The sequence below is a fragment of the Heterocephalus glaber genome, unplaced genomic scaffold, assembly GCF_053883595.1.
Source record: "Heterocephalus glaber isolate CG9 unplaced genomic scaffold, H.glaber_assembly_v1.0 deba00001523, whole genome shotgun sequence".
Taxonomy (NCBI): Eukaryota; Metazoa; Chordata; class Mammalia; order Rodentia; family Bathyergidae; genus Heterocephalus; species Heterocephalus glaber.
In genome coordinates, this window is record NW_028258327.1 from 1,947,526 (window position 1) to 2,091,704 (window position 144,179).

Sequence of the window (144,179 nt, forward strand, 5' to 3'; positions counted from 1 at the left end):
ATGGTGAGTTCATGGCCAGCCTGAACTACATAGTGAGCCCTGTCTCAAAAAACAAAAACAAACAAAAAATCAAGTGTGGGCTATTTAGGTAGCAACCAAATCATCAGTCTCTTAAGAGTACTAGCATGCTCTCATCTTGGTGTGAATTAGAAAAATGTGTTTTCCCTGGGCAGGAGCAACCCCTCGAGATTAAAAATACTCTTTCCTCTAGGCAAGCACAGCCAGTGCCCATCTTCAGTGTGGCAAGTGGAGATGAGAGGATTTCATTCCGCACTTAGCTCTTGGCTGCGCACCTCTCAAAAGTACCAGGAACCATCTCCTGGAGACTACTGCATGGGTGTGGAAGGAGTGCTTTGATAAGCAAGCTGAGGTGGGGTGGAACCGCCAAGCAGTGGTAATCATCTCGATTCTGCCTCTCGGGAGGGCAACTACTTGGGAACAAAATTCAAAGCTGTAGCAGAGAGAGGCTGAAGGCCACCTGGAGGCCCTTCTACACCTCCTTTAGCATCCAACATCCTCCAGGGCCTACAATTCTGGGAATGGATGGTTCTAGGTTAGAGCATGATTTCCTAGTGTTAATTCTATAATTCCCCTGAAGAAGTCTGCAGGGACAGAGGTGAAATAGTGCTCTGGCATTTATTCTGGAAACAGTGCTTGCATTTCTGACTTGCATCAAATACTGGCTTTCTCTTCATTTTCTAGGGACAAGACAGACTTTTTGGTCAAGTGATGAAGTCAATCTTGTTTGTTTGTTTTTATAGTACTGGGGATTGAACCCAGGACCTCTGCTGACCTATATCCCCTCCCCACCCCGTTTTTAAATTTTGAGACAGAGTCATGCTAGGTCACTAAGTTGCCCAGGCTAGGCTCCAACTTGAGATTCTCCTGCCTCCACCTCCCAGAGTGCTGGGATCACAGATGTGCACCACCATGGCTAACTTTGGACTTAAAAGCTTTAAAGATGCTGAGATTCCTTTTCCTCATCTGTAGAATGGGCTTTGTTATAAGGACTAAGCATAGATGGGTTGAGAAGCTGGCACACGTAGGAAGCATGCAATCAGTGTGGCCAGGAAGACAGAAATGGGTGTGCTCACCTTCCACTCCCCCTCAGCCCAGGGCAGACATGTTGCTGGTAGCCCTTGCATTTGTGTGCACACTGTAGCTTTCAGGGTCCATAGGAGCCAGGCTGGGAAGGAAGTCATATCTGAGATTCGATTTGTCCCTTGGCTGTCACAATTCTCTCTACCTTAGGTCCTCAACTAAACGGTGCTCTTGTAGACTAAAGTGCACCTACTTATTCCTGAGGAGGAAGGCCACAGGAGGGTTAAGAACTTGTGCTGGCACAGAAACCCTTAGGTTTGAACCTCTGGCTCTATTTTCGATTTTTTTTTTTCTATTCATGATGCCTGTCATAAAAGTCAGCCTCAGTTTACCTCAAGTGTAAAACTGGGATATTATTAATTTTTATCTTAAATAAGAGAATTTCTGGGTGCTTAACACTTAGTAAGTATTAACTATTATTACTAGGGTATCTGCTGGGTCAGTTGTCCCTGAGATGGTCTTTTAAAAAACCCTGCACCTGGCAGGGTCTAGGTAAGGGTGGCGACAGGAAGCCAGGGTGCAGCAGCCTGAGGCCCTGTGTGTATCTGCACTGTTTAGGATTAGCAGTGAGCTCTCCCAGAACTAAGGATTTTCGGGCGGCCCAAGAGAAAGTCTAGGAAGAGAGAGACAAAAATGAAGATCAAATACCCTGCCATGGGTGGCACAGTGGTTCACACCTGTGTCAGTGCTCCAGAGGCTGAGGCAGGGGCATCACCGAAAGTTCGAGGTCAGCGGGGGCCACAGAGCAGGACCCTGTTTCAAAAACAAAGCCTTCCCAACAAACAACAAAACAAAACACCCCGCCGTGAACAGAAACGTGAACTAAGGTTAGTCAGGGAATTGAGAGGCTACAACTGTACAATAGTTATGGGTTCACACTCCAGGTAGGAAGGACTTTCTGGCCACACCCATCCCTCTTGCAAGACTTGCTAAGAAGCTAGGGACAGGAAACACCAGACACACATGACAGCTCTGATGACTATAAAGCTTCTGCCGGGTGTTCCAGAAATCAAGACCACAACACATAACCATCACTGGCCCAAAGGTGAAGAGATGTAACTATTACATTTCCACGGGTTTGAGGTCAAGCAGCTTGTCTTTTTCCCCTGCAGAAACAAGAGTAGGTGCTGAACATATATAAGCAGTAGAGGCAGGAAGGTCAGAGGGGGATAAATAGAAGATTTGCAGTCCTCCCCCAGCCCCCTCTCGATCAGCAAATCTCAAATAAGGGGTTATCCATTGTCCAGGGAACACCTCAAGCCATCTCCACAATCTCCTGCCGAACCACCCGGTGTCCACCAGGGGTGCTGGGGTGGAGGGCAATGCGTTTCTCTGTCGGTGATTACCAGAGTCGCAGGCGTGGAAATTAGGCCACCAATAGGGCAGAGGGAAAAGCCCCCACCTCGGCCCCTGCGCTGTGGGAAAGCGAAGGCCGAAGGGGCTGCGGGGCTCGGCTGCAGGCCCAGCCTGAGGCTCGCTCTCCGGTCGCACTCCTCTTCCCTTCCCACTCCCTCTCGGTCCCCGCGGGCGGGCGCGTGCGGCCGGCGCTCCTGCAGAGGGAGCTGTGCGCCGGATCTAGCTCGGGCACGGCGAGTCCGCTCCCTCTTGCCGCTGTTAGGCCCGCCCGCCAGGGAGGGGCTCGCGGCCGTGCCGACAGCTGCTTCCTGCCGGGCTCACATCCTCGCGCGGAGGCCACCAGGCTGGTCGTGAGCCCGTGGCCCAGAGCCATCCGTCCGTCCGTCTGCCCGCGTCCCGGCTCGCCCCGCGGCCAGCCCGGGCCTCGCGTCTGCGCCCGCAGCCCCTGCGCGCCCCGGCCATGCTGTCCTTCCAGTATCCCGACGTGTACCGCGACGAGACCTCCGTGAGTCCCCTGCCGCTCCCCGAGTCCCGGCAGCCGCCGCCAGCCGCGCCTCGCCCCTCTCCCCGCAGCCCCGCTCCCCTCGCCCCTCTCCTCCCCTCCCCTCCCCTCCCCCGGCCTTTGTCTGCACGAACCGGGCCGGGAGCGCGGTCTCCTCCCCGCCGCGGGGTCCGGGGGCGGCCTCTGTCGGGCTGTGGGAGCCGCCTGGCCGCTCCCTAACATCACTGGGGATCAAGGGCAGACGCCCGGGTAGGCATGGGCGCCGTGAGCGAGCGAGGAGACAGCAAGTGTCACTGCTTTTTGACTAGAGAAGCCTTTTGGTTTAAATATGGTGGTAGGAGAAAGTGTACAGTACTGTGTTTCCATGTGTTGGTCCATGTGTTGGTGTGAGATGATGCAAGATTGAAAAGCGAAAGCAAACTTTCAGAACTTAGAATGTTGACGTCCTCAGAGTTGGAGCTCATTCATTCGTTTTAAACCTAACCTGCCCTGGGCTGAGCGCAGGGTTTGGTTGCTGGAGGGCTGCAGAGGTGGAGAAGGCACAGCATGGGCCAGACTGACCCTTTTCAAAATGAGTAGGTTTTGCCTAGTGGGAGATGAGCTCGAGGTAGATGTTGAAATCCAGTGAGTGAAATTCTGGATAAACATCATTTTTGTGTGTGTGTAAAAATTAGGCTGGCATTATAAGAGCTGGACTGAATCCAAACATCGTGGTCATGATTCTCTTAGTACATTTCTCAGATTACTTGAGATAGAATTAGGGTAGAAGCATTTTTGTATAATAGTTTTTCTCCTGTTTGTATTGACCTTATTTAAACGGGAAGTCTGTACCCACTGTATTTGCACATTGGGGTAAAGGCTGCTGAGGTGTTAAAGGACATATTGTTGAGACTTCCAAGTGGCTCTGAGACTGTCGTGGTTTTTTGACCAGTGGCCATCAGGTTAACATGTTCCGCAGTCTGTTAAGCCGCTTGCTTATTACTTTCCCCCTAACAGTGCGAGAAGCTCTTCCTGTGGTCCAAAGGGTTGTTTCCCATGTGTATGGGAGGAAAGGGGTCCTGCTGGAACAAGAGAGGATGGATTAAGAAAGAAGGCCTGAGTGCTAGTTCTGGTTTTGTCACTCCTTGCTGGGGTCACTTTGATCTCTTCCCTGTTTTTGCACCTTATATATGGACTCTAGGGCTGACCATAGGGCTAAGTTGCTTGCTGTAGTAAGTTGTCATGCATCCATTCACACAAGGGTCTACTTCTGCAGCTTGCCAGGCCGTAGAACCAGCAAGGCAGGTAACTATCTTGTTTCTAGTTTTGACACTCGATTTTTTGGAATAAAAAATTATAAAGCACTACACTGTGATTTGATAAGTACAGTTGGGTGTTTGTTTTTTTTTAAATTTTTAAGGGAGGTTGCTTTTTGTTTAGTTTAACCCCACTCTGGGTACCAAAAACCCTGTAGTTCCTTTTTGTTTAACAATATCTGAAAGGGTTAGGTAGGAATTTTTTTTTTGGTACAGGGTCTCGAACTCGGGTCCTTGCGCTTGCGCAGCAGGCGGCGAAACTACTGAGCTAAATCCCTGGCCCTAGGTAGGAATTTTATGAAGACATCTAAAAGGTTTCAAATCATTAACTCAGAAGGTTGTGTTGTGGATTTTTTTTTTTTTTTTTTTGGTACGGAACTCGGGACCTTGTGATGGCGAGGCAGGCAGTGGAACCACTGAGCTAAATCCCCAGCCCTGTGGTGTGGATTTTAGTGCTCTTTAGTTTCTTCTCATCCAAAAAGTTCAAGATAACCCTAAGCCTCATGAGTGAGGGGATGTAGCCCAGGTCCAGCTTCTCTTTTGTGGCTCCTGGTGCATTTACACTGCCTTCTTAGCCTAAACACATCTTTTCCTGCAGCAAGGTTCTGGTTACTAATTACTAGGTTTAACTTATGCATTTGCTTAAATTGTAGCCTTTGGTTTGGAGGGTGGGTTTGTTTCCCACCAGCATGTGCTGGAGATTGCTATAGCTGTCTATCTTTCACTTGAGCATCTTTCAGCCACAGGCTCAGCAGTCTCCTGGGGAATTATGGAGTTGGAGCATGAAAGGTTTTTGGTGGAATCTGCCTTCCTGGGCAGAATTTGGAAACCATGGGTCTTCTTGGGGAGTGCCATTGACCATTCTATGTTCACATCAGTAAACTCAAGCCTGCCTCAGGGGGCTCATAGCTGATGGAAGGGTGCTGGGTGAGAGAACAGAGAAGAGACTAGGACTGATTTCCGTTAGGAGAAGGAGATAATTGAGCCTGGAGATTGCAAGTTGGATAAGGGAGAAAGGACTTTCCTGACAAGAAGACTGAAATAAAGCAAGTGTGGTCCTTTGTGGAAGGTGGGTTAGTAAGCAGGCTACTGTGATCATAGATGGGTAAGCTTGGATGGGGCTGGGAGGAGGACATGACCAGCTCTGATGGGTCTGCCTGCTGTGTGTTTGAGTCTACCCTTTCTCCTGAAGGTAAAATCTGAAACAGGATTAAGTAGTACTATATATCAGAGTCTCTATTTTAAAGCCTTTTGAAGTGAGGAATGGTTTGCAAACTTAGAATAATTAGATACTGTGTGAGTTGCATTTAAGTTATATAGCTATGTGAGATCATGCCATGTGTAAGGTATGGTCTTGTAAAAGAAAAATTGGGGGAGGGTCTGGGCTGTGGCTCCTGGGATTGTCCTAGAGAATCTGTTCCTCGTCCTGCTTAAAGATATCTTTTCAATAACTGACCTCAGTCGCCTTCAGATAATAGAGCCAGGTCTGGAAAACAGGGCTGTTTCCTAGATGGTAAATGCCATTTAGGGAGTCTGATCCACTGGGTTCTGAGATGGAGTCCACCTGCTGTTTTACACCTGACTTGGCTCACAAGCTGAGTGATAGAGCAGGGTGTTAGGTCCACAAGCTTTGGCACTAGCTATAGGTGGGTGGCAGCCCACGTGTAATCTCAAATGAGTTAATGTGGATGAAAACTATGGCACAATATTTAACTCATAGTACTTTCTGCATAAATAGTAAATCTGTTGGTCTTTACCTTTATAAACCTCTGAATTACATTTTGCAATCTGTTAAATAGGAATATCAACAACCCTCCTATAGGGATATTCAATAAATATTTATCACTTTGGGTCAGGCACTTTGTAACACCTTCACTTAATCATACAGTTAATGTGATTTCCAGTTAATTTTTCTACCCATCCAGGTATGGATGAGGCCATTTTTAAGGTGTCTGGTTGTGTGCCCACTGTGGGCATGTGGCCCAATCTTGTGGCTGGCATTGCTCCCTAAAATGTTGGATTGGAAGATCCTTTACAACTTAAAATTATTCTGATTTTGTATTGTCAGGGGAAAGAAAGTTGTTATTGTAAGCTATTTTATAACCACATCAAGGTATGTGAAATGTAAAAGACTTACAGATGAGAAGAAAAAAGTTTTCATTAAGTGGTGATCAGCTAAAGATTGAAAATTGGTGATTTAATGAAGACCTATCAGGAGAGATTTTACTCAGGTTTATGTCCCTTGTTCTTGTCAGCCAAATGTGAAAACAGTTTTAGAACTTTCCATCATATCTGCCCATCGATTGAGTTGTGCATTTCCCAGTTCTTTGACCTGGCATCAGAGAGGACAGACACAGAAACCTGGTCTGGTAGGCTGGGGAGATTGTTCTCACCTGACAGCGGCCATTGCTGGAACTTTGATGATGTTGAAATGTTCCTTTTTTAGGAGCGTGTACTTTTTCTAAAGAGTAGCTCTAAGTATTCTGGTATTTAGAACGAAGCAAGGAAGAGACAGATTAAAAATTCATCTGAGATAGAAGTAATTTTCCAGACAGTCTGTGTACAAGGAAGCCATAACCAGAATGTTAGAATCTTTCACAGACTTGATTGGAAAGACGTTGTCAACATGGTTTCAATTAATAGGATTAATCTTGATCATGTGGGGCAGAGAGGTTTCTTAATGGTTTTCTTTTGGATAATTTCTTTAGGCAGAGTGGTGACAAGCTGACCCACTTGTCCTTCCAGTTCCCTCAACTATTTACTGAAGCCAAGCCCCAGAATTTGTGCAATCAGAAGTTCCAGGTGGCAGCTGCAGAAATCTTCCCCTCAAATAGGCTCTTTTCACGTAAAGATATTTATTTCTTCAAATATTAGGATAGTCTAAATGTGGGATGCTTTTGTGTCTTCCTGTTGTAAACAATAAAAAAAGGCATTTCGTAGTAGTATGTAAAAAGGAAAACATTTTAGTGTAAAAATGTTTTAATTACATGTAGGTTAGCTTTTTTAGCTGGTCACAGAATCATACTGCATATTCATTAACTTTTTGGGGGGGTGATTTAGACTTAAAAACAAAACAGATCTTATGCTGTGTTGAAGAGACACTTTCTAATCGTGGGCAGGCTGAGCAAGGACAGGAACATAAGTACACATACAGTGGCTCCCTCCCAGGCTCTCTTTCTGGCGTGCCCACTGCATTGTGTCCTTCTGAACTTGGCGCCTGACAAAACATTTTCAAGTTTCTTTAGCACAGTGGCAGCCCTCTGTTTTGTGTTGTACAGACAAAGCCCTTTCCCATTCTGACCTTTCATCTGTCTTCCCTCTCCAATGAAAACATTCTTTTCAGGAAGAATGTCTTGACACCTTTGAGAACCTGCCAGTTTTGGTTCTTGTAATTTGGGCAGACATGTTGCCAATGAGCCAATTAGTATTTTTGTCTGTCTCTTTCCTATTTCCCTATCGCTTTCAGAAAATATTCATTTTAATTTCGTTTATTTTGTCTTTCACAGGTACAAGATTATCACGGGCATAAAATTTGTGACCCTTATGCTTGGCTTGAAGACCCTGACAGTGAACAGACAAAGGTAATTTGGCCTTATAATTAAAGATGAGCAACCATTAATAGTCAGCACCAAATTCTAGACATCAGTGACCATGGCTTTTGCTTCCTGCTGTCTCCCTGTGTTTTCTGCTACTGGACAGAGTATATACTTGTTGGTAACGCCACTTTTTGTCAAATGATTCATAGGAAAAAAAGACAAATGAATGTTTTAGTCTCCAGAAAAAAAACTAGGTACAGAGTAATGTTTATGGTTTGTAGTGACACCAAAGAACCAAGTTTTTGAAAGCATTATAAGGAAAGGTAGAAAGAAAACTGATTTTACTAGAGCAAACTGATGTGAAGGAAAATATGCCCAATACAGTTTTTTTTTCCCAGAAGAAAGAAAATCTTATATATTGTCCAAATATCAGGTCTTGAAAACCAAATGCTATTCTTGGTTACTTATTGATTTTAACATGACAGGTAAATAAAAATGAAATTATAAATATAAGAGAATTTTATATTTTATAGAAGTAAGGGGTGGAGGAGAAAATTTTCTGTTCTGTCTAAAAACATATAAAACTTTCTATTCTTTTGAAGAAGCATGTAGTAGTTCAAGAGTTCAGCAAAGTCTCGTTTCATTAATGAAGCTGCCCCTAAGTGCTATGTTCCCATGGATATTTTTTCCCTCCTTCCAGTGTATCTTATCACTTTATATACTTTACATAGTTAATTAAATTTAATTGGGAAGGGGAGTAATGTTCCACAAATTCATCTCAAGTTCTTTGACTTTTATTTATAAGTATACTGCATGTTACTTTAGTACATAAGAACATGTACACTATTTCTAGTATCTTCATCATTCTCTATATGAGCTTTTTTAGAGTCTGAGTACATTTGCTATTTGAAAAAAGAAAAGGTCAAATGCTCTTCAGACCTGCAGCCTCCAAAAAGTTGTGCTTTCGCTGCTTGGTACCTCGGGGCCCTTGCCACCATCTACACCAGTCTTCCTTGGAGAATTCAGATTTCCAAGACTGTTCAGATCTGCCATGCACCTGGCTGGAGGAATTAAGATCCCCCTGTCTTGACAAGAAAAGGAGTAGGGCAACTAGCTTAGCCAGGACATGTTGATGTGTGGCAGAGGAGAAAGTGGAGGAAGACCTTCCTTCTACTGGAGAAAATTTCACAGCCATCTCTTCCTTCTGTGCTGTGGACTGGCTTACCTGCTTTCCTGTCTGTCATCCTCACCTGTTTGTCACAACTAGCATCTTCTCCTTCATCCATTGTGGAAGCTTTTATAGCTTCTTCCTTAGCTTTTGTCCCTGAAGTAAGCACTGCTGTTGAGATTTTCTAATGATCTGCACTTCTAGCTACAATCCTATATTTTCTCTACCCTAACTCCCTTCCAGAAAGACAGAGGTCTCATGGATGAGAATGCCTGATATTTGGGTTCAAACTATTTCTTCTAAGAAGCATTGAGTTATAAAAGTAAATGGGTAGAAACTCCAAGGTGAGGAGCAGATGTGTATCTTTGGGAATGGTGAAGGCTCTGGTTCTGCAGATAAGGTCAGCAACAGAGGGAACAGGTGAGATTGTTTTTTACCCTCATTGGCCACAAATGACCTTCATAGTTCAGCATTGGACTGACCTGAGACCCAAGGGATTGAACCTGAGAAAGGTGGGTCATAGGTAGCTGTGTATCCTGTAGTGGGCAGAAGCTACCAGAGAAGAAAATGAACTTCCTTTGCATCCCTTGGAAAATTACCTCAAAGACATGATGATTTCTTTGCCTGAGATGTTGGGTACAACTTTGATTTCTGCAGACTCTGCTCGTGATTGAGTGATTCAGCAGTATCACAGTGACCCAGATTTAGTTTATGTGTTGACTGTGACAGGTCCCATGGATGGAAAGCAACTTATTAGTGAATATTAAGCTTCTAATTAGTGCATGAAACTTTGTTAGTGATACTACATTAAGCCCTGATAGAAGCTAATGTTGGAGGGTACACTTTTTATAGTATACATTTATTATTGGATGTGCATGCTCTATCTCATTTAATTCTCAAACTTAGAAGTAAATCTTTTTATCTTGCCCACTTTACAGATGAAGAGATTGAGGTACTAAGTGATTAACTTGCCCAAGGTCATTCATCTAGTGAGTGAATACCCTGGAGTGGAAGTCAAGTAGCCCAGAAACTATTTCTAGGGTTACACTAAGAAATGAAAGTAGGGGTCTGTTACTATGGCAAATGCTTGTAAACCTGCTACTTGGGAGGCTGAGGTAGGCAGATCCCAAATTCAGGGCTAGTCTAGGCAAGTTGGTGAGACTCTGCCTCAAAAATAAAGAAATAAAATAAGAGCAAAAAGACTCAGTGCCAGGGGCTGATCAGACCCTCGGATACCTGTGGAGGAGGGGGTGACAGGGAATAAAGAGAGACAGACATATTCAAGGTATAAGGGGGACCAGGAGGAGGATGCCTCTAATGGACAATAAACTCTGTGGTTGACCCACTTTTATTAGCCAGCAAGAAGCTCAGGGGGAGGGGTTATGTACTTTTCCTGAAACAGTGACTGCAGTAAGAATGGGGCAGTAAAAAATGAGGAACAAGTTAATCCTCACAAAGGGAACAAGTTAATGGGGAATTAAGTCTTTCCCCATACCTAGATTCCTGCAGTCTTTTTGTATTATTCTCAGCAGATATTATCTTGCTTAGGAGCTATGATTATGAGCTTTCCCCATACAGCCAGGAAACATGCAGCCTCCCACGTATTTCCTTATTCCTAAAGCAAGTGACACTGGCCTCAAGACTGCGGCACCTAAGTTGAGTAGCCTGGTCCCCAGCAACTGGTTTGTAATAGCTTTGGGTATGTAGACTACAGGGTTTATTCATGTCTGTGTCTGGACCCTGGGCCAGTCCCCAGCCCCAGGCTAACCTGTTCAGACAGCCTGCTATAGGTGTTGGGGTGTATAGCTTGTAACTTCCCTCTGCATCCTATGACCTACCTTATACTTCTCTAAACAAGCTTGTCAATGGGGGCATTGAATCATCTGGGCTTGAATGGGTTAAACTTCATTCTTAGATCAAAAAGTTGGGTGTGTTTTTGTTTTCTTTCTTTTGGGGCGGAGGGGGGAGTGTGCAGGGGAATGCTGGGGATTGAACCCACAGCCTGGTGCGTGCTTAGCAGGTGCTCTACCACTGAGCTACACCCTCAGCCCTCCAAGGTATGTTTTTGTCTTGTCTTGTCTTGTCTTTTTTGAGTCAGGATCTTCCTGTGTAGCTAGCCTTGAAGTTAACTCTGCAGTCCAGGCTGGTATCAAACTCAAGGCCATCCTCCTGCCTGAGACTCCTCTGAGTGCTGAGATTATAGATGTGCCACCATGCCCAGCATAAGGTGTGTGGGGTTTTTTTGTTGTTGTTTTTTTTTTTTTGTACCAGGGATTGAACTCAGGACCTTGTTGCTTGGGAGGCAGGTGTGTTTTTTTAATAAGGAAAAATACAGCACAAATGATTTTCTACCCATGGTCCTAAAAGCGTATCTACAAAAGTATGTTAGCCAAACCTTGGTATGAAGAGAAAAATGTTTCTATATCTTCCAAAACAAAGAAAAAGCTGTTTGTTAAATTTTCAATAATAAGTCAGAAGTGTGAACCCTTTGTAGCTCTTTTATACTGAGTTTAGAAATGCTACCAGTTTTGACAGTGCGTAGTATTTAAAGCTTTATCTTTTACAAATGAATGTCAGAGCACACTTGTAACTTCAAAAATTCTCAAAAACATAGGCTGGAGGGGGGAGGGGTAGAATCTGGGTGAATTTTCAAACTGTCGGGAACTGTATATCCCTATTTATAGCAGATATTCCAAATTATAGATCACACATGACTCATTTGATTCACTGAAGCAGATCTAACCCTGATAGGAGAATTTAACAGGTGTTTTGTAAAGAAGAAGCAGTAGACCAGCACTGCCCAATAAATACATAATGTACTTTGCAGCATGTATATACCAAAACTGGAATGATACAAAGAAAATTAGCATAACCCCTCTGCAAGGATGCCATGCAAATCTGTGAAGAATTCCATGTTGTTTAAAAAAAGGTGCATAATGCATGTGTAATTTAAATTATTCTGAGCCACATTAAAAAATGTAGGAAGTGGAATAAATTCCAGTTATACATTTTATTTAATTGAGTATATGCAAATAATTTCTACATAGTCAATGTAAAATATTAACATATTTATTTTTTCCAACTGAATTTTCAAAATCTAAGATGTATTTTATACTTACTGCTCGTGTGAGTACAGATCAGCTATTTGTCAGTATGTGGGAGCCAACATGTGGCTAATGACTAATGTGTTGGATAATGAAGATATCAAATCTTTCTTTCATTTTTCTTTTTTTCTGGTACTGGGGATCGAACTCAGGACCTTGTGCTTGCGAGGCAGGCTGCAGAGCCACTGAGCTACAGGTGTAAAAAATATAAATAAAAATTGGTAGCTTAACACAATTTATCTCAGGAATTCAAGAACAGTTTAATGTTAATATAAATAAATTCTATAAAGTCACATAGCTATCCTAGTTGATTAAAATTAAATTAAAATTAAAAATTAAAAGAATAACTGCTTGAACAAGATGACAAATATCTTGCAAAGTGACAACTTAAACAAGAGGCTAGAATGTTCCCTGTCAGTGTTATTTTTATATGTCTTGCAAAGCTTTGACCAATACAGTAAAACAAGAACCAAAATTTGGTACAGGAGAAAATAAAATCATCATTAATGATGATGCACTCATGTGTCTAGAAAACCCAAGGGAAATAATTGAAAACTTACTAGAATGAGTGAGTTCAGTAAAGTGACTAGGTATAAAATAAATATAAAATCAGCAGTACTTGTATATACCATCAGTAATGAAAAAAACCCATTTGATAGCAACAACAAGTAGATATCTGAGAATGAAGATTTCAAGCCCACTGGAAGGGTAATAGTGTCACTGTCACACACAGGAAGATCTAGGGCTGGGGATATGCAGTGGCTCACTGGTAGAGTACTTACAGCTAGCATGCGTAGGGCCCTTAGTTAATCCCCAGCACTACATTTAAAAAAGAAAAAGAAAAATAGAAGACGATCTAGAAAAAAATCTGGTTTGTATCATTTGTAGTAGTGAAAAACTGAAGTAATCATTTCCAACAATAATTAAGTCATTGCACATAATGTAACTTATTGATGAAACACCATGAATATATTAACAGGTTGGGTTATAATACTTGCTTACTAACGTGAAATGGTGTGTATAGTTGAACATTAAGAAGGTACAAGATTACAGTGTTCCAGATGATTATTACTTTAAATGAATACCTTTGTGAAACGTATGCTGGAAGAATCAATATAGAAACAAACTAAACACCAAGAGTTAAATGAAGGAAAAGCTCTAGATTAAAAACATTTTAGATTCTAAGTGTGATATGCTCTACCCCAATGTCTTAGTAACTCAAGCCTCCAATCTACTAACAAGGCTCTGATAATGTCCCTCCCTTCTCGGACAGTAATGTGCATGTGGCGGACTTTATAATCTTAGCATCTTAAATTTCTCTGTGGTCTGGGTACTTTCTTCCCATAGCAAATGTCCAAGGGGAGCTGCAGGGACTTGAGTTACCAAGACACTGGGATAAAACAAAACCAGTGTCTTTCCTTGGCAGAGAAGATTTAAATGTTAAAGGACTTCTGATCCTCTCTAGGATTTTTAAATATCCTAGGATTTCTCTAGATATTTTGTAATTTCACAGAGGTAGTGGAGAACAAAGTTTAGGGAGATAAACTCTTTTCTCTGGTGGCCTTCCTTGCCTATGCTGCAGTCAGTTTTCTGTTGCTTGCTTGCTTTTGCTCCCCCTCGCCCTGCAAGGACTCTCGGGCCTTTGGAGTTCGTGTACATTACTCTCATCCAGCATCTCAGATCCTGGGGGGATATTAGGATTTATTCTTCCTTCCCTCTTCACCCATGTGCTGCCAGTCAGTCCACATTGCATCCTTTGCTCCCCTTCCTGATAAACTCTTCTCTTATCTGGCTGGCTTTTGCCACTGCAAGTTCCGGGTAGAAGCAACATCCTTGCAACCTTCATCTCGCTGTCTTACCCCGCTTTATTGTGCCTTCATGCTCATAGTTGAATATTCTAGGAGTTGTTACTGAGTTACTGAAGAAGACATATACAGAGAAAGGAGACATTTTGAGGGGGAGGGGGGACCTTAATTGTGATGAACTGATGAGTTGGGCTTTGTCTGGAATTCTGTTCTGGCAACTCTGCCTCTGTTGTTATACTAGTTAACTAAATGTAGACTATCAGCTCTATATATTTGATGACTAGTTGTTGTTTTTTTCTTTGAGAGCTGCCTTGGGCAGAATGAGAAAAAGAACAACTTCATTTTCTTCATGTTTCCTGAGAGAATTAGTAAAGAACTGAAAAACTGAAAAAACTTTCATATATAATCACTTGTTCTAAAACAAGAAGATAAAGTTGCTATTTGTTTCAGAGAGGACCAAAGGAATATACACTGTAGGTCTCCTTTTCTGGGACATTATGTGCTCTCCCTTCCCATTCTCCCATTGACTGAGTGGTTAAAGGTGGCCCCATTACATCAGCTGGCAGAGAAGTAGAACAGAAATAATTGGATTTTGCAGAGTAAGAAACCTGAAAATGTCTCCTCTTCCCTTGTCTCAACACTCTTTCTTTCTTGGCAGGGGAGAGTTAGATGTTAAAGGACCGATCATCTCTAGGGTATTTAATAACCTAGGATTTCTATGAAGATATTTTATCATTTCATAGAGGTCAGTGGAGTACAAAGCTCAGGGAGATAAACACCTGCTTTCACTGGCACCCTTCCTTTTCTGTCCCCAAATCAGTGTTCTGTTGCTTGCTTACTTTTGTTTTTGTTTTTTGTCCTTTAAACTTAACCCTAGGTGTGTGTAGCAAGTTTTTGCTTGGTTCTGGTGTAGCTAGGCCAGGGCCTCCCTGTACCTGTGTTTTCCCTAGCATGGATCCACGGTCATCTCTGGAGGAGCTCTGGTTGAGGTAGGTGAATTGAGGTTCCTCTGATTGCCTCTCCCAGTGAGGCAGCTGCACTGTCAGGCTAAAGGAGAAGCAGGAGATTGGAATCTTCCTTCCAGGACTTCCAGGACCACTAAGAGGTGGTATGTGTCTCGAGGCCAAGAGATGCCCATTAAAGCTTATTGGTGGAGCTGCAGAACCCCAGACATCAAAGGTATTAAAATCTTGTTTAGGTTTACTGTGTTCTTTGAAGGCTTTACGACAGACCAGGAATATCCTCTTTGTAGATCTTTATACTATGATGATACTCTCCTTTGATGCTGCTTCTATGTTGATGTTGGAGTATTTGCCAGATGGGGTCAGGGGTCAGAAGTCACAACTTGTAGTCCATGGTCTTCTATTTTATTCTATGGATATGAGCTGTCTAATCTGAGATTCATTTTCTTCATTTATAAGAAGAGTAAAATCCTGAGCTTTCATTTAGCTATAAGGCATAACAACGTTCATGTGAGAAAATGTGTGTTAAATCCTTTTTGCATGTAATGAAGATGCTGTTTGGTATTAAATGTATTGGGATACAGACCTTCCAACACTTTCCCCCTAGCTGCTCAGAATATTGAACTTCAAAGACTCATCTTTTTATTTCATTCACAAAAGTTAGCTGGATTTTCCTTTTGAGTTCTAGGTTTTACACACACACACACACACACACACACACACGCACACAGACACATGCTCACCATTGATTTTTGAACGGAACTGTGACTTGTAAGTATGGTTTCATTATGTGGGGATTAAACTAGTCCAAAGACCACCTTCAGGCTCTTGGTTAGCATCTTTTTAAATTGCTACCTTGTGAATCCAACCTTTGAGGCTGGCCTGTGAAAACACCCTTCCATCCATTCATTACTATATATTGCCCCATATTATCTCAGCCTCCAGGACTTTTTATGTCTCAAATATTGCGTTACCTCCTGTGGGACTATTGAACCTTATTACAGTGTGTAAGCATACATCTCATAAACCCAAACTTGAAATATGTATTTAGGGGACAAATTCCTTTTGATGTCTGGATGGGATCATTGTCAAAGGTATGAGGAAATTGCTGATGCCAAGTCACTCATCTCTTCTAAGCATTTCTTTCCCCCTTTTTAAAAAATCTCCTTTCTCTTGTTGTCTGTAGCAGAATTTTTGATGGAAGCAGCAGAAACTGATCCTTGCCAAGTTAGGCAAACAGGGAATTTATGGCAAGGATATAAGGGCAGCTCCTGGGATGGCCAGGCACGGGACAGGCAGGAACCAGATACCTTCTAAGGCTCTAAGGCTGGAAGTCCCACTTTGCACCCAACACTGCTAATGGCGTAGTGATTTCCTTGTTCAAGTGACCTGTGTCCCTTGTTCAAGGGACCTGTGTGCCCAGAGAGGGACTCTTGATTGAGCAAGCTCCAAACATTTGCTCACTCTGTGGGTGTACTGCTGCAGTCATATAAAAGATTTAGTAAAGTCCCCAGGGACTCTCTTTCAAGCCTGTAGTAGCAGGACAGCTGCCTGGATTTTACATCCCACTTAAAAGGGAAGGAGAGTTGATGCTGGCTGTCCCAAAGGCCACAGGAATACTAATCTCATTCTCTCTCCATATGTACTTCAATAACTTCCATTCCCTTGCTTCAATCTTCTGTCCTCAGTTTACCTTGTGTTCCCTCTGCCAGGTATTAAATTAAATGATGCAGGTGAGCTGTCATAAAACAGACAGATGTGGTGCATGCCAGCACGGAATTTACATGGTAGCCTGGGAAGACAAAAGATTCCAAATGGCCAAACCATTTCCGCTTGTGCCATCAGACATCAGTGCCAAGAGGAGGCTGAGCTGCATCTTGAGAAAAGGCTGGGACTCCTGTCTCATTGGTTTACTTCTGAGGAAAACTCCATTTTAGAAAGTCAGACCCTAAACCGCTGATGAAATGCTTTATACTTATGTACACTTAACACTGATATTTTCCTTGCAGGGACAATTTCTCAGCTTTGGTTTCAATTATCTACAATATTTCTTTGAGAAACGCTGGCATCAGATATAGACTCTTCAGGAAAACAGTTGTTAAGTAACTACTGACTACAGCTGGGGCTGCAGCTCAGTGGTAGAACAGGTGCTTAGCATGCTTGAGGCCCTGGGTTCAATCTTCAGCACTAAAAGAAAACTAACAACTCAAGAGCAAAGATATGTCTGACTTCTCCCAACCTCTTTTTGTTTGTGTTTTTTAAAAGGTTTTTTTCATATTTAGTTGATTAAAATCCCATTTACTATGCTGTTCTGCCATGTCCATGGAGAAAGATCTCAGTCACAGAAATCACCCGGGACTCCTTATTAAAACCTCAGATCTCCAGGCTCCACTACTGGAGCACCTGATTTCAGTACAAATATCTGTTCCCACCCCTAGATAGTTCTTTTGATCTGGAACGTCTGGGAAAACTGCCATCCTTAGACATGAGAGAAAGATAATGATACCTTTGATTTATATAGGGCCTGTTTTCAAGGAGCTAAGTTGGAACGGTTGCCTCACTGTTATTTATAGTATCTTTGTACATGAGACTGTGCTTATGGCTCTAGTTTTTCTCATTGGAGGAACTCAAATCATGTGTCATAACGAAGACTTCTGGATTTGAATCCGTGATTCTCAGAGGCTCCCTTTCTGCTTCCATAAAGTCTCAGGCCTTTCTCCTTGTTTTTGTCCATGCTGATACCACCCTGGGTCCGGCGTGCATTCCCACCTGCCTGTAGCTTCATTCAGTGGCTTCTTAACTTGTCTCCCTTCTTCCAGACTTTTCTTTCTTATCTTGTTCCCTCCAGCAACTCACAAGAACCCTTAGAGATCTTGGAACCTGCTTTTTCATAGGAAGGAGATGATATGTAGTTGTTAAGTGAGTAACTTTAGAGGTAAAAAGACATGTTTGAATTCTACCTGCAAAGTTTTGTTAGAACGTGGTCATGTTTTTAGCTCCTGTAAGCTTCAAGTTTTCTGACTTGTATTTTAGAGAAAACCACCTCATATAGTTTTGATGAAAACTAAAGGATAGTGCCAGGCCCACAGTAAGTGCTTAGTAAATATTTACTGTTGCATTTACCACTGAGTGGTTTAAATAACATGGAAACTGTTTGCTTCTTTTTTTTTTTTTTTGGTCCCAGGGATCGAACTGAGGACCTTGTACTTGTGAGGCAGGCATGGCACAACTGAGCTAAATCCCCGGCTCTACTGTTTGCTTCTTGATAATTCCAAAGATCTAATCTTTAGAGCTGTCTGGGATTGGTTTTTTTATTGCAATTAATTCTCGGGCTCTTTTGCTTGTTTTATTCATGATTATTACTCATGATGATTTCTTTTGGGGGGATCAATTTTGGTTGTTTGTGTTTCTTTAGAAAATTATCCATTTCATTAAGGTTTTAAAATTTACTGGCATAGGGTTATATATAAATAGCAGTCTCTTAGAGTGGTTTTACTCTGTTTGTGGTTATGTCTCTTTGTCATTTCTCATTTTTCAGTACCTATGATTTCTCTCCCCTTAGAGCTCAGTTCAAGTGTATCTCTGCTCTGCTCTTCTCTTCTAGCAGTTCTGAATGTGGCACATGCCTGTAATCCCAGCTATTTAAAAGGCTAAGGCAGGAAGCCAAGTTTGAGGCCACCCTGGGCAGCTTTGCAAGACCTTGTCTCAAAATAAAAATTTAAAAGGCTGGAATATAGCTTGATGGTAGAGCATGAGGCCCTATGTTCAACCTAAATCTCACCAAAAAATAAAACAACAGAGCCAGATGTGATGGTGCATGCCTGTGATCCCAGCACTCAAGAGGCGAGGCAGGAAGAGCATCATGAGTTCAAGGCCAGCCTGAACTACAAAATGAGACCCTGTCTCAAAAAAATAAATCAAACAACAGTTCTTTAACTTATAAGTTACAGTTTTAAAATTTTCTAGTTTATTTCCTTTTCTATTTTTAAAACTTTTTTACTATAATGCTTAAATGTCACTTTTCTCATTTAATGATAAACCTCTTTAGTGTAGAGATGTGTTCAGGCTTCCCTAGGCAGCCCTTGGGCAAACTTCTGATTGGCTCCTCCTCCCAGCATTCCTCTAGTCATCCAGCCTCGCCTTGCTCAACAAACCAAGCTCCCTAGGAGAATGGTGTTAGGACTGTTGATTAGCAGTGCCTGAAACCCAGCTCAAGCTAGGTCATATGAGAAGAGCTGTGTGGCTGGCACTATTGGAGTCTGGCGTATCTATGTATTTAGGCATGTCTTGATCCACAACTGCGCATGGTATTTGTTCTTCTCCTCTCTTAGGTCATCTGTTTTCCTTGACCATGTTGTTTTCCAGTCACCTCTCCTGTGTGGTAGAGAAAGATGGGTCTTGTCTCTGTAGGTTTCACACATTCTTAAAGCTCCACTTCCTTCTAACAGTGTCATCTCTGTCCCTGAAAAAGCCTTCAGATTGCTTTGCTTGGGTTCATGACTACTTCATTGACTGGTGCTTGTAGAAAAGAATTGATGGAAACAACCTGCTGATAAAAATGAGCAGGGTTTACTTATAGGAAGACTGCGAATGGACTTAGAATAGGTAGAATACAGGTAATGGTGTCCACAGCATCTGCTAGATGGAGGTGCCGGCTGCAGGGCTTCAGATCTTCACTGAGCATGCATAGCGGCAGATGCTAAGGTCTGATGGAGAAAATGTAGACTTCAGACTCTCCAAAGGCATTAATGGTCACTTTCCAGATCCAGTCTTTTTATTTGAGTACAACACACCTCACTTGCCCCAGATGTTCCTCATTGTGTACAGTGTGATCACTGTCCTGTAGTATGTATGTGTGGCATATCTAGGCACGTACGTTCTCAGGCCTATTTCTTGTGCACTCCTGAATTAAATACTGCAGCACTAGGACAGGCCATGCTAATAAGCCTTTAGACAGTGGAGGCCTCCTCCTGCATGGATGCCCTGTTGGCCCTGGGTCTGGGCCAGGGGCAGAGTGATTACCCAGAAGAGGTAACATAGCCCTCTCCTACTCTATCTTCAGGGCCAGATACCAAAGATTTCAAAAGGAAACACATTTCTTTTGGTCTCATTCTGTGAATTGTAATGTGTGATGCTCTTATTTTTCTTATTTTCCAAGTATTCTTATTGTACTTTGGAGTCCCTCATTGATACAAAAATTATACAAGAAAGCATATATTTAATTTCTTAATGATTGGTTAATTTTGGATTTGAGGTACAAATTATTGCTTTTCTCACCGGGTTTCTGTTCAGTAGAGTGTCTTCCAACACTCACGTGCCTTCCCACCAGCTTGAATCACCGATGGTACATGTATGACTGTCCCTTGGGGTGGCATGGGACAGTCATGCATGTACAGTCATGAATGTGGTAAAATTTTAGCTTTGAATGGGCTTCCTGGTAATGACTAGTATTGAGAACAAAGCTTGACTGTAAAGTTGAGAGTTTCTGATTCCTCACCCTGATTGACAGTAAGTAGCCCCAGTGAGGGAACAAGTTAATTTACCCATTGGAAATGGGCCCACTTCAGGTTTGTACTGTTAAAAGACAAACCCCAAGGACTTGGGGCTCTTATTGATTGAATTAGGCATTTCTCCTTCTTGGGAATAAGTACAGTAGGTTTTGAGGCCAGGAAAAGAAAGGCACCTCACTTCCTTCAGATTCATGGTACTGTGGTCACAGCTGTCCTCCTCAGTTTAAACTGGGGTTTAAGTTTTCTTTGCTGTCTGAGGTACTACTGATTTTTGTTAATGTTCCATGAATACTGGAACACAAAGGACACTTTCCTTTACCAGGGAGTCCTGGTGTACCTTGGGAAGTACATTGTTTCAGCAGTCTGTAGTCTGAGTTTCTAGATGTGTTTTCTGGAGAGCAGCTGCTCTCATTCTTTCTGGCATGAGCTGTTCCCAGCCTTCTCTGTGACTGACTGTCCAGGCCCATTTCCCTCGGCCTGTGCTGGAAGCCCTGTCATCTTTTGGCTTCTTTTTCATGGAGGTATGCCTGACCTTGGAGAGTTAAGTTGCTTGTGAATTTTGCTAAAGCAAGAAGGGATCCAAATGCACTCACTGCCCCCTCACCTCTCTTAGCCTTTCACATAGGCTAGGGTTGGAATCTCTTGCTGGGCATCAACCACTTTTTCCACAAGCCCCCAGTAGTGGCTTTAACCAGGTCCTGTGTATGTTATACTTGTTCCTGGATACCTCAGGGGATTGATTCCGGGACCCCCTCACAGATACCAAAACCTGGTGGTGCTCAAGTCCCTTATATAAAATGTTGCAGTATTTGTGTATAACTACTACATGCTTCCTCCTAAATCAGCTCTAGATTACTTCTAAAAACCTACTACAAAAAGAAAAAAAGAGAAAGAAAGAAGAAACCTACTACAGTGCTATGGTTATAGTTGTCACACTGTATTCTTTGGGGAATGATTACGGGAAACAAAAGTCTGTACTTGTTCAGTAAAGATGCAGTTTTTTTTTCAAATATTTTTGATCCATGGTTGGTTGAACTCTTAGTGTGGATATGGAGGGCTTGTTACCAACCGCTTAGGTTCACACACTCAGGTTCCTTTGTTTGCTACTGACCAAATCAAGGGAGGCGATATAGTTTAGGAAAAAAGAAAAAAAGATTTATTTAAAGCTAGCTCTGAGGAGGAGCAGAGAGTCCCATTTGCCTCAGATCACCATTTCCTCGAGTACAAGTGGGCAAAGGTCTTTTATAGTAAGGAGTAGCAGGGAGCACAGAGAGAATCCTGATCCTCACACTTGCTCTATCACTTCCTGCCAATTCCAGCTCTGTCTCTTTCTTGTGGAAAGGAAACTGGGCTCCAGCCTCCTGGGGTATCGATATATTCTGTCACTTCTTTTGGGCGAGGAGAGGAGGGGTTGTTGGTTACATGCTCAGCAAGAGGGAGTTTGGAGAAGTTGGTTATTTCTTAAAAAAAACAATCTTAACTTTTAAAGTTCCATTTTGCAGTGCCAGGTACAGGCTGTGTATATAGCAGAGACTCCTCAAAGTTTGTGAGATGTAGATAGCACCATCCATAGTTTTTGTTCATATGTAGAAAGAGGTATGTAGGAAGACTTGCTGGAGCAGGTCTTCTACCTACAGTTCACTCCCAGTGGTCTTCTTTTTTTAATGTCAAAAAAACCCTGACTTTATTAAAAATACTTTCTTTTGTTGTGGGGTCTCCAGTACTGATGCATGTTTCTTTATGGTCAAGGAAGAAAGTGGTGGTGTTGACAGCCTGCAGACTACCCGCCATGCTGCTCTACCTACTCCACCCTCTCCTGGAAGCAGTTTCCCCTTCCTTTGTTTCCTGGTGTCATTCATCTTTATCTTTACCCTGAATTCCTCATTCCTTGTGTTATATCATGGTGTTTTGTATAAATGTTTAGCTAATGATTTGGCCATCATATTTTGTCCTTTATGTAGGAATTCCAAAAGGACTTGAGAATTTTTTTAAGGAACTGTACTTTTATTTATAGTTCCATTTAGAAAGGTAGGTGCAATGTGTATATTCTGTATACTGTATAGAGCAGTCATACCATAAGCTATCCTACATGTGTTTTTCATAAGCATGCATATTTTTAATTGATAAGTAAAATTTTTTATGTTTATAGTGTACGACATGAGGTTTGATATATGTATACATTGTAGAATGGCTATGTCACTATGCAACATGTGCATTGCCTCATATACTTAACCATTTTTGTGGTGAGAACATTTAAAATCTACTCTAAGCCACTTTCAAGTGTCTGGTCTTCTGTTATTAACTGTAGTCACTATGAGGTACAGTAGATATCTTGAATTTAAGCCTGTGGTTGAAATTTTGTGTCCTTTGACCAGTATCTTCCAAATAACTCCACCCCCATAGACTCTGTTAACCACCCTTATATGCTTTGTTTCTGTGGTTTTAACTCTCAGATTCCACATATAAGGGAGATCATGAGGTATTTGACTCTCTGTGCCTGTTGATCTTAGACTTGAATATTTTGTGTATTGTAACACAGTGCACGTAAGGACAATTCGAAAGCATTCTTTCTGGAGGCAGGAAAGGTAGAGGGATCTCCAGGTCCCAAACTCAGCCACCCTTTGTCAGGTAGCTTTGCCTTTTGTGTGTGTGTGTTTGTGTGTGTGTGTGTGTGTGTGTGTGTGTGTGTGTATGTGTTAAGAACACAACATGAATTCTACCCATGTAACAAACTTTTTAAATTGTGCACAGTAAAGTATTAACTATAGGCACAATGTGGTAGAGTAGAACTCTAGAATTTGTCTTGTGTAACTGAAACTTTGCTTTGTTTTTAAGCTTTATAGAAGTCAAGGCAAATGAGATATAAATAAAATTGTTTAGTTTTGAGTGGCTACTCTGCTGGGGGAAATGTGTTTGGATTCATCTGTAGACATAAAATCTAAATTGGTCATGTCCCTTAGAAGCTCAATTGCATGTATCATTAATGAGTTTTCATGTGTGTATTATTTTAATAAATCCTGGGTTGTGACTGGAGGCTAAAACTCTTCGAGGCCAAGGCATTTAAATTTTCTTCACTGTTTTTTGTCACCTTGTAATTCTTCTGGGTCTCCCTGCCTTTATCCTTATCCTTTATCTTTCTTTCTTCCCCTAAAATTTGTTCTAATTTGTAGAACAAGTAGCCAGAGCTGTAATTCATGTATGTTTTTCTGGTTAAAATATCAGAAACATTAGACACTCTATAGAACCTAAAATTTAGGAAAGCCTCTTGACAGAAAATTGCTACTGCTTTCATGAAAAGGATTTACCCAGGTTATGAAGATATGTGTAATGAAAGAACTTCAGACTTGTAGGAATTTGAACAATGTTTGGTTTTACATTTAAATATTTGATTTGGAAGAGTGTAGTCTTTAAATATTCCTCTAACAGGTAGGGTGGCAAAATTAGATGTACTAATCTTAAAATTATTTAATAGCATTATTATGTCTGATGTAACAGTTTTATTTATTTTAATGAGAAAGGCCAATGTGTCAGCTTTAGGGCAAAATGGATTCTGTCCATGGTATAATACAACCATGAGACATGTAAAAAGCAATGCAAAATAGAGAAATTTCTGAAGAATAAAATTCACCCATCAAAGAAAATGAACTGAGCAATCTCTTGCACTTCCTGTGATCCTTGGAATCCACCAGGCCTACCACCAATACAAATGGGCATTAGGGTTCCTTCCTCAGCAGGTGCCCCAGTAGAAGGGGAAGGACCAACGAAGACCCTCAGCTTGCTGGGGTCTCAATGTGGAGTCTCTGCTTAGAGGTCAGACTAAACAGCCATTGAAACTCCAAACTGATATGCATTGTGCCTGTTTTTGTTTTTCACTCCTCTGATGGTGATTGTTTCTGTGCCTTTCAGAGACCAGCCATTGCTCTTGGCCTAGCCTGTCACCTGGGCCACCCGCTCTAGACTCATAACTAGCCTTCCTGTTTCTGCTTTTTCTCCCCCTCAATCTGTTCTCTACTCAAAGCAGGGCAGTCTTTTTAGAAAATAAGCCAGATTATAAAATTTTCTCCTTCCCTAGTCATGGCTTATTTGCACTTTAGTGAAAGACTAAAACTTCCTGTCTGCTCATCAGGTACCAGGTCCTCCAGTCTCAGCCAGTGCCACCTCTCTTGCTCATTCCCAGCTTCACTGACCTTCTTACTCTTCCTTGTACCTGCCAGCCTCCTTCCCTCCCAGGGCCCCTGCTCCTACTGTCCTTCTACCTGCAGCATTCTGCCCCCCTGCATGGTTCCCCCTCTCAGTAATCAGACATCAATTCAAGCCTCCCTGGAGGGATTCCCTGCCCAGTTTCTTAAGTGGTCTTCCAAAATCTGTGACCAATGACTGATTTGTAAGTTTCTAAACCATTGTAGATGGATTCTGTTGTAAAATATAACAATGATGCCACGGCAATGTCAAATTGCCGTAAAGGTTCTCAACATTCACTCTTGGCTCAGTACTTGTCTCCTTATGAGCTGGCTGATAGCCAAGAGTTCAGGAGCCAGCACCAGCCCCAGGTGATATTTTGAGTAGGAGCACTGCTCTTCGAATTACCCTGCATATAGTCCTCAGAACGTGCCCTCTGGAACCCTCTGGCTTGATTTCATCTCCCTTCAGTAGAATGTGAGCTCTGTTACAGTAGGGATTTTGCCTTGAACTCATCACCTGTCCCTCCACAATGCCAAGATCAGTACTAACATGTGCTCAAGTTCTTGTTAAAACATGTAGGTACTCCAGCTCCCTTACATTCTTATTCTGCCCAGCCTGGTCCAGTCCAAGTAGGAGCAAACCATGGGATGCCTAGGTTGCCCCTCCCTTCACCCTTGGGTGGATCTTCTTTCTCTCCATATCCAGTATTGGTCACTGCTTTTGTGACTAGTTTAAAGCAATTCCAGCCTCCGTGATGCTGCTACCGTACTACATAACCGTGACCAGGTGGCTTTAGCACCACATGCTTCCATCTTCCTATCTGTGAAGTAGGAATGGCAAAAAAGTGAAGCCATAAACATCTACCCTAAAGTGAGATCATGCTGTTGGACACACATTTTGTAAGCTTCAAACTGCTGCCACTCTGGCTTCTCAGATGTGTACCAATTTTCTGACTAAAAGTAAAAGCCAGTTTCTTCCTTCATGTTTTTTTAGTGCAGTAGAGTTGGCATACTTTTTCTGTACAGGGCCATATAGTGAATATTCTAGGCGTTACAATCCACATAGATCTGTTGCCTTCCCCCCTGTAAAACCCTTCCAACTCTTTAAAAATATAACAACCATTCTTAGCTTGAGGGTCTTAGGAAAGCAGGCCAACTTGAAGTTTTCTGATTCCAGGTGGTGGACAGTTGGGAAATGTATTTCTATGAGACTCAATAAACTTTATTTTCAGTTTGAACGAAATAAGTATGACCCATAGTTTTATTTGTCTTGAGTTAGTCCTCTTGCAGAAATGTTGCTAATCATTATATTCATACTTTACAATCTTTCTCCTGCCAAGTGCACTGTAAATGTGAATGAGTTTTGGAACAGCTTCTCTCTGTGCAAAATTATGGTTCACCAGAGCTGGTTTGGTGGTTTGCGAGGCGAAACCCAAAGCATGTTTGTCCACTTCAAAGACTCCTTTGAGATTGGGTGGACCTGGAGAGCTTTATGATGCATCCTGAAGTGGAGTCGGATAATAGTGGATCTTTGTCTGCCATACAAAATATTATATTCATAATTATTTCTTGAAGTTCCCCCCTTAATGATTTACCCATTTGTAGACATCTGATGAAACCTTCTATTGAACTTAGAGCTGATATAGCTAGTCTTGTTTTATCTCTTACCAAAAACCAAACCTAAATTATTATGAGGTCAAGTTTTCACAGTGTTATAAACTTGTTAACTGCTTAGTTCTGTATAAGGCATTCTTGGGTACAACTGATCTCATGTAAAAGCAGCCCCTTTCCTGCCAAGATCTCCTGACCTCTTGCAGCCCATCTCTTGCCCTTCATATAAACCATTGTTTTTTATATTCTTAATGCCACTCATCTTCTTTTTTCTTTAATATTCTTTAGTTACGAATTGTAGTTGGGAATTTTAATTTAAATTCTCTGGAGTTGATGTGATAGATCTTAGTAAGTAAAAAGACAAAATCAGTGGAATTGCACTGAGGTGTCTCTAATTTTGACTCAGTTACTCTGACCTCTTTTGAGATTGCCTCTTGTTGAATAAGAACCCTGGAACTTTGGCACTGTGTAAATGTAGATTTTAACAGCCCATGACCCAGGCTGCAGTGTAGTGTGCTTGTCAGGAGCCAGTTCTGCCACTTCACAGCTGTAGAATGTTGAGCAACTTTATATTCATTTGGATCCACAGTTACCTGTAAAGTTGGCCTAGTGAAAGAACCTTCTTTATAGGATTAATGTGGGTTTTAAATCTATTAATACATGTTCTGTGAACATTAATTAAGTTAGTGCCATCTAAGGATTAGTTGTTCCTTATAGAGGGAAAAAATATGCTCTTGTTGATACATATTTAAGGGTAGCATTCCACATGGGAAAATTTGTGTTTGACTTGCTTTGTCCATTTTGATTTTTTTCCTACAGGCTTTTGTAGAGGCCCAGAACAAGATTACTGTGCCATTTCTTGAGCAATGTCCCATCAGAGGCTTATACAAAGAGAGAATGACTGAACTGTATGACTATCCCAAGTATAGTTGTCACTTCAAGAAAGGAAACTGGTATGATATTGTTTTCATTTAATTTCCTTTTTACTTTCCAGCTGAATGCTTTCTTAAATTGCAAAATACAAATTCTAAGTAACTTTATCAGTTTATAAAATTATTTCATTATAAAAAGAATTCATTTCTGTATTTAAATATGAGAGTATTATTTGTTTTATTAGGTATTACCCAAGTTCTTAATGGTTAAGAAATTTAGTAGAGATATGTGCTATGAAGAAATTTAGATTGTAAGAAAAATTGTTGTCTTAAGGCAAGCAGTTGGTAAGATAGGATGATTGATAAAGAGCAATGGAGATTTGTTTGTCTCTAATATTATCTTTGGCTTCTATTACTTGAAAAGCTTGTATTATATGCATTTCTTACATCTAAAAATGATGAGATGGACCAGGAAGTGGAGTCTATAATTCAACCCTCTTGTTCCTCTCTAACACTCACTTAAACATATGCTCTTGTTCTTTTTATAAATCTCTTTAGAGCCACCATCACAGATTTACTTTAGAATTTTGCAGGCTCTCATCCCTACCACGCTCTGCCCTTACACAGAGCTCAGCAGTTGAGTCTGCATGCCAACCCTGCCTGCCACCTGTTTTGATGAATAAAGTCTCATTGGAACACAGCTATGCTCATTTGTTTATGTATTGGCTGCTTTTGTAATACAATGTAGAACTGAGTATTATAGCAACAGACTGTATGATGCACAAACTGAGATACATGCCATCTTGCCTTTTGTGGGAAAGTGCACTGACCTTGTACCCTAGTAGCCTGGATAGGGAAGCAAAGGGAATTGCATTTTAGGAAAATCTGCTTGTTTTTTCATTGAAAAAAATAGTTACTGCTTGAGTATCAGTTGTAATTTCACCAAATCAGCCTCTGTCTCTGTTTAGCTAATGTGCAGAATTATAGTAAGTTATTTACATACAGAAAGCAATTCAGGTAATAAGCTTTAGGTACAGGGAGTCAGTGGGATCTTTCACAGTAGTGCTACTGTCTCTGTCATGGCCTGATTTCTATTGTGCCTTTCTGCTTTTGGGATTTTGTTTTATGTTTGATTTTAGTCCACAAATAGAAAATGCTATAGCTAAATAAAGAGCATCTCTCTTCCGCAGGTATTTTTATTTTTACAATACAGGTTTGCAGAACCAACGAGTATTATATGTGCAAGATTCCTTAGAGGGTGAGGCCAGAGTGTTCCTCGACCCCAACATCCTGTCTGATGATGGCACAGTAGCACTGCGAGGTGAGTGCTACCCACCCAGGCTCTTGGGAGTCCTGAGGCCTCCCTTGTTGCTCTGAACTTAGTGTAATTGATTCACTTTGAAATGCCATGTGGAGTTCAGACCATGCTGTAGAACAGATGCACATACAATATTAGGGGAGGTAACTTTTGCACGATGTATTTAAAACATGAATTTCACATTTGTCTTTCTCACTCTGGTAGCATGAAGCTAAACTGGAGAATAATCTACCCTGGACCTGGTTTAGCTTTGGGGATCTTGAAGTATCATCATCTTTTCTTAAAACATCCCTGAGACCTATCTGTGATTGGAAAAGTTAAATCCTCTGTTGTAAAAAATGCAAGCTGTGGCCGGTGATTTAGCTCAATGGTTCCACCGCCTGCCTTGCATGCGGAAGGACCCGAGTTCGATCCCTGGTACCAAAAAAAAAAAAAAAGAAATGCAAGCTGTACAGTCAGGCGTGGTGGTGCACACCTGCAATTCCAGCACTTGGGAGGCTGAGGCAGGAGGATCACTGCAAGTTTGAGGTCAGCCTGGGCTACAGAGTGAGCTCAAGGCCACCCTGAACTACATAGCAAGACCCTGTCTCAGAAAACCAAAAAACAATAAACAAAAAAAGAAATGTAAGCTGTACAAAGAATGTTCAACATTCTAACTATAAGTATAAGCCAAGAAAGAATATTATCAGATCTGTTTCCCTGGGGGACAGTGATCAGAGTTTTAAAATCAAATTAATTTTCAGTATGTTAGAATTACAAGTAAAAAACCCACAATGTTAGAGAAATTCAACAACTTGTTATCTTGTCCCCTAAAGATACAGCTTAAAAATGGAATAATTTTACCTTTAGTTGTACTTCACTTGCATAACTGCCCCTAAGATAATCTCCTCCATAGTTCATAGAGAAGGTAGCCCCAGGTTTGTGCTATAAGCAGAGTTCTAGGTTATTTTCCAGTTCCATGGTTTAATAATAGCACACTTTAAACATTATCTTTTAGCTGGGCATGGTAGGAACACACCTGTGATCCTAGCACTCAAGAGGCTGAGGCAGGAAGACCACTGTGGCTTGAGGCCAGCCTAGGCTACATAGTGAGCTCATAGCAAGACTCTGTCTCAAAAAAACCCCAAAAACCAAACCACTACATGCATAGATTCATACATGCATACATACATCATACAATCTCTTGATTAACGTTATAGATATTCCTAGTGAAGTTGGCTCAGCATTTGCCCTGTAGTTCCTTCTGTTTCTTAAAGAATAGGCATAGCTTTGGCTCTCTAGAATTGAGAAATTGGAACAATTGTCGTCCTCTGTGATTGGTGGGATGGGAATGAGGAGAGTCCTGTTCTATCAGATCTGTACAGGCATTTCTAACCATGACTCGGTCATTCAGTCGTCTGCTTTCTCCTCTTTCCGAAGAGGCTGAGTATGTAAATGATGATCCTTTATCAAATAGGTATGGAAAGTAAGATGCCAGCCACCACCTTGATAAGGAGTCCATGAATATGAATGTGGAGTTTTACATGAATTTGATAAATGGGCTCTGATTTAGTTATGTTTCCTGGATAGGAATTCATTTCCATTTGACAAAGATCTACCTTGCAACCCATCCAGAAGGATTTCATTGTTAACAGGGTCTTACCTCTTACTGTGATGATACATTCCAGTGATTTCTTCATGTTTGCCACATGCAAGGGTGAGAAGGCACATTAGACATGAGAGCTGGCCTCAAAGAGTCGCTAAGTTTTCTGAGATTGGTATTATAGGGAAGTTTAAAAATTCAGTCTCTCGTTAGTATGTCATTTTCTAACATATTTTAATGTTTTATTTAAAATTTTCCTGAAGCTTTTCTAATTATATACAAATAATCCAAGCATTGCAGTGCTCTCTATGCACAATAAAAAGTGAATATCTTTTTATCCTCCATTACTCTTCAGACACTTATTCTGCATTTACATAACTATCAGCCTGGGTACTATATAGGACAAGGGATTAATAAGTAGGTTTTATGAAATTTTAAACTCGTTGCCTATTAATTGAAATTCCCAAAAAATAATATAAAGCTTCTGATATTTGAATTTCTTACAGTTTTTGTCCCCAGTAAAGTTTAGAAAACTTTGTAAGAGGACATCTCTGAGATTGGAGACTCTAATAGTAGATGTAGTTTCAAATGCTGTACATATTTCATAATTATAAAGCCAACATAAAACATGCAAATATTTGTCAGGAAACATTCCATAGTGATGAGAACATTCTGTGAGGGTCCTAAAGAATTGGACGTGGCATGACAGTGTATAGACTTTGTGGATTTCAGTCATTTTTGGAATGTGCATGCTGTGTACCCTCATTGCAAACCTTCAGGCTTTATTTACCTAGGTCTGTGATGTCAGGTGGTGTGGACATTAATCCTTAAGTGCCAGTAATGCTCCAAAAATGAGGTTGTAAAGAGGGATTTCAAATAGTTTGGAGTCTATCCCCAAAATTACTTAATAGCTACAATTTAATTCTATTATATGGTATGTGTCAGAATTCAGTTATTACTCTAGGAGTAGTTTTCTTTTTCCCTTATTCCCTTTAGAGTATAAATAAAATATGTAGAAAGTCTCAGATGTACTATGCTTTTAACTGAGTTATAAAAATTTCAAAATGGAAGCATAATCCAGTGCTTCACTTTACCAATAAAGAAACTAAGACCTAGAGAGGTTAGGAACTCTGTCCAAGGCCATAAGGGCAATGCTCTTGAGTCCCGGGCTAAGCCCCAGTGTTGCTCACTACCAGTTTCCTGTTTCTTCTGTTGCCACCTTTTGCATCCGTGCTATGCCAGAGAGATCAGTCAAACAGCATAGAAAACATGGGAAAGCCAGAGCTGTGCCACATGTCACCATGTTCTCCTGTCCCCACAGGTTACGCATTCAGTGAAGATGGTGAGTATTTTGCCTATGGTCTGAGTGCCAGTGGCTCAGACTGGGTGACGATCAAGTTCATGAAAGTTGATGGTGCCAAAGAGCTTCCTGATGTGCTTGAAAGAGTCAAGTTCAGCTGTATGGCCTGGACCCATGATGGGAAGGGAATGTTCTACAACTCATACCCCCAGCAGGATGGAAAGAGTGATGGTATGTGAAGACCTCAATGAAGCACTTTTTCACCAAAGGAGGTGTGACTTCCCACTTTAGAAAATGAAACTAAACTCTAAAAGTTGTTTGGTCCAGAGCCAGGTTTCCTCAAAGGGAAAGACCTCACCAAAACTTAGTGGCTTAGATAAGAGCCATTGATTTCTTCTGTACATGAGTCTGTGGGTTTGCCAGGCAGTTCTTTGGGGCTTACCTGAATTCTGCTGCGCCTGTGGCCTGCTGCCAGTCAGCTGGTGAGTCAGTTGCTGATCTTGACTTAGCTCTTTTGAAGTCCTGGTCCTCAGCTGGAAAAACTAGGCTGTCTGAACTCTGATCACTATTCTCTCTCATCCTCTAGTAGCTGTAGTAGCTGGCCCAGGCTTGTTCACACAATGACTCAGCAGGATCCCAGGACAGAGAGCTGGAAGGCACAAGCACATCACTGCATTTTGTTGGCCAAAGCAAGTCACAGGGCTAGCCCCTCTTCAGTGGGTAGGAAAACATTGAGAAATTGAGGCCAATGTTACAGTCAGTCCTTCATAGGTTTATATCTTCTTTATATTTCCCAAGGGGATTGTGGAGAAGATGGATTTTTTTGGTACCGGAGATCGAACTCGGGACCTTGCGCTTGCAAGACAGGTGCCGTAACCACTGAGCTAAATCCCCGGCCCAAGAAGATGGATTTTTAAAAAGAAAACTAATCTATTAGATGATGCTGAGTAATTATAAAACTTTCCTACTCCAGCAGTCATACCCCTTCCTCTGATCAGAAGTGCCATGTCACCCTTTGCTTGCATTTATCTTAACTTTTCTCCTTGTTACTTCCTGGACACACCTTTATTGATACCTCTTGAGTTACACAAAGATCCTATTGTATTTGCGTGGTCCCTTCTGTTTTTCCCCCTTCACCCTTAATCACCCTAGACAGGTAGGGCCGGGTACCTTGTATCATACTGGTACAAGCTGTCAGCATCATCATGCTACTTCTTCTACACCTAACATTTCCACTTGATTTGTAGCAGTTTCTTATAACTCAGCTGGTCTTACATGTAGTTTTTATGATCTCTGTTAGACCTGAGGAGCACAGATGCAGATGCTCAGGAACTGAATGAGCATGGCTGCTCTAGGGCTTTCTGCTGTGACTTGTGTCTTTGTCATCTTAGATATGCTTGCTTTCTTTTCTGTTTTTTCCCCTGGTAGAGTTGGGAATAAGACTGTAATGCCTTTTATTTCTTTTGGCTGTGTTTAGCTTTGCTGCCTTTTGATTAGGCTACAGAAAGACCTTTATCTTAACTCACCAATGAACTACAAGAGGAGCTAAGAGTAGGCTTTTTATTCAGGGATGTTGATTGGAGAATGACATCTGTACTCCACACTGAATTAGCTGCTTGTGTTCAGAGTGCCCCAGAAAATGTTGGAAGATGTTAGTTATTTCCAAGTTCTGGGAGACAGAAAAAAAGAATAAATTGCCCATTTTTGTTAGACAATGTTACTAAGTTAACTTCTGAAAAGCATGAAAGTTAACTATCCTTAGCTTTCAGTGGCTAGAATAATAATGATTAGTAATGGTGATTAATTTCAGAAAACCATCATCTTTTCCCAGTTGCAATTTTGTTGCCCTTTTTTAAAGAGGATCTCAACAGCTGTATGACTGAAGCTAAGCATTCATATTGTGTGCTTCTTACCAGTGTTCTGGGAAGCTATGAGTATCCCCGAAGTACCATAAAGTTGTTTTGTTTTGCTTTTGCTTTTGTTTTGTTTTGTTGCGGTACTAGAGGTTGAACCTAGGACCTTCTTTCTGAGAGTTACAGTTGCCCAGGCTAGGCTCAAATTTGGAATCCTTCTGCCTCGACCCCTCAGAATGAGATTCTGATCACGCATCTGTGCCTAGCTAAAATATTTTTACATTATAGTTTTATCTTTTTTTTTTTTGCCTTTCATTGCCCTGACAGCTTGGTACATTTTCATAATGAAAAAATAAAGTTCAGTGTTAGAACAGTCTCCCAAATCAGCAAAGACTTTAGGTTGATATCCAACTGATATTTTCTTTAATAAACATTAGTTCATAGGAAAATCGAGAGAAAAGTACAGAGTTTTCTCAAGTAACGTCTGTTCCAACATAGTCTTTCCCATTGTCAACATTTCCCATCAGAGTGGCACATTTATTTTAATTGATGAATCCGTATTGATACATATTACCACCCAAAGCCATTGTTCACATTCTGGTTTGCCCTTGGTGTTGTGCATTTTATGGACAACAGCAAAAGCATGGATTTGGACAAATTTCTTTTTTTTTTTTGGTACCAGGGATCAAACTCAGGACCTTGTGCTTGCGAGGCAGGTGTGGTGTCACTGAGCTAAATCCTGGGTCCTGGACAAATGTTTAATGACATGTATCCAAGCATTGTAGTATTGTGTATTTTCACTGTCCTAGAAAATACTCTGCTCTACCTATTCATCCCTTCTTTCCCCAACCCCTGGCAACCACTAATTTTTTTTTTTTTTTGGTCTCTTAGTTTTTCCTTTTCTCAGGTGTCCTATGGTTAGCATTATACAGAATGTAGTCTCTTTAGACTGACTTTCTTCACTTATTAATAATACATTTAAGTTCCCTCCATGTCTTATGGCTTGATAGCTTTTTTGGGGGGGGGGCTGAGTAATATTCTCCTGTCTGAATGTACTACATTTTATCTGTTCACTTACTGAAGGACATTTTGGTTGCTTTTAAGTTTTGGCAAATAAGCATAAAGTTGCTATTTAAAAATTTTTTTGCCTTGCAAGCACAAGGTCCCAAGTTCGATCCCCAGTACCAAAAAAATAAAAGTTTGTTGTTATGTTTTTATGTGGACATAAATTTTCAGTTCCTTTGGGTAAATAGTAAGGAACACAATTGCTGCATCCTATGTAGGAGTATATTTACTTTTGTAAGAAATGTCCAAAACCATATTCTAAAGTCGCTTTACCATTTTGTATTCTCACCAGTACAGAATGAGAGTTCCTTTTGTTCTACATCCTCAGCAGCATTTGACGTAGTGTTCTGAATTTTAGTCTTTCCAATAGATGTGTAGCAGTTACGTACATACCTAAAATGTTATTGCCAAATCTTAAATCATTGAGATTTTCTCCCATGTCATTCTCTGTGGGTTTTATAGTTCATGTAGTCATCTTTTGTTATAATTTGCATTTCCCTGAAAACATATGATGTGGAACATCTCTTGGTATGCTTAATTGCAATACACACACACATTTTCTTTTTTTTTTTTTTTTTTTTTTTTGGGACCAGGGATTGAACTTGGGTCCTTGCACTTGCAAGGCAGGCAGCAGAACCACTGAGCTAAATTCCCTGCCCAATACACAAATTTTCTTTGGTGTAAGGTGTGTCTGTTAAGATCCTTGACCTAGTATCTAATCAGGTTATTTTCTTGTCCTATTAGTTCTTTGTATATTTTGGATAACTTTTCTCTGTCAGATATGTGTTTTGCAAGTATGTTTCCCAGTCTGTAACTTGTCATTCTGATAGGATCTTTTGCCAGGCATACTTTTTAATTTTAATGAAGTCTGGTTTATCAGTTATTTATCTCATGGATTGTACCTTTGTTGTTACATCTAGATTTTCTCTTAAGTTATCTTTTAAGAGTTTTATTTATAGTTTTACATTTAGGTCCATGTTCCATTTTGAGTTAGTTTTTGTGAAGGGTGTGAAGCCTGAGTCTAGATCCATATTGTGTGTGTGTGTGCGTGTGCGTGCACAGTTGTTACAGCACTATTTATTAAAAAGATTTTGTTTGCTCTGTTATATTTTCTTTGTTCCTTTATCAAAGATCAGTTGACTGAATTTAGGCGGGGCTGTTTCTGGGCTCTCATTTCTGTTCCATTTACCTATTTGTTTATTCTTTGTCGATGTCACACTGTCTTGATTACTATAGCTTAATAGTAATTCTTGAAGTCAGGCAGTGTTTTCTTCTGGCTTTGTTCTTTACTTTCAGTATTTATTGGCTACCCTGGATCTTTTGCCTCTTCATATAAACTTAAAGTAACTTACTGAGATTTTGCATTAATTCTACAGATCAAGTTGAGAGCAACTGACTTCTTGACAATATTGAGTGTCCCTGTCTATAAGCATGAACTGTCTGTCTCTGGTTCTTTTATTTTTTTTGTGAGAATTTTATAGTTTTCCTTACATAGATCTTATGCCTATTTTGTTAGATTTATACTTTGAGGAGTCTTTTATTTTGTAGGGTGCTAATGGAAATGGTTCTGTATTTTTAATTTCAAATTCTACTTGTTCCTGGTATATAGCAAACCAATTGACTTCTGCCCGTTAACCTTGTATTCTGAAGCCAAATACTAACATTTTAAGTGTTTCTAGCCTTGCGCATTTTGAGTGGAATAGAATTTCTTAAAATTGCCAACTGCACATCAGTATACATTTTTAATTCCTTTAGGTACAGAAACATCAACCAATCTCCACCAAAAGCTCTGCTACCATGTCTTAGGGACTGATCAGTCAGAAGATATTTTGTGTGCTGAGTTTCCTGATGAACCTAAGTGGATGGGTGGAGCTGAGGTATTGTACAACTGAAATTTTGCTCTCAAAAATCATGTCATTTATATGTATATGTTCTTGTTATGTTGTCATCTTTATGGATGTCAGAAGGCTTGTGAATGAATATTTTTTTGAAAAAATAGTATTTAAGTGGATTCTAAATAATGAAGGTGAAAAATCTTTTAACTGAAATTTCAACATAAAAATACTAAAAGTAATACATGCTTATGATGAAAAAAATACAAAAGTAGACAACAGCCTAAGAGTAAACATGAACATTTCAAAACTCAGAATCCTTCTCAAGATAAGCAAAGTAGCCTTCCAAAATATTTCTTTGTGCACCACATGAGAATATGTGAGTGTGTGAGATAGTCTTTTTCCTTTTGTGTACAACTGTGCTATTTTCATGCATACTATTTGCTTGTTTTCATATTAAAATAATTGTCTTTAGAGATTTCCCCATCTTACATATTCATACATTCCTTGTGCAATAACCTGACAGTAACTGACCTCCACTTCAGTGATGTGTCTGAAGTTACTGGCCCAGATTTTATTCTTATCTTGAGAATCAGCTACGAAGGGTACTTGGAGTAAGAATTTGACTCCTGTTTGTTCATTTCTGAGTAATGAAAAATATTTATTGTTAAAGAGTTGTAATATGGGTGGGATATTATTCCATTTTTAGTGGGAGTAAAGAATCCACCATAAACTTTAGCTCAGTGAGGCACTCGGCTCTTCTCTGAAAGACAAGTAAGAACTTTGGTAGGAAAAGAGACATTTAAAATTCTTATTTTGGGGAGATAAAAAGAGTTTTGTTCATTGAGGGACAAAGTAGGAATGGATAACCACATACATTGATATCCTCTATTCCTAGTTGTCCTTTTCTGTCTTTATTTTGCTTCTCTGGACCAAAGGTCCACAAACTATTTACCTCATGCTAAATGTAGCCTACCACCTATCTTTGTAAAGAAAGTTTTATTGGAGCTCAGCCACACCCAATGGAATTAGATGGTTGCCACCAAATGCCTGACCCCAGAGCTGAAAATATTTACTGTCTGGACCATCACAGAAAAAGTTTTTCAGCCAGGCATGGTGGTGTATGCCTGTAATCCCAGCACTCAGGAGGCTGAGGCAGGAGGATCGTTGCAAATTTGAGGCTAACCTGGACTACATAGTGAGTTCAGGGCCAGCCTGAGCTATATGGTAAGACCCTGTCCCAAAATGAAAAGAAAAAAGAAAGAAAAGAAAAAGATAGTAATGAAATATGTTCAAAATGAATTTGTAGGACTTATATTTTAGTTCCTTAAAATGCACTTTTCTCATTCCTTCCTCCATCCAGCTCCTCACTTTACCAGCTTTTCCTGTGTAGTGATTAATGTCATTTTTCTCACATATTTGATTTTCCTGACATTTCTTCTATCTAGTATCTAGATTGTTTCTACTATCATCTTCCTATTCTAGCTACTCCTTGTGTCTAAGCTTTCTGCTTACTACAGCTTATAGGAATATGCATTTTTATGTTTATCTGAGTGAAAAAACAATTAGAGACGTATGCTACCAAAAAAATTAAAATGTTGAGTCCCTATGTATTTGTTTTTCTCTCTTTTGAGAAAAGTTTTAAAGATAGTTTTTGTTTGGTACCGGGGGTCAAACTCAGAGAAAAGTTTTAATAGAGAAAACTTAAAATAGCATATTTTAATAATCAGATTTTATTTCTTCATAAAATCAGAGACATGCTGTAAGCTTCAAAGCTACTTATTTCATTGCAGCAGAACTATTTTAATCAAGGTTAAGCTATTTGGTAGAATAATATGAATATTGTAAATCAGTGCTGGAATATACTTTTAGTATATAAGTCTAAAAGAAAACAACAGCTTTAACATACATCTCTACTCAGAATTCTTTACATAAAACAGGTAGTTTTACGTGGGCTTTTAAAAAACATTTTAAAAAATTTATTGTAAAGAATATATAACATAAAATTTACCATTGTAGCATCTGAAATGAACAGACATTTCTCAGACAAAGAAGTAAAAGCAGCAAATAAACATGAAAAAATGTTCAATATCACTGGTCATTCGAGATGCAGATGAAAACAACACTGAGATTCCACTTCACCCCAAAGAGAATGGCTGCTATCAAGAAATCAACCAATAACAAATGTTGGCAGGGTTGTGGGGAGAAAGGAACCCTTCTCCATTATTGGTGGGGTGCAGACTGGTGCAACCACTGTGGAAATCAGTATGGAGATACCTCAAAGAACTAGGGCTAGAGGTCCCATTTGACCCAGCTATTCCTCTGCTGGGTATCTTCCCAAAAGAATTAAAAGAATCATACCACATCGATATATATGCACCCATGTTTATAGCAGCACAGTTTGTAATAGCTAAAACTTGGAAACAGCCCAAGTGCCCATCAACTGGAAACTGGATAAAGAAGATGTGTTTTTTTTATAAGATGGAGTGATTTTCAGCCATAAAGAACGAGAAGCTAGAAACATTTATACCTAAATGGATGCATATTGAGGACATAACTCTTAAGTGAAATAAATAAGACACACATGTAAATACCGAATAGTTTCTCTAATGTGAGAAACTGAAAGTGTAAATAATGATTAAAATGAATAATTGATAGTGGGAAATAGGAAGAAAAGGTCCAAAGGGGTGGGGGAAGTGGGAGGGGTAGGGGAAAGGAAAAATTATGAGAAAAGGAAAAAATGGAAACAAAGTCTATGTAAATAGGGAGTGATGGAGGGGGTGAAGGGAGCACAGGGAATGGGGAAAAAATAAGAACCAAGATATATCATGTAAAGGTACAAGTACCCAATGATAAATGTAAATGTAAAATGTACCAATAAAAGAATCTAAGGGAAAAAAAATGTACCATTGTTAAATGGACAGGTGACATGAAGTGCAATCATGCTTTTGGGCGGTCATCACAGCCATCCATCCTCAGAACTTTCTCACCTTGCAGAACTGAAGCAGGGTACGCATCAAACAGCCCCTGCACCAGAGCCCCTGCCACTACTGCCTGGCGACCACTGTTCTCCTTTCTGTCTCTTTGTATATGACTACTTATATCCTTTTATGACTGGTATATTTCACTTAGGAAAATGGCCTCAAGGTTCATTCGTGTTGTGACATGTGTCAAAATTTCCTTCCTTTTTAGACTGAACAATATTCCATTGTATGTACCACATTTTTTACCCATTCATCCAGGGACACCTGGTTGGCTTTCTATAGTAGGATTGTTATGCTGCTATGAGCATCTTAGTGTTTACAAATAGGAGACTTGTCATATATGCACTTTACATATCTATGGTCAGTTCTACTAGTTAGGCAAATTAAAAGAAAAGCAGGTTTAAATAATTCAGATGATTTTTCTACCATTCACCAAGTAGATCCACATCTGCATAACTTTTGTAATATCTTAATTAGGACTTTGAAAGGTGATTGCTTCATGCATAGATGAGATAAAACACGTTCTAGGGTATTAATACTGCAAGTCCATGGCTGGAGCTGCTTGCTACCAAACATGTATCTTCTTTACTACTGTGCACTTTGCTTTCCTGGTCAAAAAGAAAACAGGTTACACAAAAACAGGAGTGATGACTATTTAATGACAGTAAGCAAAAGTATGCATTTGTGCTGCACAGAAGTAATAAATGAAGTTGAAATAAATAACTAAATTCATATACAAAAAGAGTCCAAGGAACTTTGTTGGATCAGGCTTTCATTAGTGTGTTAGGCAGAGGAAATTTGTAAGAAAACTGATGGGCTTTGTAAACTCAAAATAGGCATAGATAGACTTCTCTTAAGTCATATTCCAGCTACTTGGGTGGCCTTGTTACAACTATGTCAGCCTGCCAGTTGCCAGAGTTGGTTGAGCATGTCTGGCTGGCTAAGTGAGTGTACCTTCCTTGCCCTGCCATGGGAGATCATACTGAGAAAGGGGATCATCTTGCCATATAGAGGAGCTCTCAGTCATGGAAATATGAGTTCCTTATTCCTGCAGCAATAAACCTTTCAGAAACGTAGGCCCACCCCGAATTGATTAATCGTTTCTAAGTCCTTTACTCTGAAAAATCTAGACTACGGGAAAAAAGCATTGAAGCTAGAGTTTCTTACGCACTTCGAGGGCATATGCTAAAGCCAGGGGAGGCCAAAAAGCTAGTAGGCTGTAGAACTGGCTGGGCTAGAAGCAGCACAGCTGGAGCACCACTTAGCAGTCAAGGCATTCACTGGACAGGGTGGAAGCAGTCTCCTAACAGCTATTATTTGGTGACCTGAACCTTTGAGAAATGCGGCAGTCCTCTTTATAACCACGAACCAAAGGCATGTGCTGAAGGTGTTGCCTTGGTATTTAAAGTATTTGTTTTTAGGATCTTTATGGAACTTGGTATTTTTTTAATACTTTTAACTATATCTGTGAATGAAGAACTGCTGTTAGGAGGTCTTTATATTGGACTCCTCTGTTTGTGTGACCTTGGGCAAATTCCTTCTTCTGCCCTAGTCTCTTTCCTTCATTTCCTTTATGGCTTTTTTCTACTCTGAAAGTCTGTGGATGGAGGATTTAAGCATCTCTTGAATTGAAGCAGACTTCCTGGCTGGGAACTTAGTTGCTGAGTGAGAGAGAAGTAGAGTGTGAAGTGCAGGGCTTTGTGGGTGTGGTTGGAGAGATGCTATGGGGTGAACAGAGCTGGAAGTATGTGGATTTCTTTCTTCCACCCTTCTCCCCTGCAGTGTCACAATGCAAGTTCAACAAGTACTTCCCTTTCTATTCCATGTGAAACACGTGGCTCATGTTCTCTTCATCACAGATGCTTCCTGTGCCTTCCTGCTTGGACAGGTCTTTCTGCCTTGAGCAGGGGAGTGCAGTAAGTTTCAGTCAGGAAGCTGCGTTCATTCTTCCGCTGTTGGCTTCAGTCATGCCTGCCTGTGACATCACATCTTCCTGGAATGCCCGCCTTCCTCCTGGCAGAATCTCAAGCTTTCTGGACACTTGTAGGTAGTAGAATTATTAAAGAACCATTGCAGTCCAAAATAAAATCTTAGTCTCCAATTTATACGCTGTATCTCTCTCCCCAACTTAAATTTGGAGAACACATGGGGCGCCTGCAGGTGAGGGGGCACTGTTTGCTCCTTTCCTTGCTTAGGCATCCTGTTTTAGCTTCTCCCATAGCCATACCAGGAAGGAAGTTAGAAAAGGGGACAGGACTTTTGCTCATCCAAAGTGGGATGTTGATCTCTCTTGGCTACTCACAGTTATGATGTGTGTCCAGGAGGCAGTTCCTCTGGTAGCATCCTCTGTGGTGCAGTGCCTTCAGTTCTGGGAGCCTCTCTCCTGTTGTTCCCTGATGTAGTTTGTAAATCTGTAGCTGACCAGAAATCTCCGGCCCTTAAAAGCTGCTCCCCACAGTATTCCTTTGAGAGTCACATCTCCCTGCCGCCCTCTTCCATCCATTTTTAGCAGGGACCTTTGAAGGTGATTCTAGACCAGCAACCTTCCTGGTGCCTCTTGACCTAGGGAAGCCAAGTCTGTGGTTTGCCTCATCCTGCAAGTATTGGCTGTGTTCACCACTGCCCTGCTTACCTGCCAGACAAGGACCTGGCACCACTTCCTCCTATACATGCCAGACTGCTGTGCAAGAGCTCCCTTGGGCCCCTGGGGTGTAGCACAAAACAGATAACTGGCATTTGACTCTGATGGACAGAAAAATCAGTTCTTTATTATAGACTATGAGGCTTTAATTGCAGGGCAGAATTATGGGAGGATAGAAATTGTCATCTTTAAAAGATTTCTTTGGACCCTCTCCACCACCACCAATCTATATTAAAGTAAATTGTGAGCATTTGAGGGGGAAAAAAACCCCCAAAAAAGTCACACATATTGAGACATTTTTCCCAGCAGAGGGTGCTGTAGAATGAAAATTATAGAAGTGCATCCAGTCACTTCAGAATGAATGGAGAAAATGCCTAGCATCTATGTGATTATAAAACTGAATCCTACATTGAGGACCTAACTCTATCATACGTAACTCTTGGAAAAGGTTTATTTTTAACAGAAGTATTCCTAAAGCTTAATATTTGTCACATATTGCCATAAGCCATTTTTATGTGTTTACTTTTTTTTGGTACCAGAGATCGAACTCGGGTCCTTGTGCTTGCAAGGCAGGCGGCAGAACCACTGAACTAAATCCCCGGCCCTATGTGTTTTATTTTTGATTCCTAGTAATTAAACAATGCACAAGTATATAATCATTTGTAGTATACATATATTAACCTCCCCTGACACTTGACTGACAGAAGGCACTCTGTAAATTGTCTTTTCTTTCCCCGCTTCCCTTGCTTGAGGCCATGTGAAGACCTGCAAGGTCTGACCATGCAGCATCACACAGTCTAGAGAGGGCAGGGCTATTTCTGAGAACCTCTGCCTCTGACTTGGTGTTTTTGTTTTGTTTTGTTTTGGTTTTTGAGACAGGGTCTTCCTATGTAGTTCAGGCTGGCCTTAAACTCATTATGTAGCCCAGGCTGGTTGGAGCAGTAATCATTCATCAGTGTTCTTCTAATCATCACAATTCATGCGTTGATTCCCCTAATACCTGGTATGCCCTTGCCCTGTGTCCATGATGGTCTTCCCTTTTGTTAGCACTGCCTGATGTGATAATATCCATCATGCTGAGTAGACTGTGGGGACATCTCTAGGTGTGGCTGGGAAGGCAGAAAAGCCAGGAAGCCAAACTAGAGATCTGCATGAGCAAGAAGGTTCTGCTGCTGGATTTTTATAGTATAGATTGAGTATCCCTCATCACAGATTTTGGAGTTTGTTTTTCAGATTGTATAATGTTTGCATATACTTAATGAGCTTCCTTGGAAATGAGACCCATTCTGAACACAAAGTTCATTTGTGTTTCATATGTATTTTCATAGCCTGAATATTATGCAATATTTTTTGTGTGCCTACATTTTGACTGCAAATGAGGTCAGGTGTAGAATTTTACAACTATACGTCATATTGGTACTCAAAAATTTCAGATTTTAGAGATTCTCAACCTGTAGTAAAGTTAAATTTTCCAATTGATCATTTCTCTCACCTGAACTATGTTATTGCTCAGTAAGGGAGAAAAGAAAACAGATTGTTGAATAACCAAGCTTATCTTCCAGCAAGACAAGTAGATAGATGAGAATGTTAATGGCTATATCTTATTGAGACCTAGCTTATTTCTTTTATTTTGAAAGAGTTTTCTGTTTATGGCATATAAAGCAACACATCAAGTAATAATTGATTTCTTTTTTTCCTCATTACTATTCTACCACCTCGTAGTAGGAAAGCAGGCTAATTTTGTTTAATGACTGCCTGTTAGAAATGTTTAGGTTAATGCCTAAACACGTGTGTGTATAGCTGCTTGTGCACTTGTGTTACAGACACTGTCTCTTACTGCAAATCCATAAATGAGTCACATCTATGAAAAGTCATCATTGTAGGTGATTAGTTATGACATGTAAAATTTTTTCTAAATTGTTAGAAACATGTTGATATGATTCACAACTATTGTGAAAGGAATCAAAAGAGTTCATAAAATAAATTGGATGAAGTTTCCTGCTCTGAGAGAAACACGATTAACTCTCAAAGCTATTAAAATCCATTTTTATTCCTTTTGTTAATTTCCAGGACAATTTCAAGTGCCACTGCTTTTTAGTGTATTTTTAAAATATGCAATTAGTTCTTTTATTATAATATGTAAAAGAAAGTGCTTTCCCCAACTTGAAGAAGTGCAAGTAGATTCAAATTACAAAAAAACTTTATTCATCTTCTTTCCTATGTAGAAAAAAATTATGCATATTAAAGAAATTTTATAACCATGGAGATTTAGTTATTAACACAAGACTACATGATTCTGGAATTCAGCAACTTCACCATAAAACAGTTTATGTTAACATGTCTGAAGAACATGTTAACATGTTATATGTACATACTTCTATGTACATATAAACATTAGCTTATGTCCTGTTGTTTTGAAGGGTAAATAACTTTTAGATAAATGATTGGAACTTTAAGATGTTAAATGCTTTTCTGGTAGTTATCTCTTAACATGAGATGCTTATTTAAGTTGTTTGAAAAGCCCAGTTATCCTAATCATAATATTATATTGGGACTGAATTAAGGCCAGGTTAATTAGCTTTAAAAGTTTTATTTTGGTAGTAATCAAAATAGTAATATGGGTTTATTGTTTAAAATATACAAAGGTCCCATTCTCCAGAGAAACTGCTGTTATTGATAGATTAGTGACTTCCAACATTCATGCAGATTCATATGTATGTTACTGATATATATATATATATATATCAGTCACATGACCTGAGGGTCCTGCTGATGACCTCCTGTAAAATGTAGCATCTTGACCAAGACTCTAGTCTGATGAATCACCACCATCACACTCCCTGAAGCATTAACTGAAGACATTATATAAAGCCATATACTTGGGACTAGATTCCCTTGGTTACTGCTTAGATCTCTAAATTCTATGCTTTTTCACCTGAGGGGTTTGTAGTAATATTCCTGTATACACAAAGTCACCTGAATTATGTGTTGGACCAGCACCTGTGAACCTAACATAATAAAGTATAAAACACATAGTCTAGTTGTTTGAGTGATGTTTATCAAAGAATTTTTTTGGGGGGGGTAAATAGAATGGTGTCATTGTAGCTTGATACCACAGTTTACACAGTTTATTAATGCATTAATGTGGCTTTCATATTGAAAGTCTACAATACCCCCATTTTATGCTACAGTACCCAAATTTATGCTGTTTTCTTGATAAGTGTAAATGAGTACGGCAGTAGTTACTGACACTATCTAAAGTAAAAGCTAAAACTTCTGAAGGCTTCTGAGGTTAACATAAAATACACCAAGGTAAGAAATCACAAAAAGTAGAAGAAACACTTCTTTCCTCATTCCTCTGACCTCCCTACAGAGGAATTTTTCTTGGTTACAGTCCTTATAGATAGACATAAGAGATTGGAAGTTCACACCTTAGTTTGATTCACAGCCTTGAGCCACATTCTTAAGTGTGCACCTGGTAGGAAGAAAGTTGACATCGTGGTTCTCCATCTGTTGATTCTTGTTTCATTTCTAGTTGATTCAGAGCTCAAGTTGGGAGAAATGTACTGCTTGGGCCTGCCAGGAGACTGGGTGGAAGAACAGTAGCTATGGGCCTTGCTATTCTACACACTGCATATTTACAGGGTATTGTTGATGCACACATGCTGTCTCGGGTCAGGTGCCCTGGCAATCAGAGACTGTGGTAGAAATTTGAGTACCAGAAGCTTAATGAGAGTACTTTCAAAATGTCTGCCTTGCTGGAGAGTGGAGGCAAAAGAGGGACAAGTGGAGCTGGACCGAAGTCATTACAAAGTCCTCAGCCAGTCCTGCAGGGAGCCCAAGCAAGCTTAGCCCTTCAGCCTTGTCCTGCCTAGGGGAAGAAGAGGAGTCTGGGCATTCATAGCCTTACTACATCAGCCAGTCACTCTGAGAGGTGAAAGAATGTATGACCTCAAGGGACAGTTCCTCCAAGGGTTCTCAACTGGGAGCTGTCTGCTCCAGCACCAAACAGGGAGTGAAAGCTTCAGTCCTAGAGGGACCAAAGTATCCAGTACATAGACTGATGTCTGTCCATGAGATGTACATTTGAGAATGAGTGAATATAGCTTGAGTATTTGCTAGACAGCTGTCCAAACCAGGTGCCCAGAAAAGCCCAGCAGTTGTAAGAGTGGAAAATTTCAAGCAACTACTTTTTTTTTTTTTTTGGTATCGGGGATCGAACTCGGGTCCTTGCGCTTGCACAAGCTGCAGAACCACTGAGGTAAATCCCTGGGCCTCAAGCATCTACTTTTAGGAGCATTCTCTGTCTCCTTTAATAATCATTTAGGGGGTAGTCTTTCCCAGCAGCCTTCTCAATTCTCAGTTTTCTTCCCAACACCCTTCCCTGTTAGATATTCCTCTCTGGTTGGAGGAATCATGCTTTGTACTTTTTTGCTACTAATGTTCTATACTAAGGAGGATCCTTTGTGTCTGTCTGTTTCTGCCACCTTCTCGTGAACTCTTGTTTTTGTTTTGCTTTTTTGGTACCGGGGATCAAACTCGGGTCCTTGCGCTTGCGCAGCAGGTGGCAAAACCACTGAGCTAAATCCCCAGCCCTTCTCATGAACTCTTGAAGGCCTTGCCCTATTGATCTGTGTATTCAAGAACATAGTTCATTAGCCATCACCTTGATACATAAATGTTGATTGAGTAAATAGCCTCAGCCCTGACTCCTCCAAATAGTGGACAGCCATACTTGGTGGCATGTCTTAGTAGAGGAGATGGAAAGTTGGCTAGATTATCTTATTAAAACCAGCTGCTTTAGTGATAGTTACCACGTACACCTTGGGCAAAGAAATATACTTAAGTTATCAAAAGGCTTTTGTCATTGAACCTCTCTCTGCTATTTAACTCATTTGGTGAACAGGACTGGACCACCTGGAAGACAGTGTCTAGTGGTATAACCAAGTAGCCCTAACCAAAGCAAGCTGAGTGGCTTTGGCTTTCCCCTTTCACTCACGAGCCAAGTGCTGCTCCAGTGCAAAGAGAAGTTAAACTTGCGGAAAATGTGCCAAGGAAGAGGAGCCAAGGAAAGAGGAAAGTGTTGCTTGCTAAGCAGTTTGCTCCTCCCACTCCAGGAAGTCAGGACATTCTGACAGCCACTAGGGCCAGGAACAAGGCTGGTGGCTTTTGGTCTGTCTCTCCCCTCCTCTCCTCCCCTCCTATTTTTCTGGTTATAGATAAAGAAAAGCTAAGTACCAGTGAATTTTCAAGTGGTTTTTAGCCTATCTGTAGCTCTGTCCAAATACTTTTTATCAATAGAGATGTTAGTTCTTTCTTAATGTTTCCTAAATGTAATCAGTATTTTAAATGTAATCCAAATGACCTCACAGAATTAGATTACCAAAGTAACTTGTATATTAAAAATCGACAGTAATAAGAATGGTAAAGAGTTTTGCTTTCATTCCTATAAATAGTATTAAGGCTGCAAGTAATGGATTTAATATTGACAAATGTCAAGATTTTGTTCATAGTAATTCTTAGAATTTTGTTTTTGTTAATGTTGTATTTGCATAAATGGTAAATGTTCATGAAATAAAGTGATTCTGACTGAAGGAAAATTTGCTTAACATGATATTAGACATCAAGTGGAAGAAAGGTGTGAAAAGTATGAAGTTAGAAATTATGTATTTCATAAGTGCTCAGGCTGGTGTTCCTGCAACTCTGTTGCACAAAGTCAGTGTTGTGCATCAGATTAATTGCTTTCAGAGAGCACAGTTATTTTAGCTGCTGAAATACTGCTTTAAAAATAATAAATTTTTAAAGTGGAATTTATGTTGTTTTCCTGAAGGCCCTTGGCTCTCTTGCTTTTCTGTTTTCCCTTTCGGGAATCACTTTTAAGATTCTAAAGTCCTCCTCAATAGGATTTTTATCTTCCCTTCTCAATGACCTCTATAAATCATCTTTAAAATTGCCTTGAACTAGTCTAGCAGTGTGAGGCTCTCACCAAGTGTCAGCAATTAAATTCTAGTGAGAAAAGATGCTATTTCTAATCTTTACATCTTGGGGCTGATGACTTATAAATGATTTTGAAATTTGAGACCTTGTGCATTTGAAAATTCATCGATATCTCTAGCAAATTTTAGTGGCCATGGAACATCTCTAGGGTATGATGGTAAGAGTTGCAGAAAAGGAGACTGTGTTCATTGGCATTCCAGCAACAGAATACCTTGGGCCATCTGGCCTGAGATTAAATATAAACTGCTACAACTATTTAATCCAACCAGAAATGCCGAGGAGAGCTCATTAGATGCGCTCAGGGGCAGCTGCCGTTGAAGGTAGTTGTGGTTCTTTCTGTTGACTGAATCACTACAAATGAATTAGCTATCATTTATGATAGATGTAGCATGAATTTTAAGCACTAAACTCTACAGATTTTCTTTAATAGACAACAGAAAAAAGATGAGGACAAAAGTATGAAGTATTCTTCATGAGGCTGCTTTTGATTATATTAAAGAAATTGTAATAGTGAGGTTGCTGAAACTCAGGACAGTTTAAAGAGAAGGTAGAACTACAATTATGAACATTGATTTATTAGCTATGATAGTAAAAGCTTAAGGCAAATAAAATGTATACCTCCCAATCAAAGGAAGGAAAAATATTCATAAATTTATCTTGATACAGGGTTGGGGATAGAGCTCAGTGGTAGAGTGTATGCGTAGCATGTGCCCCCCACCAGCATTTGTTTTTGTTTTTTTTTTTTTGGTGCCGGAGATCGAACTCCGGTCCTTGCGCTTGCACGGCAGGCGGAGAAACCACTGAGCTAAATCCCCGGCCAACCACCAGCATTTGTTATTGGTTGATTTCTTGATAGCAGCCATTCTTTCTGGGGTGAGGTGGAATCTCAATGTTGTTTTCATTTGTGTCTTTCGAATGACCGGTGATGTAGAACTTTTTTTCTTATGTTTATGTACTGCTATTTCTTCGTCTGAGAAATGTCTATTTATTTCAGATGCCCATTTTTGGATCGGGTCTTTATATTTGGGGGGTCTGATTTTTTTAAGTTCTTTATATATTCTAGATAGTATTTCGTTGTCTGAGGAATAGCTGTTAAGAAATTTTTCCCACTCTGTGGGTTGTCTCTTCACTTTGTTGGTGGTTTCTCTTGCTGTCCAAAAGCTTTTTAGTAAGATGAGTTTCCAGTTGTTGATTCTTTGTGCTAGTTCCCGTGCTACTGAGGTTTTGTTCATAGAATCTTTTCCTACAACCATATCTTCCAGAGTTCTACCTAACCTCTGTTCCAGCCGGTTTAGTGTTTCTGTTTTAATATTTAGATCTTTTGGGCTGGGGATTTAGCTCAGTGGTTCCGCCACCTGCTTTGCAAGCGCAAGGACCCGAGTTCGATCCCCGGCACCAAAAAAAAAAAGAATATTTAGATCTTTGATCCATTTCTATTTTAGTTTAATGCATGGTGAAAGATATGGGTCTAGTTTTAATCTTTGGCAAGTTGAAATGCAGGTTTTCCAGCACCATTTATTAAAGAGGCTATCTTTCCTCCAGTGAAGGTGTTTGGCTCCTTTGTCAAAGATGAGGTGGCTGAGTATGTCTGGAGTTGTTTCTGCATCTTCTGATCTGTTCCATCTGTTCCAGTGATCCTCGGGTCTGTTCAGGAGGATGCTATTCAATTTCACCTGTTTATGGAGTTCTTGTGGGGTTTGTTTGTTTGTTTTTGTTTTTGCTATTGATCTCCAATTTCATGGCACTACAGTCTGACAGCATGCAGGGTATAACTTAATCATGTTCTGTGAGCCAGCATGTGGTCCATTTTGGAGAATGACCAGTGTGCAGCTGAGAAGAATGTGTATTCTGATGTGGAGTGGAACACTGTAGACTTTTACTAAGTCCATCTGATCAGAAGTTTGGTTCAATTATAATATTTCATTGTTGATTTTTTGTCTAGATGATCTGTCTGTTTGTGACAGTGGGGTATTGAGGTCCCCTACTACTATTGGATTAGTGCTTATTTGATTTTTCATGTCTGTTAATATTTGTTTTATATAGTTAGGTGCACTAGTATTTCGTGCATTATATTTAAGATTATCATCTCTTCCTCTTGGATTGTTCCCTTTACAAGAATGTAGTGGCCTTCTTTGACTCTCTTAATGAGTTTTGGTTTGAAATCCACTTTGTCTGCAAATAGGATACCTACCCGTACTTTTTGGGGGGGGGGGTTCCTGTCACATGGAGTATTGTTTCCAATCCTTTAACTTTAAGTCTGTGAATTTCTTTTTGAATTAAATGTGTTTCTTGTATGCAACATATTGTTGGATCTTGCTTCTTGATCCATTTTGCCAGTTTATTTCTTTTAATTGTTGAATTGAGACCATTAACATTAATGGTTATATCTAATATGTATTGACTTATTGTCATGATATTTTCCTGTTGTTGGCTCTTTTATTTTATTTTTTTTATTTTTCCCCCTTCCCATTTAATTTCTTCCCTTGCCTGATGGCTTCATCCTATTGGGGTTCATGGAGCTGTAATCCTAGTTGTCTTTTTCTAGGATATTGTTTAGAATTTTTTTGAGTGCTGGTTTGGTATTCATGAAGTTCCTCAGGTGTTCTTTGTCCTGAAAGTATCTTATTTCTCCATCAATTTTGAAGGACAGTTTTGCAGGATACGTTAATCTGGGTTGGAGGTTATTTTCTTTTAGGGCTTGAAATACTTCACTCCAGGCTCTTCTTGACTTGAAGATTTGTGTTGAGAAGTCTGCTGTGATTCTTTTGGGCTTCCCTTTACATGTAATTTGTTTCTTTAACTGCTTTTAATATTTTGTTCTATTGGATTTCTAGAATCTTATATGTCTAGGTGTAGATTTTTTTTGATCATGTCTAGTTGGAATCCTATATGCCTCACTTATCTGTAAGTCAGATTGTTTTCCCCTGCTTGGAAAGTTTTCTTCCATTACCTTTGTGAACAGTTTTTTTTTTTTTATGTTGTTTGTCCCATCTCCTGCTCTTTTATTCATTCTGATCAGTCTTCTGTTATTCTTCTTTGCATCTAGCAGCTGCTGGATTGATTTCGTTTTTTTAAAAATAATTTTATTGGTACATTTTAGGTATACAATATAATGACATTCATCATTGGAAATTTGCACCTTTACTTAATCTCTCTTGGTTCTTATTTTTTTCCCATTCCTCTGCCCTCCCTTCAACTGCTCCATCCCTCCCTATTTACAAAGACTTTGTTTCCATTTTTTCATTTTCTCATATTAATTCCATTCCCTTCTTTCCTTTCCCCTACCCCTCCCACTTTCCCTTTCCCTCCTTCCTGTTTCACATATGTATATTATACCTTTTGGTCCTTATTTACACTTTCAGTTTCTCACACCAGAGAAACTATTCAATATTTACACATGTGTGTCCTATTTATTTCACTTTAGAATATCGCCTCAATATGCATCCATTTAGCTGTACATGTCTCTAATTTCTCATTTTTATGGCTGAGTAGTACTCCATTTTATAAAAAAACAGATTTTCTTTATCCAGTCTCCAGTTGATGGGCAATTGGGCTGCTATGAAGTTTTAGCTATTACAAATGGAGCTGCTATGAACATGGGTGCACATATATCACTGTGGTATGATTCTTTTAATTCTTTGGGGAAGATACCCAGCAGGGAAATAGCTGGGTCAAATGGGACCTCCAGCCCTAGTTCTCTGAGGTATCTCCATATGGATTTCCACAGTGGTTGCACCAGTCTACACTCCCACCAGCAGTGGAGCAGGGTCCCTCTTTCCCCACAGCCCTGCCAGCATTTGTTATTAGTTGATTTCATGATAGCAGCCATTCTTTCTGGGGTGAGGTGGAACCTCAGCATTGTTTTCATTTGCAGCTCTTGAATGACCAGTGATGTTGAACATTTTTTTATTTGTTTTTTTGCTATGTCTACTTCTTTGAGAAATGTCTGTGCATTTCAGATTCCCATGTTTGGATTGGGTCCTTAAATTTGGGAGGTCTGATTTTTTTTAGAGTTCTTTATAGTTTCTACATAGTAGACCTTTGTCTGCGGAACTGCACGTGAAAAGTTTTTCCCACATTGTGGGTTGTCTCTTCACACTGCTGGTGGTTTCTCTTGCTGTGCAGAAACTTTAGGAAGAAGAGGTCCCACTTGTTGGTTGTTTGTGCTAGTTCACGGGCAGGTGAAGTTTTGGTCATAAAATCTTTTCCTACACCAGTGTCTTCAAGAGTTCTATCTAACCTCTGTTCCAGCCAGTTCAGCGTTTCTCATTTAATATTTAGATCTTTAATCCATTTTGATTTTAGTTTAGTGCATCGTGAGAGATATAGGTCTAGTTTTAATCTTTGACAAGTTGAAACCCAATTTTTTCAGCACTATTTATTAAAGAGGCTATCTTTCCTCCAGTGAGGGTGTTTGGTTCCTTTGTCGAAGCTGAGGTGGCTGAGTGTGTTTAGAGTTGTTTCTGCGTGTTCTAATCTGTTCCACTGATCCTCAGGTCTGTTTCTTTGCCAGTACCATGCTGTTTTTATCACGGTGGCTTTGTAATATAGTTTCAAGTTAGGGGTTGTGATACCCCCTGCCATGTCTCTGTTGCCTAGAATTGCTTTTGTTATTCTAGGTCTCTTTTTGTTCCAAATGAATTTTTGGATTGTTTCCTCAAGGTCCATGATGTATGCTGCTGGAATTTCAATTGGGATTGCATTGACTCTATATAGCAGTTTTGGAAGTATGGCCATTTTCACTATGTTGATTTTTCCTACCCAGGAGCAAGGGATGTCTTTCCATTTTATGATATCATCTTGCTGGACTGATTTCTCATGGTACCTTGCTATTTTTAAGAAATCTCTCTTTTCATGGTCACTAACTGCAATCCTGTCTTCTCTGATATTCTGTCTTCACATTGGCTCATTCTGCTGAATGAATGAACTAACAGCAACAGGAAAACTAGAAATTGTATACATGCTCCTATAAAAATAAGAACAATCAAGAAAAAACAAAACAGGACAAAAACAGGAACAGGAAAGGAGAGAAATGAGAAAGAAAAGAAAGAGGAAAAGGAAAAAAGAAGAAGGAGAAAAAAGTTCCCTTCAAGACATGTCTCTGCTGTCACTGGTAGACAACGTGGGCTGCAGGGTGCAGATCTGAGTCAGTCTCAGCGAGCCAGCCGTAATCCACTGTGGTTCAGGCTGATTTCTGGCTCCGAGGCTGGAATCAAGCTCCCTGACCTCTGTGGGTTTGAACTCTGCATGATTCTGCTGCAGGTTCAAGCCACCCCTCCCCCATGGCAAGCCTGTTCAGGTAGGAGGTATTGATCCCAACCACTCACTAACCGCTGGAGTCCATTGGGTCTTTATTACAGTGACTCTCATCGCTTTCCCTGTGGGCTTCAATTCTCAACAAGCCTCAGAGAGGTCCTCCCTCTGCTGCTCACCACACCTCCACCTTTCCAAGCTCAATGCGATGGTCCTTCTGCTCTCTGCTGTTTGGATCTGGCCAGTTGGCACGGGTGGTTGGCACCCGCCATGTTTTCATTTCGTGCTGTCATAGTAACTGGAACAGACAAGCCCTTTTGCCATCTACAGTTAGAAATCCATATGAAATAGACAAAGCACCTGTTTCATGTATTGGTCTACAGGCAGCACAGGACTGATCCATGTCCTACAATTGCCCACCTCTCTGCCTGAAGGTAGTTTTCAAGTAAAAGGAGGAGAGGGGTTCAGAGTATTGCATTCCTGCTGAAATAAAGATCCAAAGAGACTGAAGCCACTAGAGTTTATAGGGCAGAGTGCCAGAGAAAGGAACTACCTACTGAGAGTCCCAGAAATCTCCCTCAGGAATCACCTCGTGTGTTTTGACTATTAAGTACTGTGTGCATTGGATGAGATTCCATGATTCAGGCTAACTACCAGGGAGCTATGAACTGACAGTGACCAAGGGTTTGACAAGGCTAACAGACGCACTTTCTGACCAGAGTGAAAAGACCTTGTGAATTCTCTGGCATTTCAATGGAGACCCAAGAGAGGCCAGACCTTTGTTGTAGGGCTCTAGACCTTGAGCCAAGCTTAAGGATCTGGCTGATGTACTAATAATTCATTGCTTCAAAAGGTTTTACAGGCAGATTAGAAAGAAAAAATCCAGACAATATTCAGAATGCACAGGATTGAGGTATAATGAAACAGAAAGATGACTTATAACCAGGAGAAAAATTAGGCAATAGCAATAGATACAAAAATGACAGAGCTAACATACAAGGACTTTTTATAAAGTCATTATAAAAATTTTAAAGGTTTTTAGAAACTGTTAATATAATTAATAGAGAAGTAAAAGTACAAAATGAACCACTATAGATATAGCCTTCTATAGAGTAAAAATTTTGAAATGAAAAACTTTCTGTATGAGCTCAGCAGCAGTTTAGATACTACAAAAGAAAATATCAATGAATTTAAAGAGAGGGCTGTTGAAACTAAATCACAAAGAGCAAAAAGACTGAATCAAAAGTGAATACTATCTCTGTTGACCTGTGAGAGAGTAGCATTAAGTGTTTGAAGAACTAGAACTGGGGTAAGGGAAAGAAAATATACATATGAAAAAAAATCCCAGGGCTGGGGATTTAGCTCAGTGGTTCTGCGGCCTGCCTCCCAAGTGCAAGGTCCCGAGTTCGATCCCCGATACCAAAAAAAAAAAAAAAATCCCAGGAATGTTATAAATCTGATGCAGTATACAAACCCACAGATTCAAGAAGCCCAACAAATCTCAAGCAAGCTAATGTAACAAAGTCCATTATAATCAATTTAGAGGGGCAAAAAACCCAAGAAAATATTAAAAGCAGCCAGAGAAGAAAACACACATTACATACAGGGAAAGAAAAATAGATGACAGTGCCTTTTCTTCTGAAATAGTGCATGTCAGAAAATAGTGGAAAAGATTTTCTTAACAGGGCTACTTGACTGTTATAAATAAAACTATACACCCTGCCCATGCCTCCTGTCTCCTTTAACCTCAACCTCATAGTGATCCCTGTGGCATTTATCATCATATAATAGACTGCACACCATATTTATGTGTTTGTATCCTTTGTTAGATGTAACTTTTTCCCTGAGTTGTTTGCTGGTTTCTTAATTTAACATCTGGAAACATCTTTCACTTAATAGCTACGTACTTACCAAATAATCTATCAAATAAGCAAATGAGTGAACAACAGTTGTTAGTATGTTAGGATTCTCCAGAAAAAAAGAAACAACAGAGAGGAAGAGGGTGCATTTACATATAAAATAAAGATAGAGGATTTTAAGGAATTGACTCATGTGGTTATAGAGGCTTGGGAAGTCTTGGCAGGCTGGAGACCCAGGGTTGGTTGGTTGATTTCAAAAGGCAGTTCTGCTGGCTGAATTCCTTCTTGTTCAGGGAAGGTTTGTCTTTGTTCTATTAAGGCCTTCAACTGATTGAATGAGGCCCACCTACATTATGGAAGAAAATCTGCTTTATTCCAAGTGCACTCATTTAAGCATAATCTCCTCTTAAAAATACCAAAACCATCTTGAACAATGTTTAACCAAATACCTGGAGGCTGTGGCCTATTCAGGTTGACATAAAGCTAACCATCATAGTAAGGATGTGAAAAAACAAATTTTCATACACTGCCAGTAGGTAATAGGAAGTTGGTAAAACACTAACAATGTTGAATATGTGCATATCTTACCACTGAGCAAGCAGTTGTACTTCTCTTTCTATATTCTAGGAAGAACTTTAGGTTACAAATAAACATGTTCAATAATTTCATAAAGAAAATTGTCACAGGAAATAATGTAAATGTATAACAGTGGGAAAAAGGATCAGTTGTGGTATATTCCTGGATGGAACAAATATACAGTGATTACAGTGAAGTAGATTTGCATATATCAATATAAATATAAGTTACTGAATGCAAAAAGTTGCAAAAGAATATACATAGATTAATAGCACTTTCCAGTTTTAATAATGCAGAACAATATATTGTTTGTTGCATTGGATTTTTGTCATGATTCTTTTTGCTATCTAAGACTGCTGTTTCATACTGAAAAAGAAATGTCCAGAAGCACAGGCCTTTCATCTCTTAGATTTTATGGCCCCGGTGATTGTAATTAAAGATATTATAGATTTGTTCAGCAGAAACTTGCTAATGTGACCAGTCTGAAGCAGAGTGAACAATCACTGATAATTCCTACTCATTTAGAATGGTAACTTTAAAAATGCATAACCCATGAACAAACTTATACATCAAGGATGTTGATGTCCAGAATGACTGTTTGATATATTCCTATTGAGTAGATGAAGAATTAAAATAAAAGTCACATCAAAACCATCATGACATTCAGTTGTACTCATGAATTTTTTTAACTTAAATAACTTCTTGTATATTTCTTCAGCTGTGATGATTAATAGCAAAAAAGTTGAAATTTATGTTCTTTTTATTAATAAATTTGTCGTCATATCATAAGTTTGGAGTAAAGACACTGCATTTGAAGTTAACCTTAAATTTTTTTTTAGAGCCAGTGTCTCTATGTATTCCAGCCTGGCCTTAAACTGACTTTGTAGCCTAGACTGGCCACAAACTCATAGAGTCCTCCTGCCTCAGCCTCCCAAGGGCTAGGATTACAGGCATGCACCACCACATCCTTAATTTTTTACTTAATATTTAACAATCTTCTCACAAAACATCTAATGAGACCCTTGCACTGCTTTTCTTTTCTTCACAGTTATCTGATGATGGTCGCTATGTCTTATTATCAATAAGGGAAGGATGTGATCCAGTAAACCGACTCTGGTACTGCGACCTGCAGCAGGAATCCAATGGCATCACTGGTAAGTTATTTTTCAGAAATAGATAATTATTCCAGGAAGCTCCATTAAAAAGCAGTTATTTTGGTCTTCTAATTGATTTCCCAAGAAATTGTTCCATTCTACCACATCATCTCAATTATTGTGATCTTTTTCCTTTCACTACTGTTCCATGAAATGAGAAAAACATTGGATGAAGCCAACTCTTAGCTTTGCATTTTCTCTGTAAATTGAAGTTAACCATATTTTCTGTTCTTGAGTGTGAAAATACCCTGTGCATATTGCGGATGAGAAGTGTTAAGAAGCTAGCACATTGGTCTGTAAAATGGTACAACTATCTAGACATAATGGAACAAACCGTCACAGGCAAGGAATTATTAGACCAATGAGAATTTACAGATTAACAGATAATCATACAACTGTTCAGTACTGAGCCACATACCCTGTAACAGCCTGGTTTTCTTCCTAAAGCTTTTTGTGTCACCATGGTGAACATAGAACCAGCCAGTTACAAATTCTGAAGGTGCTCATTTAAAAAATGTAATCTTCAAGCAATGGTATCAACATTGGCGTTAAGCATGAAAGCTTTTCAAATGCACGGTTTATTATGCTAAAGATTCTTAGGCCCTAAAACTATCAGATAGGCTGGCACCCAGATAAGGACATGAAACTAATTATACCATGGCCTGATTAACATAAAATAAGTATATTTTAGAGATACTTGGCACAGATTTCTAAATATACAATACAGAGTGCATTTCATGATTGTGTACCTTCTGTCTAATCTATATTTTGTGAAAGTATTTACTTCTGATCAGCATTGTATTTTTAAACTTCTTGAAACAGATTCACATGCTAACATTCTGAGATGTTAACAGAGCACCATTCACAAATATAACAGGATGGAGTCAGCAATTATTATTCTGGTGTTAAAGGTATATCCATATAATAAAGCTATGTACAGTGGTACCTTGGTACACGAATGCTTTTGTTTGTGAACAGTTTGGTTCACAGAAGCATTTGGCCAAATTTTGGTTTAGTTTGCAAACTCTGCATCAGGTGTTGAACACAACCACGGCCATCTTTCCCGCACAAACACAAACATCACCTTTTCCAGGATCGTGGAATGAATTAAGTTCGTGAACTGAGGCACCACTGTATTTTCTTCTGTTAAGAAGATCTCAGGAAAACTCCACCAACCATGGCAGTTTCTCATGCTCCAGGAGGGAAATGGAATTTGAATGGAACTGTGCTGGTGTCTTGCACACTTGTTGCTATGTGATTCTGAGCTGGTAGAAAGGGCTTGACCTCTCTGCTTTATTAAAAATTCTAGTTATAGTGTCCTTCCTCAAGAGAGTACTATTTTCATTTTCTGTTTATAACTTCATCATGTCTTTAAATTATTAAACAGGCTTATATTATTAAAAGATCCAAGCTAACAAATTAAAAAAATACAAATTGCTTAGTTTCAAATAGGGAAGAAAATTCCACCCATGTATTTGCATACTGAACTGCTATTGCCATATCCATGTTACTAAGAGATTGGAGTCTTTAAAGAAACTGAAAATTGCTAGCAAAACTCAAGGAAGCCTTTGTTTTCTCCTCAAAGTCTTAATCCCTGCCCCGTTTTATTATGCAGTGTTAGGAATTAAGAGAAGAGAGTGTGGTATGCAGAGATTGAGGTTCCCAAAGGAATATGCGCAGAGGTGCACTAGGGCCTCAAAACAAAATTCTACTCGGTGCAGTTGTGAATGAGAAGCATCTCACAAACCCTAAATGGCTATCTGAAGACACAGAAGGAAAAACAGATTTATTTTGTGTACTGCCCATTCACAACACAACTCACGTCTGTTATCCCAAAATATGTGAGGATTTCTTCCCACCAGCAAGCATGCAGGTAGTTCTATAGTAGACATCACCTGGATGTCTCCAATTCAATTCAGTTGGGACACTATCTACCCTAAGACAGCATCCGATCCCACAAATAGGGACTCAGTCCCACTTTATACTCAGTTACAAGTCTGGGACTCTGAAACCTTTGACTGTTGGCTACCAATTGGGGTTCCACCACCCCTGCATTGTGATTGATTAATTTGCTAGAGTGGCTCACAGCACTTAGGGAAATGCTGGACTTTGATTTCCTAGTTTATTATGTGTTATTTTTAAAAGACATAAATAAACAAGCAGCCAGGTGAAGAGATACAGAGGTTTAGGCCTGAAAGGGTCCCAAGCACAGCAGCTTCTGTTCCTGTGAGTCGGGGTGCATAATCCTTCTGCTCACCCTCCTGGGAGCCTCTGCTTGTAGGGCTCTCTGAACCCTGTCTTTGGGGGGTGTTTATGGAGACTTCATTGCATAGGCCTGGTTGAAGCATGGACCATGGTGTGGAAATGTGGTAAGAGAAGGTAGGTCTGGTCTGATGCGTAAGCCTGAGTGGGGAAACTAGCAGGCCCTGTCTGTCCAGATTCTTCTCAGCCCCTCTGTGCAGCATTCCTTTCTCATGGTTAAGGGGCAGGACCTCTTCTGAAATGAGGGTCCTATAATCAATTGTCAGAGAACTCTTTTGGCTAGCTCCAGGACAGAAAGTTGGAGGAAGACGAGAGTATATGTTCAGTTTCTGTGACCTGCCTTGCGGAAGAGATTCTAATTCCTAAAGCCTGCCTCGGAGAGAAAAAGGAGCAAGGGAAAAGAGGGCAAGGGAAGGTCACAGAGATTTTGGATCTGAGACCTAAAGTACCCCAACATTATAAAAAAGACTGTGTTTTTCTTTCATCCCTCTGTAGCTGCTTCAGAAACAAGGACAAAAGGCTAAACACTTTAACCATAGTACTGTAGTTATTTAGGAAATAGCAGGAGCTATGTGAGTTATAAGCCAGGAACTGAAATATAAATATATCATAATAGCACAGATGGTAAGACCCTATTTATAAAATAAGGCAGGTGATGACCTGCCTTGTGACTTGGTCTTTCTTTGAGGTACTCGACAGTTGTCTTCTCTGCTTCTTGAAGTGGCTTTACTGCAGCTTAAGTGAAGAGGCCAGCACATAGCAAGCACTCAGCACTTAGTAAATGTTAACTATGGTTATTTTCCAAGTTATTCATAATCATTCTGTCTCCCTCACCCTCTCTCTCTCTGTCTCCCTCTCCCTGCCCTGTCCCTCTCCCTCTCCAGAGAAGCTTTAAGATAACTGTGTCATGTTTTGAGATAAGTTCAGATGCTAGGACTTGGTGTTAACTTAAATTTATTTGGGTCTCTCTCTCCCCCCCCCCCTCCACCCCCTCTCTTTGTGTCATATAGGACCTTACATTTGTTATAATTATTCCTAGATGTTTTATGTTTACAAAGTATTGATGGTTTATGAATGTATGTATTAGAATAGCAGAACCAGCATGAAATATGTATTAAGAGATTTATTGTAAGAAATTGGCTTATGTGATTATAGAGAACAGTTCAGCAAGCCTGAGATCTGTGGTCAGGCAGGGCAAAAGGCTGATGGTATTGTCCACAAGTGAAATTTCTTCTGTAGGGAAGCCTTGAATCTGCCCTTAGAGCTTTGCCACTGGTTGAGTCAGGCCTGCCCAGATTATCAAGAACAATCTCCTTTCTTAAATCAGCTGATTATGGACTTCAATCACATCTACAAAACATCTTCACAGCAGCGACATCTAGATTAGTGTTTGATTGATTAACTAGGCACATTAACCAGCCACCATGAAATCATGGAAAGTAAAGAACAAACAAGTCTAGGGATATTAACGTAATTTTCATTTTTTCATAAGGTTAATAAAGTGATCAGTGTTTGGAGTTTTTTAGGGCATTTGGGAAAGTAGGTTATGTCCTGTAGATGAGGAGACAGAGTTGGAAGTGAGGAATGGGATAGGTGGTTTTGCAGCTGTTGAGCTGTTGAGCTCAACTTGGGCCTTTGCCAGTGAGGGCTACCGAGTTCCTGATGCAGTTTGGAGCCTTTGATTTTTTTAAAATTACGGCTTTACTAGGATTAAGTTTGTGGATAATGTAAACCTCTGAATAGCAGTGCTGGGATTCTGAAAGCTCTTGATTTTGTAGTGATTGACCCAGTGGATATCACTTTCACCCTTATGTTCAAAAGTGAATTACACAGATCAAGATTAGCAAGATCTTGTTTGTTTCTGGATTGATCATTGGATCATTTTGAGTCATGGTTATGACTGTATAAAGAAAAAAGTTGTCCCTTAATATCTATGTGGGATTGGTTCCATGACAACTACCAGATACCAAAACCCACAGGGACACAAATCTTTATACAAAATGTTGTAGTGCAGTATTTGCATGTAACTTACATACATCCTTCTGTTTACCTTAAATCATCTCTAGGTTACTTGTAATAGTTAATGCAATGTAAATGCTATGTAAATAGTTGCTCTAGTGTAATGTTTAGGGTAAAATGTCAAGAAAAAGTCTGTACATGGGAAGTACAGTTTCCGTTTTTTCCTAGTATTTTCAGTCTGGCTGGTTGAATCAGAGATGTTGAACCAGCAGATCAGGAATGATGACTCTACTGTGTATATGTAACTAGTGAAGAGTTTCAGTAAATTTAGTCTCTCAAGAGGGAGGCAGCAGGTGGAAATAGTCATGATTAAAATTGCTTAGTCTCTTTATTTCATTTAGATGTCTTAGGACAGTAAGTACAAAGCTTTAAATCAGTTTTGAATTATAATCTCAGTTCTACAACCAAATAGTTGGTAACCTTGGTAAAGTAGTTTTTCCCTCTCAAGATTTCCATGTCTGCAAATGGGGAATTAAAAGTAATAATGAAAATGCATAGAAAGGACTAGCAGGATTCCTGGTATTCTCTAGTTTTCCATCTTTCATTATTTCCTTTTTCCTTTTTTTTTTCTTCCTTTGAGAGGGGAATATTTGGAATTACTGCACTTTGGTTTTAGGTAACACAGAAAAGTAGGTTGAGGGTATCTTTTTAAAACTTTTTATCTTAATTGTCAAAACTACTCTAAATACAGATTTTAGTGTCAACTTGCTTCTGCAAAGCCAAATTCATAATCAAAGGAGTCCTTTAAATATAAAAAACATAGATATCTTTGCCTTCAGTGGAGACCATGAGGGAAAAGACCTGATTGTGCAGGTTAATAATTGAAAATTCAAGGGTTTACATGGCCAGTTGGTAAAAGTGACTACCTTCTTCTTGCTGTTTCCTTACTTGTTCCCCCAGTTTTGTTATCCTTTTAAACTGAGAAGAAAGATAAGTAACATTTAACTTAAATGCACTAGTTAACTTTAATGTTGGATAAGTTAGTAAAGAATGACTGGTGACTGAAAATTAAAGCCAATATTAAGAAACCTCTACTTTTATATTACTGACATCTGTATTCCTTTTAATAATCTTAAAGCCTTTCTACTTTAATTTAAATCTTTTTTTTTCCTCAAAGGCAAGTAGAATTATCAGTATTTTTCATATAAGTTAATTCTTTATTAAGACATTTCAGAATTGCATTCCTTAAAATAATTCCACTTACGTGGCTCTTTTCTAGCATTTCTATCATCTTTATCTCCCAAGAATACCTCCTACCCATGTGCATTTTTAAATGAGAAGTACAAAAAAGTGGCCAGGAGCAATTCAATACAGTGGTACCTCTGTTCATGAACTCAATTCTTTCCATGATTTTCATCGCAAAGCAAATTGGATGAGAACCAAATCAGATTTCCCCAAAGGTCAACATTGAACCTAAACATTGGATTTGATTTGGTTCTTATCCAACTCAGTTTTCAACCAGAATGTAGCAGCTATATTGTAGAAAAAGCATATAGGGAGAACAAAACCATACAAATATAGGATGGAAAAGATCTTGGGCCGGGTATTTAGCTCAGTGGCACCATGCCTGCTTTACAAGTGCAAGGTCCTGAGTTCAATCCCTGGTACCAAAAAAAAAACCAAAAACAATTCTTGAGAGTTAAATGAGATCTCTGCAGAAGTGGATTCATTTTGTCTTATAAATTTGAATTGCTGGTCTTTCCCTTGTTGACCATCCTGCTTGCTGCCTTAGAGTGGTGTCTCTTCTGGGACCTCTGCTTCTCTTTGGAGAACCTCACTTCCACCATTCACATTTGCAGTCCTCCTATTAAGAATAAGAATAAGATATTTGTTACAGACTGGATCACATCCTTCCCTAGTAGCTGCGGTTGCTGCCCTTCCCCACTGTTTCTGAGCAGGCTGTTCCCATGACCCACCTTGTACACCCCTGTGTAGATGACATCGTGCCTGTCATCTGGGCCTTGGATGTTTCTGTAATTTTTCAACTCTTCAGAACAGTTAACAAGTCCTCTGCAAGGAATCTTTTGCCTTATTTCCACTGGCTGTCAAAGAAACATGGTGGGAGTTGCTGTCATCTTGCTTTGGAAGAAGCAGCACTTCTGCCTCTGGGGTTCCCAGGCTGCCCGGTGCTGTTTTGGTACTCTTCACGTTGTTGCTTTGTCTCCTTCCCTCATGTGATTTCCTGCTGTCTCCATACAAAAACACTTAGGATAAGGATCTGTGAGCTGTAGGATCCCAGGGACCTTGTCCATCTTTCTCTCTGGGGAGTCCCCAGCTCCTAGATAGTGATGGCAAACCTTTTAGAGCTTTCAGTGATAGCAAACAGCCTGCTGTGTCACATATGCCATAAATTCACCACCACTGTACTAGGACCATGCCTGGTGGTCTCATGGTTGATGTGCACCAGCTTGTTTCAGATGACTGCACTGATCCCTGAAGGGACCTTTGTGTCCAGTGTCCCTGCCTAATAAGTCATCCTCCCTCTGTCCCTGTTAATTTATGTGTGAACATTTTGAATCTTTACCCCTGTGGCCTCCTAGGTTTATTATTATTACTATTAGTAAATTTTTATCCTCTGTTAAACCCTGAGAACGTTGGCTTACAGATCCTATTCCTTTCAGTCATATATATATATATATTCATTCATTCTATGAGCAGAAGATTTTTCTGCTTTTCTTTTTCTGTAGCTTTTTAAAAATTAAAGGTGAAGAGGTATCAAATTATGATAAGGACACCAAGGAAGTGTGATATTTTATTCTGTAGTAAAAGAGACAGCTGAGTCTCAACTTCTCTGATTCTTCAAGTGATTGATATCTGAAGATTTATTGAAATTAATCATTTTGAACCTTGCAAAAAAATTCTCTTGATTTTCTTAGTTATATTTTTTTGTACTTTCCTAAATCAAAACTTTCTTTTGAACTATATTTATAATATATATTTTATACATATATAAACATACTTTAATAAGTTTGCTATAATCCTATTTTCAATATATGAAATTGCTTCATACATTTAGACTAAATTTAGAATAAATTTCCTCATATTTTCTACCTTATAGTTAAATATTAGGCCTCAGAGCTGATCTTTTCTCCCAAATATGAGAGCCTCTAAATATGTACTTTAACACTTAAGTCAACTTATATCTTAAAAATATAAATATGTTTACAATTATATAAATGTATTTAACTTAGGGGTATGTTACTAAACATTTATATTAGAAAAGTACAAGATGCTGTTAACGCCTTTAAAATTTAAATTTGGTTCCTTTTGTTACGTTTGGGATATAAACAATTGTTTAGAACAAGTGTCATAGTTGTGTCTCAGTCCGAAATTTAGGACTCTGCGGATTTAGATGGGAAGTGGACGTGTATCAATGCCCCCCTCTGAGCCTGGTGCTCTGTCTGATGACGAAGGTGGTGGCAGCATGATTCCTGCCCTCTGGGGGCCCTGCCTATGGAAGAGTGGACATGGAGATTGTCACGCAGCCTTCCAGGGCTTGTCCAAGGGACTGTGTGACCCAGTGCACAAATCCAGTTCAGAGGCAGGGCATTTCTGAAGTTTGAAAACTCTAAACTCTTCCTTTCCCTTCTCTGTTTCCTATCTTGTATATGTTTACTTTTCTTTCTGAGTCTTTCATTTTTCTATAGGTCAGATACTTTATTGGAAAAAATAAGGAGCTGACCTTATTCTGAAAAAAGGAGCTGACCTTATTCTGAATAGATTTTAAATGGTGCCAGAGGTTTTTAAATAGAATCCTTAAGAAACACTTGTTATATGAAGAGAATTGTAAGTCTGACATCCTTGTTGCTAGTAACTTAATAGCATTGTACCACATAGGCATCCTTCAGTGGCCCTTCCAAAGTCTCTGCTTGGTCACAGAGATTGTGCAGGGTTTGGAGAGCAAAGGTGGTAACATACTGGTTTTTGGAAGGAAATCTGAGCACACTCTGTACTTTGCTCAGACTTTCACTAAGCTGTATCTTTGCTTTTTCTGCTGTTGCTACAAGTTTGATCATTTCAGATTGATGATGTTTTTAGTATTTTGCATTTTAATCCTTTCATGTAATTAAAGAAAATCGGCCTTTCCTGCATAAATTAATCTACACTGCTTGCTAACAAATAACCGTAAAAGGAAACTCAGCATTTATCAGACAGATGACTGTTGCTCCATTGTTCATACCTAGTGGGGCTGGGCATCCTTGGGGATTATGCTGGAAATGGAATACACCGTTGAGGAACTGTAACTAAATGAGTTGTCCACAGCTTAGCAAAATTATCTGAAGGTTGAAAGCCAGACCAATAGGGGAGGAGAGCTTCCATAAGAAAAGAGGAAATTGGCAGAAAATAATTATGTGTTTCAGAATGGGAATGCAATTAAAAAAAAAAAAAAAGCAGAAGGAGAAGAAAAAGAATTGGAACACCAAAAGGCCATAGGAAAATAAGTAAAACATGAAATTTGATGTAAAAGACAAAATACCGGTGTTAAAATTAGTATTTATACTAATTTTTTTTCAGTAGTAGAAATGGAACACAGGGCCTTCACACTAAGCTACACCCCCAGACTTCTTCTTTTACTAATTTTAAAATGAGTGATATAAGGACTTTTTTGCAGGAAAATGGCCATAGAAGATGCCAATTAGCTTTTTAAATTTCACTATTAGCAAACTGTTCTGTTCAGAGGCATCACATTCAGTTAATTTTTGTCAAAGGACACCAGATTTATCTGGGGTTGTTTGTGTGTGTAAGCGTTTCCTGTGTGTCAGGCTCTGAGCTACAAATGTAGATTTTTTTCATTCACTTTTCTCAGCAGCCTCTCAGGAACACAAATCACTCTCTCCTCCCCAGGAAACTGAGGCTGTGAGCCCAACTAGCTTTCCCAATGCCATTTAAAGACACCAGTCCAGGCCAGCATGATCCAGCCTGTGTTCCAGCTGTTACCGTGTGGCAGGAAGAGATGGAAGGAAGTCCTTCAGGCCAGAGGACAGCAGCTTCTGACCCCCTCAGCCTCGCTACCAAGCCTTGAATTTGTTGTCTACAACACGTGAATCCCATGTAGCTTTTGTAAAGTATAAAAGCACCTTAGTTCCTATTGTTAGAGAGCATACTCAACATTTTCTATGAAATGTAGTTAATATCATTGATGATTTCCAAAGAAAAGAATGAAAGTATGTCTTTGTTCTAGGAAAAGCAGAAGAGGATTTATTGTAAGCTAATCTCAGTAAACAAATCAGTCCCTGCCAAGAAACAGGCTTATAAAAAGCAATTTCAACTTTAATGTGGAGAGGTTTGGGAATTGAATTCTGCTGGTTTTGGAGTGAATAACACGACTCCCAGACAAAACAGCCTCAGAACAAATGAACAGAAAGTGAATGGGTTAAAGAGTTAAGCCACAACTCCTTTTTAAAAAGTAATTTTCTCATTTCCCATTTAAATCAACAGGGTTCTCACTTGTGAGTAGCAAAAATGAATGATCGCTGTTGTTCAGCTGAAATACCTTTTTCTGTGAATTATTTCTCTGCCAAAGGCCAGAGTAAGGATTCAGGAGAGCAAAAGGATTCCATGAACCTCCATGTAAATCATTCTGCCCTGCAGAGCCCTATATTTTGAATTATTTTTCAAATTTTATGGCTAGATTTAATCCAGCCACATTCCTTATTCTGAATGAGCTTCTGACTCACAGTATGTATTTATGGCTAAGGTTAATGCTTTAGAATTTAGTGAAAGAAAATGACCACAAACCTCTTTAAAATTTTGGTGTCCATTGGAACTTGGTTACTTAACTGCTACCTCTTAAGGCTCACCTGTATATGCAGCAGAGCTGCAGAAATTGCTACTGCATTTTGCCCCTGGTGCAAGCTGTGGTGACTTTGGGTGGGGAAGGGTCATAATAAATACCACTGGTTACGAGACCTTTTTAGGCAGAAACCACAAGATGGTTACTTTGTGAAATAAAGGTTTCACATCAGGAAATGATTTACTATAAAGCAGATATTTACAGGACCTGACATATTACCGAGCTAAGATTTTGTGTCTACAAATGTCACAGTCCAGAAAATTGTTTCTTCCTTCTCATCAACAAATGGAACTCTCTGATTATCTTCAAATTTTGAATTGTGAGGTAATATTTTACTTAGGTGGTATTCTTTTCAAGAAATGGTTTTTGTAAAGCAGTATTTATGTGAAGTAAGATGCACTTACCTATGAGTGGATCGCCTGCTGAGTAGTCTTTTGAGGTTTGCTGTTTGTCACTGAAAGAAAATATGTAATTGTAACTCAGATGCAGAGTTTAACCTTTTATGAGACTTAATTGTAAGGAATCTGTTTCTGGGGCTTTGGCAGATTATACATACACTCTGAATAACCTCCCAGTTGAAACAACTAAAATGCTATAAAACATTTATAAAGCATCTTTCTGAATACATTGCTAATTTGACACACAAGAAAGGAAACCATAGAAACCAAAAATAGAATGAAAGCAGAAGTCCTGGAATGGAAGCTGAATGGTCCTAGATGTCTTTGCTGGGGCGAGGGGGATGGGAGATAAAGCCTGGGTTCTCCATGGTGAAGAATCTGACGAAAAGTACACTCAAGGCAGGGTCACTCTGCCTATGGTGAGGCTGGAGAGTGCAGTGTACAGTAAGGAAACTTGCCTGGAGGGGTGTGGGACACAGGCTGTTGAATTTTCCTCTTAAAGCTGGAGAGAGACTGACCTTCACAGGGGTGCACATTGGTTCACTTGTGCCTGTGAAGTCCAAAAATCCTCATACCAAGAGTTTAAGTGTTCTTGGTTGGTTGTATTCCAAGAGGCGAGCAGAGGTGAGTACCAATCTTCCCTAGAGAGAGCCACTTCAACCCAGGCATGCAAGAAGTCCCAGGGAGAGTATGTCATGGGAAATCAGTGGTTTTGCAAAAGGCAAAATCAGACAAGAAAATTGGCCAGCATAAGGAAGAAGCACCAGCAAGAGTGTTAAATATGCTTTTAAAAGATAAATAAGCCGGGGATTTAGCTCAGTGGTTTCGCCGCCTGCTGCCCAAGCGCAAGGACCCGAGTTTGATCCCCAGTACCAAAAAAAATAAAAGATAAATAAGTCGGGTGTGGTAGCATACACCTGCAGTCTTGATGTTCTGGGACTCTGAAGCAGAAGGATCACGCGTTTCAGCCCAGCCTAGGCAACTGGGGTTGTAGCGCAGTGAGAAGGCCCTGAGTTCATTTCCCAGTACCACACACACACAATCAGTGCAGTGCTACTGTGAAATATTGGAGAAGCTTAGAAACATAAGAAAGAAACAAGATGTTGTAAACAGTGAGACATTTGGAAAAGGACTAAGTAAAACGTGTAGAAGTAAAGAATATGATCATTAACAAAAATTTAGCTATTAGGTTAACGAGATTAGACACAGCTGCAGAGAGTTAATAAAATAAGATGTAAATTTTAAAAGACCTAAAATACAGCAAATGTGGAAAAATAGGAGTTATTGGACATGAAGAACAAACTCCTTCCAGAAATGATAAACTTTTAATCAAGACAAGTGAACTAGAAAAACCTAGGGAGAAATGTCTATTTGAAGACTTCACAGAAATAATGAGAAAATGATTAATAGCTGATTTAAGATACTACTATGGGAATGATATATCTCTGTCTACCTTAATATCAAAGTAGACTTCAAAGCATTATTAGGAACAAAACTTGATAATCATAAAAGGTTCAAGTCAGTCTTTGTGTCATAATTTTGAATATGTTCAATAGCACAATTTTAAAATATAGGAAGCAACAGTGAATAGACACGAGTAAAAACAGACAAACTCAAAATTGGAGGACATTTTTTAACAGAACTTTTCTGTGACTAATAGAACAAATGGCAAAAAATCAGCAAATACATAGAAGATTTGAACAGTGTGATTAACAAATGATCTAATAGGCATATTTAGCATTGCACACCTGATGATTGCAAGACACATACTCTTTATAGTTACATACAGAATGTGTTAGTTACTTTTCTCTCCTTGCTGAGACAAAATACCCAACACCCAAAGTTGGAAGGGAAGGGGTTTATTTGGCTCACAGTTCATAGAGATTTCAGTCCATAATCAGCTGGCTCCAAGACAGGGGTAACAAACAGATATCACAGAGGAGAAACTACATGGCCCACACAAGGTAGCAAAGGCAACAGAGGTGTTTAACAGCATCTTTCTGCTCCTTTTATCTTATTCTGACTACCAGGATTAGGGCGATGCCAAATTAAACACTCACATGTAGTGGTTTAGTAATCCCACATCCTTAACCCGAGCATCACACATTCCAGATTCAACAGCCTCTGAGAAAGAAAGTCCCACCTCACCTGCATGAGGCTTTGGGGGGCATCTAAACACAAACCATAGCACAGAACATTAAAAAAAATTTTTTTTTAATATAGGCCACAAAGCTTTTCTCAGCAAATGTAAAAGAACTGAAATCATACGTATATTTTTTGAGCATAATCCGGCAGCCACAATTCAGTGCCAATAACTAAAGAATGAATGAATAATCTTACATGCCCAGTGAAAAAAATACAAGTTGTATGCAAAAGAGTACATGTTATATGATTTCATTATATATAAAGTTCAAAAATGTTGTAGAATTAGATTGTAGGGTATATGGGTGCACATACAGGTAGAAAAAAATACAAAGAAAAGTGAGGAAATTGCTGTGGAAGTCAGGCTGGTGCTAACCTGTGGAGGGGAGGGTTTCATAAGAGCATGGCACCGCTTCCTCTGTGTCAGGAGAAATGCACCGACTGTCTATGTGTTTGTTCTTCCAGATGAATTTTAGAATTAAGTCACATTCCCTAAAACTTTCATTTGCATTTTGATTGGTATTGTGTTAAATTTATTCATTTCCTCTAGGATTATTTGGAATATTGTTTGAAATATTGGGTCTTCCGTGTAGGGACATGGTAGATGTTTCTACTTCCTAAGGTTCTTTTGTTTTTATTTTTAATTTTTCTTAGAATGTATTTAGATGTGTTTTCATATAGACTACACAGTTCACATTAGATGCAGTTCTAGGTACCTATTAAGTTTGCTTCTACTGTAAGCGAGGTCCTCCTCATTATTGCTAGAATGTAGGATAGCTAGGAATTTTTTTAAATACAGATCTTATTAGACTTAATTCTAACTACTTGAAATATTTTTGGTGCATTTTTATTAGCGAATAGGTACCAGTAGTCATTTCCATAATAATTTCTACATTTTCTTTGTATTCTTAGTTTCTAGTTGAGAAAAATGAGACAGCAGGGGATAAAGTGATTGCTCAAGGTCACACAACTTGGTGGGAAAGCTGAGTGTTTTGGATGTGTCAAGGGGAAGTCATTGAAAGATTGTGAGGGCACCACCGTGGACCAAGTCAAGCAACATACTGAGACACTGGTGGCTGCTGTACTGAGAAAAGCGAGAGTGGCAGTGCAAAGAGTAGGCACAAAACCAGTGCTGTAGCCCGGGTCTTCTCAGAATTGGCACAGTTAATAGTCTGAGCTGACTGCTGCTGTGTTGTGTGCCGTACTGTGCACTGTAGCGTGTTTAGCAGCATCCCTGACCTCTACCCACTAGATGCCAGTAGCAACCCTCACACCCAAGTCTGACAGCCAGAAATGTCCCTAGACATTTCCAAATGTCCCTTGTGGACAGAAGTTCAGTTGACTCCAAGTTGAGAGCCACTGCTGTAGGCCAGGCCTGTGACAGTGAAAATGTGGCACAGTGTGATGGACAGAGTAGGGAGAAGTGCTCAGATTTGAGACTCCAATGGGAGAGGATTTGGCAGATTACATGAAGCAGGGGCCTAGGGGAGAGGTCCTTCAGTTTTTCCACATTGCCAGTGTTTTTTGGGCCACTTCAGCATCTTTTAAAAACCATAATTCATCCACAACTGGTCCTTGCTCTTTCTCATCCCTTAGAGTTTCCAAATATCATCTCTGCTTTGTGTTCTATAGATAGAAGAGCTCTACCCTCCCCTCTCTACATATAAACCCACACCAATTTTAACATCTCGGAGGTGACAGTGGTAGAGGACCTCCAAATTATGTAGGGGAAATAATATAACTCCCAACCTGCTAGATGTCAGATACTCTGAGTTCATGTTCCCCAAAATTGAAGATTGAATTCTAAGGAACAGTGGAGATTTAGAGTAGGAAATATTTGAGAAGGAGAGATTTTTAACTCCTGAGAGACAAGAGGGGCCCTGAGTGGGTTGCCAAGGTCTCCACAAGGGAAGTTTTGTAGCGCAAAATCACAAGGTGGGTACAAAATCACTAGATGGATACAAAGTGGGTCAAATCTATGATCAACCAATAAGATTGCAGGTATAGCTGCTTAGGTAATATTGATTCAGTGGGGAGGCAGGTCACATAGCAAGTATATATGGAAAGAACAAAGAACTTTTTTAGAAAGGGATGGATCTGTAGGTCTTAGTCATCCACCAGAGTGACTGATATCTATCTAGACTTTACTGGGCCAAGTGTTACCACTTATCCCTTGGGGAAGTACACAGGCCTGGTCATTTTGTCTTTATCTTGAGTCCTGGTCTCCAACAGATGCATCTCCAGGTGCAGTTGTAATGTGTTTTCATTTTTTGTATTGACTCTCTCAAGGGCCTAGCCCTGTTTTACTGCCTGTAATATTTCTACCTCACTTAGCTGTCTATAATAACAGGAATACTTGGTCTCTTCCCAGGAATCTTGAAGTGGGTAAAGCTGATTGACAATTTTGAAGGAGAATATGACTATGTGACCAATGAGGGGTCAGTGTTCACATTCAAGACGAATCGCCGTTCTCCCAACTATCGTCTGATCAACATTGACTTCACAGATCCTGATGAGTCTAAGTGGAAAGTGCTTGTTCCTGAGCACGAGAAAGATGTCTTAGGTAAGATTACAGGTTACTTGAAAATGGTGTTTTTGTTTTTGGTGAGAAAGCCAACAAGTTGGTCCATTTCATTCTCTAGTGACGGCTTATAAGGTGAAGAACCTTTGGCTTTCTGTTATTAGCACTGAGATGTCTAAATGGTGCATCCAAATCCTCACTACATGACATCTTTGTAACATACAATATCATGTGGAAATGCAGAGTCTTCATACAATTGTGAAGGATTCAGACTTTAAAAGGTACTGCTTTTCAAAAACAAGTAGCAGTTGTCCTTGTATGCTTATTGTCTGATAATAGCCACTGATATTTTATTCTTAAAACCATTTAGATTCATAAGCCTTAGATTTAAGCTTTTGAATAACCTCTGGCTGCTTTCATCTCCTTGTTGTAGATCTGAGGATGAACTTACAGTCTTCTTATTAGAAGAGAGAATAGGCTAATGTCAGACTTAATTGAAAACCATTGCAGTCACTGCTTTTAGTACTCTTGAGAACCTGTATTTGATGTGTTTGATGATGCCTTAAGGTCCCTTTCATCTGTTTTCTCTGATTTTTTCCAAAATTGACATGCTGGTTTATAAATTATTATTCTAAAGTTGAATTTGATTAGAATAAGCCTCACTGGTTTTGCAACTTTTTTACACAAAAGGAGAAGTCAGTATCTTCCATGAGTTTACTTGTTGGTGGTAAACTTCTGGTGATGGGTTGAATGAGGATAAAATCTAGGACCATTCATAAATGCAAAGGTGCATGGTACATAATTGGAGAAAACACATACCCAGCCTGCAGAGTGGTCCTGGCTCAGCAGAAGCACTCCTGCAGCAAGTTCTTCAGTGAATTAAAGCGGCTGTTTTGGTTCATGACCTGGACCACTAAGGGACTCTTCCTCCCCGGCTCTGAGCAATGTGTTCTCTGTGCCTGGCAGGTATTTAACACTGGCATTGCTTGGAGTGGTCAGCAGATGATGACAGCTGTGTCTCCCAGGGTAACAGCTTCCTTTGGGTACTTCCTTCCAGGCCCTTGTCTCTGTAGTTCCTTTGTCTCTGAAGGGAGCACTAATTTGCTTGAAATTCTCCTCAGTCTCCAAGTACCTGACTGCTCCCCTCCCTCCTTTTGTACTGAGATCTGCAGCCCCTCCAGCCAGTCCTACTGGACAGGACCCAAGACATCCTCCACTGCCATCTCTTCCCTGCAAAATTCACCTCTGGGGCCCTGAAGCAGCTGGCTGTCCTAGTTTCTGCCTCAGTTCCTCAGCTGGCCTTCTGCCTTCTAGATTTCCAGTTATGGTCCCTGTCTTTTCTCAGGTTTCTATCAGGGGCCAGTCCTTTGTCTCTCTCAGGGGAGAATAACCCTCAACCCAGCAAGGAGGGAGACTTACAGCATGGCAGGAGCTCTTCCCAAGGAATGTCCTCAACTGTCTTCTCAAAACTTTTCTTACTCTCTGACCCGTTTTTGATTTGGAGGAAGGATCCATGAGCCATGGAACAGGTTTGGAATCATTTCCTCCAACATCTTCATAGTCACATTGAGAGCCTGATGGCTCTGTTCACACTGCAGCAGAAATGTCCTCCGTAAGGCCCGGGACACCCAGGACCGCTCCACCTGCATTGACCACACTGATGTATCCAAATGAGACTTTGGTGGCACACGTCTTCACGTAAAGGCCCTGATATTTTTCAGATGCATGTCAAGTTGGAACTGTGATCGTTATAGAGGGAGCCACATGGATGTTGTAAATATTTTCCAAGGCATTGGAATTTTCTTCCATTTAAAGCTGAAAGGGGTTTGGGTAACTATCCCTTAAGGTAACATCCTGTCTCATTTGTAGCTCTAACAAAATGCAAATTGATGCTTAGAGATTGGTGGGGGGGTTGATATATTTTTATAGCCTTCCTTCTTAAAGGTTATATATTCTTTGTCTAGAAAGAAGAAACCTTCAATATTCAGTAGAGCTCATCAGTTGTAAGAGAAGTACAGTTGAATTTGCTTTATGTCATTGACACAATGCCCTATTGAGAATAAAAACTAGAGATGAGTCATAAAGTACAGCTGTAAAGTCAGAGCTTTTATTAATGACAGTCCACAAATCTCCTTGTCCTTTTATTATTCACTGTGTCTGTTTTATAATTCTGATGTACTCGTAGTTAACACAGATTGATTATTCTTTGACAGCTGTAATTTACTACAATTTTCTCCCATACTTTTTCTTTTTAGAACATTAAGCCATGTGAAATATATTGCTTGATTGAGGGACTCTTAAAGCACACACACACACGCACAACTTTAGAGAACGAGAAAGTTACCATCAGATAGAAGACTTCTTTGTATCTTCACTTTAGGAAGAGTTCACTGTCCAAGTTCTCTGATCGAATCAAGACAGGTGCTGGTGATCCTGAGTCCCCCCGTTCATGTAGATAATTGACAGCGTTATAGTGCGAACTACTAGTTTCTTGGTTATGAAAATGAGCAATATCAAGACCCCACCATGACACCCAAGAGCAGCTTGTCTTTTTAACGTGTTTGGGCTGCCCTTACTTCCATCTGGTACAGCATCCCTCACTTTGTCCTTGCCTCACCCTGACCTCTGTACCTGCCCTTTGGTACCCCTCTTAACCCCACCCCCTCACTCGCCTCTGTCTGCCTGTTTACTCAGCACTGTTACCATAGGTTGCTGCCCTGGGCATTGAGGAGAACTCCCTTGTCTGTCTTCCTCTCCATATTCCCCCAGTCCTCAAGCCCTGGGCATTCTTACGAACTACCTTGCATTTCTCTCCTCTTCTGACCAGGCTTTATCGTGTGTTCTCCCTGGTTCATTGCAACAGTGTTTGTACTCATATCCCTCCATCTTTCTGTAGACCTTTGTTCTTCTGTGTCCAACTGACATGTATAAAAATCCTTTAATTGATGTCTTTATGGCACCATTCTGTCAAACTGGCTGGGCAGTTGAGACTAAACTCCCTTCCAACTGGCTCTCCAAATGTCCCATCAGTAACTACTAGCAGTGTCACCTCTCTCTGAATTTAAAAGCTTTTTCTTCTTGAACATGGATCTCTTGTTTTCTTTACCAGTCTTCCTCCTTCCTGCCCTCCTTGCTGTTCATTTATTGAAGATTCATTCATAGTCTTTCCTGTGTCTTCCCCTTCCCCTTCATTTCTTGACTCACCTGTCCTTCTATCACCTCATCCCCTGGAAAGCTATCTTTTCCCTGATAACCCATCTGACATCATCCCCCACTCCAGATTTGCACATCTCTGTACTTAAGACAAAATTTAGTCCTTGTTTAGGGAGACTAATTTGTTTTGGGTCCTCAAGCAACCAACCTTTACCCTCATCTATATTTTACTACTTGAATTTTTATGATTGTTATCTCAAGGACAGAAGTGACCTCATCGTTTACTTGTGTCTTCAACACCTTCCAGCATTTTTAGTATACACCAAGTCTTAAATATACTTTTTCTAAATAATCAATGCTGGCAGACATAGTTTGTGATTTGGTTTTTGTTCTTTTCCTCCCCTATCTCCTGTAGCATGGTATAGGAAGTATGTAGGCAGGTATGTCAGCCAACTTTCTGTCACTGTGACAAAAGACCAATTTAAAAGGAAGAAAGGTTTCTTTTGGCTCAGTTTTGTGGATTTATGTTCATGCTTGGTTGGCCCTGTTGCTTTGGGGCCTCTGTAGAGTGGCACATCATGGTAGGAACTCAGGAGAAAGCTGCTCACCTCACAGTGACTGAGAAGCAAAGAGCAGTAGGATGAGGAGTGACCGGGATCCCAGGGTCTCCTTCAAGTGCACAGCCCTGAAGACCTAACTTCATGCACCAGTCCCACCACTTAAAGGTTCTGCCACCTCCCATTAGCTCCACAGGCTGGGGACCACGCCTTCAACACATGGGCCAATGGGAGACATTCAGACTAACAGCAGGCTAATCATGTCCCACAAGTTATCTCAACCATCAAGAGCCCCTGGCTCAAGGTGGACAGTGTTTTGTTTGCTCTGAACATAATAGCTGCACTCATTTAGGAAAGGATTATGCTGAAACTAGATGATGAAAACCGATCACAAAATGACTTGGCAAGTCTTGTTGCTGCATAGCACAATGTAGAGTCTTCATTCATTTTCAGTTGACATTAGATTTTCTCTCTTCTTCTGTTTCCAGAATGGGTAGCTTGTGTCAGATCCAACTTTCTGGTGTTATGCTACCTCCATGATGTAAAGAACATCCTGCAGCTGCATGACCTGGCCACAGGTGCTCTCCTCAAGACCTTCCCACTCGATGTCGGCAGTGTCGTGGGGTACAGTGGGCAGAAGAAGGACACGGAGATCTTCTATCAGTTCACTTCCTTTCTATCTCCAGGTGAGTCGTTTCACTACTGCTGTTTACTTTAAAAATCAGACTGATGTTGGGTTTCTTTTGGGAAGTGGAAATGTAATGTTACATTTTGTAAATTAAATAGGCTGTATTATAGCCAAAATCACTTAATGGGAATATAAGAGTAAAACAGGTGGTCAGAAACAAAAGAAAAATATAAAAATGCCTAGAACTGCACTTGCACTAATTGTATATTCTAATTCTCTGTTGTTTTACGGCAGGAACAACTATTGTTCTAAGTTGATTAATAAATTAGCACCAGCACATATAACTTTAGATCAGCCTTTGGTCTGTCTCCACAAGGACACAGTGCAGATTAGAAGAAGTACAAAATATGTAGCTATACCTGACCATGACCACATGGTAAACTGAATTAAAATATAATTCTAAAAGCATAGTCGTAACTTCATGGAATAAAAGTGTTATCTTGGGTCTAGTAGGAAAAGGATATCTCGTAAGTTGTGATTTTACATTTCTTAGTATGGGTTAATTCTCGCCCAAACAAAATAATTCTTTTTAACTTTTTAAAAAGTTGATCACATTCATTTTTCCTTGTTATGGTTTTTTCTCTGCTTCACCTTTGTGCCGCTTGTGTAGAGTTGTAGCCATACAGCTCTACTGTGATTTGTCCCAAGAGTCTGGCTCACTTGGCAGTTTGCAGTTGACCAGGCAGACCCTATCTTAAAAGCAATCTGGCTGAAAACATTTCTGCACTTTCCTCCCTCGGTCATTCATTTGTCAAGGTCCTCTGGAGTTCTTTTTGTGCTACCCAGTTTTGTTGAAAATAAAGCAGCCCTGGGGGAGTTAGGCAGGTGCTGAAGTGGCTTTGTCCTCCTGGGATTTGGCCAAATCACAGTGATGCCTCATCCGCTTTTCTCTGAGTCACAGAGTCAGCAATCTATAAGCAATCTTAACTGTGGTGACAGGTTGCTGTCAGAGTTATGAAAACCCAAAGAATGGTGTTCTGTAAGAAGGTCTGCTGATGTACCTGGCAGCCCTAGCAGCCCTGATTTCCCCAAGCACCTTTCAGAGCATCAAGAGAGGCCAGGAAAAAAGCCCCGAGAATGTGGAAACCAGGCCCAGGCATCAGAAACTCTTCTTTATGGTGTCCTATGCCTCCCTGAACCATACTGCACCCCCATCCCCCAGAGCCTGGAATGTAGCAGCAACCAGTGAACAGACCATAAAAAATCCGTCTCCTCCAGATCCCCATTCTCAACACACTGCTGCAGGGTCCACCATTTATTTCCTCAACCTTACACTGATTCCTGCAATTTTACTTTGGAAAATCTCACCTCTTAACCAGTTTAAATGAATCAAGGACAAAGAGGAATACAGAATAGGGGTGACTCATCTGCTCTTAATGAAAGCCAGAGTCCCCAAAGACCCATAAACCTCCTTCAGTGACCTCATGTGACCATTTATTTCAGGAAAAGCTCATCGTTACCTGGGAAAGAAAGGGCTCATTGTCCTAGTGTAAAATGATGGATTCTATGCCAAACGATGAAATATTATCTGTGACTATGGCTGCAAAATTTGAGAAGTATGTTCCTAGTTCTTACCACCAGGCAGCTTCGGAACAAGCATTAACTTGCTACCGAAGTGCTTTATCTCCCCTTTCTCTTTTTGCCTCCATCTTTCTCTTTTCTCCTCTTAATACAATTTAATATCTAAAAACAGAATGTGGCTTCCAGACTTGAGCCTTCTAAGGCCAAATGTGAAAACAGCTGTCAGATAATTAAACTAGATCTTGGGAAAGCAAGAATTGTCAGTTATGTCTGCACACATCCACACCCAGAAACATGTGCTCCAAAGCTGCTCTGGGCTGGTCTCTGAAGATTAGCTGTTCACTACTGCAGTCAGTAGCAGAGACATGAAATTATAAGTAAAGCCTCAGGGTCACAAATAAGTACAGCTTCAGCTTCCTGCTGTGGACATGCAGTACATCTTGTTTCCCATGGAGGTACACAGTGCAGAAGCATATTGAGTTCAAGCCACTTATGACTTTTGCACCTTGAGTTTCACTGGGGAGAAAACAGGTACCAAGACAATTTGGAGCATGATGCACCGATTCCCTGTGGCTCAAAACACTTGGTGGTTGAACTGATTAATTCTGTACTTGTAGAAGCTCAGGGTTGCCTAAGGTTAGCTCCAGACAGACTTGCATCTTGCCATTATCCAGGACAGCAGAACTGTGGGCATGGCTCTGTGAGGCAGGGATGAGAAATCTAAGACTGACCGAGAAAGGTAGTTTTTCAGATACTTGGGTTTCTGGGGTTTTTTTTCTTTTCTTTTAATGACATTAATACTCAACACAGTAACTACATGGGTTAAAAAGTTCCTTTGCCTTCTCTTTCCATGGGCTACTTTTTGAGCTCTCTGGTTCTTCTTTGTAGCTTCTCCAAGAGTGCTAACACCCTCTTCCTCACTACATTTATTTCCGGTTACACTGGGAACATGCCAGCTGATCTCCCTGCATCCTTCCCATGCTACAGTAGCCTTGTTAGGACAATATTTTCACCAGGAAATATCTCAAGTTCAGATACATTTTGGCCTTCAGGGCTTTCCATCATCCAGTTCCCTCTTTCACCCTTAAACCTTACAATTCATTTCCTAGAGATCATCTAACTTGTCTATGATTCTGAAACTTTTTTTATTTTTGGTACTGGGGATTGAACTTGGGTCCTTGCGCTTGCGAGGCAGGTGGTGGAACCACTGAGCTAAATCCCCACCCTGAAACGTTTTCTTCAAACCCTACTTTCTTGTTCTTTCTCCACATGAGCTAAATCATTGGGTCAAATAATTCACATTATGGTGTTAATGTGCAGTGCGCTAACCTGGACTAGCCCAGATGGATCTAAACACAGCAAATGTTGATAAAATATTTTAAGCAGTGGTGCCTCCTCAAGAAACAATTCTGTGTATTTGGAGAGAGTGGAGGTCAGGTGTCTGGCAGCCTCTGGTATTGTTTATTTCATTCTGCTGTTAGAATTGATGGATAAATAGGCATGTAGAGTATGTCTCCTGTTCCTTGTCCTTCTTCAAGGAATTTGCATTCTAGTAGTACATTGGTGACTTGACTGAGGACACTGAGCTGAGAATTCTGACTCCTACATCTTTGGTCATTTGTTCTACTACAGTTTGTGGTGAAGCCAGGGTGAGTCAGGTGCTTAAATGGCATGGGCTTGGTCTGCACTGTGTTTTTGTTTGGGCTTTTTTTTCAGGATTCAGATGCTTTTTGTGTTTGTCATGGGTACCAGGTAGTGAACAAAACACCCTTGAGAATTAAAATATATCTTAAGGTATCCTTTTGCTCTCAAGATTACATTCATATAGGCACATATAGTACTTAGTGTGCATAGTAACTCAGAACACAGGCTCACCAAATGTAGTTTGCAGGTAAATTACAATGATGTATTCTGGGGCCAGGATGTAGCTCAGTGGTTCCGCTGCCTGCCTCTCAAGAGCAAGGTCCTGAGTTCAATCCCCAGTATGAAAAAAAATATTATAAAGATGTATTCTAATGCATATCTAAGTGTGACTTAAAGTAAGAAAGCCAATACTCCAGTCATGTTATATATCTTATTGTTAGTGTTAATCATGTGTCTATTATAGTAACCTTAAAATAATTTGTAAGCATAAAATTTGAGTAACACTCAAAGATTAGCTGTCATGCTCTTAAAAAGTCTAAATATATTATTCCTTGGCAGTGAGGGGGGCAGAGTATTGTTTCTTAACTATTCATGAAATACATACACAGAGGGGCTGAGAAGAGGGAGCCACCATTTTAATATAAAATCAGTCAATGTAAATGTGCCCCATGGGAATATCATTTGTTTTCTGCTTTTCCAGCAAGTACTGGGATCATAAAATCAATTTTTTATATACTGCACAGCATATGCTGAAAATATTATGAAAGGAAGTACTGTTTCCACACCAGCACTCTAATCGGCTTTATAAACCACAACATTGCCATTGTTTTCAGACAGTAATGGCTCTTCTCACGTGTTGCTTCAATTTAGTTCTTAAATGTTAGAAAGCAGCATTAAATTCAGGAAGTGGAATTTTTATTAGTGGTTAAATAAGCTAGAATTCTTGGCATATATTAATAATTTTGTGTTGTGCACAATTACTCATTCAATCAAAAATTGAAAAAGTATCTGAAATGACTACTGATTACTTTTGATTACATTTTGGTTCCATATGTGTCTGTGGATGAGTAGGTGTCAGGTAGTAGGAAACCTAGAGGACACATTGGGATACCCCTAGCAGCCTGCTGATCTTGGGCAGATCATTGGAGTTTTCTGTCATTTGCCTCTCAGGTAGAAGGCCCTACCCAGATGACTTGCCTCTTTACTCTTCTGTCACTTGCACTCCTAAGTGGCCTGGCTTGGAGAGGTTTCCATAGTTAGATATTTTACCTTTTCTCATATTCACAGAATGCATTAGAATTTCCTACAGTGTAAGCTCAGTGTAAAAAGGGAGGCAGCACATGATGCTGCTGATGAAGGTAAACTCACACGGGACCCCTCAAAACAGGCTGTTCTGCTCCTGCTGAGCTGGCGACCACCTGGGGCCCTGAGTGTTCCTCTCTTGCCATCCTGGCATCTGGTTGTGCTTTGTGGTCCTTGTTTCCCTTGGGTCTGTCTTCTGGGCTAACCTAAGATTTCATCTCCTTGTAGGGATCATTTATCACTGTGATCTTACCAAAGAGGAGCTGGAGCCCAGGGTTTTCCGAGAGGTGACCGTGAAGGGAATAGACGCTTCGGATTACCAGACAATCCAGGTACGGAGAATTTAGTTGCAAGACTGTGAGAATCAGGAAATCTGGCTTTGAGGGTGGGCTTTTCCCTCCACCTTGTCAGAAGCGGGGAGGTAATCCACAATAATACAGATGACAGGTATTTTTGGAGCCCCTGCAGTTTCTGGGCATTGAGCCAGGTGCTTAGGAATCAGCGGTGGGACCGGCACAGTCTCTGCCCTCACAAAGCTTATGGGATCTGCTCCCGTGGCTACTGTTCTTGATGGGAAGCCAGAGTTCTTTGTCTCGGGGCTCTTAATTGCAGTAGCTATCAAAGCAGCACCATTTATCTGTCCTTCTGCTTACTTGAAAACAAGTAGTGTTCTAGCTGAGGTCTTGCAGAGATTTGCTCTGTTTAAAGCATTTACTCAAGAGCTGTGAGTCAGTCTTTCTAGTCTGAATTTTGTAGGTATTTCTGCCTGGTACAGAGTAGGCACTCAGTAACATTTAAAGGAATGAATGAACTAAGTAAGTGTCATGTCCCCACAAGCTCAGTCTCTGATGATCATCTTTTGGGGCTAAGAATCCCCTTTTTTGTTTTTTCTGCTCCCTAAGGGTATTGAGTCTCCCAGAAATGGAATAACTAGTTGATTGATGGTGAAGAATGGCTCTGTTCCTTTGCAATGAGAGGTCACCCATAGGCGCCAGGTGTTTACCAGGGCTTTCCCACCTGGAAGTTGGAACATAGACCACATATTAGGAATCCAAATATTTTGAAGAAAGAACGAAAGAGATCTTGGATGCTCCCAAGGATGTTTTCATGGAACTAGAGCATTGTTATAGTTTGGCAAATTACCCTGCAACTGGCTAAAAGTAGTCTAACTGATGAACTAGATCTAGATACATACATAAAGCTTTGTTTAAAAAAGACAAATGGAGACCTGGATAGGGTGCTAGACCACCAGGTATCAAACCCTGTTCTGTATCAGGAATTGGCAAATTGGCCTCATTTTCTTGGCAAGCAGCTATGCCACTGAATTTCTATACTGTCCGTAGATGCTTACACCTGATAGAGTGGTTGCAGTGCAGACTGCGTGGCCCACACAGCCTGAAATACTTAGTATTTTTGAGCCTTTTTTTTTTGGTACTGTGGATCGAACTCAGGACCTTGCACTTGCAAAGCAGGCAGCGGAATCACTGAGCTAAATCCCTGGCCCTTTTGAGCCTTTTAAGAAAAAACTTTTAGGTCCTGATCTGTGTATATAGTATTTAAAATCAGAAGCACAGGGGATTTTGTCAAAAAGCCCTCTCAGGCCTTGAAGCCTGCTGTATACTTCTTGGATGACATTACCAAGTCACATAACCTTCCTGCCACAATCTTTTTTAAAATAAGGAAAGATATCTAGCTTTTAGGATTCCTTTAGGATTATTATGATGTATATTAAGGGTCTGGCTATCATCTATTTTGTTCAGTCGCAGTAAGTGTAACAGACATACAGTTTTCTATATACATTTGACTTCTTGTGAGTTTCATTTTCAAGGTAAGCCATTGCCTGGAGAATATCCTGTTGAGAGCTGCATGCCCTATTTGTACCATCATGGCTCATTAATTCACTCAGACTTTACTTTTAGGTTGTCATTCTTTGCTGTATGGCCTTTTCTCTACATATAGAAAATTTGTTCCTATCAGCAATTACATTTGACCTTCTTGAGGCCTTCCGTAGTCCTTGCTTCCCCCGTGAGGACAAATGTCCCTTTCCTGTGGGTACTGCCCGGAATGCCCAGGCAGCATCCAGCAGGTGTCTCCTCCTGCTCCTGAGGCACAGGCCTAGCTGTGTAGAATTGAGCAGAATTGCTCAAGAGAGGCCCTGATCACCTCACCTCTGATGCAGATTTTCCTCAGTTCTGTGTTAAAAAGACATTACTTTTCTCTCTTTTCTGCCTTCCCACAGTTTGTGCTTAAGTGTACTGTTGCCTTTGGTGTCTGGCAGAGGAGCCGTACGTGTAATAGTGACAAGTGCCAGGGAGGCAGCTTCCTACAGGAAGCTAACTCTTGTCAGTGAAGAGGACTGGGACCACTTCTCTTGCCAGGCAGCTGTTTTTCCCTCTTCTGGTAGTATCAGCATTCTTTAAAGATGACATACTAGCTGCAACCTAAATGTATTCTTTTTTATTTATAAATGAGAAGATAAAACTTTACAGCTGAGCAAGTGTTTCTGTAGAATAGGCATTGATCACTGTGTACACAGCAACCTAAAATCTCCAGGTTAAACTGAGGAGCAAATGTGTGTGGATGCTGCCATTTGCCAGTGTCATCAGAAAACTCACAGAATTCCTCTGTACCTGGCTCTCCATTTTCTAGAGGAAACTTCCCTAACATTGAACTACTCAGGTGCTTGCAATTTTTGTTTGCATTGTTGCAATAGGGGGCAAAATGATTCATGTTAAATATTTGAAGAGACTAAGTGCTTAGACACACTGGCTCGCAGATCTCACACTGCTCCCGTATCCATGTTGTAGATCTGGAGCCATACTATAAGCATGGTGTGACTCTGTGGTATCCTAGTAGCAGATCTTATATCTACTGATTAGACCATCATACTTTGTACACTGTTCCTGAATAGAATGTCTTCGACCAGGCATGGTGGTGTGCACCTGCAGTCTCTGCTCCACAGAGGTCTGGGGTAAGGAGGATCATTTCAGTCCAGGAGTTCAGATCTCATCTGGGGAGCATAAGCCAGACCTCATCTCAAAAAAGCAAGGAATTATAAAGTAGAATTTTTCGTTGTGTAAAGATACATTTTGTTTGTTTGTTTTTGGTACTGGGGATCAAACTCGAGACCTTGTACTTGCAGGGCAGGCGCCAGAACCACTGAGCTAAATCCCCGGCCCTAAAGATACATTTTAAGTGCACTACAACGTCTCAATCTCATCAACTTTTGTGTCACTTGAAATCTAAAATGCATTTTGCAGTGTTTAGATTCTAGAATACACAGCAGCACTCTGACACAGAATGAAGCATGGCAGATGTGCTCGCCTGGTAATTAGGCTTTCTGTTGTGTCCCAGCAGTGACGCACCATTGGAAAGAGCAGGCTTGAGAGAGGGATTTATGTGTAAACGAAAAGCATCCTCCTAGTGTTTAGCAAAAATGACAGCATTTTGGAAAAAAAATAACTGTTTTTGTTTTCCATTATTTTAAGGTATTGTCACTTTTGATTCTACTTGACTCTGGGGTTAATCTTTATTTCTTCTGTGATTTAAAAAGAATATATCTCCTGAGCTCTTTGTCATTTGTTCTTTCCTTCTATGAAGCATATTATCATTTTGAGGCAAATACTGTGATACAGATGAGCCTGCGTGGTTGGCCAGCAGTGACTAACGGTGGTGATGACCATGCACATCTTTAATAGCACTGTCTACTTAGAGCTGTAGCTGGTAAAATAGCCTAAGCCAAGGAGAGAGAAAGGGAAGAGGCCAAGAAACACAAGGCTCAGGAAGCCACAGAGGGTTGTTCTTTATGAGATCTACATTCCCTCAAGGGACACGGCTGTTATCTATATAACCTTTATCCGTTCCTAACTACAGCTATGGGTAGAAAATTGATCTATCTCAGAAATAAATTCCGAAAATCAGATCCTGAAAAAAATGTCAGGTTTTCTTCCAGTCTAAGATACATAGAAGAATTTATTTTAGATAGCTTTACCAACTCTGCAATTGATTGATCTTTTCCCTTCTTTATATTGTGAATTACTCAACCACATCTCTCTGCCTATGCCTTTCAAAAAGAAATTAGTAATGAACATTAGAAATTCCATTTACAAAATATGTTGTTACAAAATAAGTGAATTTACCTGAAAACTGTGTAAACCAGTAAAATGTTTCTTTTTTTTTTTTCATTAAGTTTATTGGTACATTTTTGAGGGGAATTGGTCAGGGTTTTGAAGAATGAGTATTTTTGTAATTTCCAGTTCCTCACAAGATTCTTGATCATATTTACCACTACTTTGTCTGGAGACTGCTTCTGCCCTCTTATTGTGGTATAATAACATAATTCACAGTCAATTCAAGAAGACAAAAATCATATCCTTGGTATTCTGTGCTAAAGTTGCCTTTGACCTGTGTCATTTGTGCGTGGAAGTGCACTGTGGTTGAGCATGGCAAAACAAAGGAATGTGATGTAGCAAAAATACACTTTCTGGCTTCTCAGTGTCTTGTTTAGTGAGCTAAGAGATTGGCTTTTTTCCTCCCAAAATGAAAGACAAAATTCAGAGACCTGAACAAGAACAGTTACCTGAGTGTGCCATGAGTAAACTCCATTCACAACACTGTCTACATTTTATAAGAAACAAAATTAATTAGAATCCAGCTATCTATACTTCATGTGGAGAGACAAACTTAAATCATAGAAGGAAAATATTAAGGATTATAAGTATTTAATATAGATTTTTATTATCTTATATTCTTTTGTACTTAATGAATTTTGCTCTTTTGAGCAAGACCATCCTTAAAGTGGCTTTCTCTGTAGCTGAGCAGAAATGTTAAAAATAGATGATTCTTTAGGGTTACTAACATGCCCTGAGGTCAGGGCAGTAGGACTTTTTTCTTCCTTTAATTTATATTTGGGATTTTTCCTTTTAATTTAGATTTTTCTAGCTTGGGTGATAATTAACTTGTGGTTGCTGGCATACAGCCTTTGCTATTCAGAGAACCTGTTCTTGGAACATTAATTAGTGTTTTAATTCTCATTAATTTCTGCTCCGAGCTCATGGCACATGAGGTTTAGAATATTGACTCATCCATGCCCTTAGTGAGCCGACTATTGAACTAGTTTTTTTCTAATCATTTAGAAAAAACATTTGCTAATGTTTTTCTATATTAGTGTATTCAAGCAATTGGGTATTGGTCAGAAATCTTCAGAATATATTAGGGAAAAGGGAATTGGGTAACATTTTCAAAAAGAACTTTTTGAATGGTCACAGTGCTTATGTAAGTGAGAAATTGCCTTAAAAAACAAATGAAATTGCCTTAAATGGGAGCATTTGTTTTTGACAGCATACTGCCTGAGCGCTTTTGTTACTTTTATGTTTCACAGTGACATAGTGTCACATAAACAGATTCTTCGCCTGTTTTAGAGTTTTCTGTTTCATACAGGCATTCTAGATAGAAGGCATAATATTTATATTCAGAATGTACATGTTTGTTCCCTTTCCCCTTCTTTGAATATCACCAGCTTAGGAATAATTTGATATTAAAAGATGCTAAGAGTCTTTGTTTCCCTCTAATGTTATAATGGAGAAGGAAACTGCAGCAACTATAGACTTGAATCCAAGTCTATAGTTGCTGCAGTTTCCTCACCACTGTATATAAATTCTTTTCTATGTCTAAAAAGCATCATCACTTTGCAGCATTCTGAAAATACATAACTCATACCTATAATATGTAAAAATCACAGAGCAGCCTAGAGAATTGAGCAACCCCTGGTGGGGTAGCTGTGTAAAATCTCCATAATAAATGGCCTGGGGGATCCCCTGCTGCAGGTGGATGAATTTCCATTGGCTGCATCAGTCCTGTGCCAACTTCCTCTGGGTTTCTGTGAGTTCTCCTGTGAGGAAGTGGTCCTGTTTATTATGAGCATGGTCTGCACTGAGATGGAGACTAGGCAAGCAGTCAAATCCATGCCTGATGACTTACAGCATGGGGAAGATGCCAGGAAAAGAAGCCCTGTTCATGGGATCTCCCGGGGAGGCATGGGTCATGGCGTGGTGGCCCACCACCATGAGAACTGTGCTTTGCAGGATGGCTTTGCTGAGACGCTCATGAGTCAAACAGGCATTGATTTAAGATGAAGGCTTAGATCTGTTCCAGAAAGGCATCTCGGTGTATTGTTTGTTAACATTGTCATAGTAGAGGCTGTAACTGTCCCACATCAGGCTAGAAATAGTATCATAGGTGACAATTGTGCTCATTGTAAATTTGTTCGCCCTTAATATATGCAAAAATTTTAGTATTTCAGACATCTGTAGATATTACTGAGTTTGCTGTTATGTGCAATAAAGCCATTTACATGGCCTTAGATTTTGTTCTAAGAGTTATGGCTTTTGAGATCTGTAAAAGTTGCTGTTGCTAAGCTTTGTGGATTCTGAGGTGGATAAATTTCAGCGTGGTCACAGCTAGTAATCATCTCCAACTGCTTGTTAGAAAACCATTTTGGAAAAGAATGATATTATTTCATTATCCTTTAAAAACAAAGTAGAAAATCACTTCCTTCTTACTAGAATTGAATCAGTGGCATAATGTTTTCTAATGGAATTTGTCTTTTGCCATTTTAATAATTATTTGTTTCCAAAAATGAATCTGACTCTCCAGCTGTATTTTTCAGGGTTGGCTCAGCTTGAATAATAAGAAAAGTCAGGTCAAAATAGCATTAAAAAAAGATAGGTTATTTTCCTCTCATGAAAAAAGTGCAGGGGAGCCAGCCCAGAGCCCATGTGTGGAATCCAGCTCCTTTCTTCTCGCCATATCACACAAGACTTCCATCCCCTGATGGCTGCTGAGATTTCAGCTGTGTCACCTCCACTTTCCAGCCAGCAGGGAGCTAGCAGTGGGAAGGAGTGGGAATGGGCCAGCTGGCTGTGAAGGATGTTTGTCAGAAGGAGATATGCATTACATCTGCTTACATGTTCCTGGTGGAAACCTACCAAGACCACATTGCAAAGATGTTTGAGATGTAGCTTTACTCACATAGAAAAATGTGCCCTGCTAAAAGTTAGGTCCTTATTATCAAGGAAACTGGGGAAATGGGTATTGAGGGACAACTAGTAATCCTACACAAGGCAAAACAGGTGCCTGGCGAGCTTTTTGGGATGGGCCCAAAGACCACGGGACCTAATGCCGTCCATCCAGCCTAGGGTCTGTTCATGTGCAAGTATTTCTGCTCTCTGAACAGGGGGAGTTGGACAAAGGTACCTAACTCTTGGTTTCGGGTTTGGAAAAATAAAACCCAAAATATCCAATTTTCAGATATTGTAATTGTTCACAGCACAACTCACAAAAAGACAGAAGCACCTTATAAGGAGGTGCTTCTCCCATGAGGAAATAATTTAGCATTGCCTCCAAAACATGAAGTGTGATCCAAGAGTATATGGGTGTATCTAGCTTTAACCCTGAGTGGTTATCTGGCATAGGAAAAAGGTAAGCTACAGTGGCTGTCACGTGTTTGGTCTGCGCCAGTTTGCTTTTTGCTCAGGATAACCAGCTCCCAAACTGTCCTTCTGCACTATCCATCCTTGAGGAGCTTGCTGTTTGGAGTGGAAGCATGGCATGGTCAGTTTGCAGAGAAGTAAGTGATCTGGTCCCTACTTTCATTGCTGTTTCTTTTGCTTTTTCCGAAGTAGTGTCTTTTTGCATTAATGTCGTTTTGTGGTAAGGACAAATTATGTGCTCCTTTGGTTTGGTGTAGTTTGTGTGTGTCCCAGGGTTCATCTGTTGGGAGCTTGGTCCCCAGAATAAGTGCTGAAAGGTGGAGAGAGGTGGCATCGTGAGAGACCCTTGATCATTGAGAGCACTGCCTTCCAAAGGGACTAAGGTAATCGATTAGGGTATCTGGGTGCCAGCTGCCATCGGCCATCATCATTAGAGGCTGAAACAATGGGACTGTGAGCTAAAAAAACCCCTCTTTATAAAGTTAGCCCTCCCTCGGGTATTTTGTTATAATAACAAATAGACTAATACATATGTCTTCCAATGGCATGTACATTGGAGCTCGTCTAATTGAATCCTCTCATTTTGCAGAGGAGGAAACTGAAACTCTGTCAGTACAAGTAATTTAACAAAGGTTACACTGTTAGTAATTGACAGAGTCAAAACTCGATTCAGAATTCCAGACCTGATCCTTCACATTTTGTCATCAATAAAGATTATGTACTCCCTCTTATAGCTTAGGATTTGTTTTTGTTTTGTTCACCTCTAAAGAAAACTAGACTAAAGGCTTCTAATTCTCTCAGCTCTCTTACCTCTAAAAAGTATGTTCCTACACTAAATATGTGGTGAGTACTTCAAAGACCCCTAGGGAACCCATTAAATAATAGAAATATTCCCTGTATAAAGGAAGAGAGAGGACCCAAATATTCACATTTTTATGGTTTATATTTACATTATTTAATGATTTAAATAATTTTCAGTGACATATACAGTATATTGTATTTTAATGTTCACTTCCATTCTCCATGTTACGTATTAGTGGAGATTTCACTGCCTTGCCCATCTGTTCATCACGCACAGCCCGTTTTTTATTATTATCCATAGTGTTGTATTTAAAGTCTTAAATGTTGGCTACCATGTTGCAGCTTGAAACCCTTTTTAAAATATATTGGAAAATGAAATAAAACTTAAGTATTTCTGTCTCTGCTCTTGTTACTTTTCCTCTACTGTTACTCACATTCAGAAGAATACTTACAGATTTATTTTCTAAATTATAGCCCAAGACCTCTGTCTCATGGAGTGAAATGTGGATAGCCACTTTTGTACCCAAAGCAGGTGACCTTCTCTACTGCTCCTTCAGGCGGGGTCCATCCAGCCTAGGGTCTGTTCATGTGCAAGTATTTCTGCTGTCTGAACAGGGGGAGTTGGACAAAGTGTTAATCGGAATAGGAAGACATCCAGAAAACACAAATCTGCTCATTGTTTAGGTTTTTTCTGCATTGAGTTGGGGGTCACCTCTTCCTGCTTTTCTGTCAGTACCATTCCTAAGCCGTGGGGAGACATTTTAGATGACCAGCTGCACAACTCTTTTTAGCTGCCTGCTCTGCTCTGCTTTTTAGGGCAAAAAGAGGGCAGAGACAATAGGAGCTGAATGTGGGCACCTGCAACATCTTTTCTTTCCTATCCTCCCCTCCCTCTGTTCCGCCTGGAGTTGAATCGATGGTCTATGGATTATGGGTGGGTAAAAATAGATCCAGATTCAGGAATGTTCCATTATGCCCCAGAGGAAGAACCATTACTGGTGTAATTTACTAGGCTGTGAAGAGAGGAGGAAAACTTTTCCATTTGCACAAGTATAATCTTTTGATTGGGATTCAGTGGACCCTGGCCTGTGCTTAGAGGGGTGGCCTTGATCACTTCTCTGTCACACTCAGTGCTAAATGCAAGGTGTAGACCAGGAATGCTGGTACATTCTGGCAATGTTGGTACATGCTGGCAGCGCACTGCAAAGTGGAAGGAACCATGTGGGTACTGTGCAGGACATATCTGGGTTCCTGGTCATGGTCTGTGTCACTCTCCATCATCCAGCCCGCCCAAGTGCTGCCCCTGGCAAAGCGCTGGACTCAGTGCCAGCCACGCCTCACAGTCACCATGCAGAGTCTCACCTCTGTCTTTTATCTCTTCCATGGTTCACCCTGGGTCTGCCCACTTTCCAAAATTCTACAGGTTGTTTAACATCTAAGCAGATCTCAGCTTCTCTCTGGAAGCTTCTCCTTGTTTTTATCCTGAGGAGCTCAGTCTGAAGCAGGAGACAGGCAAAGGGTGTCTTCCGCTGTCACCTGCAGACACAGTGTGGCTCTGTGCCTGTGCTGTGCATTGTCTCATTTCCTCAGAGATAAAGCTGAGGCGAGTTGCCCTGAGAGACTGGGCTGGCTTTTCCAATCAGGCTGTCACAGTTAAGCTGTTGAGAACTCTGAAGCCATTAGTATTTGGTCTCCACATAGGAACTGATGTAAAAAATTGTGGCTTTATTAAGACCCTAGAGAAAGTTTCATCTTTTGCCTTAATTAGTGTCTCAAAAGGCTATAAATCATCTGTTCAGGCTGAATTGATAAACGTAGCCTATATTAATTGTGAAGTGTTTCAGATCATGTAGCCAATTCTGCTAAATTAAGCAATAGATGATGCTTCGTGTCCTCCCTGCCTTAGTTGTGTACATTCTTCTACATGCGTATGTATATGAACAAACATAAGTATGAATATGCATACAAACATATTTTTAAACAGATTAACTCTTTGATCCCAGTTCAAGTAAGAGGTGATTCTGAAACTGGACTTCAAACAGAAAGTCATTTAGGGTACAAGTGAAATGCTGTGTATATGCTGCCTGTTCTGGACCTTCAAGTTTTTTATCTTTTGCGTAAGATATACAGTATCTAGTTTAACTACAAAGTATTTGTATATATGGCTAATTTAAGTCTTTGGAAGAGATTGGGAGAAAGTTCAAATAACCTGAATTGTGGGTGGTGTGGTGCTTGACAATCTACAGGTTTAATTATTGGAAGCACTGTCTTTGACTCCATTCCTCAGAAGCCTGCACAGTGGGAGAGACAAAGAAGTGTTCTGGGCATTGCTGGAGTTGCTGCTGCTCATCTATCTGGACTTCACACCTGTCTGCAGGCCGTGTGCAGACGTCACTGGGTCTCCTTCCCACCTTCCATCACAAACTGCCAGCACTGGTGGATGTGGGTGGAATGGTGGGGAGCAGGATGGAATAGAACCGCCTTTATTCATCCCTTCATAGTATTTTTGTTAAGAATTTACCATGCGCCAAGCATTGTGCTGAACACTGAAATAAATGCAGCAATAACCCAGAAGTCTTTGCCCTTATGGGGAATAAAATGATCAAAGACTGCAGTGGTCCTGGAAAGCCCCCTGAGGTAGGTTTCATTTAAATGGAAACCTAAAGCCCAAGGGCAGAGGTGCAGTCCAGAATCATAGCACAGGCCCTGGGAAAGAAGCAGTTGGCCGCAGAGGGGACCCAGAGGACGATTAGGGGGTCGCTGATTGGTGTTGGGGAGGCAGGAGCTCGTGGTTTTCATTCCGTGTGGCGGGACTCACTGCAGAGCTGTGTACTGGAAAGTTAGGTGGTTCTAGTTTAAGAAAATCCTCCTCCATTTTGTGAAGATCAGGTTAATGGGGCTGATGTGGAAGCAGAGAGAGCAGATGGTTGTCTGCAGCGGCCAGCCAGGTAAGAGGTGAGGTGCCTGGACTGGAGCATAGACTGGAGATGGGGAAGGGGGTTAGGAATGTACTGCACCTGGAAGGCAGAACATGCCTGTGGAGAGGGAAAGGATCACCTCAGGGAAGGAACTGCAAACCGGAACAGCTAGTACACCTTTTATCAGTGAGCTGGAGGTGGATTAGGTAAGATGGGTTTGGGATCAAAATGTTTTGAGCATGTTAGGTTTTTGGTACATGTTAAGTTGTTGTCCAAGTGGTGATGTCATGTATGGAGTTGTATATTTGAGTCTTCTGCTCACAGGAAAGATCTGAGTTCAGAGTTACATGTGTGGGGATTTTTCACATAAATATATTACTTAAATCCAGGGATGAGGACACAGTCACAGGATGGGGAGCCTTTACAGAGTGGAGAAGGCTTGGACTGAGCCCTAGGAACCCCATGTCTAGGGGCCAGTCGGACGAGGAAGAGCCAGCAAAGGGCCTGAGAAGAACCAGCTAGAAAGGAAAGGAAAATGCAGAACAGGTGGATGAGGAAGTGGGAAAAATGTTGTTAAAAGGTGAGAGTGCCAGACAGCACTCAGTGCTCTTGGTTGATCAAATGAAGAAGGAAGAGGAGTTCTTGGACTTGACCAGGTGGATTTGTTGGTGATCTCAACATAAGCACTTTCAGTGAGCACTGGGACTGAATGAGGTGTGTTGGGAAAGAGAATCAAGGATGTACGTGGCCCTCCGAGCCCTGGCTCCTTATGGGTGGGTGTGATGGGGTGGCTATCTTTGTTTTCATGTATCTGTATATTGCATTATTTTCCTAGTGGAAAGCAATCTTATATTAATGCTGCAATATGAAAGGCATAACAAAAAATATTTAATTCTTTTGAAAAAATTTCCTGGTAAGTCAATTGAGCATCTCTGAGTTTTAACAGATGTGGTTTATATCAATTTACCACTATCCCTACTTTCTTTTTTCTCCAGATTTTTTTTGTCCAATTTGTCATCTTTTCTTATAGACTAGGATAGTTGTGCTAAGTAAGTTTATCAATCAAAAAAATTTTAAATGTTCATTTCATAAAACAAATGAGGTTTTCCAAAAGCTTTTGTGGTATAAATTGATAATCAAGGAGAATTGTGTGAGACAAAGAGAGGTGGAAAAATCATGTGGAAGCCAAGTTTCTTTGCTTTTCCTGGGGGAGAGGGGTGCATGAGTCAGTGGCATGTTTTGTTAGAGTGGGAGAAACCACGTGATACCGGTGTATGGATGGGTTGGTCTCTGTAGGCCGGGAACTGCCAGGGCAGCTCACACTGAGAAGGTAAAGGGACTGGCCTTTGTAGGGACATTTCCTCCATTCCTTCCAAAGGGAAGAAATCAAAATGTGTGAGTGTTGGGGATCCAGGTACCAGTACCCTACTTTCTTTCTGTGAGACCTTACAGGCCCTAAATTCTCATCTTATCTGTTTTTTCATACAATTTTTGAACTCCGACTAAAAATCAGAAAGTAGTTTTGAAATCTTGAGATATTTATGGTTATGTGTTCTGTTTAGCAGTGGAAAGACTCAAATATTGAGCATTAGAATTTTCTACAACTTGTAATTAGATTTCTATGTGGTTGGTCCTTTCTGTCACTCAGGAGAGGCTGTGTCATGGCACCTAGGCAGCAACTCCCAAATTTCAAAGACTTAAAGCCCGAGATGATTTGTTATTGTTTTTGTTGTTGTTGTTGTTGTTGTTGTTGCCAGGGCTGTGGAGTTGGGGATCAAACACAGGGCCTCACATATATCAGGCCAGTGCTCTGCCACTGAGCTTCATCCCCAGCCCCAGAGCCTGCGAAGTTTCTCTGCCATCACTGAGTGTGGTTTGTCAGAAGTCATCCTGGGCTGACCTCCATGGCCCTGGCACTCCAGAACCTGACTGAGGGGCCTCTCTGCACAAGATTGCCTGTCCTTGTGCACATAGAGACAGCATTATGACACCAGTGGTGGCCCTCAGTCCTTTCCTCTAGAAGTAACACCACCCACCACATCCACATACCACCCAGCTTGAACTCAACCAACTTGAGAATGGGTGGGGAGCATAACCACTCCTCCCCTGTGAAGGGAGGACCAGAACAGACCACAGCGAGAGCCCTGCCAGCACCACACTGCCTTCCTCCAGAGGGCAGGAGAGGCCGAGGTGGAATTGGTGGTCACCTCTGCACCACCACTATCTCTGTCCGGTCACCACAGCACCTAAAATCCTACAAGAAAATTCCATTACTCTATTTTAAGCTTTTGTTTTTCTAAGCACTTCTTTAAAGGATACAAACAGCTCCAGAAAACCTAATAAATAGCCTTTTTTTTTCTTTTCCTCCAGGGGCCTTATTATTTTCTCTGGTAGACTCAAAACCATGGGAGAGTTTACATCCTGACCTCATTGTTTTTTATTAAGTAAAGTTCATTTTGCTACTTTTTTAATAAAGAGCATGTAGGACTGCATGAGGCTCTGCGCAGCCTGAGGTGAGATCATAGTCCTAGGCTGATCCGACCTGCCTCACGGGCTGGCTTCCCCACAGGCTGGCTGGAGCTCTGCCTGCCCCTCTTCAACCCTGCCACTCCTCTGTGGCTCCAGGCAGGGCCCCACATTTCTTCCAATGCCTAGAGTCTGTGAGAGGAGACAGGGGGAGTAGCTGGGACAAGATCAAGATGTTCCAGGGGGCTTCATGGCCACTGATGGCCCCCTCTGCTGGTGACTCCATACAGTGTGCCAAGCTGATGCCTCCACCCTTCTCTGTTTTGGCATCCATCTGCCTTTTTCTACTCACCCCTCACCCCTCGGACTGCCTCCCTCTCTTCTACCTGTAGGAATGGAGCCCTTCCTGGAGAGCTGTGGTGCTTTCCCCACTAGCTTAGTGCCCCCGCTATGGTGCTAATGACAGGGTTGGTTTATATGGTGGTGAGGCAATTGGCTATCCCAGCCAGGCTGACTTTAATACAGTGCTCTTTTGTCAGTGGAAAAACATAAGAGTGATCTAGCCAGACTCTTTCTTTGGGGTGCCATGGTGGAGTATAGCCTCCTGTAAACACATATCCCCACAGTATTGAGAGTTCCTGGTGATGTCAGTCTGGGCGAATGATTGTGTCCTCCTCAATGCATTAGTGAGCTGACTTCCGGCTGGGGTTAGTATTAGCAGGCAGGGCAGCCGGTTCTGAAATCACTGGCAAAAAGGACGTGATGATTTGCTTCCGTTTCGTAGAATAATAACGTAGCTTCTTAATAAATAGCTTTTCCTGTGTGAATATGTCTGTGTACTGGTGTGATCAGCCTTGAGTAATCCCCACAAGACTTCTAGCGGGCCTTGCCCACTCCCTGGCTTCAACTCCTGACACTGTCTCCTGACCATTCAGCTGTAGCCACTCTGGCCTCCACCTGCTTTGCCTGCACACACCTGCCCTTCTCTCCATGCCCTCCCTGCCTGGCACCCTTTACTGTCCAACCCCACTCCTTTACTTAGCTTTCATTGCATGAATCAGAGATTCTTCCCATCTCCACCCTGAATAATATGGTGGCCCTTCCCCATCCCTGCTTCCCTTGTCCAGCTTTATTGTTTCTGCATTGCATTTTTCACTAGCTGATGTTACATTTTCATTTGTTTATGTGTTTGTTCCCTCTACATTAGAATGTGGCTTTACCCAGTGTTATATCCCCAGAACACAGAGTAAATACATATAAATACTTGAAGGATGAATGAGATAGATTATGTGATGATGGACTCTGAAATAATCTAGTTGTTTCCAGAAACCAATAAAAGTGGAAAAATTTATTTTTTATTTTTGTTGGTATTGGGGATCAAACTCAGGACCTTACACTTGCCAGGTAGGCATAGTGCCACTGAGCTATATCCCTGGCCCAGAAAATTTACTTTCTATGATATCTTTGTGTTGTACCATCTTCCTCTCTTCTCCTAGAATAAATGGTCTTGTCCACTCAGAGCAATATTTTCAGAAAATTAATGTTTCCTACTATTTTTACTTCTGTGGAATTTTTTGGCTGGTCCAGTCTTGAAGGATTATTTTGGTCATAGTTTATGGCCATAGTGAATTAGAGTCAGGAGCCTGAGAGAGTCATGAAGGCTGGCAGCAGTCATAGTGGTTGATGAACCCATGGCCCTGGCCGAAAACTACAGCAGTGTGTACAGAGGGAGAAGAAATTTCTCCCTCCAAGTCTCAAGGGAACACTAACATTTCTGAGTCCAGGGGAGAAAGAGGAGCCAGGAATGCGTGCATTGTGGAAGCTAGGGGAAAGGAGGGTCAAAGAGGATGGGTCAGTATTCCAGAGAAGTCACAGGGATATGAGCCAGGCATTGTGGGATTGGGCATGAGGAGCCAGTGAGCACCAGGTAGTCGAGCTTGGACAAGGCTCTGTGAGTGGGGCCAGCGACCCAGCTGCCCCTAATGGAGTGGGGAAAATGGGGGCCTATGGAGACCTCCTTGTAGCCCAGGACTTTGTTAATAACAAGGTAATAGAAATATTACATGAAATTCAATCAAAGAAAGTTTTTGTACCCAGTGCACTGGCTGATAGCTAGCTTTTCTGTATGCACCCTGAAGTTTCCTCATCCCCAGCCGTTCCTTGTCCACTGTCCCAAATGGCTGTCATCAGTATAGCATACAGTGTGCTTTTGAGATCATCCATGAACATGATTCAATTATTCATCTTCATTTTGCTTGGTTACTGCTGATAATAAAAGGCATATATATATATATATGATTTTGTCTTTCTGTATTTAGAAGCACTTCAAAGTAGTAATACACATGGTCTTTTCATCATAATAATGCTCAGGGTAAAAGATTACAGTTTCACTGATAAGATTTCTGCAACTATTATTCACCTACACAAATACAAAACATTTCCCACAGCCAGGTATAGAATATAAATCACAAAGCATTTGTTCTTGTACCTTCACAGTAGGATTTCTGAACTTTGTGATTTGCCTTCACTTTCCCCCCTTTCTCCTGCCCCTTGGTGAGCTGCTTTCCAGGTGTGGTTTGTGATGCCCCTCTGAGCCTGCATCTTCTCCTCTAATTGAACACCTCTTTGCAGCCTGCCTTAAGCAGCCTGCTTCCACATTGGCCTCACGTTGCTCAGCAGGGGTGTGAAGTCCCCTGTGATGCTCCCAAGCTTCCTAAGGATTGCTCCTAAAGTAACTGAAATCAGCCATGGTGGGCTTCTTCTTTTGCCTCTTAGTCATCTGCAGGATTTATTTTGGTGGTTTGCATTTGTGTCCTTGAGAGACTTAGATCAGAATACAGTAGCAGCATGAGGTTTGCCCAGCAGAAGTTTGTGTAAACCTGTCTGTACCAGAGAGTTTTTCCACCAAATTCACTTTTTCAATATTCTGGTCATTCGTCTTCTGCAATAAAAATTATTTCGTGTGCATTTGCATGTCAGTTTTCCCTTGAATGTGCAAACAAAATGGTAACCAGACGTTACACCAGCGTCCTGGTTATAGGACTTTTGTCAGTGCCGTCCTCAGTTCTTGGCCACACTCGATTTTGCCGTTTGATCCCCCAGCCTGCACCCTGCAGGGAGCTGCCTAATTGCACAAATACCCAATTTACTTTCTCCTCACTAACATCTGTCTCTCTTTAATAGTTTACCCTTTTGAGGAGTGAATAACTACCAGCCACAGAAGTTTAAAGCTGCGGAGTTTTCTTTGGTTCTATTAATGAACGTTCTTGGTGAAGTTTGTCTTTTCAGCATTTTGGTTGCTTTATTTTTCTAATGCAGTAAATTAAAAAGTGGTCTGTGTAGTTGTGAGCTAATGAGGATTTGAAATGGATTTCAAGTATCCTTGTCAGGTTTTTTATTTACGCAGGTGCAGTCTCATGCAGTAAATCACCATAGCTAAACAGTTTTAGAGCCATAAAGCTCTTCTGCCCTGGCATTGCTAAATTAATAGATTAACAGCGACACATAAGAAAATGTCAGATGTTACGTATTTTTTTTACTAGTAATAAGAAATTTGTTACCTTAAAAAGCTTATGCAGTCTCTTAAGAGCCTTAAGCAGAGTTAATTTTTATTTTATTATTTTCAGCTTACAAGCATTTCGTGGGCAGACTTTCTAGGCTGCTGTGTTTGTATGGATATGTAATGAAATGCCATTTAAAATGCATTTTCTCATATAGTATCATTGAAATATAGGGTACAGTTTGAGCATTCACTTATGTATTTATCCAACGTATGTTTTTTAAGTGTTAACGCTGGCCAGTGCTGCATGCAGAGGAAAACAGAGGCACAGCCCCAGCAGGAGACACATGAAGGAGAAGTAGCAGTGCTGGGAGGTTCTGGAGGGGCTCCCCACCCAGAGGAGGGGCCAGAGATTTGTGGATCCCTTATTTACTGTGGCTAAGAGCCTGCAGTCTGGAGCCAGAAGACCTGGGTTCAAATACTGACTCTGTCATTTAAAGACATATGACTTGGGCTAGTTATTTCCATGTGTCAGAATGACCCAAGTATAAATACGGTCCTCCCCATAGCATAGACCTCATGTGGATTAAAAATGAGAGCACATTTCTAAAATGCGTAGACTAATGCTGAGTACATGGAAATAACCAGATCCGTGTTTTAAATAAATCAAGCAATATAAATAACATGTGTTTTGACTGGAGAACTAACAAAACTCTACTGTAGAAAATATAGGGACTAACTGGCAGGCATTTTAATACTTGTTTTTAAGCCTGTGAGTACTAGAATTGATAGTTAACTTGTGTAGGAGTGAACTACTGTACTGCATCACTAGGCTGTGTCTCTGAGGCCTCAGCTAACTTCTGTTTCTTGTGTTTTGTTTCTTGTGTTTAACATTTCCAAGTAAGGATGATTTTCTCACAGGCTCCAAAATGAAGTGAATGGCCATTTATGCTCTTTGAGTTTCTTTGTCCTTACTAGCAATGTTCAAGCAAAGGGTAAGCCTGCCCAAGATATACCTTGAGAGTTCCTGCATGGGGTGGGAGGTGAAATCCTGAGAGCCAGTGGTGGTTTTTTCAGTTGTGATTCAGTCTGTAGAGGCAGGTAACAGTGGGATTGTAGCTCTGTGAACTAGAAGGGACAGTTGAAGCTGGAAAGGATTCACCAATGCTGAAGGCAGAGTGAAGGACCCAAACCCTAGACTTCAGTGTGTAGAGGATGGAAGGGATTGTGTGTTTTCAGTAGAATGCCCTAGATTAAAAGGAAGATTTCTGGGGGATTCATCTGGTAACAGGTGACCTAAGACTGGGAACCAGAGTCCTGTTAGACAACAGGGATAAGATGGTGGGGGAGAGGCAGCCGGGGTGGGGTGGGTATTTGGGAATCAGAAGGAATGCATTTAACATGCAGTTGTACTTCTTCATGAGTTCAGCAGATAGTGATTGACTGCAAACAGTGCTGAGCACACAACCCCCAGTGATGGATGCATCATGCAGGAGCAGAGCACACACCTGCATGGTGGCCTATACCCCACTGAGTGGGCCTTATCCCAGGGCAGCTTCTGCCTGTACCACAACAGAAGCTGCTTCTCTGGGTCCCTGCATGTTAATGAAAATGTCTGCTCATGTGTTTTCATTCACTACAAAGAGATCGGAGCAGTGGGGCAGAAGCTGGCCTTCCTATTCTTCAGTTAAGTCAATGTGTTCATCCTAGTCCTGCATGGCTTTCCACCTCCAGACGCCTGGCTACCTCCCAAATCCAAATAACCCACCAAGACCATTGCATAGGTCCTGTTGTGCCTCCAGCACTGCTCTGCTCTTGAGTTCAGAACTCCCTCTTTCTATTTTGGATCTCAATCCATGGTTTGAAATGGAAAAGGCTATATTATTCCAAAGGACAGATGGCCGAGCCTTAGCTGATGATTTCCCACAGAGGCGGTAATATAGCACTTAGCACATTGTTAGTGCTCAAGAATGAAAATAGATTTTTAAATAGTCTGACTTTGCTGTTGTTATTGAGGTTCCCCATAGAGTTTTTAAATCCCCAATGTAGCCAAAAACAAGCAAACAAAAACAGGCATCCTTTGAAAAACTAGAGCAGTCTGGAATAGACCTTGATGCATATTTTCTGCCCGAAGGTGACTCTTAAACTTCTATTCTCTCAGAGTTAAATGCCTGAAAAATAAACAGGATTACAACCTTCTAATGCCAGGCTAGTAATTTTAATTATAGCACAATACAAAAATATGCAGTGCCCCGCTAAGTCCCGGAAAGTTCTGCATAGACTGTTTTACAAGGTAATTGATCACAGAGGTTGCCTCCTGCCCCGCATGGAATGTCTTACTCCTTTCTTGCCTTGGCTGTGCAATCTTGGGAGGTTCTGCTCCTTGTCAGATTTATTGGCCACACTTAGCACAGGCCACACAAGTGGCCTCTGTCAACTCTGATAAAAGGGGAAGCTGAACACCCTTTTATGAACATTCTCTTTTAAACCTCTCGGGCTCTAAAATTAGGCAGGCGTCTATGGCCATACCACCCTGAACATGCTGATCTTGTCTAAAATTAGGCAGCTGTTACTGTTGCCAGAAATTCTTCGCTCCGAAGGGCTTGCCTTCTGCACTTTACCTTCATCTTCACACAGGACCATGTGCCACGAGTGGTGATAACGGGAATCCAGGCATTTTCCTCAGATAGCTTCAAATGTGCCATGGAAGATTGCTTTAGGGAACTTAAGCAGTTGCACAGATTTGAGTGTCTTAATGAACCTGATTGTATGACTAAATGCATTCACCGCAAAACGTGTAATGTTTTAGGGGAGATTGATGTTTCCATAACTAGTATCATTTGCTTGAAGGAAGAGTCATGGTCCCTTGATTTGTTATGTTTACTCCTCTTTTTCCTCTAAAGGAAGATTTTTATTTCATTTGTTTGAAACAAGATTCACATGTTAAGACACCTACACATATGTTCAGTGACTGGCATGTTGTACCAAACACATTGCAGAGGTAACTCTAAACTTGGTGCTCTGGAGAGCCATGTTGGACAACAGGAGTGGGTCATTTCTGCAGGGTTAGCTTGTGTTCTTTATAGAAATGTACAGTTTTCTTCAGTAGTTTTTTTTGTTTTTTTTTTTAAGAAGTCAGCTCAGGGATCTCTGAGCTCCTATCTGTTAAACATTCAGACTCAGTCTATTGCTTTAATAATCTGTCCTCAAGATGGTAACTAATGTCTGTGGAAAGGCATCAACTTTATAAGCAAAGTTAGAAGTTATTTTAGATTTAATCGATTACTGTCTTAATCTGTTTTCTTTTCAATAACAAAATGCCTGAGATTGGCTAATTAATAAAGAACAAGTGTTTGTTTAGCATATGGTTCTGGAGATGGAAGTCCAAGAGCATGATGCTGATGTCTGGTGAGGGCCTTCTTGCTGCATTATGATCTGGCAGAGGGCGTCACTGCCCTGTAAGTCTCTCATTCTCTCTTCATAAAACCACCAGTCTCATCCTGGGGACCCCACCCTGGTGCCCTTATCCCAGTTCCTTCCCAAGACCTCTCCTTCAAATACTATCAGCCTATGAATTTGGGGATGAAGTTTCAGCTGGAGTTTTGGAAGGAATATTCAAACTATTGTGATTACTAAGAAAGCTGAAATTGCTTTCCATTCACTCATTCATTCATTCACAGACAGGGTCTCACTGTGTAGTTCAGGTTGGCTTTGAACTCATAGTGTAGCCAGGCTGGCCTCAAACTCACAGCGATTCTCCTGCCTCAGCCTCCTGACTGCTGGGATCATAGGTGTGCACCACCATGCCCAGCTCAAATTGCTTTTATATGATTCTCAAGCATATTTTGTTTCATTTGCAAAGTGAATTGTGTCTAAATCTTCTAAAAATACTATTGAAATTGTTTAGTAAAACGACATGGTAAGATACAGTGGGATTTTTTGTAAACAGATTCAGTTTATTGTTTTAATCTGTCTTCAAAATGATAAGACTGATTACTGTGGAGAAGGATCTTCATTCAAAGCAGAATCATCATAAAATAATAACCACCCCTGGATCTGGAATATGGCTTTTAAAATGCTTTCATGAGTCTCCTTAAGAACATAATCACAACAATAAAGCAACAAGGCATAATACCTGTAGCAGACTATTTATCCTCTGAATTACATAGAGACTTGTGGTCATTGCCTGGGGAGAAAAATAAATGTATTAAATCCATGCCGAAGTTCCTAAGATTTGCACCATTATGCATTATTGCATCAAACACAGATATTTAAGTAATGGTTTGAACAGAGTTACTTTGTTACTCCAGACCTGGGAGACCTTAGTGGTAATTTGCCATAAACCAGCAGTATTACCTTGGCAAATGTCTTATGTTCGTGGATTTTATTTTGTTATTTGTAAAATAACAGAGGACAGCAAGCCTGGATGAGGCCCTGGAATGGCAGCCTCTCCTTATTTGAAACCTTTTAAAGTCCCAGGATTTGGGATTATCATTGTCTCCTCAGGGCTGAGAAAGAATTGATACCAGCTTTGTTACTAGGTGGTTCAGTCTGTGACTGCTTAGAAAATACCCGTCTGCCCTCACACAGGCAGCAGTTCCTTACAGCCTCCTGTGCTCACTGTTCTTGGTTTTAAATGTGGAATAACATTGGTACCCTGGGCTGGGGGTGTAGCTCAGTGGTGCCATACCTGCGCGGCAAGTGCAAGGTCCTGAGTTTGATCCCTGATACTGACAAAATTAATAAAATAAAAAAATAGATAACATTGGTACCCTGCTGTGAGTCTCCAAAATGAAGATGATGTTGTTTTTGTTTTTTGGGTTTTTTTGTTTGTTTGTTTGTTTGTTTGTTTGTGGAGTCTTTTGGTTTTGGTTTTGAGAATTTTTAAGTACAAAAAACTCAGCACATTTAACCCAGTGTGGTGGCTGTTTGGCCTCTGCCTTCTCCAGTATGGCAGTGCAGGTCACAGATTTTGGACCTAGGACTTTGCATCTCCCAGTAACAGCAGCTGTCTCCATACTTGTCACTGTAATTGGTCCTAATGGTTCCCATCAGCGTAGCTAGAGCTCCCTTGTTCTCCGAGTTAACCTGTGTGCACATGACACGGGTCTTCCTGTGGGTGGCCCAGGCTGGCCTTGCCTATGATGGTGCAGAAGGTGACCCCCCTCTTTTGACACAAAGTGGGCAAGAAAACAAGCAGCTCAGTGAGATCCACAGCCCATACAGCCAGCCACCACCAGCTGAGTCGCCTTTTTCTCCACCAAGGTAGAGACACAGTCTTAGCCCTTTCTCATATAACAGCTAGCCTCTTAGTGTGGACATTGCCATTGCTAGCAGCTTGCTTTTCAGCCCTGTTGCATGGTCTCTGCTCTGTATTTGTGAGCCAGCTTAAGCAGTTGAGTAATTTAACTGTTCTTCAAGGTCTAGGTGAGCTGGTTACTCTTCACTCAAAGTCTAAGTGAACCAGTTAGTCATAGGAGACATTTCATTGCCCTTTGTCACTGCAGCTAGATGTAGTAAGGCCATTTGACAGAGCAGCTGGAGTCCCTGTAGCCTGAATGTCCTCCCTAGTGGCCTTTTCTTCTCAGAGAAGTCACCACCTTTTTGGTCTCTTGCTTCTTCACAACAGTAGGGGCCTTTGGCCACCTAGGATGCCAAACGAATTTTCAAAGGGGAATAAATGAGATCTAGGCAGAGAAGCTTTCTTAATTCAGTGTTCAACTTTGGCCAAGCTTTGGCTGGCTCACTGATGTTTAGAACTGACTATGGTTTTGAGTCACTGTCATAGTGTTTGTTTCTTATTTGCCATGTCCTTGATGAAGGCTTCATAATCAGTGTCCTCCAAGACAGTTCCTCTTGTGAGATCTACAGTGCTTATCTGCCCACCAGGGATTCTTTGGTGGCGCCTTACAGTCTGTGTTAAGGTGAAAGGGTGCTCCAGGTCACAGGCTCCTTGTTGATCTGGATATGTCACATGACCCATTTGCTCTACCCTGATAGGAAGACAGGGCCCATCAGCTTCCCGTGATGCCTTAGCATTGGATGACAGACTTCTTCCACTACTCACATGGACACCTGTTAGATCCCATGTGACCAGTTTGTTCTCCTGTCCATTAAGTTCCTGTAAAAGCTTTAGCATCCCATTATAGGGCAGTGCCCATGGTAGATGCACAAAAAGAATAAATGCAAACAAATGAGAAATGTTGGAGCTGATGGATACACTGATTACCCTGACCTAATCACTGCACTTTGTATGTCTCACACTATACCCCATAAATATATACAGTTTTGTGTCTGCTTAAAAACTGGTATATAGGCAGCTCTCTCATTGAGTATGAGAAAAAGGAAGTCTTTTTACTTCTTAATTTGAACCTGAGAATTGTAACAATATCTATCCACCAATGGGAAAAAATACATGGATTTAAGCTTTGGCAGCTATCTACTCATGAAGCATGAATGGTTTTCATATCTACATATATGAGTGATGTAATTTTTGTATACATCAGTGAATAAATGAGAAATAAATGTATACACATCCATACAATGAAATACTAGGCAGCCACTTTTTTCACAAGGTAAATCTGGGTGTTTAAACCTGAAAACTATGGTCTTCTACTAAATGATGGGGAATAAATTGTAGCCTAGTATTTTCCTGATTCTATTTACTGTATGTAAATAACCTATGTGTTTGTGAATATGTGTGGATAAGCATGTATCTATAGGCTTATGAACAATTGGGAAGGGTACACTCCTGGGTTGAGGTGGAGAGTCAGGACAGATGAGTGACCCTTCTTTCTGTGGGGTAGCAGAGGTTGAGCAAGGTTGGGAGAAGGTGTTTTGAGAATTCCAAGCGAGAAAATAGGCCAGATAGAAAGGGAAAAGGAGGCAAATGAGTAGGTGGTGTTAGGCATGGAACAAAGTGGAAAATATTGGAAACAGCTACTCTGGAATTGATTTGGATTGGGGAGGGGATGAGGAAGACATTTAGGAAAGACATAGGAAATGAAACAAAGTCAAGAAATTCACTCCATGGTGGGGTTAATTCCAGGGCCCAGCTTCACTCAGGTGGTATGAATTTGTGCTGAAGTCAGTGTTTCCTAAGTGTCCAGCTGCCCAGGGGAGAAGGAGGAATCCAGGGGATTAGGGTTAGAATTAGAGGATTTTTAGGCATCAGTAACATTTAAAGGGCTGTCCAGGGCTTCTAAACTGGGTAAGACAGTCCAGGGGAAGCCAACAGCAAGAGAAAGTATAAGACTGAATATCCTAAGAGTTTTTAAAAATAATACCCTAAGAGTTAAAAAGATGAAAGGGTGGTAAAAAGGGTACTGCCAGAGATCCTTTCGAAAGAAGTTCAGGCTCTAAGGGCCAAGGTGATGGCTGTGTGCTCTAAGGGTGGCACCAGTCTTATTTATCTGTTTCTTTTTTTCAATTTATATTTTTATTCACACATGTTTGCAGCACATAATGATACATTCCTCGTGGAGAACTGGTATATGGACACCAAACATCTTAATCCTCTTCTCCCCTTCATCTCTTGGTCCCCTCCCATTTTCAAAAGATCTGTCTATTTCCTGTTATCCATCGTTTATTTTGCCCTTTGTTTATATTTTGAGTTTCTCATGTAAGAGAAAGCATGTGATATTTAAGCTTGTGTGTCTCATTTATTTCACTTAACATTATGCTCTCAGGGTGCATCCATTTTCCTACAAATGACTCAAATTTATCCTACTTTACAGCAGAATAGTACTCCTTTGGGTATAATTATCACATTTTCTTTACTCATTCTTGTTTATCTCAGTGTCTCCATGGTGCCTGGCACATAAATAGACACAGCAGATATTTGAATAAACCACAGGTTAGCATCTGTGAGGTGCTTGACAGGTCATCAATTTCATTGTCACTAAGGAAAATCACAGGAGAACTGGGTAAAAAAAAAAAATGTATAGAGTCACATACTGAAGTTGTCAAGGATTGTGGGGAAATATCTGATTTGGGGAATAAAAGCAAATGGGTGACTCGTGCTTTGAGCACAGGTCCGTCTGCCACAGAGCATCAGGAGATGACTAAAGGTGCAGGTTTGGGAGCTCCACTTGTGGGATCATCATCTCTGGGGAGGAAGTCTAGGAAACTGTACTTTTAGCAGATTCTTTATAAATGCCTAGGCCCAGGCAGTAAGGTTCAAAGCACTGGTGTAGACTGATGTAGAGCTTTTTGTGAGGTTTGGGAAGCAAATGGAAGCAAGGAGTTTGTGAGCTTCTTCAAACCTAGGAAACAAGTTTCCCTTAGGGAGTGCATGCTGGGAAGTGCCTGGGCTGTTTTTAATGACTACTTCCAAAATGCCCACACGGATTCCTTTCATAATTATGAGAAGACTCCGAGTTCTATTTGCCTTGTTATTGAAGAGTCAGGGTTAGGTTTAATATCAATTGCCATTCTATAAATGGTAATGGCATACAGTACTGCTGTGTATGCATGCACATATGCCTAGAGATGTTTAATAAAATATACACATATGTAGGATATATATATATATAGGTTGTATAATATATACATATGTATTCTACATGCGTATGTAAAGTAGCCTTTTTAAAGAGGTATTTTCTTGCCCATAGTAAAATTATCTTTACAGTGCCCTTTCACTGTTAGGTAGTTCAGAATATTGTTATTTTAGCATCAGAACCAGAGGGACTTAAAGCATGGATGTGTTTCTGCACCTAGGGGTGTGTGGGGGACTTGGTGCTTTCCATGGTACTCTGAAAGGATGCCTTGGTCCAAGAGCCAGGTGGCAGAATGGTGGAAATATGACAGGTGGTTAGCAGGAAAAGTGGTATCCGGGGAGTTCAAGTGTCAGGAAGCAGACAGAGACAGACACTTTAAGAACACATGGAGGAGCTAGGAGCCCGTCCCTGGGCACGAGAAGCGCCTGGTCCACCTGGCTGGTTGAGAGCAGGAGTGTGAGGAGCAGTCAGCCTGGAGAGGTGAGGTAGACAGGGACTTGTGACTAGGTGGACAGTTAGGTTGGGAATACTAGAGGGAATACTGTTTTGAGAAGATGATTCAGTTGAGGCGGTATCATGAGATAGTTTCTCTTTGGCCTCTTTGATGATGCTCTTGCCTCTGAGATTTAGAAAGGGCTCTAAATTCTTCCCAGCTCAGATCTGAAGGCCCAGCATTTCAGCTTATCAGCCCCAGCCAGTCACTTCCAACCGGATCTTCTGCTTGTGCCCACCCACACAGTTACACTCTATTAGTGGCTGCCAACTGGTACTAAATATCTTTAAATAAAACTGTCCCACCTGATAAATTTTGAATTCTGCTGCATGGTCTTCATGGTTTTTAAACTGCCAAATTTACTGTATCTCTCAGCATTTCTCTCCAAAGTCAGAAACAAATGCTTTTTGTACTTTCTTGACAAGTTTCAAAAAACCACCAGATTTGCAGGCATTTCTCAGTCCTGAAATGCCCACCTCTAAATCCACATCACCTCTCCTGCCCGCCCCTGTTGTTTATTTTCAAGGACCTTGTGTGGCAACTCGCTTTCTGGAACAGAACTGCTGCCCCCAAAAGCTTTGGATATAGTATGGCTCCAGGTCACAAGGCCCTTGATTGTCACACAGGAGGTCAGCAAGATGTTTCTGAGGCTGGGCACTTTTCCACTGTCAGCTCGGTAAAGACATCATGTTTGCCCAAAGAGAAAGCTATTTCCAGCCTTTCTGTCTGGGAGAAACCATTATCAGCTTCTTGTGGCTTATCATTTGCTCTATGGCTTATCACTTGAATGGCATTTAATGTTCCCTTCCTTATCCTTTTTCTCTTAATCTTCTATCCAAAAAGTAATGAATATGGAAATGTTGACTGAACTTACTGGAGGTGGCCCAGATTCAGAAAGCTTTGGTAAGCCTTAATTATCAATAATGGAGAAAATACCTTTGTTTAACAAAGAATAATAGAATTTCTCCATTGTTCTTCATCAGCACTCTAAGCTGTTCTGTTTTGTTGTCCCTAACATTTGTGTAACAGTTGAACATAAAAGACTGAAGATGCATTGCATATCTTAACCTTTAGAGTGGAAGTTGAATGTGAAATGTGTTTTTTTATGAAAAAAATAAAATTTTCATAACAAAATAATAACAGCAGGTAATACACTGTGCATCATTATCTTCCAAGTAGTTACTCAGAGACAAAAAAGATTCTTACAGATAACAGCACAAAACTTTCAATGAGCTAAGCAAAATGAGTAGTATAAATAAAACAAATTAGCAAATTTATTAAAATATTTATGATGGAGTCAATATATTAAAATATTTTTCAGAAGTCTCCCTAGATGGAGTTGTGTGGCGGGATGGCGGCAAAGTCTGACTTTGTGCTGCTGAGAAGGATGAGGAAGAGCAGAGAGCTGCATGCCTGTTCTCTTACGTGCCCCATGGAGGCCCTGAGACATGGGAGTGATGGCACATTCTGATGAAAAACTGAGGCTGAGGGAGGAAAAATGACCTCCCCAGGGGCACCTAGCTAAATAGTTGTGCAGTAAGAATTCAAATCATTTTCCCTGTTTTCAGACCCCATGCTCTTTTCACTGTTCTGCACCATCTTCAAAAACGGAAGGATGCCTCATCATCACGTAGCCCTTTATTAAGTGGTACTGGATTTTAACTGTGCTACTGTCCATGTTGAAGAGAGTACTTATTATTTGTTGATTTTTGCCATTTAAAAGCATGTAAATATTTACTAAATAACGCAAAATCTTAAGTATCATGCTTTCTTTTGTTCTAGATTTTCTACTCTAGCAAGGATGGTACAAAGATTCCTATGTTCATTGTCCATAAAAAGGGCATAAAATTGGATGGCTCCCATCCTGCTTTCTTATATGGCTATGGTGGCTTCAACATATCCATTACCCCCAACTACAGGTAAGCATGCAACACTCTTGGAACTTGGCATTTGGTTCCCTTCCGCTATGTGGCAAAGATCAAATAGTCTGGTCTACTAAATCATGTTTTTTTAATACACTGAACTATATATTTTCTGCTTGATATTTTTGTAGAAGGGCAGGATTATGTCATAACTACCTGAATTTTGGCTCAGGAATTATTGTAGCATTACAAGCTAATCTTGTTTGTTTTTTGTTTTGTTTTAGCTCAGAGGTACTGCTGCCTGCCTCACAAGCGCAAGATCCTGAGTTTGATCCCCAGTACCAAAAAAAAAAAAAGAAAAGAAACTATAGATGCATGGCTACAAGAGATTAGTATCAGTTGAGGTTTTAAAGAAAGCTCCTGTCTTCAGTATTTGTCATTGTGCTACCACCCCACTACCCTCAGAATTTTTTTCAGAGGGAATGATTTTTTAACTAATGATAGTATTTTTAACCAGCACAGAGATTCTTTTTAAAAACTGTTTTATCATTCAGCCATAAATATATTTTCTGAAGCCTCTATTCATTGATTTTAAATTGTTCTTTGTTCATTGTTTCTGTGATTATTTCCTATATAACTTATGTGTGGGGAGAAGAAACTACATTTATACATTTATACTCTACATATATATAGAGAGAGAGAGAGAGAGAGAGAAAATCACTTTTTAATACCCCATTTCTAGTATAAAATGGAATTTTCATTGAGCATTTTTCATAAAAACAAGGAGTTTCCTACCAGCAAGTCAGTCAGCTTTAAGCCAACTTCTAAATAAAGCTTCTTATGAAATTTGTTTTTTTGGTACCAGGGATTGAACTCGGGACCCTACGCTTACAAGGCAGGGGACAGCACCACTGAGCTAAATCCCTGGCCCAGCTTCTTATGAAATGTGATCCACAGATTCATTCAGGATCCTTCTCTTTGGGAAGAGAGTCGTGGACTAGTGACTACCAAGTTGCTGCCACAAATTCAAGACAGATTCAACTGGATGTCTCAGAGTTGACTATAAGAAAGCTGTTGCTTTGTTTTGAACACTATATAGCAACTATATAGTAGCTCGTTATTTTAGATTTAAGGAAGCATGAAACTCTCAAGTGGTTTATATCTAAATTCTAGACTACCGTGAACATCTAGCTCAAGAGTTTGGTTTTATCTCTTTTGTTAGGAGCTGGTGGAGGTTCTTATATAAAATCATGATGTAGAGAATATTTCATGGTGTAGATTTGTATGGCACCTTCAAGTGACTAAACAGAAGGGAAAACAGAATAATGTCATAATGGATGCTGTTCATTCATTCTACTCTTGTAGCGCCATAACCCAGCCACCATTCCTGGCATGGTCTGAACCTTGGTTGAGAGAGAGCAGCCCACAGATAGGCTTCTCAGGCAGTGAGACTTGTTATCTCATTAGTACGTCACCTAGGTGGTAAAATCATAATGTCATATTTAGTCTGAGATTATTAACCTAAAAATGCAATGCAGTCGATTTTGGTTCGTTAAATTAGCCTCATCCCTCAAGGATAAAACATGGCATTGTTTGCCACTCTTTCATCACTCCAAGTGAAGACCACACCACTTCTACTGCACCACTGTAGCTCAGACCTCTGGGCTTGGTTCATTTATGCAATAAGAACTTATTAAGCTTTTAAGGCAAAAGATGTTAATGTATGAGTTTTTTTTTCTAAACTAAAACCTCAGTTTTCAGGTTTAACTGCAGTGTTGGTACTTTGCGATAAATGAGTGGGTTTTGGGTTGCAATTTGGGCACTGGTCTCTCAAAAGGGTTCGCTGATCTAGGGCCTCAGGTTTACAGAAGCCCTCCATTCCCTCATTACTAAAAGCAGGAATAATAAAATTCTCAGAAATAGTCCTCAAAGCAAAGTTAATTTTTACACCAAATAGAAAAATATCACTCAGCACTCTTAGGGGCACAATTTAAAGATGGGGATTTTTTTGAAGAAGCTTTGTGGTATTGCTTCTCGGCCTTTTGGCTAAGATCAAGTGTGAGAAGCTTTGTGCTGTGCTTTCTTCAACTTTCAGAAAGTACTGAGGCCCTGAGCACAGTCTGCTCATCTTCTAGTCTGTGCTTGTTCTCTCTACCCCCTCACACCCTGTATTGTCACTTTAACATCAAAAATTTTTTTAGAACTGGAAGACACATTTAAAATCCAGGTTCCAGGAAGAGCTTTTTGCCAATTTGAATACTCTGGGGAGACTCACCAAAAAAATGGGAGCAGGGGCCACTGTCAGGTACACTGTGAGCCCAGCACCATTCTTGCCTGGGCTGGCCGTTTTGTTTGCCTAGAATAGTTGTTTCAAAGACAGATTCAGTGTGGAATGAGGACGTCCGTTTTTTCCTCTGTCTGCATCATGAATTGCATGATGAAATATTTACCAATACAGAAAAGTGAGATACACTGAATGTCCTTGAAAATGTGTGAGCTTTGCAGGTAAAACATTAATCAGGTGTTATATTTTTCACTGTAATCAAGTAATAAAAACTATTGGGCTATTCTCAGGGCTATGTTTACTTTATCTTATGATGGAGGGAGAGAGCTTGGTCCTTAGTGACAGGCATCACTGGAAGGTTAACTTTCTCCATTGTTTCTCAGTGTGTCCAGGCTCATTTTTGTGAGACACATGGGTGGAGTCCTTGCAGTGGCTAACATCAGAGGTGGTGGTGAATACGGAGAGACATGGCATAAAGGTAGGGTATTTTCATGACAGAAATTCAAATCTGGCATAGCTAAAGCTCAGGTTGTGCTGATCCTTCTGTTTAAATGAGCTGCAGGGTCAGGAGCAGAAAGGCATTTTGGCTAGACAGGGAAAAGAAGGATGTTTTCCAGGAAATCACAGGTAGCATTCCCCCTTTAGAACCAACTCAACTTTTCTTATTTTCCTTTGTAGTCTGTAATAGTGAAGCATCATCCTCCATAAGACCATAATCACAATGTGGGATTTTTAGCAATGCATGAAATGCATTTTTAATTATTAGTGTCAGAAGTAAGTCTTGGTATTTATTCTATTTCCTGGTAGCCTTCTTTTCATAGTTTAGTATTTTGGGGCTATCTTGAAACAGACTTCAAAGTCCATCATCTTCTCCTTGAAAGTCCAGTCCTACAACTTCCCTGTTGCTGTTGTGGGCAGCTCCTTGTTTCCCATATTATTGAGAAATCCTATCCTCCCACCACTGCTTCTGTGATTGTCATGTGGTAGACACAAGAATGCAGTCATTTGTCTTTTGTGGTTTTATTCAGTCTCCATTCTCTAGCGCCCTGAAGCATGTATTCTGGTTGAGTAATGCTCAGCTTCATATTCCAAAGGATCACAGTTTTTTATAAAATGATTTTTTAAGTCCCGCATCTTCCATTTCTTCCTATGTAGAACGTTGCCCTTGACCAGGCTTTTGTGTAGCTGGAATTGAATCCATAGACCAAATAATGGTCTGATGAGGGTGTTCTTCACTTGTCTTGGTCCTGTGTCCCTGTGAAGAAGTTATGGGATAGCACTTCTCCTTCCTCCAAACTCCATGCTTCCCCTGCTCTCCCTTAGCCACCATTTATAACGCCTCTGGGACAAAGGTGGCCACCAGTGCTTAGGGTGACCACCAGGTGAGAGGGGTTCCTCCCATGATAGGAACATCAGAGAACACTCCTTCAGACCTGTACCTCCCCTTGTTCTTCATTGCCTAAGGCACTGGTTTTCCATATTACATCAAATTAGTAAAGATGAAGGTGAACCTATAAAGAGGACTTCATAAGCACCCTAGTAGGTACTAAGATGTAGAAAAGGCCTGGGCCTGACCCTTAGTGACCAGCATGTGTCCAAGGAGCTGACATTAAACACCAAACTACTGGACCATTTTAGAAAGAATGGGTGCCCCTAATTAACACATGGCTCCTGCCTGGATTGCTAAGTAAACTGCTCAATGTCATCCCCAGAGACCATGAATTTTCATCATATTTGAAGCCTCATGGAACTGATTGTATCATTTTGACTTGATTAAAAAATGATAATCATCATACCATGACACTGGTATAAAAAGTGGACTGATAAAAGGAGAATAAGTACAAATTTCTACCATATGTTTGTTTGCATCCCAAATTCATATGCTGTCTGGACCCTGTGATTTCCTGCTTACGTGGCACACAGTTTTGTACTCCCACACACACCCTACACATAGACCCTGATGCTGTGGCCTTCTCCCAAAAGAACTGGATTCTCCTCTATCAAGCCCCTCTGGTCATGATCTAACAGGGAGTATAACCTTGTCCTCCTTGGCTGTTTTTCTCACCTTTTTATTAATTAGAACTAGCTTATTGTCCAAAGCCTAGGGAGTAGGCAGCTCTGAGCTTGACAAAGACTAACAATAGGCTGATTCATAAACTTTCTCACAAGTTAGGCAGTGAAAGAACCAAAAACAGGCCTTTTCCGATTATAGCCTAGTATAAGAACCTTGATAAATCTAAATTCCATTCTATTCATTGGTTTAAAATATAATACTCTTAAAAATATGGTCACATACCCTAAATAATATTATTCCTGGAAACTAAGTAATCCTAGCTGTTCTAATTCACCGATAATTTCTTATTAAAATCTTAATAACATTTGGTTTGATATGAAAAAAATTCCTTCAGTAGCACTGCTTCATCTTTAATTGAATTTCTGTAGAAGTGGTTAATCTCCAGTGTCTAATTAGATCTGTGTCTGCTTTCTGTTCATCGCAGAGGCAGTTATTTCAGACATCTGTTGCTTTGAGGACATGCCTGTGGTATTTGGTCTTACTTCCCAATAGTCTGTGACCCTGTAAATGTTTCTCTTTAAGTAATTTCTCTGGTTTAAAACACGGCAGTGACTTATAGATGATAAATCTCAGATTTCCCTGGGGAGTCACTTGAGATTTTTTTTTTATTTAAGAATCAAAAGACCCTAATGTGCTCTGCTGTAGCACTTCCACGCCACCCAATTTGTACTTCTTTAAATTAGTAACTCACACAACATGCAGCGCCCCCGCCCAGCCCTGGCAGTGTGAGCTGGATGGAACTTGGAAGGGGAAAGCCATTCAGCTTCTCTAAAATAGAGACTTTTTTGGATATCATATTTTCTCACATTAAAAAAAAAAAAAATCATTTGTTCTCTTTAGGGATCTTGCCTTTTAAATTCTAGAGGTTTTTAACAAAATAATTTACCATATAGGTTAACAATTGTGATATTGGTGATAAATTTCCACAGTACATAAAATTTAAACTGAGGCATTTCTTTAAAAATACTTCAGTACTGTAATCATTGTCTAAGTTGATCAGTAGTTGAAATTGTGCCCTGATATCATTTGAATTCTTTGTGTTCTGTAAATTAATCTTCCACTTTGGCATATTGTAGGTGGTATCTTGGCTAACAAACAGAACTGCTTTGATGACTTCCAGTGTGCTGCCCAATATCTGATCAGGGAAGGTTACACATCTCCTAAGAGGCTGACTATTAATGGAGGTTCCAATGGGGGCCTCCTAGTGGGTAAGGACTGGATTTTATTCATTGTACTTAATAGTTGACCTGGGAGGGGTTTCAGGTACTGTCCATAGGCAGCTCCTGTTTACGGATGGGAGCAATGCAAAACCCAGCCAGGTGTGGTGTTACATGCCTCTAATCCATCTCCTCCGGGAGCTCAGACAGGAGGACTGACAGTTCAAAACCAACCTGGGCAACCTAGCAAGACCTTGCCTGGAAGAGGGGGCAGACAAAATCCATTTGTATTTGAGCACCTAATAAATGACATACAAAAAGATAGCAGAGCCCACATCAGACTGAGTTAACTCATAAGTTCCACACCCTCCTCTGAGCTCTTCTTCCCCAACAACCTGGGTCTACAGGTTTGTATGGTTCAGCCTGACAGCCCCTCACCTGTTACTCAGAACTTGTAAGATGTGATCCTCACAGTGCATTAGTTGGATACCTATGTTGTGTGATGCTAAATGCTGAGGATACTGTGACAGAAAATGGGGTACACACAAAGATAGGCCCACAGTTAATACTGATGAAACAGTTAATAGTAGTGGGTCATGTGAATGGCTTACACTTGCTGAGCACCTGGTGTCCTGGAGTCCTATTGCACCCAGCTTTGTGAGATGCTCTGCATTTGAGAGAGGAAATAGGTTAAATTGCTTTCCAGTGTCACAGAGCTAGAAAATAGTGGTGCCAGAGTTTGCACCTAGCACTCTGCCTCTGGATTCTGCTCTTTTAACTTTCATATGGCGGTACCTCTATATAGGGTTTTCTAATTCTCAATGGTTAGTGAAATTTTACTTTTTTCTCTCAGTAGCACATTGTAATAACTGTGTGGCAGACCTGGACTTTGATTGCTGGGTCCTGCCTCCACTGGCACTTAGGATGTGTGCGTCTGTCATACATGTGTAGAGTAGCACGTGTACACTCAAACACATTGTCTTACTTTTCTCATTGCTGGGACAAAATACCTGACACCTCCAAGTTAAAGGAAGAAAGGTTTATTTTGGCTCACAGTTTGTAGAGGTTTCAGTCCACAGCTGGCTCCAAGGCAGGGTGGCATGGCAAAGGGACATCACAGAGGAGAAAGTCTATGGCAGAGCAGAAAGCAGCAGCAGCAAGCCTGCCTTTCCTGTAAACCAGGTTCTCCAGAAGGTCCTTGAGCGTTTGAAGTAACTAACAGTCCCTTGTTTTGAGAGTCACTTTGGAGAGTAAAGCTGTGCTGCTGAGAATTCCCACCTTCCCACCTTTGGGACATAATAGAAGCTTGCAGGGTGGGGGTCCTGTGTGCTAAGGGTAAGGGCAAACAAAGCTCTGAAAGCATGTATTGTTTTGTTTGTTTAATAACAGGCTGCCTCCTTTTTCTATCCATGTTTTTAGCTGCTTGTGCAAATCAGCGCCCTGACCTCTTTGGTTGTGTTATTGCCCAAGTTGGAGTTATGGACATGCTCAAGTTCCATAAATACACCATCGGCCATGCCTGGACCACTGATTATGGCTGCTCAGACAGCAAACAACACTTTGAATGGCTTGTCAAGTACGTACTGATTCATATTGACATATATGTTGTTAATGACTTAATACCGTAGTATTGAACATAGCAGGATTAGTCTTTGATGTTTTCCCTCCTTTGGTGTCTTTTATTTGCATATAATTTACGAAAAAAGGAGAAATGAGAAGACCTTCCCATCTTGTTTTGATTTTGTTGCAAACCACAAAGACATGATAGCCAGAACTGTAAAGATGGCCCTCCTGGCTTCCTTGTCCTTGGTTTCCTAGGCAAACACTAACCTAGGTAATGCTGTGAACGGGCTTTGCAGATGGAGTGGGCACACTAGAATCTGAGACCAACTCCTGACCACGGCCCTCAGAAAAGGAGACCTCAGTCTTGTAAGCTGCATGACACTGAATTCTGTCAATGACCTGAGTGTGGAAATGTCTGTTTCTAGAGTTTCCCAATAAGCACCCAGCTAACCAGCACCTTGATTTTAGCCTTGAGAGAAGTAGAGAGCCCAGCTGGGCCAAATCAAAATGCTGACTTACAGATGTCTGTTGTTTTAAGCTGCTAAATTTGTTATTGTAGTAATTAGAAACTAATGCAAAAAAGGTATTATACTTTGTATATTTCCTTTTCTAAGTCAACAAACAAGGAAATTAAGAATATATGCTAAGACAATTTGAGTTGCATTATTTAAATATATAGCTTCCTTTATTCATGTCCCTCTTAATCACTTTGGTTGTAACAGTGAGTAAATGACAGGCATTAAAATTCTCTTTTTACTTTTCCTGCATGTAAGAGTTTTTGGATTATTTATCTTCAGTATTTAGGAATGACCCCAGCCTGGGACAAGAAGCTGTCTCCCATCTCAGTCTTCTCAGAAAACTATGTATTTTCATAAAAGTACTTTGTCAGATTTTAAATTTTGCCTTTTATGGCCAGTTGTGTTAGAAATTCTGTTAAAATGACTGAATTTTTAAATTAAGTACTTTGAAACTACTAAATCCTCTAAGGGGGATAGAAGTTCACTCTTAAGCTGTTCCTTCTAAACGATTAAATGGCCTCATTGTCACATACTGGTAAAGCTGCATACCCAGGGGCACTGCAGTTCAGTGATGGCAAACCTTTTAGAGCTTTCAATGGTAACAAACAGCCCACAGCTGCACGCATGCCATAGATTTGCCACCATTGTGTAAAGTTAACTTTGAAAAAATATTCCCCAGGAGACAAACTCCTAGTTAAACTCATTTGAAATTTTTGAGGTAATTGTAAATTGAAGAAGACGTAATACTAAACAAATTAATTTGAAAGCAAAAAAGAAAATGTTCAAAATATTTTTCACTCTGATATTCCTGCTTCAGATTTCAGTTTTCTAATCTTGCTCTCTCAGGATGTATTTTCCTTTGACCTGCTGCTAGTAAACAAGCTTAGAGCTGTCCTGGGAGCTCCTGTGTATGGCCCTTGGATCCCCAACCAGAATATTAAAATGTGTTTCCCCCCAGAACATCGGAACCTCCAAGCATAGGAATGGCTGGAATACAGAAAGCCTAACAGATTGTTCTTTCCCAGAACAGCTCCACATCTTTAACGTTGCCTGTGAACCTCCAAGGGGGAGCATTTTAATAGTTTTTCACACCTGTTTCCCCATAGAACCAATCCTTATATGGAAAACTGAGGTTGGTCACAAAATGGATCCATCTATGCCCCCCATCTTCTGTTTTTGGAAAACAAGCCCCAGAATGTTTTAGCTTTGCCTTGGTGAACTGAGCAAAATTTATACAGTCTTCACTGTTTATCCAACATGAGTGCCATGTTTTCTAAAATGTTTAGTATTAAACTGTAAAGAAAAATATCTAGTTATTTCTGTCACTTAACTATTCCCAATCACTGTTTAAGTCAATGATGCTTTTTTAAATTCAAGCTTTTTGCTAACTTCATTGGTGGCTTCTCCACTAACATGTTCTTCATTGGCCAGAATCAGTTTCTTTTTGCTGGACTATGAGAGCCATCCATTCATCCCACGTTATAGGCCCAGGAACAACTGACACATTCTCTTCCTGATTGCAATGCTTGGAATAAAGGCTTTTAGATATTAAAGGGGCAGAAAGGTACTGTACATGCTGGGTTTCCATCTGCTCAGCAAAAGTAAATGACCACACTCAGTGGATAAAGACAGTCATTAGTCCACTTTGAAGCAGTAAAAAAGGCATTTAATTTGTCATTATTTCAGTAGCCTTGTGTTTCTTTCCTACATAGCCTTCCAAAGTTGGAGCCAAATAAATGACCCAGCTTCCCACGAGCCAGTCATGGCCTAAATGATGGTACAAGCATAGGCTGCTAGGGTCACTCATGGACCAGTCAGCTACTGTTCTCCTTGCTAGTAAGGTTAGGCAGATGAACCACATAGGACCCTGTGCCATGCCAGTCCTTAATTTGTCCCACCAAACAGTCCTGGTTTGACATCCAGCCTCACAAAAATGCCTTTTCCTCGCAGATACTCCCCACTGCATAACGTGAAGTTGCCAGAGGCGGATGGTGTGCAGTACCCGTCCATGCTTCTTCTCACTGCTGACCATGATGACCGCGTGGTCCCTCTGCATTCCTTGAAGTTCATTGCCACTCTTCAGTACATGGTGGGCCGCAACCAGAAGCAAAGCAACCCCTTGCTCATTCATGTGGACACCAAGGCAGGCCATGGGGCAGGGAAGCCCACAGCCAAAGTGATAGAAGAAGTCTCAGACATGTTTGCGTTCATAGCACGGTGCCTGAACATCAGCTGGATTCCATAAACGGAGGCCTGCTCCCTCCTGACAGCCGCAGAAAACCTCAAGGGCTTTCGCACCATTCTGACCAAGAAACCACTGCGTGTACTTCCCCCGCGGGAGCGCTGTCCTGCACTCACAGACTGCAGTTGAACAGAACTGTTCTGTGGGAATTTTATCTTTTTTAGTCTTCTTTTTAGCAAGCCCTTGGCATTTCTTTTTCCACCCTATCCAGCCACATACAATATTTTAAAAAAAGAAAGAAAAAAAAAGGCATGCGCGGATAAATAGCTAAATGGCAACAAATACATTGTGAATACTAGATTGCTGAAATAAGGGTCATGGTTGGGTATCCTCATATATAAAACAACTCAGTGAAATTGCTTCTATAACTATAACCTATATATCCTAAATAAATGTGAGAACTCTTCTCATGAAAGAGACTTCAATTGCAATACTAATAAATGTTATTTAAGAACAGGAGATGGGAGACTTTATTTTTGGTTCCTTTGATTGAGTGGCATCCCTTGAAGGACAGCTGACTTTGGGAATAAAGCGTTTCACCTTTACCCAACAAGCTAATTTCCAAACAATTAATTATAGAATGTTAGCCCTGAAAAGAAGTTGAGTTCATCCATTCCAGCACCCTTGCTTGTGGGTAAAGGTATTAAAAGCAGTTAGCTGTCTTCACCATGATCTGCTCAGCCAGGGAATGGCTTGCTCCAGGGCTCTTTTGGTTTGCATGCCTCCTTTTAAAAATCTGTGCCCTGGAAAGTTCAGATTGTACATGTGTTTGACTGTGTTGGTTTGTTTGCAGAGTATTCCTGGAAATCAGAGTGCCTAAGACATGAAATTAAGAGACTATATGAGTAAAATGTTCAAACAGGCCCATTTCTCCAAGCTTATATTGCAGTCAGAAATTTTAGCATTTACCAAAAGTGATTCTCCCTAACAGACCACTCCATGGAAATAGAAAGTGTCACACTTAAGTCGGGGGCAGTTTTGGTCTATCCCTCTCCCAAAGTATCTGTAAGAAGAAGATATACCACCCCTCAAACTTTTATCCATCAAAATGTTTTTTCAAGGCATATCTGTTAACATCTTGAAATAATGTTCCTTTAAGTAGCAGTTTGGGAAATGTTGGTCTAATTTATGAGAAGGAAAGTTTTTAGTTTATCTTGCCTTATCAGATGTGATGAAAATAATTATTCATTTTGTATGAAATAGCTTACCTTGACATAAAATACCTTAAAAGGTTCATTATTCCAATAACTTCTATATTTGCAATTAATCCCTATTTTCCAAATCTTATACATATGTGTTTTTCTTGAAGTACTTTCCCTCTCTCTTTTTCTATTTTTCAAGTTGTAGTCAAAAGTTAGACACACCAGACTTGGGCTGTAGCTCAGTGGTACAGTGCTTACCTAACATGTCCCAGGCCTTGAGTTCAATATCTAGCACCACAAAAACAAAAATTAGACACACAATTTTCTCTCAGGTATCACTACATACTAAGCACAACAGAAAGGTGGACACAGGGCTTGGTTTTCTCTTCTAGAATCATATTTCTGTTACTGCATGTTTTAAGTACTATGTGTGATGCAGCTGTCACTGAATATCTGATTCACTAACCCTGCAGGACAAAAACTATGCCACCAGCTATCATTGCATGCCAAGACTGATGACTGCCATCTACTCAGATGGGACACTAGCTCACTTCAGTGTAACCTCTGACCAGCATGGCAAAGGGGTTGGGGGGCAATATACATTTGCCCAGGGAAGACAGGAGCAGCCTCTTTCTGAGACTGGGTGCATTTTCAAGCTCGCACAGAATCTAATACTTTCTTACTGAGGTCTCAAAATTAATAGTAGTAAGTGGAACCACAATGGGTAATGTCTGAGCTCAGAGAGTCACTTTGGCCTGGGCTCAAATCCCACCGTTATCATTTGGTAACTAGTGATGGTATAGAATAAACAAAAAAATGTGTTCTTGAGTGCCAAGCATATAATTGGCCTCCAATTATGAGTTCTCTTTTCCAACCTGATTTTTGTTTCTAGATTTTAGTAGGAAAACTTCCCACAAACTAAAAGTATGCTTTTGAATATTGGCAGTAAGACTTGGGCCCTTTCATGATTAATCTCTTTTAATATCTTAAGCGGCTTGAGAGACACCTAGGAGATGAAGAAAGCACTTCTGGGTGCGTCTGGTGGGTCATGGGAGCATGACTTTGTGGGCTATATCTGGTCCCTGGCCCCCTGATCTCTGCTTCCTGGATATCGTAAGTTGAATAGTTTCCACCATGTTTCTGCCTTGGAGCCAGCCAACCATGGACTGAAACCTTAAACAGCCAAAATAAACCTCTTTCTTCAGATTGTGAGTGTCAGGTATTTTATCCTAGCAACAGGAAAGAGGACCAAAACGGGCCCCTTCCCAGGACCTCAGGCAGTCTCCTTCATTTGCTGCCAGCTTTTTCTGTATTCTGTCGGTCATGGGCATTTGGGGGGAAAAGTTGTACCTGCTGCAAATGTGATCTAACAAGGCCTTGTGGAATATGCCACAGAGCATTCATTTCCTTAGTAAGAGAAAAATTATGAAGCTCAATACATTCAGACCTAGAATACTGTAAAACTCTGCAATTAGTCATACTTAATACCCCTAAAAACTCAAGCAGCTATACACAAATGTTGCTACTAGTGTAAAAAAGTTAAATTTCAAATAAGAAAGGCTGTCACCAGTCTCCACATTTTCCAGACAGTCTTAGCAACCTTGGAGCCTTCCCCAGGGCTGACCACATACTTCATTCCTAGAAAGCATGGCAAAGACTCAAAGGTGGGTTAAGCTGTAAGGGGGGGGAAGGAGGAGGACGGCAAAGATCAGACTGTCAGGGTGGCCTAGCCAGTGGAATGAGGACTATTTAGCCAGACTCTGCATCCATTCCTATTCCAAGGGCTGAAGGTGCAGAGAGGAAAAGTCCAGCCCACCTTGAAGTGACACCCCAAGGAAGGAGACATGGTAAATTCACTTGCTGAGTATTTACTTTGTGCCACTGTCTTAAGCACTGTATGTGGGTGTGACTGGTAGTCCTCACACGTTAAGAAGCATGTGTGACCCTTATTCCATTTGCCAAAGGCCCAAGTGTCCCTGGCCTGGAAGAGGTCAGGTTGGGCCGTGGCCCTAGCAGCTGGACCCTGAAAACTATTGTGGTGCTAATGTTTGTGTTCCCTAAAGAAATATACATTGCAGTTCTAGCCCTGGAAATGATGGAATTAGAGGTGGGAGTGCCTAGGAGGTGATTGGTGAATGGGATCGGTGCCCTTGTGTATGAGGTCCAAAAGACCCCTCACCACTTTCCACATGTGAGGGTGTGGCTAGAAAGGTGTGGTGTCTCAGCCAGGAAGTTGGCCCTCACCAGACACCAGTCTGTAGGCAGCTTGATCTCACATTTCCCAGCCTCCAGAATTGTCAGAAATAAAATTACCTTGTGTATAAGCCACCAATTTATGGTGCTATAGCAGCCCAAACAAACTAAGACATTTGTCCACTAGTCTATTAGCAAGATAATAAATAGAAAATACAGTTTCAGGAATTAAAAGCTGTGAAGAAACATAAACCAGGGCAAGTGAGCAGTTGTGACAGGAATGCTGTTTCAGCCAAGGGGTTCAGAGAGTCTCAAGGAAGCAACATTTGAACAAAGACCTCAGCAAAATGAGGGGACACATGATGAGCAAAGTGTGGGGGTTATAGAGGCAATAGTAATAGGCAAAGCCCTCCCAAAGGGACACGGCCAGGTCCCTGGAGGGACAGAGCCTTGACAATGGCTCAGCCCAGGAAAAGCCACTGAGGTGGGATCAAGAACTGACTACAGGGAAGTGTAGGGGACCTACTTAAAGTGTAACTGGTCCTAGAACCTTGAAGGGATTTCAGGCCTGTGGTTAGCAGGAACCCACTAATAACTGACACATTATATCATGAATGAACCTGAAAAAACATACAAGTGAAAGAAACAAGACAAAATGACCATGTGAAGTAAAATGTCCAAGAAAATCAATTCTCCAGAACAGTCTATAGAGTAGTGGGTACATGGAGTTGGGGGTGGAAATGGAGATTAACTAATTGGACATAAAGGATCTTACTCAGGTGATGAAAATGTTCCAAGACTAGATTAAGATGATGGTTGTGCAACGTGGTAAATTTGCAAAGGCATTACACACTTACAATCTAGGTAACTTTTGTGGTCTGAAAGTTACACTTCAATAAAGTCAAATTCTGTTAGTGAAATAAAGAGAAAACAGAGCAATAAAATCTAGATAAGCATCATCCAAGAATAGCCACCTGGAGTATTTCAATGTCAAATAGGAAAAGCAGGTGACAGAGCAATTGAGATAAAAGCTTGGCTCTCGGGCTTGGGCATGGAGGACAGGTTATTTTAAGCAGCAGTCCTTATGTCAATGAGTTCACATCTCAGGACAGAGCTGTCCCTCTCCCCCTCTACTGAGTTTGCTCTGGCTGGCTGACCCATCCTGGGAATGTGCCCCATGTCCACTGACTTCTCTGCGATGAAGCCAAGGCCCCCTGCAGACACAGTCAGTCCTCCAGCACAGAAGCCAGCAGGGAGAGGTGGGGACAAGCAAGCTCCATTTAAGGCTGGGTAAGTGACAAAGCTCTTGTCTCACCTACTAAGCAAGAGAAAATGTTTGAGTAGTTATTTGTGGAAGTTATTAATACCAGACAACCCTAGGAATTATAAATAAAATATCTCAGAGGTAATATATGATTTTAAAAGTTATTTATGTGTAGTTGACAGTAAAAATATACTGTCTTCTAGCTGCAAAGTATGCTTCTGGCCACTTTGATGAAACAGTCAAACTGAGCTTAAATTGAAAACAAGGTCAGCACTGGAAATAAAAACCCTAAAATCCAGGGAGACATGATGGGATCAACACATTATGGCTTGTATCTAGATGTCCCCAAAGCCTCGTGTGGTCATAGGTGGAGCTTTTCCGGATCTTGAATGTATGATGCTGGAATTAAGAGTATTATGCTGAGATTAAGGGTTTCCCACCCTGGGTGTGAGTGCTAACCTACCCTCCGGGATGGAATATAAGGGACAGAAAGAAGCTGCTTAGCTACTTTGCTGCTTTGCTGCCTTCTGCCAGCCATGAACTGTTTCTCTTCTGCAACACCCCTCTTCCATGCCACACTACCTTGGAGCCAGCCAACTATGGATTGAAACCTCTACACACTGTGAGCTGAAATAAACCTTTCCTCCTTTAACTTTGGGTGTCGGGTATTTTGTCTCAGCAACAAGAAAAGTAACTAAGCCGACGTAGGTAACACCATATTACTTCTCCCAAGACCTCCAGGTGGTAGTTCAGCAACTGGCATTTTGCCCTAGGGCTAGGTCCCTGAGGCTTTATTCCCTAGAAGGGAAGGATCCAGATCATCTGATCACTTTCTTGGTCCTGCCACAGACTGTAAAATTCCTTCTAATTCATCCAAGACAGTTGTTAAATTCAAATGTCTTTTGAGAGGGAAGATAACTGGTAATGTGCTTTAGAGTTGATTTTCCTATGTCTTGGTGAATAGCAGGGCTGTAAGCCATGATAGCACTTGGGTGAAGTACAGTAGGGATAAGGTTTGCTTGTTACCATAAGGAAGAGCAAAGGCAGAGTAGGGACGTGGGTTCTGAAAGGTATGATTCCAGAATGGAAATTAGGGAATAGATATTGCAAGAAAGTTGCCTGCTTCACTCCTGCTCTTGGTGTCTCAGCCTAGCCCTCACCTGTTGCTCAGGGATCTACCCCAGCAACTCCAGGACATCAAGGGTCCCAGTGAAGAGCTCTGCTTCAGGTAGTAAAGGTTTGGTCTCAACTAGTGGGGAAGGAAAATGACTAAGAACAGGAACCAGAAGTAATTCACAAGTTACTGGCCACATTATGTATACATTGTTTCAACCACCTGCTCTGTGTGTGTGTGTGTGTGTGTGTGTGTGTGTGTGTGTGTGTGTGTTTTAATCTCAGAAGCTACATATCTTTACAAAAAGAATCATTTCCTAATATGTTTCAAGTTGTTGGAAAAAACGTTGCTTGTAATTTTTCAAACTTTGTAATTAAAAACAGGAAAATTACTTAAAAAGTATAAGGAGTATACGTATGCCTTCACCCAGATTTCCCTACTGTTAACATCTTCTATCATTTTAGTAGTGTACAATTACAGTCCTGGGGACTATCACTGGTATATATCACATTAAGTCATCCATGTTATGGTTTAGATTTAAAATTTCCCCCCCAAGTCTCATGTTTGGAAGTGGGACCTGGTTAGAGGAGACAGGTCATTGGAGCATTATGTGGAAGGGTGTATTTGTGTCCCCTGCTTCTCCTTTTGCTCTCTGCTTCCTGGCCACCATGCAGTAAACTTGCTTTGCTCTGCCATGCCATTCTATCATGCTGTTTTTGCTGTGGACTCAGCCTAACCATAGACCAAGCCCACTGAAATCGTGAGGCAAACTAAACCTCTAAACTTTTAAGTTGCAAGTTTAAGGTATTTTGTACCACTGACTGAGACAGCCTACACACCTTATTACATTTTTTCAGTATTCTCACTGGCTGTCCTTTTTCCACTCTAGAACCTACATGGCACTTAGTATTCATGTCTCCTTAGTCTCCTTCGATCTATGACAGTGCTGTCTTTCCTTGGTTTTTTTTTTCCCATGTCTTTAATGACAGTGATACCTTTGAAGAATATGCATCAGGTATTTTGTAGAACATCCCTCATTTTGAGTTTATCTGATGTTTCTTCTAACTAGATTGAGGCTCTGCATTTTTGCCAATCCAAGACCCCAGATGTTATGTCATGCCTTTCCCAGTACATCTTCTCTGAGGACACACAGTATGACAACTCACATTTCTGGGGATATTGACTTAGATCATTTGTTTAAGGTGGTATCTACCCTGCTCCTCCACTGTAAAGTTATTACTTTTCACTCTTCAACATTACCTTATAGTTTCATGATAGTTATGAGATGATCAAAATATACAATGAATGTATAAATTTTTTTTGGTACCAGGGATCCAACTCAGGCCTCTGTGCATTCGAGGCCAGCGGCAGCACCACTGAGCTAAATCCCAGGTCCATGAATGTATAAATTTTTTTTTCTTTTTTTTTGTTACTGGGGATCGAACTTGGGACCTTCCACTTGCAAGGCAGGTTGGCGGCACCAATGAGCTAAATCCCTGGCCTGTGCATGTATAAATTTTTAAAATCATTACAGTTGAACACACATTTCCATTAATCCCCCCTAACATACTTCCCCTCACCTCAAACACACTTCTCCCATCATCCTTGTCTGTTTCTGAAGGAGTTCTTGAAGTCCTCTTTTGTGAGAGTCTTTAGAATGTATGATCAACAATCAGTGAATGCTGCTCTGTGTGCCATCTGATAGAAAGGCAGTTCATAAAAACATTACTGTGTGTCTTTATCCACCTTATTCATCAGATCTGGCAACTTGAAACTTCTGGTTCTTCCCCAAAGTAAAAAAGACCACAAAAGGTAAACATTTTGAATCAATTTAGGATATTGAGGCAACCACTAAAGACACAACAAAAGAACATGGCAGTACAACTGAAGATTCACAAAAGAACTGCTTGTGGCAAAGTGGCAAGATTGATGGGATAAGCATGTTCAAAGTGAGGGGGAGTATTTTGAGAGCAATTATTGCTCTCAAAATATGACTTTTACTGTAATATTGTTTTAGTTATACATTTACTGACTCTTAGATAGATCATACCTCCTATATTTTGCCTAAATCAAGACAAACCACTTTGGGGAAAGTATTTGAGACAAAATATAATAAAATAGATATACAAAGACATTTCCTGTGTGTCCATCTTGATGCATAGTCCTTACCATCTATTCTGCCCCCTAAGCCTTGAAGATGTCAATTTTTCCTTCTCTTACCATCATCACCAAGTTCTACCATCTCCACCTTCCAAAGATATGCCTCAAATGTATCCACTTTTCTCATCATACTTCATAATTTGCTTCCCGACAGCAAGTCTTTCTCCCCTCAAATTTTATCTGCTTGCTGACTCCCAAGCGTGGAGAAATTTTTTAAAAGGCCAGCTCACCTCCCTCTGAGCCCTCAGCAGCTTCCTACTCCTTTACACAGAGATTGTCTCTGCACCAAAGCCTGGACTGACTCCTCCAGAATGATGGGCATAAAGTGATCCCCTGGGTTGCTGAATGGATAAATCTGCCAGCTGCAAACCAGAACCACCTGGAGAGCTTCTTAAAACTCTAAATCCACAGAGTGCCACCCACAGAGACTTTGAATCAGCAGAAGGAATCCAGGATCTGTACTTTAACATGCTTCCCAAGTGATTCTCATGTGCACATCTGAGGAGTCTCTGATTCAAAACACCAGAATATTCATCCCTATGAGACTTTTCCTTCTATTTTCCAACTTTCTGTAAGACTGTTGTAATTCAGCTGTGATCTGTGTCTATAAATTTATTTAAAATTACATTATACTAAAGATTTTATTAAAAATCACATAATCTTGGTATATTCTAACTTCTGCCGAATTTGCATATACCATAAGGAAGCTATTATTTTCTTACATCAAGAAGGAAAATGGGCTTTGGTTATAGCTCAGTGGTAAAGTGCTCCCTAGCACACACACAAGACCCTGAATTATGAATATACAATGAATATATAATAAATTATGAATATATAATGAATACATATGTATTTTTTAAATTCCTTTATTTCTTACAACACATTCAATTTAATTCGCTTATGGTATGTATATAATCCTTTTTGGTACCATGAAGAAATGAAGTTCTACTGTCCTATTTTAAAGATCCCTGCCCCTACCAGGGTCCAGCTTAGGTATTCATAGAGCAGAGCAATTTGCGTGGATGTGGTGTGAACAATACACATCACATCGACTCCCAAGGTTTGAAAGGCAAATACAGCCAGTTCACCTAATGCTAAATACGTATTTTTAGCCATTCCTAATATTTTCAATTTGAAATAAAAATAAAACAATTTTCAACATCTAAGCAAGCAATTTTTTCCATCAAGTTCATCATACTTCTAAAGAAGTCAGGACATACCAAGATCCTGACATCAGACCTTTGGAAGCCTCACCATAATTCCCACAATAACTCTTAACCTCATATCCAAGATGGCAAAGTACATTTGACACCACTGATATTTAGAGTTGAAGGCTGGGGGTTAGGTCAGCGGCAGAGCACTTTCCCAGCATGTGGGATCCTTACCACTACAAAAATAAGGGAACATAAAAAAATTAGTTCAAATTCTATAATGTGAACAAATATTGTATCTTCCAGAAAAATAGAGGAGTGGCATTTAATCAGACTTTCTCATGGGCAGCATGCACCTCCCTCTGCTTCTCCTGAACTAACAGGATTTGCAGCTGAGCGTGCTATGGAAAATGCTGGCAGAAATGAAGGAGATGGGGACAGAGAGGTGTCAGAAGGCACTGGCTTGTAATAGTCTGTAATTACCTGGATTCCTAAACATCTCTGCAGAGCTGGAACCACTGCTGAATGTCATTCTTCCTCAGGCCTAGAGATAACTCCTATAATATTTCTTCCTTTGTTATTTTTCCTTTGTGATTAAACATATGTATATGTATACATGTTTGTATATGTGTATATATTTTAAAGACATTTTAAAGAGCAGTTTCAGGTTCACAGCAAAAACAAAAAGAAGGTACAGCTGAGTGTGGTAGTGCAGGCCTATAATTCCAGCTGTCTGGGAGGCTGAGGGAGGAGGATCACAGGCTCAAGCCCAGCCTGAGAAATTTAGTGACTTAGCAAGACCCTGTCTCAAAATTAAAATAGTAATAAAATGGCTGGGGTGCAGTACAGTGTGAAGGTCCTGGGTTTGAACCCTAGTACTGCAAAAAATGAATAAATAAAAAATAAAAAGAAGGTACAAGACTTCCCTTATACCACTGGACCCCACACATGCCTAGCCCCCCGTTATCAACAACCCCCACCAGAGTGGCATATTTACTACAACTGATAAACACATCATTCCCAAAGTCCATAGTTTACATTAGTATTTTTTTCTTGGTATACATTCTAGAGGTTTAGACAAATATATGATGGGCATGTAAATATTGTAGCATACAGACTTTTTATTGCTTTAGAATCCTCTATACTTCCTCTCTCCTCCATCAAGCCCCCTGGCAAAAATTATTGCTTTTATGGTCTCCACAGTTTTTCTTTTTCTGGAGCGCAATACTTGGAATCATATAGAATGTAGCCTTTTCAGAATGGCTTCTTTCATTTCATAACAGACATTCACGGGTCCTCCATGGCTTTTCATGGCTTGATGGCTCATTTCTTTTTAGTGCTGAAATCACATTCATTGTCTGAGTTTACCACAGTTCATCTATTCACTTTCTGAGGGACACTTGAGCTACTTCCAAGCTCAATAAAACTGCTTTAAAAACATGTGTGCAGGTTTTCATATGGGCATAAGTTTTCAACTTCTTTGAATAAGTACCAAAGAGCACAGTTGCTGGATCATATGGTAAGAATACATTTCATTTTGTAAGAAACTGCCAAGCTGAAGTGGAGATAACAGTACTCCTAATATATAGCAGTGTTAAGTGCGTGTGACAGATCTCTCAGAGTGTTTTAAAGACATTATGCCAAGTCATCACCTAACACCTATGAGGTTGATTGAGCTGTAGTTAAAAATCATCGAACACTGCAACTTCAACCCTGGCTCCCTATGAGAGACAGAGGGGAGGGAGAGACACACATGCAGGGACCACACACTGCCAGAAAAGGTAAGTGAGAAAGGGCTGAGAACCCTAACCACAACAACAGACTGGCAATCCTAACTGCAAGAGAATGCCAGGATCCTCCCAGGATTTAAATCTACTTTGGGGAACTAGCTCTGCTCTAATGAAGGAACTCACAATGGCCCTCCCCCAATTCCCAGCTGCTACAACAGACACTGCCAGATGCTATCTTGCTGTAGGGGCCAGAAGTGACACCAGCAGAAATCTTGGACCTGTGTGCCCTCACGGGGTAGAAGGCAGCCCCCTCAGCAGCATGCAGTCTCAGGACAGTGGCTGCCATAGCTACAAGCCTGAGTCCTACCCACCCTTGACCAGCAGGAATGAGGGACAGTCTCCTCCCCAGCCTACAGCCTCCTCAAGATGGCAGCCACTGGTGCAAAGTCCTGGCTTCAACAGCACCTGTCCATTGGAAGCTGGTGTGTCCCAGCCTTGTTCTGTAGCTCTAGGAACAGCTACCAGTGGCCTCAAACCTCAGCACCATCTACACTCACACCTTGGGAACTAGGGACAGTCTCCTCCTCATCTCATGGCCTTGGGACGATGGCTACTGGTACCAAAAGGCTAACATAACCTGTACTTTTTCCTTGAAACATGGGGAAGAGGTCCCAACTGCAATGTGCAGTTCCAGAAACAAGTGATCAGTGTCCCAGACCTTGGTACCACTAGTGTTTCCAGGGTGGGAACTGAGGAAGGTCTTCTCCTTAGCCTACAGCCTCAATACTACAACTTCATGCAAAAAGTGCTGGCATCACTGAAGCTTGTTCTCTGGGATAAGTGGGTGGCCCTACCCAATGTTTTGCAGCTCTAAGTCCATGGCTACCAGTGCCACAAGTTTCAGCCTCAACAGAGCTTGTCTGAAGAGACCTAGGAACATTGCCTTCTATGTTCTGCAACTCCAGGACTGCAGATACCAAAACCGCAGCCACAGCTCCACCTGTACTCAACACACAGGACCTAGCACAGGTCTCTTCTGTGACCTAAATCACCAGGAACATGGACAACAGCACAGTGAACCCATTATTACTTGCACAGGTCCTGGGGAACATAGGAGAGGTTTATTTCACAACCCAAAGACTTGGAATCACAGCTTCTGATACAAAAAGTCCTTGTGCTTATCCTTTCTGACCTGGTAAAGTACCATCCAGGTCCCATAGTTCCAGAAAAGCTGCTACTAGTGCTAAAGGACCAGTACCACCCACAAACACCCCTACGGGACCTAGGAAAGATCCTTACTGGACCCCACAACCTCAAGTCTGTGGTATCTGATGCTAGACTCCAACATCCCATCCTGTGGCTACTAGTACCACAGTCCCAGGCATCCTACATTCATCCTGGGGCTTGTGGGGAAGGCCTCCTTCACATCCTGTGGCTCAGGTAGCACGGCTGCTGGTGCCGCAACCTTTGCTTGGTGTCACCTGTGCTTTCCCTGAGGAAACCAAGTGCAGTCCCCTCTATGTCCTATACCACTGAGACTGTAGCATCTGCTGTCACAAGCCTCAGTGCCATCAGTGCTCAATTCGGTGGAGTCTAAGGCAAAACACAACTTTGGAAGCCTATGCCCACTAAAAAGCCTTAAAATTACCCTCAGAAACTGCTGCAGTCTAGACTATTGAGGCACTCATAGACACTGCTGGCATCAAAGATAAGGAAGTTGTGCAGAGGGCTGGGGATTTAGTTCAGTGGCTCCATGTCTGCCGTGCAAGCACAAGGTCCTGAGTTCAATCCCCAGTACCAAAGAGGGGGGAAAAATAAAAGAAAGAAAGAAATCACACAGAGACTATGATTTTGAGCTCAGTTAAAACTAAAACCAAGGCCGGGGATTTAGCTCAGTGGTTCCACTGCCTGCCTTGCAAGCTTAAGGTCCTGAGTTTGATCCCCAGTACACCCTCAAAAAACCCCAAAACCAAATCACCTACCCAACTGACAGTCAATATCCAACCTAAACAAAAAACTTTTTTCCTAATAAAAGCTTCTCCCAAAACTGGAAGAGGTGATTGTTAGAAACGTAAGAAACAGAAAGGAAATGTGGTACCTCCAAAGGAAAATAAATCATAATTTGAAGGAAATCCTTGAAAAAGACTTTAAAATAATCATCTTAAAGAAACTCAGTGAGATGCAAATGAATACAGATAGACTATGCAAAAAAATGAGAAACGCAATTCAGAATATGAATGACAAACTCAACAAAGAGATGGAAATCATAAAAGAGAGTTAATCAGAAAACTTGGAGCTAATGCCTTCAATCATTGAGATTAAACATATGCAATGGAGAGTTTCTACAACAAACTAAAACAAATAGAAGAAAAAATTTCTGAACTTGAGGACAAATCTTTTGAATTAACCAAGTGATACCAAAAAAATTGTTTTTTAAAGAAAAAGAAAGTTTAGGAGACTTATGGGACACTGTTAAGCAAATAAATATCCTCATTTTGGGAATTCCAGAAGATTATAAAAAGAGGAAAGACATTGGAAACCTATTTTATAAGATAGTAGCACAAAATTTCTCAAATCTTCAAAGAGCTATGGATACCCAGATACCCAGCTTAAAGGACCTAACTAGATGGAATGAGAAAAAAAATTTTCACTGAAAATTATTACAGCATATTACAAAATGTCAAAATATAAGGCAAACAATTGTAAAAACAATGAGAAAAAGGCATTAAGTCACATATAAGGGAATATCCATTAGACCTACAGCAGATTTCTCAGAGAAATCTTACAGGCCAGAACAAAAAGGGATGATATATTCAAACTGTTGTGGAAAAAGTGCTACCCCAAAATACTACACCCAACAAAATAATCCTCCAGAAATGAAAGAGAAATAATGCATTTCTCAGAAAAGTAGAAATTGAGGGAATTCATTACCACCTGATTAGCCATACAAGAAATATTTAAGGGAGTCTTACACTAGAAACAAAAGGATAATAACCACTAATATGAAAACAGATGAATGTGCAAAATTCACTTGAAGCACAGAGACATGACATGTAGATATACAAGCTGAGTGTCAAATCTTAGTGTGACATAACATCAAATCAAAAATAAATAAATAGAATAGTTGAAAAGGAACAAAAATATACAAAAAAGCAGAAAACCACTAACAAGCTCCTGGAGGAAGTTCATATTTATCAATAACAACCTTGAATATAAATGGATTAAATACTGAAAAGACATAAACTGGCAAATGAATAAAAAAGAAAAGATCCAACTATTTGCAGCCTCCAAGAAACCCAATTCACTGGTAAGGATACACATTACATAAGAATGACAGATTGGAAAGATATATCAGGGGAATAGAAACCAAACGTAAGTTGGAGTAGCTATACTTATATTAGATAAAGCAAACTTTAAATTAAAAACTGAAAAAAGAGGCCATTATATATTGTTAAAAATATCAACTCAAGAAGAAGATATAGCAATTATATGATTATATATATATTATAAATATATATTATATATGGCTATATATTATATAGCAATAGTAAATACATGTGCATCCAAATATATAAAGCAAATATTATAATATTATTAGATCTGCAAGTAAAAGGAGAGATAGATTCCAATGCAACTATATTTGAGAACTTTGACACCCTGTATTCTTCAATGGACAGATCATCCTGGCAGAAAAACAAATTTTAAAAAAATCTGAGTTGAACAATACTATAGAGCAAATGGACCTAACAGACATTTACAGAGCATTTCCTCAACAACAGCAGTATATTCTTCTCATCACCCCACAGAACACTCTCCAGAATAAATCATATTTTAGACCATGAATCAAGTCTCAGAAAATTTTTAATAAATGAAATCACATCATGTATTTTCTCAGAACACAGCAGAACTACAAATTGAGAGGAATGGAAAATACACAAATACAAGAAAACTGCATAAAATGCTCCTAAAAGACCACCGTGTAGTTGATTTAAGAGGGCAATTTAAAAATTCTAGACACAAATGAAAAGGACAACACAACATATCAAAATTGTAGGATACAGCAAAAGCAGTACTGAGAGGGAAAATTATAGCAATAAATACATGCATTAAAAAGACATCAGACCTGGGTGCAAAGGCATAAGCCTGCAATGCCAGCTACTTAGAAGGATGAGGCCAAAGAATAGCAAGTTCAAGGCCAACCTGGGAAATTTAATGAGATCTTATTTCCAAATAAAATTTTAGAAGGGCTAAGAGTGTATTTTAGCAGTACAAGGGGAAAAAAGACATCCAATAAACAAGCTAATTATATACCTCAAGAAGTTAGAAAAACAAGAACGTACTGAACTCAAAATTAGAAGAAAATAAATAATAAAGTTCAGAGCAGAAATAAAAATAAAATCAAATTTTAAAAGGATACAAAAGATCAATAAAATAAAGGTTAAGCAAATTGATAAAAATAAAATCAGAGATGAAAAAGGAGACATTTACAACTGATAGCACAGGAAGACAAAGCATCATAAGATACTATAAATAATTATATGCTAAAAGTGGTAAATCTTAGGATCCTGAACATATACAATCTACCAACATTGAATCAAGAAGAAATAGAAAATGTAAACCAACCACTGATCAATAATGAAATTGAAGCAATAAATAAAGAGCAAGCCCCCAAATGCACTCACAGGCAGGGCTTTTGAAAGGTGATTGAGTCTTGAATCATGAGGGTGCTGTAGCTGAATGCACTGTTAGCTGGTAGAGCCTGGTCAAAAAGGATGGATCACTGGATACCTGACCTGGAAGGGTCTATCTCCCTGCCTAGCTCCTGCCTTCTCACTTTGCTTCCTGGCTACCATGATGTGAGCAGCTTTCCTCTACTATGCCATTCCTGCCTTGGAGCCAACCAACCATGCAAAGATTGAGACTGTGGAACTGTGAGCCAAAATAAGCCTCTCTTTCTTTATATGAGTGTTGTTCTTTTGTCTCAGCAGTGAGGAAAGTGACTAAGATACATATCCATAAAATAAGGGCAGGACCTGAAGGCTTTCCTCCTGAATACTACAAAATATTTAAAGAAGAATTCATTCCAATTCCCTTTAGACTATTCTGAAATAATTGAAACAGAAAGTACTCTTTGTATGAGGCTATCAATATCCTGATACCAAAACTAGACAAAGATACAACAAAAAAAGGAAACTATAGATCCATATCTCTGATAAACACAGATGTAAAACTTCTTAATAAAATACTGGTAAATCAAATTCAACAGCACTTCAAAAACACTATACACTGTAATCAAGTGCAATTCATTTCAAGGATATAAGGAAGGTACAACATATGAGAATCAATAAATGTGATGCAACACATCAATAGAAAGGAGGGCAAAACCATAGGATCAGAAAAATAGATCTATGTCTTGGTTACTTTTCTCATTGCTGAGACAAAATTCCTAACACCCAAAGTTAAAGGAGAAAAGGTTTATTGTGGCTCACAGTTCATAGAGGTTTCAGTTCATAATTGGCTGGTTCCAAGGCAGGGATGGTATGGCACAGGAGCATTACAGAGGAGAAACAGTTCATGGCTGGCAGAAGGCAGCAAAACAGCAAAGTAGCAAAGAAGCAGCAAGTGATGGCAGCAGCCCACTTTTTGTCCCTTATATTCTATCCAGGCCACATGCCTTTAGGGCAGGTAGCACTCACACCCAGGGTGGGCCTTCCTATTATCCACACCCAGAACTATGCCAAAGCAATCAGTGGACTAATTTAATAATTAATGAAATGATTTAATTATTATGATTATTTAATTACTAATTTAATAATCAATGGAATAATTAATGGAATAATTAATAATAATACACCCTTAATCCCAGCATCACACACTCTAGGCCCAGCCACCTCTGAAAAGCCCCACCTATGACTGCACGGGGCTTTGGGGAGACATCTAGACACAAGGCATAACAATGCAGAAAAAAAACATTAAATAAGATTCAACATCCTTTCATGATAAAAACTTTCAACAAACTAAGAATAGAGTGAACATACTTCACAATACTAAAACTATATTTGAAAAACCTACAGTCAATATCATACTGAATGGGGAAAACCTGAAAGCATTTTCTCTCAGATCTGAAATAAAACAAGGATGCTCACTGTCACCAATCTTATTTTATATAGTACTAAAACTGTTAACAAGAGAAATTTGGCAAGTATTATCAGTTAGCTTTCCCATCACTAGTACAATATATGTAACAACTGCAACTTAAGGAAGGAGACTTTTCATTTTTACTGGCATAAATAACACATAGACCAAAAGAATAGCTCATAGAACCCAGGAGTTAATCCACATTCATAGTAATAGTTTCAGAGGGGTCAGTCCATGGTCAGCTGGCTCCAAAGAAGAAACATCATGGTGGGAGGGTGTGGCACAGCAAAGCTATTAAGTTCATGGCTGCTGGGAAGCAGAGCAGGGAAACAGTGCCAGACAGGAAGGGGGCAAGGACCAGATACAGTACTCAAGGTCACATCTTCATGACCCATCAGACACCCAAAGCAATCCTGAGGAGGAAAAGAAAAGGTGGTGACACCACAATATCTGACTTCAAAACCTACTACAAACTGAGCATGATAGCACATGACTGCAATCCCAGCACTCGGGAGGCTGAGGCAGGAAGATTTCCAGGACAAGAAAACAACAGTAAAAATGGGCTGAAGATTTAAATAGACACTTCTCAAAAGAAGACATTCAAATGGCCAAGTATATGAAAACACTTAATGTCAATAATCATCAAAGAAATTTAAAGCAAAACCACAATGAGATATCAACTCAACCCAATTATAATGGCTAACAAAAAGGCAAAGAATAATAAATTATGAGGATGTAGAGAAAAGGGAGCTCTTATGCACTATTGGTGAGAATGTACATTAGGATAGCCATTATGGAAAACAGTATGGGGATTCCTCAAAAAACTAAAAATAGAAATAGCATATGCTCCAGCAATTCCATTTCTGATGCCACTACTAGGTATATATCCAAAGGAGATGAAAGCATTATACCAAAAAATACTTGCACCACCATGTTTATTGCAACACTATTCATGATAGCTAACATGTGGAATCAACATAGATAACTAGATGCCCATCAGGGGATGAATGGGTAAAGAACATGTGGTGTAATATTACACAATGCGATATTATTTGGACATAAAAAAGAATGAAGCTGTGTCATTTGCAGCATCCTGAATAGCCATAACTTTAAGTGAAATAAGCTGGACACAGAAAGACAAATATCACAAGCTCTCATTCATTTATGGAAACAAAAAAGTCATTTTGTATAATAGTGGTCACTAGTGACTGGGGGAGGCCAAAGAGGGGATGAAAAAAATTAAGAGGACCCAAAACAGAAATAAGAAATTAGTTCTGGTTTTCTATAACAATAGGGTAACTATTGGTTAAACCAATTTATCATATATTTCAAAATGACTACCACACTATTAAATTCTCAAAGCACAAAAATGACTGTTTGAAGAGATGCTAATTTAATTACCATTATATAAATACATCAAAATATTACGATGTACCCCATAATATATAAAAATATATCTCAATGCAAAAACAAAAACTATCAAGCTGTGTTCCAAAGTAGCTGGACTTTTTGCATTCCTACCAGTAGTGAAGGAGAGCTCCTGATGCTCTCTCCTAGTTAGCATTTGGTGTTGCCAGTGTTGCCAATTTTGGCCATTCTAATAGGTGTGTAGTGGAACCTCATTGCTTTAATTGGTTAGTGTCAGCATGATATATTTTTCTCCATCCATCTGGTTTTAATCTATATGTGCCTTTGCATTTATAGTGGTTTCGTGTAGACAACATATAGTTCAGTCTTGTTTTTTGATTCATTTTTACTATCTCTGCCTCTTAACTGGCACATTTAGATCATTGCTATTCAAGTGATTACTGTTATTGTTGAATTACTAATCAGATTTGCTACTGTTTTCTATTTGTTGCTCTTGTTCTTTGTTATTATTTTTGTTATCCACCCTTGCTATGCCTTTTGTTGTTTTAAGGATTTTGCATGATTCCATTTTGTCTTCTTTCCTAGTTTAATGGTTACAGAGATGCTCCCTGAATTACAATAGGGATATGGTCCATAAACCCATCATAAGTGCGAAAGGTGGCAAGTCAGCACTGGAATGCACCTAACCTACTACACATCATGGTCTAGCAACACAGTACCCGGAGCATGGGTTGTTTACCTAATGTGACTGACTGGGCGATGGGCCCAGCACCTGCTCAGCATCACAAGTAAGCGCTGTACCATGCATCACTCGCCCAGGAAAAGATCCAAAGTCAGTAGGGCCCTGCTGAGTAAGCATCACTTTTATCCTACTGTATAGTTGAAAATTAGAAGTCAGATCTTAATAAATTGTGCATCACTTGTATTTTTCTTTTTACTTTTTAGTGTTTGCCCTAGAGTTTGTAAATGTACATTTACAACTAATTCAAGTACTCTTTTGTACAGGTAGTGTGGATACTTTATAACAAAAAATAATCTTTTTTTTTTGGTACCGGGGGATTGAACTCGGGACCTTGCACTTGCGAGGCAGGTGCTGGAACCACTGAGCTAAATCCCCAGCCCACAAAAAAAAAATCTTAATTCTTCCCTCCTGTCCCTTTTATCAATGCTGCCATTGATTTTACTTCTACATAAGCACAAATAAGCAGATATAAATAAGCATAAATGATTGAATAATTATTGCTATTATTGTGGACAAACATCTGTTAGATCAATTCAGAAAACTAAAAGATTTTACTTTTCTTTTTTGATGTTCTTTCTTTCTTTAGACTTGAGTGTCTAATACACAGCATTTTCCTTTTCTTAACTTCTTTTAACATTGTTTTAAGAAAGGTCTATTGGCAATAAATTAACTCAATTCTGTTTGTCTGAGAAAATATTTCTCCTTCACTCTTGAAGGACAATTTTGTAGGGTTCACAATTCTGGGTTGGTGTTTTGTTTTTTCTTCCAACACTTTTAAACAATTCATTCCACTCTCTTTTGCTCACATGATTTCTGAAAAGTCAGATATAATTCTTATCTTTGTTCCTTTGTAAGTTAACATTCCTCTGATTTTTTAAAAGATATTTTTCTTTTATCTTTGATTTTCTACTGTTTAAAAATGATATGCTTACGTATAGGTGTTGTTGTTTTGTATTTATCCTGCTTGGTGCTCTCTAAGCTTCCTGGATCTGTGATTTGGTGCCTGACATTAATTTTTGGAAATTCTTGGTCATTATTTGTTTCAAATATTTCTTGTTTCTCTTTGTATTCTCCTTCTCTTCCTATTCTAAATTCCTAGTTTGATACTTGCAATGTCCCTGCCATGTCTGGTTCTGATGCTTGCTCTCTCTTCCAATTACGTGTCTTGCCTTTTAGTGATTTTTCTTGATACCTAGACACGACATACAGGGCAGAAGAAGCTGAATAGGTCTTTAGCAGTGTGATGATAAAGTGTAAGGGGGAGAAGTGTTCTCTAGCCTCTGATTAGATCTCAGGATTTAGTGAGCCAAGGTCTCTGGACTGTGAGCTTCACAAGTGCTTTTCAGTTCTTTCTCTCAGCTTAGGTGGTACAGTACAGGACGAAGGAGCTAACTGAAGTTGAGCACTCTCCTTTCACCCAGATTCTGATTAACTAGTTTCTCCCATGCTTAAGAAGAAGAAAGCACTCTGTCATATTTTATCATGGTTCACTTTCCCCCTCCCTCTGCCAAAAGCACAGGATATTTTCCTCTAATACTGTGAGAACCTGGTCAAACTCCTGGAGATAGATTTCACAGTATTGTGGGCATTCTCTGGGACCAGTTCCTCCTGATGTTTGAAACTATGAGAGTTGTCCACCGTGAACCTCCAGCAATTTGTCGACTATGCCTTATATTTTCCTGCCCAGCACTGGTTCCCACAGTAGTTTCCATCTGTGTATGAGTTGCTGCTCTGGTTAACCATGACTCCCTGTGTTTTCCTCTTGTCTCTCAGCCTTAGAGAAAGCAGTCTGCCTGGCATCCCCCCATCTTTCAGAAAGAGGTCTTGACTTTTCACTCTGTTCAGCTTTCTACCTGTTGTTAGGATGGAATGGAGACTTCCAAGCTCCTTACATGTGGAACAGAAATTGAACATTTTTTAACTTTCAAGAAAAATTAAAAGTCTTAAATTATGACAAAAATCTTGAAGAAATGAAATTTCTTGCAGGCGATACATTTTTGGTTAATTAATGAGAAAAACAGATTTGGGGATAAAATCTTTATAATAGATGCACAATGTGCATCTTTCTATTATCTTTCTTTTGAAAGAATAATTGAAAACAAAGTCTGCATTTGGAAATTCAATATTCTTTTGTGTTTTACTAGTACCTTCTGAGTTTGGAGTCTAAAATGTAAATTAAATAAATGACAAGTGAATGAGTCATAAAATCAAGTAGGAGGGATAATCAGGGATTTCCCCAATAGCCAATTTTATTCTGTGTGGAATTTTTCATTTGGGATTACTGCAGCATTTTTATTAAAAGGTGATTGAGTTATTACACCACAGGGCTAAACTACATTGCATTTTTTGGACTGTATACCTTAGAAGAATTACAGGCACATTTTCAAATTATATGGGATGTGGAAAAATGGAAACCAGAAAAAAAATTAAAACCTTAAGAAGCAGAAAATGGTGTTAAGCACCTGGAATAAATTATTAAAGTTGAGCACCAAATTTAGCCCTAACTACTAGCTCCTAGATAAATTTGGATACATTACTCTAAATTTCAGGAACATTGGCTTCCTTGGCCCTGAGAAAATTCTGTTTACCTGAAAGAGCTATTTTACAATATATGGATTGAGTGAATGGCTTCCCTGACCAAAGATAGCTTTTGTTAACTGGCATCTGTCTCCATCCTCCTTCTGGGTCTGTCCCTGTGCTGCAGTCACAGACTGCTCCGAGCCCTATACTGGTGGTGGCCGAGGTTTGACAAGCCCACCTCCCTACCCATTGGTGACAGCATTCTGTCATCCAGTACGTGGCTACTGACTGCATACTCTTGCTCTGCAGCTCGTCCACTTCATTCTGACCTCAGGCTCCAGAAAATCTGATATCCTCCCACAATCCCCAAATTTCTTCAATAAGATACTTAAGGACTTGTCCCCTTTACACATTTTGCAGGCCATACAGAGCCAGGAGGTACGTCGGGCCCATCTATGAAGTCAGTTTCTCCTTCAGAGAGCACCTAGGCCAATGTAGCAACCTGCAGATATTGCCATCTTCCTAGAGGATCCAGAATGGGCCAGGTCTGACCACCCTATTCTTATGTCTACTTCTTTACCATGGCTTCTCTCTCTGGCCAGCAGCCCAAAGAGGAGTGGTCAAGATACATGTCTCATTGCCTGCTTTCCCTCTATTTAACACTGTCTTTCACACACTCCACCCACCCTATGTCACATGCTGACTTCTCTCAATCCTTGACATTTATTATGATCTTGTCCACCAGGATGATTCTTGATAGACGTTACAGAAATTCTCACTTCACAAAGCTTGCCTTTCAAAATTAATGCTTTTATGAAGACCTAAAGTCCTACTCTTGAAGTCCAAGACTGAATATTGAATCTTTTTATTCCTACTGTATCAATTCTAATCCTCCCACAAGGCAACCAGATAATTCTGGTCAGAAAATGCAAATCTGTACTTTGATATATTTCAAAGAACATACACATTCCTCAGAATGCCACACCTCTCCCTGTAACAATTTCTCTGTCCAACTCATTCTCTTTCTCTCTCCTAATTAAACAATGTTGAAAAGTTCCCCTAAGAGGAATAACTTGAACTAGGAATTTGAGGAAAACTGAGACAGAAAATGGGACAGCAGAGAAAGAGGCAAGTCATCATGGTTTGTTTTTAACTTTACCACATTATGCTTAGGAAACTTGTTCTTCAGCCTAAAGACTAGAAAAAAGTGAGTCAAGAGCCAGATATGACTGTATGTGAGGTTTTAGCCAGGATAGTCCAGAGAAAGGATGTTGATTCTGAGGATCTTATATTTTTATGCAAATGAATAAACTGGTGTTCTGGCTTGCCATTAACATCTAATAACTCAGAAAATCTGAAGGAAGAGTTAAAGCAAAAGGTTCCTTGTAAAATCAAACGGGAAGAATATTTAAAAACTAGAGACCATTAGAATTACTAACTAATGACACCAGAAATTTATACATGAGTTATACTTGGGATAAAGCTTGTCTTTAGACAAATGAATCCAGTTTTGTTTCTTTTCAATCCTATTTCAAAAGAATGCTATAAACTTCACAACAAATTGTGAAAGTCTCAGAGCTTCAGAAAGTTATTTTTCTATCCTGTTCATTACCACTCCTAAAAGATTCTGTTCCTTCTCAACTATAGTTCTATTAGGTATTTTATGAATTTCCTTATACAGACATTTTATTCCATTCCTTCTAGGGTGCAGTGCTGTAGGCAATGTAGAGATGAATGTCAGTGGCCCTGCATCCCAGGAAAGCAAAATCTGGTGAGGGAAAGAGAAGGAAGGTGAGCAATCACATAATTAACAGTGAGCAATGGAAAACAAGACAGGTACTGTGATACCTCAGTTCACAAACTTGATTCTTTCTACAATTCTGGCCACAAACTAAGTTGGATGAGAATAGAATCTAATTCAATGGTTAGGTTCAATGTTGACCTTATGGGGAAATTTGATTCAGTGCTCCTCCAGTTAAGTTTGTGACCAGAATCATGGAGAGAATTGAGTCCATGAACTGAATACAAAATACCATGGAAACTATAGCAGTGAATTCAAAGGTGGCACTTCTCACCTGTGATCTCTTATCAGTCTCACAGAGTCATGTTCTGGAGAAATGTCCTGATGCCTGTTTTACAAGGTATAGAAGGAGACCCCATGGGACTGGTTTTTTTCAATGGTTATTAATAAAACTACCTTGAATTAAACCATCATGGTCTAAGTCCATTGACTTCTGAAGGAGTAGAGGAAGTCAAAGTGCTACAAGACCTGCAGACTAACTGGCACTTCTCTATCCAAGCTTTGTTAGGAGCTGGGTAGAGGAGGGAGCCAGGAATAGAACACAATGGCTAGAGATAGAAATCTGCTGTGGTTCTAGATGGTATTCCAAGTTGCTGATTGTGAGGAGACTAGTGCTTTGGAAACCAGATAAGTGAGAGATAAAGTTGCTATTGTATCATGAAACTTGAGTCCATGCCTTTTTATCCAGATGGAAAGCAGAGAGGGGCCTACAGGGAACAGTGACTGAAAGAGCAGCAGATGTAACAAGAGGAGCTAGCAAAGACTGATTGTAAAAACAGAGGAAGAATATTTTAGCTCAGTGGTTCTGGCGCCTGCCTCGCAAGCACAAGGTCCCGAATTCGATCTCTGGTACCAAAAAAACAAAACAAAACTAGAGATCATTGGAATTACTAAATATTGAAGCCAGAAATTTGTACGTTAGAGAAACTTGGGATAAATCTTTGAAAGGAGATAAGGAAGTCAAGAACTAGAAAAGTCCTCTTTGAAGGGAAGGTAACAAATATAATGGGAGAAATCAAGCAGAATGGAGAATAAGCAACCCAAATATTCATTTGGAAAAATGTTGCTAGGAACTTGCAAATTACAATAGATCTATTTAAATAAATACTTAAGGGTCTCTTATCTCACAGAATGTTCTGGGTCCTGGCAAAGCTGTATCTGTGACCAGTGTACAGTACTAGGTCTGGGACATGGCCAAAGAATGCTGTACTTTATTATTATTGTACCATAGTCTGACAGCAAGTAGCATGCTTAGGAAACTGTTCTTGAGCCTAAAGTCTAGAAAAAGTTGAGTCAAGAGCCAGATATGTGAGATTTAGCTAGACCAGGTAAGGGATGTTGATTCTGGGTATCTTATGTTTTTATGCAAATGAATAAACTGGTGTTCTGGCTTGCCATTAAGATCTGATAACTAAGAAAATCCGAAGAGTCAACAAAGCAAAATGCAAGACCTTAAAAGAAGGTGGAGAAATGGGATTTTATTGAAGATAAATTCATGGGAGTTGGATCAGTAAAAAGTCTTGCTATACTCTTTAAATAAACAGAATATGAAAGAAAAATCTGTAACACAAAAATAAAAAAGAAAAGATAGAATAAAAATGGCAAATTTGGATGTTACTAGAAGGAGGCAGTACAAAACTTAAACTAAGCAGTCTTATGCTTATTTTCTATGCATTAATCTTATGTGGCTCACAGAAAGAGGGTACAGAGATCTTTATACCTGATTCTTTCTCCATTTAATTATTTCTCCATTCGTTTAGGGTAGAAAATAACAAGATCTGAGTGTTAAAGGTCAAACCACACTCTACACAAAATGGTAGCACTGGGGAGATACCTTGAAGTGACAGGAAGATATGTGCTAATCCAAAAAGACATGCCCTGGAAAAATGTCATGTTGAGAGGAGCAAGGGCCAAGGGTCTGGAGATAAATAAGAAAACTTATCTCTGTTTTTATTAAGATAGAAACATTAACAAGGATGTGAAACAACCTTCAAGCAGAGCACACTACCTGTCTAGACTTCAGTTATACTTCTATAAAATAAAGAAGATTAGACAATCTCTGAGGTCAGATGTAGTTTAAAATTTCATTATCAAATGATGCTGATAAACAAGCATGAAGCAGATGAATTAAGTGAAAGTAGACTTATCTAATGAAATGCTTTATCTAATAAACTACACTGGGGTCAGTAAAAACTCCTGCTCCAAAGTAGAGTTTGAATTAAAAAAAAAAGTGGAGCGGCATGTGAGCTATGTCTAGGGGATTCTGAGGAGGAAGCTACAATTCAAGGGAAGATTATGAGATAGCAGGAAGAGAAAGTGAAGGGAAAATAAAATAATTTGAGATTTTATATTAAAAATAAATAATGTACTCTATTTTACACCTCCATTTGTTTTAGGAGTGGAAGAAAGAATACAGTTTTCTCTTATAAATTAAAAGAAGACAAGCAGAACAAGATGGCAGCTGAATAATGTCATTCAGTGACCATCTCTCTTGCAGATACACCAGTTTGAATAGCTATTCACCACCAAACTATCATCACAAGAGCAAAGGAGGCTAAGTGAGCTAGTACCTA

General features: G+C 40.2%; 1 protein-coding gene and 1 non-coding gene across 3 annotated transcripts; both read left to right on the forward strand.

Moving 5' to 3' along the window:
- The first annotated feature begins 2,513 nt into the window (after window positions 1-2,513).
- On the forward strand, window positions 2,514-118,742 carry Prep (prolyl endopeptidase). 2 transcript variants are annotated; one of them, XM_004875077.4, is made up of 15 exons: window positions 2,514-2,962; window positions 7,761-7,835; window positions 26,951-27,084; window positions 28,194-28,324; window positions 31,225-31,434; window positions 35,877-35,998; window positions 56,312-56,417; window positions 71,404-71,595; window positions 75,752-75,949; window positions 80,647-80,750; window positions 108,366-108,502; window positions 111,113-111,207; window positions 113,880-114,011; window positions 115,380-115,536; window positions 117,992-118,742. In XM_004875077.4, exons 1-15 carry the CDS (start codon window positions 2,918-2,920, stop codon window positions 118,284-118,286), a joined length of 2,133 nt encoding a protein of 710 aa, XP_004875134.1. In that variant the 5' UTR covers window positions 2,514-2,917; the 3' UTR covers window positions 118,287-118,742. The 2 variants fall into 2 exon arrangements, with proteins under 2 accessions (XP_004875134.1, XP_087044048.1); XM_087187922.1 differs by lacking the exons at window positions 2,514-2,962; window positions 7,761-7,835 and adding an exon at window positions 11,062-11,185.
- LOC147824937 (U6 spliceosomal RNA) lies at window positions 11,773-11,878 on the forward strand. The gene has a single exon (XR_015441593.1). It is a non-coding gene; the product is annotated as a U6 spliceosomal RNA (small nuclear RNA).
- Window positions 118,743-144,179: the final 25,437 nt, after the last annotated feature.

Bases quoted from the DNA above. Each gene is read 5' to 3' on its own strand.
- Prep (XM_004875077.4), top strand. From the start codon at position 2,918: ATGCTGTCCTTCCAGTATCCCGACGTGTACCGCGACGAGACCTCC. The intron at 28,325-31,224 runs GTGAGTGCTACC...CTGTCCCCACAG, and splicing joins TGGCACAGTAGCACTGCGAG to GTTACGCATTCAGTGAAGAT. The intron at 56,418-71,403 runs GTAAGTTATTTT...GTCTCTTCCCAG, and splicing joins GGAATCCAATGGCATCACTG to GAATCTTGAAGTGGGTAAAG.